Source organism: Stegostoma tigrinum, chromosome 1 (assembly GCF_030684315.1).
Source record: "Stegostoma tigrinum isolate sSteTig4 chromosome 1, sSteTig4.hap1, whole genome shotgun sequence".
In the NCBI taxonomy this organism is placed as follows: domain Eukaryota; kingdom Metazoa; phylum Chordata; class Chondrichthyes; order Orectolobiformes; family Stegostomatidae; genus Stegostoma; species Stegostoma tigrinum.
This window is the reverse complement of record NC_081354.1, coordinates 188133053-188277231: the sequence shown is the minus strand read 5'-3', so window position 1 is coordinate 188277231 and position 144179 is coordinate 188133053. Positions and strand designations below refer to the sequence as shown.

At 50.3% G+C, this 144179-nt stretch overlaps 2 protein-coding genes across 10 annotated transcripts in view; both read left to right on the top strand.

The window, feature by feature from the left end:
- Window positions 1–7458, top strand: part of LOC125455955 (tetratricopeptide repeat protein 31-like) — a 63968-nt gene extending 56510 nt beyond the window's left edge. For all 3 annotated transcript variants that reach the window (XM_059650731.1, XM_059650735.1, XM_059650729.1), the window contains exons 14-18: window positions 288–420; window positions 1235–1309; window positions 3716–3818; window positions 5696–5802; window positions 6042–7458. In XM_059650731.1, coding sequence (XP_059506714.1) covers window positions 288–420; window positions 1235–1309; window positions 3716–3818; window positions 5696–5802; window positions 6042–6174 — 551 coding nt within the window. In that variant the 3' untranslated portion in view covers window positions 6175–7458. The remainder of the gene's footprint in view (window positions 1–287; window positions 421–1234; window positions 1310–3715; window positions 3819–5695; window positions 5803–6041) is intronic.
- An 18181-nt stretch (window positions 7459–25639) lies between these two features.
- Window positions 25640–116483, top strand: LOC125450419 (lysyl oxidase homolog 3B-like). Of its 7 annotated transcripts, XM_059650714.1 has the most exons (16): window positions 25642–25800; window positions 48576–48885; window positions 50134–50297; window positions 54277–54488; window positions 58148–58201; window positions 60714–60912; window positions 64168–64348; window positions 74007–74161; window positions 93897–94067; window positions 94414–94569; window positions 96325–96490; window positions 102600–102843; window positions 110700–110815; window positions 112412–112548; window positions 112825–112936; window positions 115416–116483. In XM_059650714.1, the coding sequence occupies exons 2-16, from the start codon at window positions 48576–48578 to the stop codon at window positions 115487–115489; spliced, it is 2451 nt and encodes an 816-aa protein (XP_059506697.1). In that variant the 5' UTR covers window positions 25642–25800; the 3' UTR covers window positions 115490–116483. The 7 variants fall into 7 exon arrangements, with proteins under 7 accessions (XP_059506688.1, XP_059506697.1, XP_059506682.1 ...); XM_059650699.1 differs by lacking the exon at window positions 93897–94067 and having other exon boundaries at window positions 25643–25800; XM_059650695.1 differs by lacking the exon at window positions 94414–94569 and having other exon boundaries at window positions 25644–25800.
- The last annotated feature ends 27696 nt before the right edge of the window (window positions 116484–144179 follow it).

Here is a 144179-nt window from a genome sequence, read left to right as displayed (position 1 = left end):
GGATGGGACAGTTAGGGGTCCTCTTGCTCTTCAGATTGATGTATGTAGTGTAGAGACTGAGCAAGATGGATGGGACTTGAGGCAGGCACAGAGTTGTTGGATTGGTGGAGGGTTGGTGGCTGGGACTAAGTGAAAATCTTTTGCTAAGTTCAAGTGGCTCCACTGCTGAATGAAAGTTAATATAACTCTTGCCACACAAAGGACGCCACTCAGTTAACTTGAACCTGCTGCAGTCTGTCTGTTTCACATTTTTCACTGCCTGTAATTTCTCCCACCTTTTACTTCAGCTCCAAAACCACGCAACTGCCAAATTAATACAAGTACATACGTATTAGATGAAGATGATAAGGATTTTGTACGTGTGAAAAAATCCAAAAATAAACCTGCCTCAGTGTTAGTACAGTCACAACTGCAGTCACGGTAAGTGCGTCTGAAGGGTGATAAGCATTCTCGTCAATTGGTCCAGGTTCTTGAGGATTGTAGTGCCACCCTTGGTAAACAGACTAAAGATACCAATTAGCAAAGGCCCCAATGGCAGAGTAGGCTAAATCCCTATCGGTTTTAGGATAATTGAAGTCCCCCTTTATATACATTTTTCCCATTCATCGTGCATTGATACACTAAGATAGTGGAACTGCTATTGATTCTTGGCACCCTGCCCCCTCCCCAAGGACACCCTGTCCCTCCACTACGATATTCTTCTTTCTCTCTTTCCCTATCTTTCCTGAATCTGGGAATATTTAGCACCCAGTTTTGTGCTTTTTTTTAATTCCCAAACCAGCTCTATTATTGCTGCTGCTGGTGATTTTGTTTCTGAAGCCCACCAACTTTATTTGCTGCTTCTTGTGCATTGATGTGCCTGTCTTAAAGCCGAATCAAAAACATATTCCCTCATAATCTGACTCGACATTGCTCCTTGATATTCCTTACTCCCGTGCTGTCTGCCTTTCCCAATTTTCAGGTCGGCTTTTCCTTCCCCGTGCGCGTTAACTTCTATTTCCAGTTTGACCCATTCCTGATAGCACCGGAAAACCAGTCCACCAGGACATTAGTCACCACAGTGGCTCATTATATGAATGATTTAACTTGCCTTGGTGCTAGTTAGTGTGTCCATGGTTTCAGTCTCTCTGTCTTTGGTGTAAACCGTTTGTGCTCTGTCCTTGTGTGTTTGTGAATTGTCTGTGTCAGGCCCTTTCATCTTGGATCGTAACGATGGAAGTCTTGTGTTCTTTAGGGAATTATTTCCGATCTGGATTGGGAACGTAACCACTCGAATTACTGAAGAAGCATTGCGTGCAATATTTGAAACGTGAGTCACTCAGCGAGATTCCAGAGAGACGATCCATGCGGCACTGGGCTTTATCTCTCAGCGGTTCTCGAAGTTTGGTGCTGGAGCTGACCTGTAAATCCAGCCCCCATGCGGTTGTAAGATCTCGCCTGAGCTGCCCAGCTTAGAGGTGGGAGGCTGCTTTGTGCTAGATTTCAGCTTGAGTCTAAGGACTACTGTAGCAAAACGTCCTTGGTTATGTAGAAACGTCCTCAGTCTTGTAGAAATGTGATTAACAGTTTGGGAAAGGATTTGCCCTTGATCACCCTTTCTGTCTTGGCAGACTCTGTAACGTATCTGGACTAGATTGGTTAGAAGGAGATGAGGAAAAAGATGATGGTTCCCTGAGTTTGAACCTCGGAAGGTTGTGGTGTTAGAAATAGTATCACTAATGTGGAGGTTGAGTCTAATGATTTAGAGATGCTGTTTCAAATCCTATTTAAATTACATAACTAAGTCGGGGATTGGAAGCTGGTATTAGGAATTGTGACCATGAAATTATTGTCAACAGTCCTTTTAAAAAAAAAAGTCATGTTTTGATTCACTAATGTTCTTTAGGGAGGGAAATCTGCTGTCCTTACCTGGTCGAATCATGGCATCCCGACATTAGAACATAAAACATAGAACATAGAACATTACAGCATAGTACAGGCCCTTCGGCCCTCGCTGTTGTGCTGACCTGTCATACCGATCTCAAGCCCATCTAACCTACACTATTCCATGTACGTCCATATGCTTATCCAATGACGACTTAAATGGACCTCCCCAAACCTATCCCTGTAACCCTGTATTTCCCATGGCAGATCCACCTAGCCTGCACATCTTTGGGCTGTGGAGGAAACCAGAGCACCCGGAGGAAACACACACAAACACGGGGAGAATGTGCAAACTCAACACAGATAGTTGCCCGAGGCTGGAGTTGAACCTGGTGCTAACCACTGAGCCACCGTGCTGCCCCTGCAATAATACCACTTGGCCATCACTTCTCTGTAATCTGGCTTACATGTGACTCCTGACCCACTGCAATGTAGTTGACCCTGAGATTGCAAGAACGATGGGGTGGCACGGTGGCTCAGTGGTTAACACTGCAGCCTCACAGCACCAGGGACCACGATTCCAGCCTCGGGGCGACTGTCTTTGTGGAGTGTGCACATTCTCCCCGTGTCTGCGTGGGTTTCCTCCGGGTGCTCCGGTTTCCTCCCACAGTCCAAAGATGTGCAGGCTCGGTGGATTGGCCATGGGAAATTGCCTGTAGTGTTCAGGGGTGTGTGGGTTATAGGGGGGTGGGTCTGGGTGGGATGCTCCCAGGGTCAGTGTAGGCTTGTTGGGCTGAAGGGCCTGTTTCCACACGAGGGATTCTATGATTCTGTAATTCTAACTGAAGATGCTGGAGTCAGAAACAACACTGGAGCTGGAGGAGCACAGCAGGCAGCATCAGTGGAGCAGGAAAGTTGATGTTTCGGATCAGGACTGCCCTCTGAAATGGCCTAGCAAGTTGCTCAGTTCATTTAGAGGTAGGCGTCATCCTCACATGTACCACTCACATCCCATTAATGAGTTTTTGCTTCTCTCTGATAGGTGTGGTAGATCTGCCTCTTTCCTCTCACTTTTCCCAAGAGTCTGTTACAGAAATAAAGATAATGTACTGCAGTTGTTGGAAATCTGAAGTAGAAACTATAGGCATTGGAGAAACTCAGATTGTGTCTTTGGACAGAGAAACCAAGTTAACATAGAGTCCAAAAGCTGACGTTTCGGGCCTAGACCCTTCAGCTCTCTGATGAAGGGTCTAGGCCCGAAACGTCAGCTTTTGTGCTCCTGAGATGCTGCTTGGCCTGCTGTGTTCATCCAGCCTCACATTTTATTATCTTGGAATCTCCAGCATCTGCAGTTCCCATTATCTCTAACATAGAGTCCAATTGCTTTTGTTCAGAATGTGTATTCGAAGCCCTGGACAATGACTGACGGACCCCTTTTACCCTTTGTTAAACTTGTTTTTAATTCATTAACGGGATGAGGGCATGACTGGCCAGGCAGCATTTACTGCCCATCCCTAATTGCCCAGAGGGCAGTTCAGAGTCAACCACATTGCTGTGGGTCTGGAGTCACATGTCGGCCAGACCAGGTAATTTCCTTCTCTAAAGGGATTTAGTGAGCCAGTTGGGTTTTTCCAACAATCGATAATGGATTCATGGCCTTCATGAGACTCTTAATTCCTGATATTTAATGAATTCAAATTCCACCATCTGCCCTGGTGGGATTCGAACCAGAGTCTCCAGAATGTTATCTGGATCAACAGTGATAATACCACTAGGCCTTTGCCTCCCCCAAATTAACTGAATCCCTAACTATTTTGTGCTGAAAATTTATTTCCATCTGTTGCCATTGCAGTGTTGGAACTATACACAGCATCCGAATGCTTCAAGATCGCTTTTGTGCCTTCATCAACTACACAACCAAACAGGCAGCAGAGCAGGCCATTGCAAAGTTACAGGTATTGGAGAGTGCATACTCTTTCTGACAGGCACGCGGTCACAGTTATTGTTTCTGCTTTGCATTCCTGTACAGAATTTTTTTGAGATTAAAACTTGTGTTGATGTAACACATGCCAAGGTTGCGTGCAGTAGAGAAAAATGTTTGTTTGTTTTAAAAGAAGCAGTTTGTTCTCTGCTCTGAAGGGAGTTGGAGCAGATGTTCTAGTTGAGACCCTACCACCAGTGGGAGCTATAGTCATGTCAAAACGCCCAGGACTGTTCAGACTGTCTGGCTCATCACGTACCACACGAGCCAGTGACTTCACTCAAATTATAGCCCTGACTGCACCACTGTATGGTGTGTACTCTTCTCATAGTGAGTCTCTGGCTCTGGTTTCCTTCTGGACTGCGGGGATACGGAATAAGACGTGAGACATATTAGCATGAACAGAGGATGGGCTAAGCTGGGACAAAGAGGGCATTTTCAGGAATGCATCTTGTAACTCTTGGAATGCCACAGGGATCTGTGCTGGAACCACATTTTGTTTCCATATATATTAGTGACTTAGATGAGGAAAGTCAGTGTATTGTAGCCAAATATCTAGATGATTCAGAAATAGGTGGGAAGGAAAGTGCCGAGAATGAGAAAGTGTTTGCAGAGGAATATAGAGGGGTTATGAGAAAACTCGAAGGTGGAATGTAGTATGGGGCAAATGAGAGGTGATGCACTTTGACAGGAGGAGTAATGAACTTCTAAATGTGGAAAGATTACAAAAAGTGACAGAACAGAGGGATTTGAATGCCCGTGTCCATGAATGACTAAAAGCTAACATCCAAGTTCAGCGGTAATAGGGAAAGCACACGTCCTAATACCCTTTCTTTCAAAGGGAACAAAGTGCAAAAATAAGCAGGTTTTGCTGAAACTATGCAAGGCCACAGCTGGAATATTGTGAACAGTTTTGGGCCCCTTATCTAAAGGAAGATATCCTGGCATTGGAAGCTGCCCAGAGATGGATCACTACAGGGATGCCGGGTACAGAGAGACTGTCTTCTGAGGACAGGTTGAGTTGGTTGAGCCTGTACTTGTTGGAGTTTAGAAGAATGAGAAGCGACTTTATTGAAACGTATAGTTTTATGGGACTTGACAGGGTAGATTCCAAAAAAGCATTTTCCCCCTTGTGGAAGAGTCCCAGACCCGAGGGCATAATTTCAGAGTAAGAGTTGCATGTTTAAGACTGGAATTCTTTACTGCAGTGTGCTGTTGAGGCTAGGTTAAGTATATTCAAGGCTGAGATGGACATTTTTAATCAGTAAGGGAATTAAGGGTGATCGGGAATGGGCAGGAAAGTGAAATTGCAGTTTATCAGATCAACCATGGTTACTTTGAATGATAGAGCAGACTTGATGGGCTGAATGGTCTACTGTTTCTGTCCCGCATCTTATGGAAAACTCGAGCTTATAAGAGCCGTTACCACATGGTTGTTAACTGTACATGTCCCGCTCCCGCATGTGCTCCCAGTGAGATATCAGGCAGCTCCACGCAGAGAGGAGTGGGCAGACGAGAGGAAAAGCTGGGATGAAGGGGGTTAGCAGGAATCGAGGGGGTGGGGCAAAGGATTAGCGGAAAGCTGAGGTTGAGGATCAATTTAGCAGGAGATGAGGGAAGGGTTTGATGTGAGATTGGGGAACGAGGCTGGTCAAGGGATTAGTAAGGACAGGGTACTACAGGCTAGTGGGAGGTGAGGGTGGATAGGAGGTGATGACATGAGATAAGAGAGCATGGTGAGATTGATGGGCACCAAGGGCATGGTGGAGGGGTTGGCGGGGGCTTAAATTTTGCTCCATCTGTTTGCCCAGCTATGTTGTTCAGCTGATTTACTCTCCTTCCTTTCCGCAGGGCACTGAACTCGAAGGAACCAAGCTGCTGATTCGTCATCCTGACAATATTTACAAAAACCTCGGAGCGGCCAAGATGGCCGCTCCAACCACCAAGCCTTCACTTGTGTAAGTAGCACCTGTTCACCGGACCTCTGCTACTCCATCAGCTCTTGGTCAGAGGTACACGGGACCTGAAGCCTGCTGACAGTATAGTAGCAATCTTGCTGCTCCCACACATCTCTTGTGATTTCCACTGTATAAAGACCCTTCCCCATCCAATCCTACACCCTCTTTGTGCCGTCCTGTCCCCCCGCCGCCCCCACCCCCCTGCCCATTAACTGATGTCTCGCTCCCACCTCCAACAGGGAGAAGGTGAAAATCCCACCCGCCATTGAGTGCCATTTCTGGAGGAATGTCGGCTGTGTTTATGGGGACAAGTGTCGTTTCCGGCACATTCCAAAGCATAAAGGCATGGATAGCAAGGTCACGCAGAATTAAACATCGACTGGTTCACGTTTGTGTTCTAGTACTTCAAAGAAAGAAGCCAAGTTGTGAAGAAGGAGGGCATGATGCCTTATAGCCAGTGGGAGTACACTAATGGATCAGTGTACAGAACAGTGTGTGATGTGCTTTCGCGGATATCACTGTGGCAGCAACATGCAGTGCAGCGCATTTTACAGTAAGGTTCATGAGAGAAACAAAAACACCAAACTGGAGAGCTAACTGTGGAACTTTTTTCACCTGGATGTCAGAGGCACTGGTGTTACAAGGAAGGGATCCTCGTGTGAACAAGAGGAGTTTCCTGTGTACCTTGCACATTCCCAAGGAGCACAGACCCAGGAGGTTAGGACTGCCGTTGGAGCCTCTGCAGTGTGTGAATGTGAACCTGCCCACAATAGAGGCATTGCGAGTTTCTCCCTCCCCATCTCCAGTGTGAAGTGCTGTGGCTTCAGCATTCAGACCACCTTTCCACTGGTTAGAGAGGGAGTCATTCATAACCTGCTGCCCTCTGGCTGTGGAAGGGCTGACTGGGATTCGGTGCTAACCTCTCTACGTCAGGTGGAAACAAGATTCCGGGTTTGTTGTCTGGAGGCAGAGAGATACCCTGACTTCAATACAGAATGCCGAATGGCTGTGCAGTGTGTGTGTGTGCCTGGCTCCCACCTTGCAGCTGTATCTCCCTTGCTCATGGTTAAAAAGTCTAAAATCAGCAGCAGACTGCTGAGGGTAAAATGCTCGCACTCCTGAGAACATCACCCTTGAGCACGCACACGCTGTTGGGGCCATCTGTGATGGGAATTGAATGAGCTGTGTAATGTAAATGCCTTCTCAAGCCTCGTGTCTACACACACTCGGTGCACTCAAGGTTTTAATTGGAAACTTGCTCTTAGGGCTGCTTGATGTGGCTTGCTCCTGGAGATGGGTTCCACACTGTCAATTCCCATCTCACTCAGCGTTGCCTCAGTTCCTGCCATCATGTCTCCACGTCTGCAGCTCTTGCTGATTTGATTCCACAAACCATGTTTCGGAATATGTTTAAGGGGAGAGAGGGGGGTATTCTGACACTTCTATCTGCCCCTTGTGCCATATTGGAGGCAGTGTACTCTGATAAAATGATGCACCCTGTTATAAATGATCTGATTTTACCTTTTATAAATTGCACAATGCCTATATATAAAAAAAAATCAAGTTTCTATAACCAGATAAAAACTGCCTTGAGAAAAGTGAGCAGTGCCAGAGACTGCAGATACATCCTTATAAAATCCCAGTCAGATTCTTGTAGACTTTGTCTCTTCCTTTCTCAGTCTTGGTTCTGTGCAAGCACCTCAGCACAGCACTGAGTCACACCACACACCGACACATTGCGTATGGGTATCCTGGGTTGTATAAGTCAACACAAGTCTGGAGTCACATGTAGACCAGACCAGACCAGGTAAGGATGGCAGTTTCCTTCCCTAAAGGACATTAGTGAACCAGATGGGTTTTTCTGACCGTTGACAGTGGATTCATGGGCATCATTAGATTGTTAATTCCAGATATTTATCGAATGTAGATTCCACCATCTGGCAGAATTCGAACCCAGATTCCCAGAACATTATCTGGGTTTCTGGATTAACAGTCCAACGATAACACCACCAGGCCACTGCCTGACCAGGACTGAGACAGCTGGGGGTTTCAGAGGGAAGTGTTAAAACACTGTCGAAGCGCATGTGTTGTAAACGTTCAAGATAAAACCCAATAGTTCTCACCTCTGTGGGATTCATGGTGAGTTTGCCAATTGGAGAGGCCAGGGGGAGATGATGGCCTAGTAGTGTTATGGCTGGACTGTTAATCCAGTGACCCAGATAATGTTCTGGGGACCCGGGCTTGAATTTGCCACAGCAGATGATGGAATTTGAATTCGATAAATGTCTGGAATTAAGAATCTAATGATGACCGTGAATCCATTGTCAGAAAAACCCATCTGGTTCACTAATGTCCTTTAGGGAATGAAACTGCCATCCTTACCTGGTCCAGCCCACATGTGACTCCAGACCCACAGCAATGTGGCTAACTCTGATCCGCCCTCTGGGCAGTAAATGCTGGCCAGTCAGCAACGCCCTCATCCTGTGAATGAATAAAGAAGAAGAAAGAAAAAGGCGATGCAAACTTGGCTTTATGGTAGGAGGCAGTGGCGGTGGAGGGTTGGTTTTCTAACTGGAGTCCTGTGACTAGAGGTGTTCCATAGGGATTCAATGCTGGATCCATTTTTATTTGACATTTATATACATGATTTGGATGAGAATATGGGAGACATTGTTAGTAAGTTTGCAGATGACACCAAGACTGGTGGTGTTTTGGAAAGTGAAGAAGGGTATCTTAGTACAAAGAGATCTTGATCAATTAGATCAATGGGCTCAGGGGTGGCAGATGGAGTTTAATTTGGATAAATGTGAGGTAGAATTAGAATAGCCTTTTACTGTCATGTGCAATTGAATGAGTGCAATGAAAAGTTTGTAATGTCGCCTCTTGGCACCGCGATGGGCGCAGTATACCTAGGTACAGATACTGTGTTGCTACATGAGTGAAATAGTAAACAAAAGACTAGTGTGGGAATACATCGTTTTAAAAAGTCCAGAATGATACAAAGTGTCTTTAAAGTACTCCAGTTCTAGTCCTCCTTCTCCTCCCCCCCCCCCCCCCCCCGCCACCAAGCCCATGCCCAGTGGGCTTCACAACACAAGGCCTCACCTGTACGCAGGGCCCTCTGTTCAGGACTCATCCTCCTGGCAGGCCCTCGCAGACTCTGCTCCCGCTCCGGTCTCCAGTGCCTAATTCACATCTGGGTCTCGGCCCTCGCTTGCTCTGCTCCTGCTCCAGTCGCAACTCACTTCTCACGTTCCCCGTATTGCATTTTGGTAAAACACACAAAGGCAGGACTAAGACAATGGTACGGCCGTTGAACAGAGGGTGGGTAGAACAGAGAGACCAAGGCATATAATGCGTTGAAATTTGTGTCACAAGTAGATAGGGTGGTTAAGGCAATTGGGGAGGCCTATTTAGGTGTACTCTGCAGCCCAGGTCATCCTGTTCTAGGAAGGATGGGTTTCGAACAGATTTACAAAGATGTTGCCAGGTATGGAGGGCTGGAGTTATAAAAATAGACTGGAAAGGTTTGGATAACACAGTGCGCAACTGCAGGAACACAGCAGGTCAGGCAGCATCAGAGGAGCAGGAAAGTCGACATTTCAGGTCGGGACCCTTCTTCAGAAATGGAGGGGAAAGGAGCTCTGAAATAAAGTGGGGCTGGTGATAGGATAGTGCAGGTAGGGATTGGTCAGTGAGGTGGGAGAGCAGGTGGACAGGCAGTGCCAGGTCAAGGAGGGGGGATTGGTCATGGGACACGGCCGGGGGTGGGGAAATGTTGAAACTGGTAAAATCTACGTTTAGACCATTGGGCTTTAGATTCCTGAAGTGGAATATGAGGTGCTGCTGCTGCAGTTTCCAGGTGGTGTCATTGGGACACTGGAGGAGGCCCAGGATGGACATGTCACCCAGGGAGTGGGAGGGGGAGTTAAAATGGTTGGCGACTGGAAGATGGCAGTGTTTGTCATGTATAGAGTGCAAATGCTCTATAAAACAGTCTCCAAGTATCCACTAGGTCTCACCAATGTAGAGGAGGCCATAATGGGAAAAGTGGATGCAGTACACCACATTGGATGTGCAGGTGAACCCCTGTCTAATGTGGAAGGTTTGTTCGGGTGGATCTTCTTCACTGGAATGTAGGAGGTTGAGATGTTTACCTGTAGAGGTTTATGAAATCATGGGCATAAATAAGGTGAACGATGAGGGTCTTTTCCCTAGGGTGGGGGATTTCAAAACTAGGGGGCATATTTTTAATGGTGAGAGGAAAAAGGTTTGAAAAGACATGGGGGACAGCTTTATTATGCAGTGTGTTTCATGTGGAATGAAATGCCAGAGAAATTGCTGGATGCATGTATGGTTACAGCATTTAAAAGATGTTTGGGTAAGTTGATGAACAGGAAAGATATGGAGGGATATGGGCCAAGCGCAACTAGTTTTGTTTGGGATTATGGTGGGTGTGGACTGGTTGGGCTGAAGGGTCTGTTTCCATGCAGTATGGCTGTATGATTCTAAGGACTCTGAGCTCTTGAGTAAAATGTTGAAATCCATAGTGAGTTTCTCCATATTGTATTGCACTGCACAATGTCCACCCTCTGTGGTAGCTCAGTATGGCACCAATGTTGATTCACTGGGGTGGACTGCACCCTCTGAGCTGAAATGTCATGGATTCACGCGCCATCTCCGGAGACTTCAGACCGACATTTCAAAGCTGTGCATCATCAGGTAAGATGTTAAACTGTGGTCTTGTCTAACTGCTCAGTTAAGTTTATAAGATCCTTTGGCACTAGTTTTTGTAAAAGTATAGAACTGCTATTGCTCAATTGACATCAATTTAGAAAGATAGCTTGGCGATGATCACATTGCAATTTGTCAACATAAGGTTGGCTGTCATGTTTTGAACACAAAAAAAAAGTAGGCCATTCAGTCCCTGTTATCTGCTCTGCCAATCAGTAAGATAGTGACTGACCTGATATGGCCTCAGCTTCACTTCCCTTCCTGCCGCCTTTGATCCCTTGTCTATCTGAGACTTTAAAGTATTCTGACTGAGCCTCATTGATGCCTGAGGAAATGAATTGCAGTGATTGAGAGGATGAAAAGTTTTGGCCTTGGTCTTAAAGGGGAGACCCTTTATTGTTAAACTGTGCCCCCGAGTTCTGTGTTCAGGAAGGGTAAACATCTTTCCAGCATTAAACCTATCATGTTCCTCAGGATTTTATAAAGTAGTTTTTTTTCTGTCCACCCCACCCTCTTACCCCCCCCCCCCCCAACTCCATTAGATACAGACCCAGGCAAAAAACAAAGTTGCTGGCAAAGCTCAGCAGATCTGGCAACATCTGTGGAGGGGAAAACAGAGTTAATGTTTCGCGTCCGGTGGCCCTTCCTCAGAACGGATGGTGGCTGGGAAAATGTCAGTTTATATGCAGAAAATAGGGACATGGGTGGGGTAGGGAGTAAACGATAGGAGAGAAGACTAGTTGGACAGATAAAGAAAGAGTTCTGAGGAAGGGTCACCGGACCCAAAACGTTAAATCTGCTTTCTCCTCCACAGATGCTGCCAGACCTGCTGAGCTTTTCCAGCAACTTTGTTTTTGTTGGACAGACAAAGGAGTTGCTAATGATCAGGCTGGGAGGGTGAATAGTTGCTAATGGAGACTGTTAGTGACTAACAACAGGTGGTGTGGTAACAAGGCCTGCTGGGACATGGGAGAGTTTAGGCCCTAAAATTATTGAACTCCATATTGGGTCCGGAGGGCTGCAGGGTCCCCAAGCGGAAAATGAGATATTGTTCTTCCAGCTTGCATTGAGCTTTGCTGGAACACTGTAGCAATCCAGAGACAGATGTTGGCCAGGGAACAGATTGGTGCATGATAGTTGTAGGCAACAGGTAGTTCAGGGTCTTTTTAGTGGGTAGAACATAGATATCCGCCAAGCGGTCACCCAGTCTACGCTTCATTTTCCCCAATGTAGAGGAGACCACGTTGTGAACAGCAAATGCAGTAGACTGGACTCTGGGAAGTGCAGGTGACGTGTTGCTTCACGTGGAAGGTATGTTTGGGCTCTTGGATACTGGGGAGGGAGGAGGGAAATGGGCCGGTGTTGCACCTTCGCCGGTTACAGGGGAGTAAACGATAGGAGAGAAGACTAGTTGAACAGATAAAGGCAGAGTTCTGAGGAAAGGTCACCGGACCAAAAAGGTTAAATCTGCTTTCTCCTCCACAGATGCTGCCAGACCTGCTGAGCTTTTCCAGCAACTTTGTTTTTGTTGGACAGACAAAGGAGTTGCTAATGATCAAGGGCATGGTGGGGGTATTGGGGTGAATGAAGTGTGGAGCAGGGTATCCCGGAGGGAATGGACCCTGTGGAAGGCAAACAAGGGAGGGGAATGTGTGTCTGGTGGCAGAAATGGCGTCTGATTATCTTAATGTGGAAGCTGGTGGGATGGTAGTTTGCAGCACCAGTGCCGCCCACAGCCCTTCACAGTAAAGTAGTTGACTCTACCTCTTTGAATGTTTTTAAGGCAGAGTTTTTTGAACAATAAAGGAATTAAAGGTTATGGTGAGTAAGTGGAGCCAGGTGATCTACACCATTTTTATGTACGACATCCAGATCCTGGTTGTAACCATTTCCTCAATACCAATTTGCTGGCTCTTCCCTCTTTTCCTTCATCTTTTAGCCTCATTTCTGCAATGTTTAGTGCATGTGTCATTTCTTTATTTCCCATTATTAATTCCCCAGAGAGGGACTCTGGAAGATCATCACCCACTTTGACTTTATTCCATGTTCAATACCGTATCTTATCTGGTTTTAATATTCGAACATAGGGCCTGTACTGTGGTGTACTGTTCTTCAGCAACGATGTTGTGCCGAACTTTTACCTTAATCCTAAAGCCTATCTAACCTCCACCCCTACCTTCTACTATCATCCATATGCCTATCTAATAGCCGCTTAAATGCCCCAAATGAGGCTTACCCCACTAGCCTCTCCAGCAATGCATTCCACACCCCGACCACTCTAAGTGAAGAACCTACCTCTGACGTCTCCCCGATATCTACCTCCACTCACTTTAAAACTATGCCCCCTCGTAATAGCTACCTCCACCCTAGGAAAAAGTCTCTGTCTGTCCACTCTATATATACCGCAGATCATTTTGTACACCTCTATCAAGTCACCTCTCATCCTTTGTCATTCTAAAGTGAAAAGTCCTAGATAGAACATAGAAAAGTACAGCACAGCACAGTACAGGCCCTTCTGCCCATGATGTTGTGCCATGGAATAATCCTAATCCAAAAATAAAATAACCTAACCTACATTCCCCTCAATTCACTGCTGTCTGTGCATGTCCAGCAATCACTTAAATGTCACTAATGACTCTGTTTCCACGACTACCACTGGTAAACTATTCCATGCACTCACAACTCTCTGGGTGAAGAACCTCCCTCTGGCGCCTCCTCTATAACTTCCTCCTAACACCTTAAAACTATGACCCCTCGTGGCAGTCAATCCTGCCATGGGGAAAAGTCTCTGGCTATCAACTTTATCCATGCCTCTCATTACCTTGTACACCTCGATCAGGTCACCTCTGTTCCTCCTCCTCTCCAGAGAGAAAAGTCTGAGCTCTCAACCTTTCCTCGTAAGACATTTCCTCTATTCCAGGCAACATCCTGGTAAATCTCCTCTGCACCTTTTCCAATGCTTCCACATCTTACCTGTAATGAGGTGACCAGAACTGGACACACTACTCCAGATGTGGCCGAACTAGGCTTTTGTATAGCTGGAGCATAACTTCACAGCTCTTGAATTCAATCCCTCTATTAATGAAAGCTAACCCACCATATGCCTTCTTAACAACTCTATCCACCCCAGTGGCAGCTTTCAGGGAACTGTGGACATGAACCCCAAGATCCCTCTGCTCCTCCACACTGCCAAGAATCTTTCCGTTAACCCTGTATTCTGCTTTCAAACTTGTCCTTCCAAAATGAATCATCTCACACTTTCCAGGGTTAAACTCCATCTGCCATTTCTCAGCCCAGCTCTGCGTCCCTTTGTTACCTAGAACAGCCCTCCGCACTGTCCACAACATGACCCACCATTGTATTGTCCACGAACTTACTAATTCACCCTTCCACTCGTACATCCAAATCATTTACAAAAATCACAAATAGAAGAGGACCCAGAACAGATCCTTGTGGTACACCACTCGTAACTGAACACCATGTTAAATATTTTATATCCACTACCACCCTTTGTCTTCTAAGGGTCAACCAATTCTGAATCCAGTCTACCACATCTCCCCCTATCTCATGCATCCTCACCTTCTGCATGATCCTACCAAGGGGAACCTTATCAAACACCTTACCTAAATCCATGTTTACCACATCCACTGCTCCAGTTTCATCCGCGTGTTTGGTCACCTCTTCAAAGAATTCAGTAAGGTTTGTGAGGCATGATCTACCCTCACAAATCCATGCCGACTATCACGAATCAAACTGTGCCTTTCCAAGTGATTAAAAATCCTTTCTCTCTGAGTCCTTTCCAATAATTTGCTCACCACTGACGTAAGACTAACTGGCTTGTAATTTCTGGGGTTATCCCTGTTCCCTTTTTTTTGAACAAGGGAATGATGTTAGCCTCTTTCCAATCTTCTGGCACTATACCTGTGGACAGTGAGGGTGAAAAGATCATCACCAAAGGCCCTGTGATCTCATCCCTCACCTCCCATAGAATCCTTGGATAAATCCCATCAGGCCCAGGGACCTTATCTATCTTCAACTTCCTCAAAATTCCTAGCACATTTTCCTTACTAACATCAACCTCCTCTCGCCTACCAGCCTGTTTCACACTATCCTCCTCGACAACTAGGTCCCTCTCAGTTATGAAGAAAAGTATTCATTAAGGACCTCTCCTATCTCTTCAGGCTCCGTGCGTAAATTCCCTTTACAATCCTTGATTGGCCCTACCCTTTCTCCGGTCATTCTCTTATTCCTCACGCACGTGTAAAATGCCTTGAAGTTTTCCTTGATCCTGTCTGCCAAGGCTTTCTTGAGCTCCCTAAGAGCTCTCCTAAGCCCATTCTTCAGATCCTTCCTGGATAATTTGTCTCTCTCAAGAGCCTTTTTTCCGTTCCTTTGTTTCCTAAACCTTACTTACATCCTTCTTCCTCTTAACCAGTCATTCGGCCTCTCTTGAGAAACATGGCTCTCTCATTCGACCGCATCTTCCCTGCCTGCGAGGGGCAAACATATCGAGCACATGCAGTATGCATTCCTTAAACAATCTCCACATTTCAATAGTGCTCTTCCCTGACAGCATCTGTTCCCATTTTATGTTACCCAGTTCTTACCTAACAGAATTGTAATTACCCTTCCCCTAATTATAAACCTTACCCTGCGGTATGTACCCATCCTTTTCCATGATTATTGTAAAAGGAACAGTTATGATCGCTACTGCCAAAATGCTCTCCTACCAACAGGCCTAACACTTGGTCCGGTTCATTGCCAAGCACCAAATCCAAAGTGGCCTCTCCTTGTGTTGGTCTGTCGAAATACTGTGTCAGGAATCGTTCCTGAACGCACTGGACAAAATCTGCCCCATCTAAACTATTACAACTAAAACGTTTCTAATCAATATTTGGAAAGTTGAAGTCACCCGTGACTACAACCCTGTGATTTCTGCACCTTTCCAGTATCTGCCTCCCAATCCGCTCCTCCTCTTCTCTGCAAGTATTACGGGGTCTGTAAAAAACCGCAACAAAGTGACTGCTCCTTTCTTGTTCTGGACCTCAACCCAAACTGACTCTGTAGACATATTATTCTCGAACCACATTTCAGTAGCTGCTATACTCACCCTGACTAACAATGCCACTCCCCTGCCTCTTTTTCCACTCTCCCTATTTCTATTGAAGCATCTAAATCCCAGAACTTCCAACAACCATTCCTGTCTCTGAGTTACCCAAGTTTCTGTAGTGGCCACAACATCGTGGTTCCAAGTACTGACCCATGCTCTCAGTTCATCTGCTTTATTTCTGATACTTCTAGTGTTGAAGTATACACACCTCAAGCCTTCTCCGTGTCCACAATTATGCTTCATCGACGACATTTCTTTATAAACAAACTCACTCCCTGTTGTGTCTGTGGATGGCTGAATACCTCATCCTCTGAATTATAAATCCAGTTCCCCACCCCCTGCTATCACATACAGCTCGAGCAAACCTTCCTCCCAGGATATTTGTGCCCTTCCCATTCCGGTGCAACCCGTCTTTACTGTACAGGTCCCAGCTTCCCCAGAATGTGCTCCAATTATCCACATAACAGAAGTCGTCCCTCCTACACCAGCCCAGTAACCACATGTTTAGCTCCACTTTCTCCCTATTTCTTATCTCAATATCATGTGGCAGTGGTAGTAATTCAGAGATAACTACCCTGTTTGTCCTGGACTACAGCTTCCAACCTAACTCCCTGTACTCATTTTTCACATTCTCTGTCCTTTTTCTACCTATGTCATTGGTACTGATGTGGACCATGACTGCTGGTTGCTCACCCTCCTCCTTAAAGATCTTGAAGACACAATCCAAGACATCACAGACCCTGGCACCCGGGAGGCAACATACCATCCATTAATCTCGTTTGCGTCCACAGAATCATCTGTGCCTCTTACTATTGAATCCCCCACTACAATTGCTCAACTATTCTCCCCCCTTCCCTTCTGTGTCACAGGGCCAGGCTCTGGTAGGTCTTGCCACCCCTCCCCCCGACAATTGTATCCAAAATGGTATACTTATTATTGAGGGAAATGCCCACAGTGGATCCCTGCACTGTCTGCCGGTTCCCTTTTCCCTTCCTGACAGTCACCCAGCTACCTTTTTCCTGTACCTTGGATGTGACCACCTCCTTATAACTCCTCTCTATCACCCCCTCAGCCTCCCGAATGATCCGAAGTTCATCCAGCTCCAGTTCCCTAACGTGGTCTGTGAGGATCTGGAGTTGGGTGCACTTCTCGCAGGTGAAGTCAGAGGGGACACCAGCAGTGACCCTTACCTCCCACATCCTGCTACAGGAACGTGCAACGGCCCCAGCTTCCATCCCCTCTAATCGAGATTTCCAGAAGAATTTTTAAAAAGCCTTCCCTTACTGACCCTCCCCACAGTTTTTATTTTGGTTAGAGGTGGAGGATGGGTGGGAGACACTACACATGTAGTGTTTCGGGTTTAGCCAATGCCCGACTATCAGATCCTTCCCGGCTCACGTTCTCTCTGCACACCCGCTGCTGAAAACCACAGGGCCACTGCTGCAGAGGTAGGTTTTTCTTTAACGGGGGAGAAAAGGCCTTACCTCTCCATCGACATTCTGGCTCACGCTGCTACCACTGAAAACAAATTCTAACTCTTCTATCGAGCTTTCTGATTTACTCGTAATTTCCCCATCATATTGACTATAATATCATCTAGGTAACATCAACAGTGAGCCTCCAACGAAGCGCTGGTGTTATGTCCCGCTTTCTATTTATCTGGTTAGGTTTCCTTGGTTGGTGATGTCATTTCCTGCATTGGTGATGTCATTTCCTGTTCTTTTTCTCAGGGGATGGTAGATTGGCTCCAAATCAATGTGTTTGTTGGTGGAGTTCCGGTTGGAACGCCACGCTTCTAGGAATTCTCGTGCGTGTCTCTGTTTGGCTTGCCCTAGGATGGATGTGTTGTCCCAATCAAAGTGGTGTCCTTCCTTATCTGTATGTAAGGATACGAGTGATAGTGGGTCATGTCGTTTTGTGGCTAGTTGATGTTCATGTGTCCTGGTGGCTAGCTTTCTGCCAGTTTGCCCAATGTAGTGTTTGTCACAGTTCTTGCAAGGTATTTTGTAGATGACGTTTGTTTTATTTGTTGTCTGTATAGGGTCTTTTAAGTTCATTAGCTGCTGTTTTAGTGTGTTGGTGGGTTTGTGGGCTACCCTGATGCCAAGGGGTCCGAGTAGTGATCCCGCGCTGCCACCGCAGCAGCCAGAAATGGAAGGCACCGGCACTCGAGAACATTCAAGCTTAAACAACAGGCAAAATGTGGACCAATTAAACCACTCGATTAAATAATGTATGAAACAAGATGCAGCTCTCATTGATGCAATGAATCCTAGTTATTCGGCTGATCCTCATCAGTGTGGTGAGAGGTAATTTATCTTCTAACCCCATCTCACAATGGTGCAGTAACAGAACATAATAATTTGGAGTTTCAAACTGAAGGATATGATTCAGTAATGTGTCACTTGTGTAACAAAGTCATATGCCTGCCAATAACTGGTGATGCACTGGTTGTGAATATAATTTATTTATTTCATTCAATCTGCCTTATTTAATTTTGTCTGGACCGGTGCCGACTGAAGCAGTAGTGATTGATTGGACAGTTGAGTCTGACACCGCCGCAGTGAATTGAACAGAATTGCACCATGTCCCAATTCATAAATAAAGGCACAGAAGAACATGCTGCAAAACGTGTTCTCAGATCTGCCAGTGAAACCATCATGTGGTCAGTATTGCTGCGAGAATGCAAGTAACACGAACTGCTGTTCCCTCCAACACAAAAAGTGTTAGCCCACTTTCTGAAAGTGCAAGCTGCCAAAATGGTAACAAGGGAATGCAAAAAGTCTGCAAACTGAACGAACAGGGCTAACAACCGGGGTGTCTCCGTACCAAACTGAATCGTTGGGAAATTAATAGCACAAGGAGGGAAGGAGGAGGTTGCCATCAAGTGAATTATGGCCTGCCCCTGCCCCATGGCTGAAGACAAAAGCGGAGATGCAGAAATGAAACCTGCCGCAGTCTTTGGAAATTTTGGGTGGTGCTGATTGGTCAGGTCATCAACGGCATGCAGACGCAGCAAGAACAGTTAACAAATGCTGGGCAATGACCGTCTCTAGTAAGAGGCAATCTAACCACTGCCTCTTGGCATCAACGGTGTTATCATAACTGAATCCCTCGCTATTAACATCCTGAAGGTTAGCATGGGGGGGGCGTGGGGGGCACGGTGGCTCAGTGGTTCGCGCTGCTGCCTCACAGCACCAGGGACCGGGGATCAATTCCATCCTCCAGCAACTGTCTGTATGGAGTTTTCACATTCCTAGTGTCTGCGTGGGTTTCCTCCCACATTCCAAACGTGCAGGTTCAAGGATATGCAAGCTAAGTAGTTTGGTCGTAGGAAATGCAGGGATAGTGTAGGGGGTTGGTGTTGACTTGATGGGCCAAATGGCTGACTGCCACACTGTAGGGTTTCTATGATTCCAATTAGAAGCTCAACTGGATTCACCATGTAAACATAGTGACCATAAGAGTAGGTCAGAGGTTCGGAATACCACAGTGAGTAAATCACCAAAACCTGTCCACCATCTATAGGGCACAAGTCAGGAGTGTGATGGGATACTCCCCACTTGCCTGGATGGGGGCAGCTCCAACAACACTCAAGAAGCTCGACATCATCCAGGACAAAGTAGTCTGCTTAGTTAGCACCCCATCCACTCCTTCCACCAATGACACTCAGTAACCGCATAGAACAATACAGCGCAGAACAGGCCCTTCGGCCCTCGATGTTGCACCGACGTGTGAACTAATCTAAACCCATCCCCCTACACTATCCCATCATCATCCATATGCTTATCCAAGGACTGTTTAAATGCCCCTAATGTGGCTGAGTTAACTACATTGGCAGGCAGGGCGTTCCACGCCCTTAACACTCTCTGAGTAAAGAACCTGCCTCTGACATCTGTATTAAATCTATCACCCCTCAATTTGTAGCTATGTCCCCTCGTACAAGCTGAAGTCATCATCCTCGGAAAAAGTCTTTCACTGGCCACCCTATAGCAGTGTGTACTATTTACAAGATGTGCTACAGAAATGTACCAAAAAATCCTTAGACAGCACCTTTCAAACCCACGACCGCTTCCCTCTAGAAGGACAAGCAGCAGACACGTGGGAACACCCATCCCCTGTGAGTTCCCCTCCAAGTCCCTCACCTGACCTGTTCTGTGATTCCCTCCCTCATAGCAGTGTGAATCTGCCTACAGCACGTGGTCTGCAGAACTTTAAGAGGCTCACCACCACCTCGTTGAGGATAACTCGTGGTGAGTAATGAATGCTGGCCCAGGCAGTGACACCCATGTTCCAGAAGTGGATAAAACAGGTCCTGCTGGTCTGAGAATTAAGATTTATAGTTTGTTATGAACACAGGAGCTGGAGAAATCTATTCGGCCTGTTGTACCTGCCTTGCCATTCGATACAATCATGGCTGATAGAACACTTTCCTCCAGATGCTACCTGGCTTGCTGTGTTCTTCCATCCTCCTGTTTGTTTCCACCGCTACCTCTTCCGTGCCCCCTCTATTTTATCTGCAGCTCCCCGCTAAACCCACATTCGTTCCTGAAGAAGGGTAATACCCAAAACGTTGACTGCTCCTTTCCTCAGATGCTACCTGGCCTGCTGTGTTCTTCCAGCCTCCAGTTTATTTACCATGCATTCCAGCATCTGCAGTTTTTGTTTTCTCTGAACATGTCAGTACCTGCTAAGAATCTCATACCCGTAACCCTGTACACCATCTATCAATCTCTACCTGAGACATACCCAAAGACTGACCCTGTGCAACTCTCAATGGTAGGGAATTCCAAAGGTTCACAACCTTCTAACTAAAAGAAATTCTCTTCTCCAGCCTCAGTGGAATCTCCCTTATTTTCAAATAGTAGACTCCAGTTCTTGATTCCCCAACCAAGGGAATTGTCTCAATTGAATCTACCTTCCTTTATTCATTCATAGGATGAGGGCATTGCTGGCCAGGCAGCATTTATTGCCCAACCCTAATTGCCCAGAGGGCAGTTCAGAGTCAACCACATTGCTGTGGGACTGGATTCACATGTAGGCCAGACCAGGTAAGGATGGCAGTTTCCTTCCCTAAAGGACGTGAGTGAACTAAATGGGTATTTCTGACTGGGTTCATGGTCATCAGATATTTTATTGAATTCAAATTCCACCATCTGCTGTGGTGGGATTCAAACCTGTGTCCCCAGAATGTTAAGGGCCTAGGCCCGAAACGTCAGCTTTTGTGCTCCTGAGATGCTGCTTGGCCTGCTGTGTTCGTTCAGCTTCACACTTTGTTATCCCCAGAATGTTATCTGGGTCTCTGGACTAATGGGCCAGTAATAATACCACTAGGCTGTCTCTGTCTGTCTGTCTGTCCGTCCGTCCATCCCAAAACGCCGTAGAACACACCCAGTTTCTCCAAACTTTCCTCCTAGGACAGTCCTGCCACCCCAGGAACAGTTTGGTGAACCTTTGTTGCACTGTTCCAGTGGGAATAATATCTTTCCTGAAATAAGGAGACCAAAACTGAGCACAGTGCTCCAGATGCTGACTAAGCTGCTGTCCAGTTGAAAGAGAACTTCACTCCTTTGCACTCACATCCACTTGTGATAAAGACCAATAGTGTTTCTAACAGCTTGCCGCACCTGTAGGTTAGCGGTTAGCAACTTATCAACAAGGACTCCCAAGTGCCTTGCTGCATCTCCATGTCAATGATGGCCCATTCAATCAGCCCCTGTTCTAATCTGTGTAAGATGGTATTGTTTTGTTGTAGTCTGTTTCTTGTGCCTTAGTTCTAATGAGAGTAGGATGAAAAGCTTCAACTTTTTGTCTCCTTTTAGCAATGTTTAGATTTGGTGCTACCGAGCAATTATTGAAGTAGGCTCTAAAACTGCAACGATGACAGATCAGTGTAAATGATAACTGATGGGAGCACAACCCCTCGTGAATGTATCATTAAGGTAATTGTAGCTTTTGCACTCTGCAAGCACGTGACAAGACAACAGTTATATCCCTTCCCTGCAATGGAGCATCAAAACTTCTATATTAAAGTATAAAGAGATCTTGTCCAACAATTCCATTTGATGGGGCAAACCATGTTAGAACTATCATATAGGGAACTTGGAACAGGTTTTATTCCCTGGGAAAGACAGTGTTTATTCATTACAGGGATGAGGCTTTCACTGGCCAGGCAGCATTTATTGCCCAGAGGGCAGTTCAGTCAACCATATTGCTGTGGGTCTGGAGTCACATGTAGGCCAGACCAGGTAAGGACAGTGATGTAGTGATAATGGGGAGAGAAATTGAATTAACCTTGCCAATTTAAAGTAAGTTTCCTCCTGAAGAAGAGTCACACAGGAGTCGACGTTAACTCTGTTTCTCTCTCCATAGTTGTTGCTAGTCCTGCTGAGTTCTGTTTTCACTTCAGGCCTTCACTATTCTATTATTTGCTTTTATTTGAGGCGTAGAATATTTTCTAAATGGGGAAAGGCTTCAGAAATCTGAAGCCCAGAGGGACTTGGGAATCCTAGTTCAGGATTCTTTTGAGGTTGACATATAGGTTCAGTTGGCTCTTAGGAAGGGAAATGCAATGTTATCATTCATTTCAAGAGGGCTAGAAAGGGCGAGCTGAGATGTCCTGCTGAGGCTGTATAAGGCTCTGGCCAGACCACACTTGGAATATTGTGAGCAGTTTTGGTCCCTGTATTTAAGGAAGGATATTCTGGCAGTGGAGGGGGCCCAGAGGAGGTTTACAAGAATGACCCTGGTGATGAAGGGCTTGTTGTATGAGAAGTGGTTGAGGATTCTGGGTCTGTACTTGGAGTTTGGAAAGAATGGCCAGGGTGATGGGTGGTGGTGGGTGGGTGGGGGGGTGGTGGTTGGTTGGTTAGGATTGAAACTTAGAGAAAAGTGAGAGGCCTGGATAGAGTAGATGTGGAGATGATATTTCTACCAGTAGGAGGGACTAGGACCTGAGGGTACAGCCTCAGAGTGAAGGAATGGCCCTTTAGAACTGAGAAGTGGAGGAACTCTTTCAGCCAGAGAGGTGGGGAATGTTTGGAACACATTGCTGTGGAGGCAGAGTCATTGAGTGTCTTCATGACAGAGAAACAGAGAGAGTTGTTGAACATACCAGCCATGGTGAATGAGTGGCCCAATCTACTCCAAAATCTTAGGACCTTGTGGACACAAATCGAAGTGTCCATCTCATGTCCTGGGGCATGGAATTGGATTCCATCATAGCACCTGATAGAATTTCAATCCAATCCATAACTTGGGAATTGAAAGCTAGTGTTGGGAGTAGTGCTAGGAAACAGTCCTTGCTTGTCATCACATTCACTCTGAAGAAGGGTCCAGACCTGAAACGTCAGCTTTCCTGCTCCCATGATGCCACTCGGCCTGCTGTGTTCATCCAGCTCCACACCTCGTTATCTCAGGCAGCTCCTACTGTCCCTACCACATTCACTCATATCCTTTAAGGGAAGGAAATCTGCTGAGCCACTGCATACCCCTTATCAATGCTGGGATGAATTCCCACCTGCCCCGTGAAGTGGTTTGGACTGCATTCTGTTGGGCTGTGTGTGAATGAATGCTGTGGTAGCCGGCCGGGATGAGGGTAGAGACGGCTTCAGGGCAATGATTCTGTGGCTGCTGTTTGTGGTGTTCTCCCTCACCACCATCCCATTCCCCTCCCATCATTGCCCACATGGCTGTCCAGGGGAACCTGGGCTCTAATAATTAGTAGTGAGATGCTGCGTACGAACCTCTCACACACTCTGCACAGCTTCAGTATTGAGAGCACGTTTTGACAAGGGCGTTCACGGTGATGTTGGTCATTGGGGACTGGTACTGTGTATCCCGCAATGCACTTGCTTTTCCAAAGGTGCTGACTCATGAAGGTGTTGTTTTACAGCTGGCCGTGTCCTGGGCCATTTCCCGTCCTCTGGCTGTCCCTGAGTGCTTCATGTGAAGTAGAAGAGTTGGAAGGTCCTGTCAGCATGCCGTCCAAACATTCCGCTCACCATCCAGACTTGGAAATATATCATTGTCCTTCACTGTCACTGGGTCAAAATCCTGGAATTCCCTCCCTAATGGCATTGTGGGTCAACCCACAGCAGGAGGAATGCAGCAGTTCAAGAAGGCAGCTCACCCCACCTCCTTAAGGGGCACCTAGGGACGGGCAAGAAATGCTGGGCCCAGGCAGCGACACCTACGTTCTATGAATTAGTTCAGGAAAAATGGGAACAAATTCCCTGCTCTGCTGCCACTAGTAGCCACGGCACATTTCACATCCACCTGATAATGCCTTAGTCCAGAGGAACGCCACTCAATCCATCATACCTCTCCAAGCTGTTGTGGTCTTTCCCCACCATCCTTTCAATGTGTTTACGGAACTGTTACTATGCGGAAAAAGGTCATTCAGCCCACTGTCACTGTGTATTTTGGTTTAGGGCCGATCTCCTATCTTTTTCCTGTAATCCTGCACATAGCTTTGATTTTAAATTATCATCCAATGCCTCAACTGAAGTAGGCTCCGCCACATTTTGCAGGAAGTGCATTTTTGTCCTTTAACAGTGATAATCACCATAGGCCCAGAGGGCTGCAGGGCATCACTGAACTTTAGCTTTTAGGGTAGGCAATGGCCTAGTGGTGGTATCGCGGGACTATCAAGCCAGAGACCCAGGTAATGGTCTGGGGACTGGAGTTCAAATCCCACCATGACAAATGGTACAGTTCAAATTCAGTAAATATCTGGAGTTAAGAGTCTAATGGTGACTGTGAATCCACTATTAATTGTCAGGAAAATCCCATCTGGTTCACTAAATGCCCTTTCGGGAAGGAAACTGTCATCCTTACCTGGTCTGGTCTGCGTGTGACTCCAGACCCACAGCAATGTGTTTGACTCAACTGCCCGCCCTGGGCATTTGGGGATGGGCAATAAATGCTGCCTGGCCAGCGCAACCCTCATCCTGTGAATGAATGTAAAGAAAGCACCCCCCCCCCCCCACCCACTTGGAGAGATGACTGATCGTGAGTTTAACTGAAGTGCCGCAACTCCCCACACAACCCCAGTTTCAGGGAAGGGCAAGGCTCACAAGGTAGGCGCTTGGCAAATGCAGCAATGGAAGGCACGCTGTTGCTATCAGTGAGTGACAAACTGGCCACCCAGCGGGCTGAGCTAACTGTATCCCACAGACTTTACAGCTTCCAGTGTGAAAATACGTTTCTCTCCCATCACATTTGCGTCTTAAATCGAAGTCACCTTGTTGTTTTGTTATAATTTTACGAGCAGGAACAGCTTCTCCCTGTCTACTGTATCCAGCCCACTCATGATCCTGAAAATCTCAATTAGATCGCCGCTCTGTGTTCTCCTGACCAAGAAAAACAAACCTAAATTCTTTAAGATAACAAAGTGTGGAGCTGGATGAACACAGCAGGCCAAGCAGCATCTTAGGAGCACAAAAGCTGACATTTTGAGCCTAGACCCTTCATCTGATGAAGGGTCTAGGCTCAAAATGTCAGCTTTTGTGCTCCTAAGATGCTGCTTGGCCTGCTGTGTTCATCCAGCTCCACACTTTGTTATCTCGGATTCTCCAGCATCTGCAGTTCCTATTATCTCTTATCCTAGATTCTTCAGTGAGGTTCCTCCTCCCTGCTTTTTAATCAATTGGAAGGGTCCCGCCCTCAGACAGCGTGATATACATTACAGCTTCGTTTAAAAACATTTCTCCTCTTGTGATTTTAAATCTGTGTCCTCTGGTTACTGGCTCTGCTGAGAATGGAAGCACTTTCCCCACCTACCTTACCAGTCCTGTACTCCTTACATCGCCATGCTGTCCCAGCTGAGCCCTCCTCCATCTGTCCTGCCCCTGACTGTGGGCTGTGGGGGAGTTTTTTTGAGGTGGGGGTATAGCTTCAGCTTTATTCTAAACCTGCAGCACCAGTGACGTAGAATAAAAAAAACCCAAACACTGCCAGATTTTGAACTGTTCCCTTCTCTTCCCCCTCAGGCTCCGAGCCGCCCACTTGTGCTAGCTCTGCCCTGAGTTCTGTCATCAATCAAACAGGACTGAGGGAGAAATGTGCAAATCCTGACAGAGAGAGAGAGAGAGAGAGAGAGACCAAGCAGGCTGGAGCTCGAGAAGAAAGTTAGGAAAAGTTCCTCGAATCAGGTAAGATATTAACACAAGTATTTTACTCCACTTCGAAAACTTCATGTCAGGGGTAAAAAGTAATTTAATTGTTTTTCCTTTTAACAAGGGTTTTCCTGTTCTCAGGCTGGAGTGCCAGTGAAGTTTAAATTACAGCGGATTTTAATCCGTGCCTCTTCACGAGGCATAAAGCAGCATTGTCAGTATTTCCAAACATTTGGGCAACAAACGGTGCTTTTCTTGGGAGGTTGATGAAGTCGAATCAAGCTCAGATTGAGACACTGCTCAACAAAAGAGCAGCGAGAGATCCCATCAATATCTGCTTCAAACAAAGTCTGATCTTCTGGAGAGACAGAGACAGAAGCAGAGGGAGGGGGAACAAGGCAGAGAGAAAGAGGGAGACGAGACACTATGGGTGGGGGAGGACAGACTGAGAAAGAAGGGAGACAGACACAGGGATGGTGGGGAGACAGAGACACAGAGTGGGGGGAGGGGGGGTGAGACAGAAGGGAAAAAGAAACCAGAGACCCCGAGGTGGGGAGAGGGCTCCACGTGAGGTCGACTGACAGGGTCGCGGTAAAATTAAGAGGGAGATGGAGAACCCAGATACAGAGAGGGGGATCCAGGGAGGGGCAGGGACTGTGTTGCTGGAGACGGTCGCAGATAGAGAGGCGTGAGAGACGGAGAAAGAGTGGCAGCATTGGTGAGTGAATGGTACACTCAGCGACAGACACGGAAAACAAGCGAAGAGACTCAGAGAGGAAATAACTCTTCATTTCCATAGTGCCTTCACTCCCTCCGGGATTGCAGCCAACACTTTTTTGAACTGCAGGCCCTGTGATAGGAAATGAAGCAGTATATCTAGCTGGACGCAGCTAGGGAGGTGATGGCCTTGAGGTAAAATCACTGGACCCTATTAATTCAAAAACTCCGCTAAAGTTCTGGAGACCTGGGTTCGAATCCTGCCACTGCAGATGGTGGAATTGAAATCCAAAAAAAAATCTGTAAGGAAGAGTTTAATTTGACCATGGTAGTATGGCTGATTGTTGAATGAAACCCTAATAGAGAAGGAAACTCCCATCGTTACCCAGTCTGCCCTACATGTGACTCCAGGTCCACAGCAATGGGGTTGACTCTGAACTGCCCTCTGGGCAATAAATGCTGCCTGGCCAGCGATGGCAACATCCAATGAATGAATTAAAAAGAAACAAGCTCCCACAAACAGCAATGTGACCATTACCATCTCTGCCTGTTTTTCCAGATATTGGTTGAGGATAGTGGCGATATTACACACGCACACAACTCACATTGGGATGTGTGCAGCTTGGAGGGGAGCCTACAGTAGGTGGTATCTCCCCTGTACTTGCTTCCATCGTCGTTCCACATGGAAGTGGTTCGTGAGTTTGTAAAGTGCTGTACCGGGAGACTTGGTGAATTTCTGCAGTGCATCTTGCACAATCATAGGAACACAAATAGGCCATTCAGCCCACTCTTGGCATCATGTCCAAATGCCTGAGTTTGCAGTTTGTGATGGTGGGACTTGAATGCTCTGTCTCTGAGCTGCTGGGTACAGTCAGGTCCTCATGAAACGTGTAGTGAGGCACAGAGACAGGTCAGCAATCTCAGTGCCAGTAAGCACTTTCGACACAAGCTGCTTTAACAGAATTGTGAGGAGAATTCTGCGAAAACAGGAGGTAAGTGGTCACGCCAAGAAACAGACCTGAGCTTCTCTCAAACCGCAGTGTTCTTTAAAAAGCAGGATTGTGCATTAGGGGCCACAGAGAGGCAGAGTATCTGACAGCTGTGGTTTATAGGAAACTGTACCCACTGTTGATTAAACTCTACCTGAGGAATTCCATTCAGTTCTGGGCATCACACATCGGGGAGAATACTAGAGAGTGCGTCCAGTCACATTTATCAGAATGACCACCAAGGCTAAAAAGATTAAATCATGAGGGAAGGGTACATTGACTGTGACAGTATCCCTATATGTTGCCTGACTCTCCTACCCTCCCCTCAAACTCAGCTGCTGAAACCCTCATTTGTGATTTTGTTAACTCTTCACCGAACTATTCCAACTCACTCCAGGCTGCTCTCCCATTTTCTGCCCTCTGTACCCCTGCCACTCTGTTGTCCAGGCCCTTACTCAAATGAAGTCATGTTTTCCCCATCACCTGTTATTGCTGACTACATTGGCTTCTCATTGGAAGTCATTCTAAAACGCAGAGAAAAGGAGCAGCTGTAGGCCATTCGGCCCTTCGAGCCTGTTCCACCATTCAATACAATCATGGCTGACCATCCAACTCAGTCCCCTGTTATTGCTTTCTCCTCCCATACCCTTTGATCCCTTTAGCCCCAAGAATTATGCCTAATTCCTTCTGGGAAAAATATATTCAATGTTTTGACCTCAGCCGCTTTCTGTGGAAGTAAGGTCCGCAGGTTCCCCACTCTCTGGGTGAAAACATTTCTCCTCTTCTCAGTCCTAAATGGCCTACCCTGTATCCTTAGACTGTGACCCCTGGTTCTGTCATTGGGAACACCATCTGTCAGACGTTTATAGGTTCCTAAAACATTCCACCCCAACTCTATCTTCTAAACCCCACTGAATATAATCTTTCAAACCTTTGTTGCTCTCCCTCTGTAGCCAGAACATCCTTCCTCAGGTAAGGAAACTGAAGCTATGCACAGTGCTCTCGCGTGGTTTCAGCAAGTTCCCCTACACTTGTACCTAATGTCTCGATTTTAAACTCCTCACCCTTGTGTTCAAATCCCCTAGCCTTATTTCCCCCAACCTCTGTCAGCCCCGCAGCCCTGCAGGCACTGTGTTGGTCTTAACCTGCTCTCTTGGGCATAACCTGATTTTAATCTCTTTGCCATTGACAACCCTGCCTCCTGCAGTCAAACGCTACGCTCTGCAATTCCCTCCCTTTGCCTCTCTCCACCCAACTTGCTTCGTTTAGGACATCCGACTACAAATTCTTGGGGCTGGATCAGAGTTATAAATCCTCTTGTGAAAGCTCTTCAGGCATTTTGCGTTATAAGGGTGCTATATAAATGCAATTTTTGCATCGCTGTGAAGGTGCCGCAGTTAAACAAAACCCTGGTCAGATCCCAATACCACACCTGTGGAAGAATCATTGGCTTTGGAAGGAGTACAGCACGAGTCTTCGAGAAAGATACCTGGGCTTCAGGGGTTAAGGGATGAGGAGAGATCAGACAAATTACCTTTTATGCTCTAGAATTTAGACAATTAAGTGAAGATCTAATCGAGGTGTTCATGATATTAACAGGGTAGTTAAAGAAAAACTATTTCCACTCATTGAGGATTCTAGAACTGGATGCTATAGTCTAAGAGTTAGGGCCAGACCACTTGGGAGAGATATTAGGAAGCACTTCTACACACAGAGTACTGAAGCTTTGGAACTCTCTTCCTCAAACAGCAGTCAATGTTAATTCAGTTGTTAAATTTAAATTGACGACAGGTTTTTATTAAGCAAGGCTATTAAGGCGTATGGGCCTGAGTCAGGTAGATAGAGTAGGACACACCTTAATCAAATATCTCATTTGAATGGTGGAGCAGGGTCAAGGGTCTGAAGGACTTTCTCCTGCTCAGTGCTGCTCGAAAGGGTGAGCAGCCAAACGGAGTAATTGAAGAGCGGCTGTAACCAGAGCAAATTCAGAATAATGGCAGCTCACTACTTTCCCTTCCCTGGGTTCACGTTGCATCACAACAGCTGGTGGAACTCAGATTCAATTAATAATCATAGAACCCACACAGTGTGGAAACAGGCCCTTCAGCCCAATCAGTCCACACTGACCCTCAGGATGTCCCACCCAGACCCACCCTCCTAGCCTACACCTCCCTGAACACTGAGTGACTTAGCATGGCCAATCCACCCAACCTGTACATCTTTGGACTGTGGGAGGAAACTGGAGCACCCGGAGGAAACCCACACAGACACAGGGAGAATGTGCAAACTCCACACAGACAGTCACCCGAGGGTGGAATCGAACCCGGGTCCCTGGTGCTGTGAGACTGCAGTGTTAACCACTGAGCCACCCCAGAATAATTCTCAGATTGAATGTTCATCTCAGAATTTGACACCATGAAGCTGTCTCTGATTGTCTTTAAAAACTCACCTGGTGCATTAAGGGAAGGAAATTTCAGGAAGGAAATCCAGCACCCTTACCCTCTCTGGCCTACATATGACTCCAGACCCACAGCGATGTGGCTCACTCCCAAACAAATTCACCCCATTCAAGGGGCAATTAGGGATAGACAACTAAATACCCACAAACTGCAGAAGAATTTAACAAAGATGGTGGATGAGAGTCTTTTAAAGCAATGAGTTGGCTGGAATGTGCCTCCTCAAACAGTGTCGCAGGCAGATTTAAACGCTGAGGATTGTGTAAGGAGCTAGTACAGGCAAGGAAGGGTCACCAGACCCGAAACATTAACTCTGACGTCACTTCACAGATGCTGCCAGATCTGCTGAGATTTTCCAGCAACTTCTGTAATTGTTTCTGAGATGACATCTGCTCTGTCGGAGGGAGGGAGAAGATGATGGGAGGGAGGACAGACGAGGAAATTTCTGTCTGTCCTTCCCAACATTCCTCCTTCAATGACACCATGAAAGAGCTGGCAGTCAGAGTGGGCTGAGTGGCCTACTGCTGTGCTCTGTTAATCCTTTTCTCAATGGTGCATTCAACAGGAGGAAAAGGGAACAAATAGGCTAGGAAAAGGACAGCGTGCGGTGTGAATACTAGGACAGGCCAGTTGGGCTGAATGGCCTAGCTCTGTGCTATAGAAAAGGCTAACCATGAGCATGCAAGGAACGGCTTGTAGGCAGGGAAATGTTTCCACCTAAGTGTGGAATTAGGGTGAGAATTGACAAGAATCTCAGAAAGGACTGTGTAAATGAGTGCAAGTTTGACCAGGTGATGGAATGTTCCATTAGTTAGCGGCAGTGAAACACAGACATGTCCCTGTTTCAGTTCCTGTGTTGACATTAGCATGTATGCAGGCAGCTGGGCAGGTTATTCCCTCAACAGGAGGACTAACCAGCTTCAGGAAGCTTGTTGATGAGATGCCAGTCTCTCCTCACTGGGTATCCCTTCACAACCGGGGCTGTCAGAAACTGACCTTCATAAACACCTCTTCCAAGGTGTATGCCTCGCTGGGGAGTGTGGCTACTCGGAACCAGAAAGTTTGGAAGCAGAAGGTGCAAAATAAAATAATTTTTAAAATTGTTACTTTCTGCTACAAACTTCCATCTGTTTTATCCCTCTGTCCCAAACTTTACAACATGCCATTATCCATCAGTGCTACTGTGCTGTGGCAGTTGTGATCTCACACTCACCTTCAGCTCAGATGGCTGTCTGCTCCACATTTAAGATTTGGGCTGATAGTTCAGGTGGGCACTCATCCTCTCTCCGTTTTTTTTGAATCCAGCAAAGGTGTTCCCTGCCCTCTCAAAGGGCACTCTTTGTAGAAGGCCTGAGGGTCTGGTGCCCTGACTAACATTTGTACCTCTACTGCTAAAGTAAAACGCTACATTACCCTTGTCTTACTAGACCAAAAGGCCGTTCTCTTTGAGTGAGCGAGAGAGAGAGAGAGAGAGAGAGAGAGAGACAGAGTGAGTGTGAGATGACTAGTGGAGGGTCATCATTGCCTCAGGCAAGGGGAGAGGTTGAGTAGGAGAGCCCTCACCCATCTCATGTCAGGAAGGCAGTCCAAGCCTTGGAGAGGTTCGGGATGAGGTTTCATGGCACAGGGGTCTGGAGAAACTGAGGCCAAGTTGGTTAAGAAGAAATTTAATAGAATGGTTCAAAATTATTTGGGACTTTGATAGAGTGGAGAGGGAGCAAATATCACTGATTGGAGGTGTGGTATACAGGACACTGATTTTCAATCAGATTAGGGATAAGTGAATAAATACTGTGTTATGCTGCAGGTTGTGATTGGAAATGCACCATCTGATAGGGCAGTAGATACAGATTCCTTTGTGAGGATGATATTGAGGGTGTGTACAGTATGTTCACTGTTAGACCAGTGAATGGGACTGTTTTAATGAACCATGTACATTACATCCAGCTCACTCCAACTTCCAGTGTGTCAGGATGTCTGTAACCATCACTGATGACGGGATTCTATTTATTCACAGAATGGGACATAAGCATCGTCTTAAGCTGAAACACTCGGAGGAGAATGGGTGATATGTCCCTGTAAATAAAAACCAAAAGAACTGCGGATGCTGTAAATCAGGAACAAAAACAAAGTTGCTGGAAAAGCTCAGCAGGTCTGGCAGCATCTGTGGAGGAGAAAACAGAGTTAACGTTTCTGGTCCGGTGACCCTTCCTCAGAACTCCTGAAAACTGTCTTGAGGAAGGGTCATCGGACCCAGAACATTAACTTCTGTTTTCCCCTTCATAGATGCTGCCAGACCTGCTGAGCTTTTCCAGAAACTTTGTTTTTGTTCCTGATATTTCCATGTGTTTGAAGAAAAAAGCAGGAATCTGATTCCGGACATGTCTGGGTGGATTGTGCCTTCTTGCGATTAGCTAGTGCCAGGAGGGGAGCTGAATAACTTCCTTCTGCCCTGTGATTCTCTATCTTTGAGCTGTTTGCAGTATCTTGCTGTTGTTGTGATCATAGTCCAGACCATCCAGTTTGTATCAGGACCTGACTCAGGATCAGTGACTTTCAGGCAGAAAGTAAACAAAGGGTGAGATCCAGGTTCTCACTAAGAAAGTAAAACCGTACGCTTCTGTAATTTTGAACAAGCAAAAATAAACGTCATTGTACAGGTTAGGAACATTTCCACAATGCATACATGTCTATTCTAACATTCATAATTAACATGAGGGATATGGGTAACAGACTGTGTTCAAACACCCCACAGAGTACATCAAACAGTAAATGCAAACAAATAGAGATCCAACAGATTTCTCAGCAATCTAGTCTCCCTCCTCACACCATTAGAGATATGACTTATCATCACATTTCATTTAAATCTCATAAGTGATGACAGTTCTTCATTCTTGACAATTTGACCTTGAAATCCCATCAGGAATGCTCTGTAATGGATTTCCTAAATACTGCTCACGTTGTAGCCATTTGCCATCCTTCTCTGGGGCAGTACTTACCTGGATTTTGGAAACTGCATTGCAGCACTTCCAGGAACGGGCCCAGCTTTTCACCGACAGCTAGCTTCGCCAAACTATTACTGTCTTTGACTTTTCCCCAAGCTCTGTAGCATCAAGTGGTTCCCAGAGCTCCTTCCTAAGTCCCAATGGAAAACAACAGCCTGGTGGCTTGATATACTAATTCAGAGACCCTGGTTCAAATCCTGCTACAGCAGATGAAGTTTGAATGTAATATATTTAAAAAATCCTGAAATTAAGAGTCCAATGATGACCATGAAATCTTCCTGACTTTTGGGGAAAACTACCTGGCTCACTTATGTCCTTTAAGGGAAGGAAACTGCCATTCTCACCTGGTCTGGTCTATATGTGACTCTAGACCTCACAGCAATGTTATTGACTCTCAACTGTCCCCTGAGGAATTAGAGATGGGTAAATACTGATTTAGCCAGTGATGTTCATATCCTGTGAACGAATTAATGAAAATAAACAGCACTGAAATATCCAAATATTTTTAGGATTCCTTGAGCTTTTACACTCAACATGTATAGATCAGTACCTTCTGTAGCTGAAGATCAGAATGGCTTACCATGGAACCTTCCTTTTGCACCCTCTCTGTTTTACCCTCTAATTGCCTGCTGCCCTTAACCTGTTCTTCAGTGACCTTTAAATTGTGTTGAGTCACTGACTGAGAACTTTGAAACAAGCTGCATCTTGGCTCCAGAGCAAAATTCGATGTAGGACCCATTGGAGTTGTCTGTTCCTTGAATGTTACCATTTTCACAAGTTGTTGGCTTCTACATGGGTCAAACAGATATCAACACCACAATAAGCATAAGTTGTTGGTTGAACCTCCTACTGTTGTGGTGAGACCAGATATGTTACATACCCTTACTCAACTCTAATCTTGTCAACTTAAAACCACATGGCAAACAGATAGAATCATAGCATCCCTACAGGGCGGAAAGAGGCCCCTCAGCCCAACAAGTCCACACTGACCCTCAGAGCATCCCACCCATACCCCAGCATCTGTTTCTTAGTTGTTGTGGTAAATATATCAGGCATATTTTTATCTATCTAAAGTTTCCCATTCCTCACTGATTGTTTGGTCTGGGCTGCCCCTTTCTTGTTTCTGATACCCACTCCCTGCCTTGGCCCGTAGCCCCGTATCTCATTGCTTATCTTGCCCAGAGTACATCAGCTAATCTCTTTTGTGCTGACATTTTATTTTAATTAAACGCACTCATGGCCTGAAACCGTATAAACATTTTGCTATATTTACACTATGTGTCAACAAAGAAGTTCATTGGTGGTAAGTTACTTTGGGAAGTTTTGAGGCAATGAACTGCAATAAATGTAAGCCAGAAATCTAAATTCCTTCCCTTTTCATTCTGTGTGCTGTTGAAATGATGCTGAGTGGTGATGTGGTGGGTGTGTGTGTTTTTTGATGTAGTGACACTCTGTTGCTGCACTGGGGGAACATCTATGAGGCCAGTGTGAGGGGCAGTCTGACCTGGCTGTGTGCCTGAACACAGGATCCCTCACGGTTTGGTTACAGTCTGACCAGAATGCTTATTCCCAAACACTGCCTGACTCCCATCGATGCTGGGACAATTTGGTCAGTAAATATAAGACACACAGCAATGCTCCTGGGAGGTTTCATTGTAAGCTGCCTTCTCTCAGATCTGTGGCTCTCAGCGACTGGTTTATTCTCAACCTTTTCCTCTCTTTGCCTCTTCCTGTCTCTATCTGTATCTCTTCCTTGATGTCTCCTTCTCTCTGTCCCTTTATAACTTTATTTTTCTCCCCATCTCTCTCTCTCCTTTCTCACTTTTTGTTTTGGTCTTTGTTCATTCTCTGTCTGTTGTGCTGCTGCTGTTCTGTCCTCTCTCTTTTCCTTTCTCTCTCTGTCACATCACTCCTATTTGTCCCTCTCTCACTCTGTCTCCTCTTGGCCTCTGGCTCTTTCTCTCCCTCTCTATCTCTTTTCATTCCTCGCTTTGCCTCAGACAAGACAAATGTACAGACGAACTTTAGAATTACGAGCAGGACCTCCAAGCTTGTGCTGCCATTCACTAACACCATGGCTGATCGAATTGAGGCCTCAACTCCACTTTTCTCCCACTAATCTTTGACCCATTTGTTCGTCAAGAGCCTGTCTCCACCATTCTGAGTTCCAAAGATTCAGACTCTCTAAGGGAACAATAAAATCCTCTTTATCTCTGCCTGAAATGGGAGACCCCTATTTTTAAACAGAGTCCCCTCATTCCAGTGTCACCTTCAAACAGAAACATCCTCTCAGCATCTACCCTGTCAATCCCTCACAGTTTTTTGTGTTTCTAATAATTGAGTCTCCCACTCTGGGGAAAAAGCTTTTTGCTATCCACCCTGTCTATACCCCTCATGATTTTGTAGATCTCAATCAGGTCCCCCATCAACCTCCGTCTTTCTAATGAAAATAATCCTAATCTACTCAACCTCTCTTCATAGCTAGCGCCCTCCATACCAGGCAACATCCTGGTGAACCTCCTCTGCACCCTCTCCAAAGCATCCACATCCTTTTGGTAATGTGGCGACCAGAACTGTACACAGTACTCCAAATGTGGCCGAACCAAAGTCCTATACATGACCTGCCAACTCTTGTACTCAATATCCTGTCCGATGAAGGAAAGCATGCCTTATGCCTTCTTGACCACTCTATCGACCTGCGTTGCCACCTTCAGGGAACAATGGACCTGAAGCATACCTCGCATTTGCCCGGATTGAACTCCATCTGCCATTTATCTGCCCAACTCTCCAGTCTATCTATATTCTGCTGCAATCTCTGACAGTCACCTTCACTATCTGCTACTCCACCAATCTTAGTGTCATCTGCAAACTTGCTGATCAGACCATCTATACCTTCCTCCAAATCATTTACATGTATCACAAACGACAGTGGTCCCAGCACAGATCCCTGTGGAACACCACTGGTCACACGTCTCCAATTTGAGAAACTCCCTTCCACTACTACCCTCTGTCTCCTATTGCCCAGCCAGTTCTCTATCCATCTAGCTAGCACACCCTGGACCCCATGTGACTTCACTTTCTCCATCAGCCTGCCATGGGGAACCTTATCAAATGCCTTACTGAAGTCCATGTATATGACATCTATAGCCTTTCCCTCATCAATCAACTTTGTCACTTCGTCAAAGAATTCTGTCAAGTTGGTAAGACATGACCTTCCCTGCACAAAACCATGTTGCCTATCACTGATAAGCCCATTTTCTTCCAAATGGGAATAGACCCTATCCCTCAGTATCTTCTCCAGTAGCTTCCTTACCACTGACGTCAGGCTCACCGGTCTATAATTACCTGGATTATCCTTGCTACCCTTCATATACAAGGGGACAACATTAGCAAGTCTCCAGTCCTCCAGGACCTCACCCGCGTCTAAGGATACTGCAAAGATATCTGTTAAGACTCCAGCAATATCCTCTCTCGCTTCCTTCAGTAACCTGTGATAACCAAATGTGGATTTACCTTCAAACAGCTGCTCCCAATCCATGTGCCCCAGCTCCTGCTGAATTTTGCTACAGTTGCCCTTCCCCCAGTTCAGCACCCTTCCTTTAGGACCACTCTCATCTTTATCCATCAGTATTCTAAAACTTATGGAATTGTGATCACTATTCCCAAAGTAATCCCCTACTGAAACTTCAACCCCCTGGCCAGGCTCATTCCCCAACACCAGGTCCAGTATGGCCCCTTCCCGAGTTGGACTACATACATACTGCTCTAGAAAACACTCCTGGACACACCTTACAAATTCTGCTCCAGCTTGACCCTTAACACTGAGTGAATCCCAGTCAATGTTGGGAAAATTAAAATCTCCCATCACTACCACCCTGTTTCTCCTACACCTTTCCATTATCTGTCTATATATTTGTACCTCTATCTCACGCTCGCTGTTGGGAGGCCTGTAGTACAGCCCCAACTTTGTTCCTGCATCCTTCCTGTTTCTGAGTTCTACCCATATTGCCTCACTGCTTGAGTCCTCCATGGGGCCCTCCTTCAGTATGGCTGTGATATCATTTTAGACCAATACTGCAACTTTCTCCCCTTTGGTCCAGGAACTCCCCATCTACGTCCGTGACACCACCCATGCCCTGCCCCTCCTCCAGGACTTCCAATTCCCTGGCCCCCAACACCTCATATTCACCATGGACGTCCAGTCCCTATACACCTGCATTCCGCATGCAGATGGCCTCAAGGCCCTCCGCTTCTTCCTGTCCCGCAGGCCCGACCAGTCCCCCTCCACCGACACTCTCATCCGCCTAGCTGAACTCATCCTCACCCTCAACAACTTCTCTTTTGACTCCTCCCACTTCCTACAGACTAAGGGGGTGGCCATGGGCACCCGCATGGGCCCCAGCTATGCCTGCCTCTTTGTAGGTTACGTGGAACAGTCCCTCTTCCGCACCTACACAGGCCCCAAACCCCACCTCTTCCTCCGGTACATTGATGACTGTATCGGCGCCACCCCTTGCTCCCCAGAGGAGCTCGAACAGTTCATCCACTTCACCAACACCTTCCACCCCAACCTTCAGTTTCACCTGGGCCATCTCCAGCACATCCCTCACCTTCCTGGACCTCTCAGTCTCCATCTCAGGCAACCAGCTTGTAACTGATGTCCATTTCAAGCCCACCGACTCCCACAGCTACCTAGAATACACCCTCCTGCAAAAATTCCATCCCCTATTCCCAATTCCTCCGCCTCCGCCGCATCTGCTCCCACGATAAGACATTCCACTCCCGCACATCCCAGATGTCCAAGTTCTTCAAGGACCGCAACTTTCCCCCCACAGTGATCAAGAACGCCCTTGACCGCGTCTCCCGTATTTCCCGCAACACATCCCTCACACCCCGCCCCCGCCACAACCGCCCTAAGAGGATCCCCCTCGTTCTCACACACCACCCTACCAACCTTCGGATACAACGCATCATCCTCCGACACTTTCGCCATTTACAATCCGACCCCACCACCCAAGACATTTTTCCATCCCCACCCCTGTCTGCTTTCCGGAGAGACCACTCTCTCCGTGACTCCCTTGTTCGCTCCACACTGCCCTCCAACCCCACCACACCCGGCATCTTCCCCTGCAACCGCAGGAAATGCTACACTTGTCCCCACACCTCCTCCCTCTCCCCTATCCCAGGCCCCAAGATGACATTCCACATTAAGCAGAGGTTCACCTGCACATCTGCAAATGTGGTATACTGCATCCACTGTGCCCGGTGTGGCTTCCTCTACATTGGGGAAACCAAGCGGAGGCTTGGGGACCGCTTTGCAGAACACCTCCGCTCAGTTCGCAACAAACAACTGCACCTCCCAGTCGCAAACCATTTCCACTCCCCCTCCCATTCTCTAGATGACATGTCCATCATGGGCCTCCTGCACTGCCACAATGATGCCACCCGAAGGTTGCAGGAACAGCAACTCATATTCCGCTTGGGAACCCTGCAGCCCAATGGTATCAATGTGGACTTCACCAGTTTCAAAATCTCCCCTTCCCCCACTGCACCACACAACCAGCCCAGCTCTTCCCCCCCCACCCACTGCATCCCAAAACCAGTCCACCCTGTCTCTGCCCCCCTAACCGGTTCTTCCTCTCACCCATCCCTTCCTCCCACCCCAAGCCGCACCCCCATCTACCTACTAACCTCATCCCACCTCCTTGACCTGTCCGTCTTCCCTGGACTGACCTATCCCCTCCCTACCTCCCCACCTATACTCTCTCCACCTATCTTCTTTACTCTCCATCTTCGGTCCGCCTCCCCCTCTCTCCCTATTTATTCCAGTTCCCTCTCCCCAGCCCCCTCTCTGATGAAGGGTCTAGGCCCGAAACGTCAGCTTTTGTGCTCCTGAGATGCTGCTTGGCCTGCTGTGTTCATCCAGCCTCACATTTTATTATACTGCAACTCCTCCACCCCTTTTACTTCCCTCTCTATCCCGCCTGAAGCATCGATATCCTGGGACAACTAGTTGTCAATCATGCCCTTCCCTCAACCAAGTCTCAGTAATAGCAATAACATCATACTTCCAGGTACCGATCCAAGCCCTAAGCTCATCTGCCTGATCTACTACACTTCTCGCATTAAAACAAATGCACCTCAGACCACCTGTCCCTTTGTGTTCATCGTCTGCTCCCCGACTACTATTCCCTTTAGTCACACTGACTCCGTTATCTAGTTCCCTACAGGCTATCGTTACTCCCTCCTTCCTCTCCAATATTTGGTTCCCATCCCTCTGCCACACTAGTTTAAACCCTCCCCAACAGCGTTAGCAAAAGCACCTCCAAGGACATTGGTTCCAGTCCTGCCCAGGTGTAGTCCGTCCAATTTGTAATAGTCCCACCTTCCCCAGAACCGGTCCCAATGTCCCAAAAATCTGAACCCCTCCCTCCTGCACCATCTCTGAGTCTCACCAGTCTGTCCAACAATTCCTCCGTGGGCAATCCCCACATCCCAGAACGTCTTTGAACAGTTTTTAATGCATTTCTATCTTTGCGAAGAATCCTCGTAATTTAAGTATTTTCTGTGCTGCAGAAGTCAGCTTTCTGTGAGAATGTAACACTCTGGGTACACTCGTTTCTAAGCGTTTGTGACATATTTTTGTTTCCAAAACATTAATTACAATTTCTGCCTTGAAGTAGGGGACAGGGCTCATTGCAATGTTTACAAGAGGTCACTCAGTACAGTTGTGAGGGGAAGAGATGGCCTGGTGTCATTATCACTGGACTGTTAATCTAGAGACCCAGGTAATGTCCTGGACAGTGATAATGGGAACTGCAGATGCTGGAGAATCCAAGATAATAAAGTGTGGAGCTGGATGAACACAGCAGGCCAAGCAGCATCTCAGGAGCACAAAAGCTGACGTTTCGGGCCTAGACCCTTCATCAGAGAGGGGGATGGGGTGAGGGTTCTGGGATAAATAGGGAGAGAGGGGGAGGCGGACTGAAGATGGAGAGAAAAGAAGATAGGTGGAGAGGAGAGTAGAGGTGGGGAGGTAGGGAGGGGATAGGTCAAGGAGGTGGGATGACGTTAGTAGGTAGGAAATGGAGGTGTGGCTTGGGGTGGGAGGAAGGGATGGGTGAGAGGAAGAACAGGTTAGGGAGGCAGAGACAGGCCCATCCCCCTCATTCTCACACACCACCCCACCAACCTCCGGATACAACGCATCATCCTCCGACACTTCCGCCATCTACAATCCGACCCCACCACCCAAGACATTTTTCCATCCCCACCCTTGTCTGCTTTCCAGAGAGACCACTCTCTCCATGACTCCCTTGTTCGCTCCACACTGCCCTCCAACCCCACCACACGCGGCACCTTCCCCTGCAACCGGAGGAAATGCTACACTTGCCCCCACACCTCCTCCCTCACCCCTATCCCAGGCACCAAGATGACTTTCCATATTAAGCAGAGGTTCACCTGCACATCTGCCAATGTGGTATACTGCATCCATTGTACCCGGTGTGGCTTCCTCTACATTGGGGAAACCAAGCAGAGGCTTGGGGACCACTTTGCAGAACGCCTCCATTCGGTTCGCAATAAACAACTGCACCTCCCAGTCGCGAACCATTTCAACTCCCCCTCCCATTCTTTCGATGAAATGTCCATCATGGGCCTCCTGCAGTGCCACAATGATGCCACCCGAAGGTTGCAGGAACAGCAACTCATATTCCGCTTGGGAACCCTGCAGCCCAATGGTATCAATGTGGGCTTCACCAGCTTCAAAATCTCCCCTTCCCCCACCGCATCCAAAACCAGCCCAGCTCTTCCCCTCCCCCCACTGCATCCCAAAACCAGTCCAACCTGTCTTTGCCTCCCTAACCTGTTCTTCCTCTCACCCATCCCTTCCTCCCACCCCAAGCCGCACCTCCATCTCCTACCTACTAACCTCATCCCACCTCCTTGACCTGTCTGTCTTCCCTGGACTGACCTATCCCCTCCCTACCTCCCCACCTATACTCTCCTCTCCACCTTTCTTCTTTTCTCTCCATCTTCGGTCCGCCTCCCCCTCTCTCCCTATTGATTCCAGAACCCTCACCCCATCCCCCTCTCCGATGAAAGGTCTAGGCCCGAAACGTCAGCTTTTGTGCTCCTGAGATGCTGCTTGGCCTGCTGTGTTCATCCAACCTCACATTTTATTATCTTGGATTCTCCAGCATCTGCAGTTCCCATTATCAGAGACAGGCTGGGCTGGTTTTGGGATGCAGTGGGGGGAGGGGACGAACTGGGCTGGTTTTGGGATGCGTAGTGTTCAGGGGTGCGTAGATTTAGTGGTTGCAGGAACAGCAACTCATATTCCGCCTGGGAACCCTGCAGCCCAATGGTGTCAATGTGGACTTCACCAGCTTCAAAATCTCCCCTTCCCCCATCGCATCCCTAAACCAGCCCAGTTCGTCCCCTCCCCCCACTGCACCACACAACCAGCCCAGTTCTTCCCCCCCACCCACTGCATCCCAAAACCAGTCCAACCTGTCTCTGCCTCCCTAACCTGTTCTTCCTCTCAACCATCCCTTCCTCCCACCCCAAGCCGCACCCCCATTTCCTACCTACTAACCTCATCCCACCTCCTTGACCTGTCCGTCTTCCCTGGACTGACTTATCCCCTCCCTACCTCCCCACCTATACTTTCTCCACCTATCTTCTTTTCTCTCCATCTTCGGTCCGCCTCCCCCTCTCTCCTTATTTATTCCAGAACCCTCACCCCATCCCCCTTTTCTGATGAAGGGTCTAGTCCCGAAACGTCAGCTTTTGTGCTCCTGAGATGCTGTTTGGCCTGCTGTGTTCATCCAGCCTCACATTTTATTATCTGTAGATTTAGTGGGTTTGGGGAATGGGCCAGGGTGGGATGCTTTGAGGGTCAGTGTGCACTTGATGGACCGATGGGCCAAAGGGCCCGTTCCCACACTGTAGGGATTCTATGTATTTACTGCTGAGTGTTCACAATAATTTGTGCACAACCTGTATGACTGTTTGTTGAAAACCATGGCTTTTTGTAGCCTTATTCACCTCAGAAATCTCCTGGATCTCACACTTAGTCCGCTTTTGAAAAAGATTTTGTCCTTGAGGCAGATTGTAACATAAATCGAGTTGTCTGCTTTGGGATTGTAGCACTCTTTTAAATAAGTCGATCCAAATTGTACTCCAGATCTGTCCTTTCACATTCCATTCCCCTTGCAATTACCAACTTTTCATTTCTCCTCCAACCCATTTGCCACTTTTCTGCTGCTTTTTAATTCTTTCTGCCAAAGTGGACAACTTCACATAATTTCCCACATTTTGCTTTGCCTGCCAGTATTTTTATCCACTCCCTCGCGCTATCTGTATTTCTGTGGAAATAGCTGAGTTCCCCCCAGCATTGATCCCCATGGCACATCCACCCTCTCCCTCTGTCACTGTCTCTCTTATACTGACCCTGATCCTTTTCCACATATGTACGTCACAACGGTGTGGCTTCAGACTTCTGTCGTGTGTGTAAAGTCAGCTCAGCAGGTGCTCTGATAGCAGCCTGGGCTCTGCTATTTATCTCATTGTCTCTTCAGAGTTACAGTCCTTTGTATATATTCAGTGTCTACACTTCTGTAGTAGGGATTTCCACAGGTTCATGATCATTTGTGTGAAGAGATTTTTTTTTCTCATCTCAGTCCTAAATGGTCTGCCCTGTAGCCTGAGACTGTGATTCCTCATTCTAGGCTCTTCAACCAGGGGTAGCATCTTCCCTGCACCGAGCCTGTCGAGCCCTGGTAGAATGTTGTGCGTTTCAGTCAGATCCCTCCTCACCTTTCTAAGCTCTACTGAATACAAGTCCAGTCAAACTAACCTCTCTTCATAGCACAGTCCTGTCAGTCTAGTGACCACCGCTGCACTCCCTCTGTGTTAAGTGTAGGGCAGGGAGATCAAACTGCACTTAACACTCCACGTGTGGTCTCACCCTGTACAACTGATGGAAGACATCTCTCTTTCTGAACTCAGATCTCATTGCAACGAAGGCCAAAGTACACAGAGCTTAGAACAGTACAGCACAGGAGCAGGCCCTTCGACCCACCATGTCTGTGCTGATCATAAGACCTTAAGACATAGGAGTGAAAGTAAGGCCATTCGGCCCATCGAGCCCACTCCACCATTTAAATCATGGCTGATGGGCATTTCAACTCCACTTGATCATGAGGCCATTCTAAACTAATCCCACCTGCCTGTATATGACCCATATTCCTGTCTTCTCTGCCTGTTCACGCATTGGTCTAAAAGCCTCTTAAATGTTGCTCTCATGTCTGCTACAACCACCTTCTCATGCAGTATGTTTCAGACACCTATCACCCTCTGTGATTAAAAGTAAAAATTGCTCTCCTGTAAACTTGCTCCTCTCCCTTTAAAACTATGGCCCTGTGCATGTGACGCTTCCACTCGGGATAAAGACTGTAACCATCCATCCTATCAGTTTGATCAGGTTGCCCTGTACAATCCAAGTTAGTCCAACATCCATATCATACATAGACAGGGTTTGGGAAAAAGGTGTGTAGCACAGAGATATTGCTCAGGCCTTTGAGTGCAGGAGCTGGGACGTCATGTTGAGATTGTACAGGACGTTGGTGGGGCCTCTTCTGGAGCACTGTGTGAGGATCTGGTCACCCTGCTCCTGGAGGTGGAGAGGGTTATTTACCAGGATGTCACTGGGAATGGAGGGTCTGAATTATGGAGGTAGGCTGGAACTCTCTTCATTGGCATGTAGAAGGGTGAGTCGTGTCCCACAGAGGTTTATAAAGTCATGACGGGCCTGGAGAAGGTGAACAGCAATGATCTTTTCTCTACGGTGGGGCAGTTCAAAACCAGGGGAAGTATTTTTAAGGTAGAGGAGAAAGATTTAAAAAGGACACAGGGGACAACTTCTTTACACCGACTAGTTTGTATTTTGGAACGAGCGGCCGGGGGAGTGCTGGCTGTGGGTATGGTTACAATGTTTAAAAGGCGTTTGGATCAGTACATGGATAGGAAAGGTTTGGAGGGATATGGGCCGAACACAGGCAGGTGGGACCAGCTTAGTTTCCGAACATGGCATGGACTGTTTGGACCAAAAGGTCAATTTCCATGCTGTATGACTCTCCTTATAGGGGGCGGCATGGTGGCTCAGTGGTTAGCACTGCAGCCTCACAGCGCCAGGGACCCAGGTTCGATTCCACCTTCGGGAGACTGTCCGTGCAGCGTTTGCACATTCTCTTTGTGTCTGTGTGGGTTTCCTCCCACAGTCCAAAGATGTACATGCTAGGTGGATTGGTCATGCTAAATCACCCCTAGTGTTCAGGGGTGTGTAGGTTATAGGAGGATGGATCTGGGTGGGATGCTTCAAGGGGCGGTATGGACTTGTTGGGCCGAAGGGCCTGTTCCCACACTGTAGGGAATCTAATCTAATCCCCTCTAATGCAGGCAGCATCCTGGTAAACCACCTCTGTACCTAAACCTCCACATCCTTCCTGGAATGTGGCAACCAGATTGAGCACAATACTCAAGATGACATCACCAACATCTTATACATCTGCACCATGACTTGTCAACTTTTATACTCCGTACCCTGACCCTGAGGATGAATGAGGCCACAATTAGGATTATTGAGAGCAGTTTTGGGCCCTGTATCGAAGCAGGGATGTGCTGGCCTTAGAAGGGGACCAGATGAGGCTCAAAAGAATGACCTTGGGAATGAAAGCTGTGTCATACAAGGAAAAGTTGAGGACACTGGATCTGGTCTCAATAGAGTTTAGAAAGGTGAGCACGTTTCTCATGGAAACTTACAGATTACTGTGGGGCCTGGATAGAGTGACAGGGAGAAGAAGTTTTCATTAGGAGAGATTAGGAACTGAGGGCACATGCTTAGAGTGAAGGGACAACTCTTCAGAGCTGCGATGACGAGGAATTTTTCCAACTAGAATCTGTGGAATTCATTGCTGCAGAAGGCAATATCCTTGAGTATCCTTACGGCAGAAACTGAAAGGTTCTGATTAGTAAGGGGATACAGGTTTACGGAAAGAATGCAGGAGAATGGGGCTGAGAAACACATCAGCCATTATCAGGGAGCAGGCAATGGCCTAGTGGTATTATCGCTAGACGATTAATCCAGAAACACAGCTGATGTTCTAGGGACTCTGATTCAAATTCCACCACGGCAGTTTTTATTTCTTAAAAAGTCTGGAATTAAGAATCTACTGATCACCATGAAATCACTGCCGATTGTCGGAAAAACCCACCTGGTTCACAAATGTCCTTCAGGGAAGGAAATCTGCTCTGGTCTATATGTGACTCCAGATTTACAGCAATGTGGTTGACTCAACTGCTCTCTGAAATGGCCCAGCAAGCCACTCAGCTGTACCGAAAGCTACAATGTCTCAAAGAAATACAACCAGACCGATCACCTGGTATCGAGCCAGGCACCGGAAAAGACAATGGCAGAAACAGCCCTGTCAACCCTGCAAAGCACGAACGTCTGGGGGTTAGTGCCAACATTGGGAGAAATGTCTCACAAACTAGTTAAACAATGGCCTGACACAGTCATACTCTCAGAATCACACCTTACAATGTCCCACACACCACCATCCCTGGATATGTGCTGTCCCACTGGCTGGCAGGCCTAGAAGAGGCAGCGGCACAGTGGGATACAGTTGGGAGGACGATGCTCTAGGAGTCCTCAACTTCAACTCCGCACCCCATGAAATCTCATGGCTTTAGGTTAAACATGGGCAAGGAAACCTCCTGTTGATTACAACATCCCATCCTCCCTCAGCTGAGGAATCAGTACTCCTCAATGCTGAGCAACACATTGGAAGTACGGACGAAGGCAACGGCACAAAATATACTCTTGGTAGGGGATTTCAACGTCCACCACAAAAAATGGCTCAGCAGCAGAACTACTGATCGAGCTCTAAAGGACAGCTGCTAGACTGGGTCAGCGGCAGGTGGCAAGGGAACCAACGAGAGGGAAAAACATACTTGACCTCATCCTTACTAATCTGCCAGCTGCAGGTGCATCTGTCCATGACAGTATTGGCAAGAGTGACCACTGCGCAGTCCACGTGGAGACCAAACTCCACCTTCACAGTGAGAATAACTTCCACTGTGCAGTGTGGCACTATCACTGTGTGAAATGGGGCAGACTTCGCACAGATTTAGCGACTCAAGGCTGGGCATCCATGAGATGCTGTGGGCCAGAAACAGCACAGAACTGTACTCCAGCACAATCTGTAACCTCATGGCCCGGCATATTCCTCACTCAACCATTACCACCAAGCCAGGGGATCAACCCTGTTCAATGGAGGGTGCAGGAGGGCATGCCAGGAGCAGCACCAGGCATACCTGAAGATGAGGTACCACCCTGGTGAACCACCAAACAAGACGACTTACACACCAAACAGCGAAAGCAGCAAGTTAGAGATAGAGCTAAGAGATCCCACAACCAATGGATCAGATCTAAGTTCTGCAGTCCTGCCACATCCAGTTGTGAATGGTGGTGGGCAATTAAACGGCTCACTGGAGAAGGAGGCTCCACAAATATCCCCATCCTCAATGATGGAAGAGCCCAGCACATCAGTGCAAAAGATAAGGCAGTCTTCAGCCTTAAGTGCCAAGTGGATGATACATCTCGGCCTCCTCCGGTGGTCCCCAGCATCACAGATACTAGTCTTCAGCCAATTCAATTCACTCCACGTGATATCAAGAAACAGTTGGAGACACGGGATATTGCTAAGGCTATGGGCCCTGATAACATTCTGGCTATAGTACTGGAGACCTGTGCTCCAGAACTTGCTGCTCCCCTGGCCAAGCTGTTCCAGTACAGTTACAACACTGGTATCCACCCGACAATGTGGAAAGTTGCCCAGGTATGTCCTGTACACAAAAAGCAGGACAAATCCAACCCGCCCAATTACCGTCCCATCAGTCTCCTCTCGACCATCAGTAAAGTGATGGAAGGTGTCAGTAACAGTGATATCAAGCAGCACCTGCTCAGCAATAACCTGCTCAGTGACAGAGATAATGGGAACTGCAGATGCTGGAGAATTCCAAGATAATAAAATGTGAGGCTGGATGAACACAGCAGGCCAAGCAGCATCTCAGGAGCACAAAAGCTGACGTTTCGGGCCTAGACCCTTCATCAGAGAGCCTCTCCTGGCCTCATTACAGCCTTGGTTCAAACATGGACAGAAGAGCTGAATTCCAGAGGTCAGGTGAGGGTGACAGCCCTTGATATCAAGTCTGCATTCAACCGAGTGTGGCATCAAGGAGCCCTAGAAAAACTGGGGTCAATGGGTATCAAGGGGCAAATGATAGGAAGATGGTCATGATTGTTGGAGGTCAATCATCTCAGCTCTAGGACATCTCTGCAGGAGTTCCTCAGGGTAGTGTCCTCAGCCCAACCATCTTCAGCTGCTTCATCAATGACCTTCCCTCCATCATAAGGTCAGAAGTGGGGATGTTCGCCAATGATTGCACAATGTTCAGCTCCATTCGTCACTCCTCAGATACTGAAGGAGTCCGTGTTCACATGCAACAAGATCGAGACAATATCCAGGCTTGGGCTGACAAGTGGCAAGTGACATTCACACCACACAAATGCCAGGCTCTGGCCATCACCAATAAGAGACAATCTAACAACCGTCCCTTTAACATTCAATGGTGTTACCATCACTGAATCCCCCACTGTCAACGCCTTGGGCCTTAGCATTGACCAGAAACTGAACTGAACCCACCACACAAACACAGAGGCTACAAAAAACAAAAAATCTCAGTCTTTCAGTATGTTTCGGGTAAAGATTGCTAGATTTCTCATTACCAGCAGGGTACAGGGTCAAGGTGATGGGTTAGTAGAAGTGGTTGATCCGCTGTTATCATGTTGAATGGCGGAATGGGGAATGATGGGCTGAATGGCCTGCTCGTTTTCCTGTGTTCACATGCTGCTTGTTGGATCTGTGTGCATGTCAGCTGTCACCTTCCTGACATTACAATAGTGAGCCCAGTTGAAGGATTCTTTTTTGAGGCTGTTCCAAGGCAGTGAGAGGCTGTCAGGAAGAAGGCTGTAAGGAGTCGGGTCCAGACCCGAAACGTCAGCTTTCCTGCTCCTCTGGTGCTGCTTGGTCTGCTGTGTCCATCCAGCTCTACACCTTGTTATCTCAGATTCTCCAGCATCTGCAGTTCCTACTATCTCTGAAACAGCTTCAACCTGATGTAACATTTGTGAATTTCAGAAGTTTAATAAATATTTATTTTCTCTCTCCTCACGCTCTGCCTTGCTCTCGGTTCCTCCCTTTGTTCGTCTTTTATTTCCACTTTCTGACCTCTGTCCTCCCTTCATCCCCGACCTTGATCTCCTCATTTTCCCTTCATTTCACTCCCTATCTTGACTTTCATCCCCATCTCATGCTCCTCCCCCCCATCCCACTGCTCCCTCATGTAATTGCATCCTGCTCCCTCTCCTCCTCTACCTTAACTGATCACCCTCCTCCCGTTCCCTCCCGCTTTCCTCCTCTCTTCCCTTCTCTGCCACACCTCCATTCCTGCCATTCCCCTCTGCTTTTGGCTCCCATTTCCTCGTGCCGTCCCCTCTCTCCCTGCTCTGACACTCTCAGATGGCCACGTTGACGGGGAGAGGCAGGTGGGAGCTCAGCTTGAGACTGCTCCTCCTTGGGCTCTGGCTGCTGGTGGTCTGTGCCCAGCGGATGACGCCGGTGCCCCCCCAGCGGGAGAAGGTGGCGGTCCGATTGTCGGGCTACCCTCGCAAGCATAATGAGGGCCGTGTGGAGGTCTCGTACGAGGGAGAGTGGGGGACCATCTGCGACGATGACTTCAAGCTGGAGAACGCAGTGGTTCTGTGCCGGATGTTGGGGTTCACCACGGCCATCGGTTGGACACACAGCGCCAAGTACGGTAAAGGGACAGGTGAGGGCTCGCAGTCGGCGGTGGGGGGAGCCTGGAGGAATCCCCAGATCCCCCCAGCCTCCCAGTTCCCTTCAATGTGGGAATAACAATCAGAGCCAGCTGACTGAATCATCTCGGGCTCACGATACCCTCCCAAAGAATTTCCCAGTCTAGAACAAGGCCATTCAGCCCATCACATCAGTGCCAGGTCATTAAAAGAACTAGCTTTCCTTGTTCCTTGTGCTCCCTGGTCTGAGGAAGGGTCACCGGACCCAAAACATTAACTGTTTTTTTCCTTCACAGATGCTGCCAGACCCACTGAGCTTTGCCAGCAGAACCTTCCAAACCCACGACCCACTTCCATCTGGAAGGACAGGGGCAGCAGATATATGGGAACACCATCCCCTGCAAGTTCCCCGCCGAGTCACTCACCATCCTGATTTGGAAATATATCGCTGTTCCTTCACTGTTGCTGGGTCAGAATCCTGGAACTCCCTCCCTAAGGGCATTGTGGGTCAACCCACAGCAGGTGGACTGCAGCTGTTGGACTATAAGATATAGGAATGGGGGCAGGCCATTCAGAAACCTCGAGCCTGCTCTGGCATCCCATAGGATTGTGGCTGACCTGACGTGCAGCTGCCTGAGAGAAGAAAGTTCTCCTCCTCTCAGCCTTAAATGGGCCCCCCTTGTCCCACATGCTCCCCTGAGGGGGAAATGTGATCTCAGAATTTACACTGTCGCTCCCTTTAAGAATCCCTGTGTTGTAATAAGTTCACCCCTCACTCTTCAAAACTCAAGGCCCATTTTGCACAGGCGCACCTTTTGTAGGACAGTGCGTACATTCCTGAGAGTCAATCCGTTTAGTATTCCGGAATGAATCCTGCAGATACCTTCATTTTGAACAGTTGTCCAATTCCAATCCAGCAGAGAATTCCAGAGAAAGGTGGTTACCTGGGTGGAAAAACGTTGGGGGCCAAGTGCTGACCAATGGGATGTTTGATAACCAGTATAGACATGATGGGCTGAAGGGCCTCTTTCTGTGCTCTAAAGGCAAAAAAAAACCCCACGAGGTTCTAAATTCTCTGCATCTCTCCTCAGAGTCTGTCGCCAAAGGCTTTAAACCTCTGACCCTCTGTGGCTCAGAAACCGTCTCGCTGGAGCCATTCCAGTGACTCCATTGTTTGCCCTCCATTTTGAAGAGCTATTCAACCGTGTGCAGGGGTTTTGCCGATTACACACGGACAAATAATCTTCCCTGTTGCTTTCCAGGGAGGGTGTGGCTGGATAACTTGGATTGTCGTGGGACAGAGAAGGACGTCTCAGAGTGCAAATCCCTGGGGTGGGGGCAGACTGACTGCACACACGAGGAGGACGCTGGAGTTATCTGCAAGGACGAGCGCATCCCCGGATTTGTAGACTCGAATGTCATCTCGGTACTGAACCCACACCATTGAGCACGGGCGCCACCCTGAGGCTCAGGGAAGGGGCTGGGCCCGCTGCTTAGTTAGCAGGAGCCTTTAAATGTCACGGAGTGGAGGTGATGGGGTTGGAGTGAGGAGGGCATAAAACAGAAATCACACAACACTGGGTTACAGCCCAACAGGCTTTACTGAAAACACTAGCTTTCTGAGCGCTGCTCCTTTGACATTGGACTTAAAAGTGAAAGGCAAGAGAATTGGAGGCAAAATGGGGGCTGGGATGCACTGTCTGGGATGGGCCTGGAGGTGGGAAACCTCACAGCCTCTAAAAGGCACTTGAAGGGATTGGCACAGTGGCTCAGTGGTTAGCACTGCAGCCTCACAGTGCCAGCGACCCGGGTTCAATTCCAGCCTTGGGGCAACTGTCTGTGTGGAGTTTGCATGTTCTCCCTGTGTCTGCGTGGGTTTCCTCCGGGTACTCCGGTTTCCTCCTATGGTCCAAAGATGTGCAGGCTAGGGTGGAATGGCTGTGGGAAATTGCCCACAGTGTTCAGGAATGTGTAGGTTAGGTGGGTTATGAGGGGGGGGGCTCTGGATGGGATGCTCATACTGTAGGGATTCTATTTTATTCTGAGTGTCACAACATGCAGGGCTATGGGCTTCGTGTGGGAAAGTGCAGAATTACCTTCAGCAGCACAGACTCGATGGGCTGATGGGCCTCCCCTGTGCTGTACGACTCTGTGACTTCAGTGTTAGGCTCAGAAGCTCGTGATTTCTAATCTCCCTGCAGTTTTCAGTGCATGGCCCAGGCTGACCACCCCACTGCAGTGCTGATTGTCGTGGGCTGGTGCTGCAGTGTTTGGGACACTGGGGGAGCTGTCTGTCCCCTCAAACAGGGTATAATCAATTCCTCAAGAGTCCCTCGAAGACCAGGGGGCTTCTCCTCCAGACTTTGACCAATATTTACCTCTACATTAAAATCACGCAAGAAGATAGAATGTCTGGTCGGGAATATTTTGCTGTTTGCGGGGTCCAGCCGTGCGCAAATTTTCAAGAAAATGTATACACGTGAGGATGTGGTACCCCTGGCCAGGCCAGTACTTATTACCCCATCCCTAATTGCCCTGGAAAAGGTGTTGCTAGACACCTTTCTGAATCAGAATAGTCTTTACGATGATGTGCACTTGAATGAGCACAGTGAACAGTTTGTGATGTTGCCCCTTGGAACAGGGTACGTTAGGTACAGGATACTTGGGTACAGATACTTTACAGAGTTCAAGATAAAGATCAGCATGGGAACAGAGTTTAAAAAGTCCAGAATGATAATAGCAGAGATAACAAAGTGTGGAGCACAAAAGCTGACGTTTCAGGCCTAGACCTTTCATCATGCTCCTGAGATGCTGCTTGGCCTGCTGTGTTCATCCAGCTCCACAATTTGTTATCTCGGATTCTCCAGCATCTGCAGTTCCCCTTATCTCTGATATGAATGATAACAGCACTTTAGTTTTAGTCGCTCTCCGACATGAGTCGGTGCCCACCGGCCCTAGAAAACCAGGCCACGCTGCCTCCATTCGCCAGCCTCCACCATCACTGGGGCTCTCGGCCCTCACACTCAGCTCTCCCTCAGGCTCCAGCTGCCCTTAAAAAAAAGAAATGAAGAGAAAAAGGAACCGGTGAGCCGAGGAGCTCTGACTGGAGAGTCCTACTCTGCCGCCATCTTGGATACATTCCCCTTTTGATAGGGAGGAGGGGAAGCTGCTATGAGGCACGAAGATTGCGGGGGAAGTTGGCTATTCCTGTGATATAAATACTTCATACCTCTTTAGTCAATCTTTTTGCCTCTTGTGGCAATAGTCCCTGGTGGGGCCCTGTGCCTGTGAAGCACCACTTCAAAGGCACTATATAAATGCAGGGTGTTGTTGTTGAACTTCTCTCTCTTTTTCTCAGAAGAATGGAGACGATCTCTGTGTGTCAGTTGTAGAGCAGTACAGTACAGACAGGGACTGAACACCATTCCCACAATCACGCTGACCAGCCCTTATTATGGCTAAGGACTAGGTTCACAATTTGGGATTGCCTTTTCTGGGAAGCCATATGGAATCACTTCAGTGGATTCACGAGCTGAGGAATGTGAATGCTCCGACACAGCGACGATGGAAAGTTGCATTCCTTTTCACTGTAGTCATTGCTCTCTCCTTTGGTCATCCTGCTGCTCCTCGAGACAGTGGGCCTGCACTAACCCAACCATGATGACTCACCCCCTCCGACCCAGCCCCCACTTCCTCCCTCCGTCCATCACACGGGGATTTAGTGGTTGTTCAGTGGCAGTTTAGAGAGTTCGGAGTTTAAGGTGTACATCAGAGATTTGAACCACTCAGCTGATGCTCCCACTATGGTCCTGAGGGCCTGCTGTGTGTTTTAACATTGAGGCATTAGTTCAAGGCACTGTCTGGTCATGACTGCAGGGTAATCCCCCTCCCACAGCCCCGTGTCCACTCCGCACCCATTTACACCCCCTCCCACAGCCCCGTGTCCACTCCGCACCCATTTACACCCCCTCCCACAGCCCCGTGTCCACTCCGCACCCATTTACACCCCCTCCCACAGCCCCGTGTCCACTCCGCACCCATTTACTCCCCCTCCCACTGCCCTGTGTCCACTCCGCACCCATTTACTCCCCCTCCCACAGCCCCGTGTCCACTCCCCACCCATTTACTCCCCCTCCCACTGCCCTGTGTCCACTCCCCACCATCATACACTCTACACCCATTTACTCGCCCTCCCACAGACCCAAGTCACTCCCCACCCATTTCCTCCCCCCTCCCACAGCCCCGTGTCCACTCCGCACCCATTTGCTCCCCCTCCCACAGCCCCTGTCCACTCCCCCTCCCAAAGCCCCGTATCTACTCCCCCCATCACACCCTCTACACCCATTTACTCCTCCTCCCACAGCCCCGTGACCACTCCCCCCATCACACACTCTACACCCATTTACTCCCCCTCCCACAGCCCCGTGTCCACTCTCCCCATCACACACTCTACACCCATTTACTGCCCCTCCCGCAGCCCCGTGACCACTCCCCACCCATTTGCTCCCCCTCCCACAGCCCCGTGTCCACTCCCCACCCATTTGCTCCCCCTCCCACAGCCCCGAGTCCACTCCCCACCCATTTGCTCCCCCTCCCACAGCCCCGTGTCCACTCCCCACCCATTTACTCCCCCTCCCACAGCCCCGTGTCCACTCCCCCCCATCTACACCCATTTACTCCCCCTCCCACAGCCTCGTGCCCACTCCCCCCCCATCACACACTCTGCACCCATTTACTCCCCCTCCCACAGCCCCGTGTCCACTCCCCCATCACACACACTACACCCATTTACTCCCCCTCCCACAGCCCTGTGTCCACTCCCCCCATCACAGACACTACACCCATTTACTCCCCCTCCCACAGCCTCGTGCCCACTCCCCCCCATCACCCTTTTATTCCCTTGTGTCCATGTTTTGCTTTTCTTTATTCATTCACAGGCTGGCCAGGCAGCATTTATTGCCCATCCCTAATTGCCCAGAGGGCAGTTCAGAGTCAACCACATTGCTGTGGGTCTGGAGTCACATGTAGGCCAGAACAGGTAAGGATGGCAGTTTCCTTCCCTAAAGGACATGAATGAAGCAGATGGGTTTTTCCCACAATCAGCAATGGATTCATGGTCATCATTAGATTCCTAATTCCAGGCATTTATTGACTTCAAATTCTACCATCTGCTGTGGTGAGATTCGAACCCGGCTCCCCAGAACATGACCTGGTTCTCTGAATGAACAGTCCAATGGCAATACCATGTGGTCACTGCCTCCCCATACTTGTAACACGATAACATTTATATGCTGTGTGCCCAGTGCAGGAAGATAGCCCTGGTGTAGGTTGTCTGGTTTTGATGGGCTGAAGGGCCTGTGCTGATTCTATGAAGCAATGTAGACGGTTATCCTTCTTGACGACAGGTGCAGAGTGAACAGATCGAGGAGGTGCGCCTGAAGCCAGCTGTACCTAACGCCAGGCAACGTCTCCCCATCACTGAGGGCTTTGTGGAGGTGAAGTACATGGGCCAGTGGGAGCAGGTCTGTGACAATGGCTGGAACTATAAGAACAGCAGAGTGGTCTGTGGAATGCTGGGATTCCCTGCCGAGCGAAGGACCAACAAGAGATTCTACAAGTAGGTCCAGCCCAGAAACTGGGGTGGGGGTGGGGAGGCAAATGAGGCCTGGGAGTTGATGGGGTGGGGATTGAAGATGGGAAGGGGGAGGTTCATCTGGGAGTGGATGTATTGGGGAGTGAAAATCGGGGGGAGGTTGAGATAGGGAGAGAGGATGGGGTGGAGGGAAGTTGGGACTGGGGGGAGGATAGGGTTGGGGGAGAGAATGGGGCGTGGGGAGGATGGGGTAGAGCTAGGTTTGGGTAGAGGGAGGGTGGGGCGGAGGGAGAGGATGGGGTAGATGGAGGATGGTTTGGGGGGAAGAGAATGGGGTGGAGTGACGTTGGAGTGGGGGCGAGATTGGGGAGAGGAAGTTGAGTGGGTGTGTGGGGGAGATGTTGGGATGGGGGAGGGGATGGGGTAGAGGGAGGTTAGGGTGGGGGAGATGTTGGGATGGGGGGAGTGGATGAAGTCGAGGGAGGTTGGGTTGGGAGGAGATGTTGGGATGGGGGAGTGGATGGGGTAGATGGAGGTTGGGGTGGGGGTGAGATTGGGGAGAGGGGTTTGGGTGGGTGGGTGGGGGGAGATGTTGGGATGGGGGAGTGGATGGGGTAGAGGAGGTGGTGTGGGTGGGCTAGGGGAGATGTTGGAATGGGGGGAGATGTTGGGATGGGGGGAGTGGATGGGACAGGGGGGTCCTGTGGGTAGGTTGGGGGAGATGATAGGATGGGGGGGAGATGTTGGGATGAGGGGAGTGGATGAGGTTGGGGGTTGGTTCATCTGGGAGAGCATTGATCTTTTTAAAGAATCCCAACTTTTTGGAAAATGGTGAGAGGAATAGATAAAGACAGCCCGGGTTTACAACAGGGAAATATACTTTGCACATCTACAGCAATTTATCGAGGGTATAACCAGGAGAATAAATCAGGGAGAGCCAGTGGATGTGGCTCATTTGGTCTTTCAGAAGCTTTTGACAAAGTCCCACAGAAGAGATTGGTATGTAAAATTAAAGTGTATAAGACTGAGAGTGATACTAACATTGTTAGAGATCTGCTTAGCAGGTGGGTTACAGTGTAGGTAAACATAGATAACAAGGTGTAGAGCTGGATGACAACAGCAGGCCAAGCAGCATCAGAGGAGCAGGAAAATTTTTGGAAATTTCCAACCCAAAATGCTAGCTTTCCTGCTCCTCTGGTGCTGCCTGGCCTGCTGTGTTCCCCAGCTCCACGCTGTGTTGTTCCTGACTCCAGCATCTGCAGTTCTTGCTGTGTGTAAGTAGGTAAACAGGCTTTTTTCGAAGAGTCAGGCAGTGACTCATGTCACAGGGATCAGTGCTTGGATTCCAGCTGTTCACAGTGTATATTAATGATTCAGTTGAGGGTGCTAAATGCAATATCTCCAAATTTGCAGGCAACACAAAGCTGGGTGGGAGGGAGGGTGAGCTGTGAGGAGGACGCAGAAATCTTGCAGTAAGATTTGGACAGGCTGAGTGAGTCCGTAAAGCATGGTGGGTGAAATAGAATGTAGATAAACGTCACGTTACTCACTTTGATAACAAAAAGCACAGCAGCGTACTAATTGGGAGCAGGACTAGACCGCTGGGTCCCTCGAGCCTGTGCTGCTATTCAATAAGATCTGCAGATTCAGCTCCAAATTACTCCTTAGCCCCCACTGCAGTTACCCCTTTCATTTGCTTGTTTATTAATTGTCTGTCAGCCTCTGCCTTAGAAATGTTCCTGTGGTTAGCTTCCTTTGCTGCTTGGGAAGAGAGTTCCACAAACTAATGTCCCACTGAGAGAAAAGAAATCTCCTCATCTCTGTCATGAAGGCCCCTAGCTCCCATCTGATCTACACAGGGAACACTCTCTCAGCATTCACCCTGTTGAGTTCTATTCCAATCTTTAATGTACATTCTTCACTGTATCGTTTCCTCTGTATTTCTGTCACCCAATTGCTCTCACTGTCTATCTCTCCCTCACTGTCTAACACACTGCTTCTCACCATCTCCACATTTCTCTCTCCATTTCCTCTCTCCCTCTATCTCTCTTGTTTCCCCGATAACTCCTTTCTTTGGAAAGGAGCTAATTCCCACTTTATACTGATCTCGTTCACCACATTGGCCATCCGTCTCACTTCTTCCAGATCTGTCTCTGTTTTTCTTTCCTTCTCAATTGCTTTCTGTCCTCCATTCATTGCTACGACCTCTCTTCGCCTCAGCAGCTGTCTTTCTCTTTCCCTCGCTCCCTCTCTCTGCTGCCGGCTGCATGTATCAGGGCACGTGCCCTTTTGAGTGTCAGCAAAATACCAACATTCCGACAGAATTCTGTGATGGTCCAGCTCATTAGCAACACGCAGATCCTGTGTGTATTGGCAGGGGATCACGGAAAGGTGCAGATGAGTAACTGGATCCTCACCCTCACTGTGAGAGTAACTGGATCCTCATTGTGAGCAGCTAGATCTCTCTCTCTTTGCTCACTGTCAGTGGGTAACATTCTCATTCTGAAAGCTGTGCACTGAACCCTGTGATTCTGTGATCAGTTATTGGCTCAGGACCCTAGCAGACTCAGACGAGTAATATATAACAAAGTGTGGAGCTGGATGAACACAGCAGGCCAAGCAGCATCTCAGGAGCACAAAAGCTGACGTTTCGGACCTAGACCCTTCAGAGAGGATTCTCCAGCATCTGCAGTTCCCATTATCTCAGATGAGTAATGTTCACTTTGGATGACAGACACCCAGGTCCCTCTGCTCCTGCATTGGTTTACAGTTGTAGCCTTCTCTTTATACTGTCTCTCTGTGTTCTTCCCACCAAAGTTAATCGCTTTACACTTCCCTGCATTAGGTTTTATGTGTGACTTCACTGTCTATTTCACCGAACATTGTGTCCCAATTTTAGTTCTGCTGCTCACAGTTTACAATACCTCCACATTTCACAGCAGCCACACCCTTAGGATGTGCCCCAAGTCCAGATCGTGAAAACAGGTCAAGAAAAGCAAGGTTTCCTGTACTGATCTCTGGGGAACTCTCGTGCAACATTCCTCCAGTTTAAGAAATACCCAGCGGCCGTTACTCCCTGTCCCCAGTTACTAGGCTGTTTTTCTGTTCTTCATGTTGCTGCGTTCCCTGGTGTGAGCTGTTGCAAGGCTGTAGCACTGTGTAACAATCCATATCCACCACACCCACAGCACTGCCGTCAAAAAAAAATCACCGGATCGTTCATCCGCATTTGTATACATGGGAAAGAGCAGGGGTAGAGGGGAGAGAGGACGGGGGATAGGCAGAGAGAGAGAGAGCATGGGAGAGAGGAGGGCCAAAAAGCAGGGGAGACATAAAGGGGAGGGGTGTGGGGGCAGAGGGATTGGTGTGGGTGAGGGCATGGGAAGAGTTGTGGGGCATGGGGGTTGGGGGGGGGGTGAGGAGGAGGGGTGTGGGGTCAGAGGAGGGGGTGGGGTGAGGGGGGTGAGGAGGGGCCAGCGTGGATGGAATGGGGATTGGAGAAGGTAGGGGGATGGGGTGGGAGGGGTTAAGGCAAGGGCTTTGGGATGTGATCAGGAAAAGGGGTGTTGTTTGGGATTGGTGGAGTGGTGGCCTGTGGGTGGGGGGCTGCGAGTGGGGGGCTGTGGAGGGGGGGTGCTATTGATTCCATTGCGATGCCTGTTTTGTGCCCTCTCTTCCTGTAGGCGTTTAAGGAGGCGCCGAGCGAATGGTAAAAGAGCCAGGAGTTCACCCCCAAGGTAATGGGGGGAAGGTGTAGAATGGTCACTCATTCTCATACTTCCCCACCCTGACCCCTCCCCACAGCACCCCACACCCCAACCGAGTCCCCCCCAACACAACCGAGACCCCCCGCCCAAACCTAGACCCTCCCCACAGCACCTCCACCATCCAAACCGAGTCCCCACACCCAAACCGAGTCCACCCCACCCCAACCGAGATCCCCCACTCAAACTGAGTCCCCCCCACCCCAACTGAGACTCCCCACTAGCCTAACCGAGAGCTCCCACCCAAACTGAGTCCACACCCAAACTGAGTCCCCTCCACCCCAACTGAGACTCCCCACGACCCCAACCGAGAACCCCAACCCAAACTGAGCCCCTTCCCACAGCCCTGCCACCCCAACCGAGTACCCCACGATCCCAACCAAGAAGGCCCATCCAAACCGAGCTCCTCCACCAGCCAAACCAAGTCACACCCCATCCAAACCGAGCCCCTCCCCACAGCCCCTCCACAATCGCCCCTCCCCCACGAAACAGCCTCTCCCCTGCCCTAACCAAGCCCTGCCTCTTCCAATCTCTGCCCATCCCCTCCCCTCCCCTGCCCATCCCCTCCCCTCCCCAACCAAATCGAGCCCCTCCTCCGCCCAAACAGAGCCCTGCCGCTGCCAATCCCCGCCCCTCCCCTTCCAATTCCCACCCCCGCCAATCCCAGACGGCCCCCTGCCAAGGTGAGCCCCTCCCTCAGTCCAAACTGAGCCCCCCCCGACAAACTGAGTCTGCTCCCTGCCCCTCACTGCCCCCCCCCCCCCCGCCAGATCCCATAAGACCATAAGACATAGGAGTGGAAGTAAGGCCATTTGGCCCATCAAGTCCACTCTGCCATTTAAATCATGGCTGATGGGCATTTCAATGCCACTTCCTGCACTCTCCCTGTAGCCCTTGATTCCTTTTGAGATCAATCTCTGCCTTGAAGGTATCCAACGTCCCGGCCTCCCTGCCAAACCAAGGCCCTTGCACTCTCTCTCCTACTCCCCCTGCCAAAACCTCCCCATCCCCCACCCATCCCCACCCCTCCCCCGTCCCCATCCCCTGCCAAACCCCATGCCTCTTCCACTAAACCCGCCCCCTCCCTGACCCCCACCAATCCCCACACCTCGCCCTGCCCCTGTCCTCTGCCAAACCCCACACCTGTCCTGCTAAACCCTCCCCCTCCCCATTCCTCCACCAATTCCTGCCCCTCCCCTGCCACCGTCCAACACCCCACACCCCAAACCTGGCTCTGAACAACATTCAGCTATGTAAAGTGAGGATGTTTCAGTAGCCTTGCCGTGACTACTTAACATAATGAACACTCTAACAAGGGACAGTCACAGTATCCTGTTAACATTGCTGTGACAACAGAGAGATAGAGTTACCCTGTATCTAACCCCGTGCTGGGAGTTTTTGATGGGGGACAGTGTAGAGGGAGCTTTACTCTATCTAACCCTGTGCTGGGGAGTGTTTGATGGGGACAGTGTAGAAGGAGCTTTACTATGTCACTAGCCCTGTGCTGTGTGTGTTTGATGGGGACAGTGTAGAGGGAGCTTTACTCTGTAACTAACCCCGTGCTGTCCCTGTGCTGCGTGTGTTTGATGGGGACAGTGTAGAGGGAGCTTTACTCTGTAACTAACCCCGTGCTGTCCCTGTGCTGCGTGTGTTTGATGGGGACAGTGTAGAGGAAGCTTTACCCTGTAACTGACCCTGTAACTGACCCTGTGCTGTCCCTGTGCTGGGAGTGTTTGATGGGGACAGTGTAGAGGAAGCTTTACCCTGTAACTGACCCTGTGCTGTCCCTGTGCTGGGAGTGTTTGATGGGGACAGTGTAGAGGGAGCTTTGGCCTGGTTTATCAGTTGCACTGAGCTCTTTCTAATTCAGTAGAAGTGTAGCCATGCGGACAAAGGAAAATGTGAGATGAAGAAGTGCTGGAGAAACTCAGCAGGTCTGGCAGTGTGCGTGGCACGTGGTGTTTCTGCCTGGATGGACCCTGCAGCTCCTGCATGAGAGTGTTGATGAGTTCACATTGAACCTGTCCCTGCTCCGTTAGAAAGTGCCAGCTTTCACTCCATGTGAACACAGTGTGTGGGGTGGTACCGTCATTGTAATGAGACTGGCCTAGCCGTGCCTGTCGTCCTGGCCACCAGGGCTGGAACGTCACCGTGACAGCTGGTGGAATTGGAATTAATTGCAAGTTATGGAGTGGGAAGAAGGCTGTAAAAACCCAGTGGGTTCATTCATGTCCTTTTGTGAGGGAAATCTGCTGCCCTGTTCTGGCCTGGTCTACTTTTGACTCCAGACCCACAGCAACGTGGTTGGTCTCGTTAACCTCCCCCCGCAACACCCCCCCCCCCCGGGTTTTCAGGGATTTGTAATTAATACAGGTCCGGCGAATGATACCCACATTCCACAAATGAAGCCATCACAGTGCCCGGGGGCACACAGTGTGGAACTGGTACTGACTAACGCCCATCTATCTCCCCCTCTCTCTCTCAGGATGGTGGCTGAACGCCAAGTACCACGTTACCGAGTGCACTCAGTGGTGTGCGCGGGCACCGAGACCCACTTCTCCCTCTGCCAGTTCGAGCTACTGAAGGGCAACGTCAGTAACCAGTGCCCCGGGGGTGCCCCCGCTGCTGCCAGCTGTGTCCCTGGTCCTCTGTTCAGCAAAGGGCGCAGGAGGAAACAGCCCAAGGTGAGGGGGTGGGGGGAGGCAAGCGGGGGAAGAGGAGGAGGGGGGAGAGGAGGGGGAGAGACATGGACGGATGGGGGGCAGAGTGGGGCTGGGAAGGGGAGAGGAGAGGGGGAGGGGCGATAGACAGGGACGGGAGGGGAGGTGGGAGAGATGGGCAGGGTGGGGGGGAGACTGGGAAGGGAGGGGGAGAGGAGGGGGGAGAGTCAGGGAGTGGATGGGATAGGATGGGGGAGAGATGGGCAGGGGAGGCGGCGATAGGGAAGGAGGAAGAGATGGGGGGAGACGGGGAGGGAGACGAGGAGGGGAGGGGGAGGGATGTGATGCAGAGGGGAGCGAGGCGAGATGGAGGGAGAGAGAGATGGGAAGGGGAGGGAGGGATGAGAGTCAGGGGAAGGGACAGGGAGGAGAGGGGTGGGGGGGGCGAGAGATGAGGAGAGGAGGGGGAGAAACGGGTAGGGGAGGGGAGCGGTGAGAGACGGGGGAAGGGACGGGGAGGGGAGGGGTGGGGGTGAGAGATGAGGAGGGGAGGGGGCAGAGACAGGTAGGGGAGGGGAGAAGTGAGAGACAGGGGAAGGGACAGGGAGGGGAGAGGTGGCGAGATGAGGAGGGGAAGGGGGAGAGACGGGTAGGGGAGGGGAGCGGTGAGAGACGGGGGAAGGGACGGGGAGGGGAGGGGTGGGGGGTGAGAGATGAGGAGGGGAGGGGGGAGAGATGGGTAGGGGAGGGGAGCAGTGAGAGACAGGGGAAGGGACAGGGAGGGGAGAGGTGGGGGGTGAGAGATGAGGAGGGGAGGGGGGAGAGATGGGTAGGGGAGGGGAGCAGTGAGAGACAGGGGAAGGGACAGGGAGGGGAAAGGTGGCGGGGAGAGTGGAGGAGGGGAAGGGGGAGAGACGGGTAGGGGAGGGGAGCGGTGAGAGATTGGGCAAGGGACGGGGAGGGAGGGGTGGAGATTTAAGGAGGGGAGACGGGGATGGGGGTGAGACGGAGGTGGGGAGACAGGAAGGGGAAGAGTGGGGTGAGAGATGGGGGTTGATGAGGAGGGGAGGGATGTTGAGGGGGAGAGATGGTGGGAGAGACGGGAAGGGGAGGGGAGAGACGGGAAGGGGTGGGGAGCGGGAAGAGATGGGGAGGTGACCGGAGGTGGAGGATGGGAAAGGGGAGGGATGGAAGGGGAGGGAAGGGGTGAAAGGGGAGGTACGGATTCAAAGCACGGGAGATGGGGAAGGAGGGAGGGAGACGGGAGAGAAGGGTGGCAGATGGAAGGGAGGGAGGGAGGAGAAGATAGTGCGTGGGGGGGGGGGGTGAGGGGGGAAGGGAGGGTAGTGCAGCAAGCTGGGGCTGTAGGAGAAGGCATCCCAAGGTGAAAGTCATACAGCATGGAAACACACCCTTTTGTCCATCCAGTCCATGCTGACCATGTTCCCAAACTAAACTAGTCCCACCAGCCTGCGCTTGGCCCATATCCCTCTGAACCTTTCCTCTTCATGAACTTACCCAAACGTCTTTTAAACATTGTAACTGTACCCACGTCCACTGTTTCCTCTGGAAGTTCATTCCACACACAAAACACCCTCTCTGTAAAACATTTGTCCCTCATATCTTTTTTAAGTGTCTTTGTGCTCTCACCCCCTGGTGTTGAAATCCCCCATCCAAGGGAAAAGACAATGACCATTAACCCCACCTACACCCTGTATGATTTTATAATTGTCTCAACTTCCCACACTCCAACGAAAAGAGTCCCAGTTTAATAGTGTCCTTCCTATAACAGGGCAACCAGAACTGCACAGTACCCCCGGAAGAGGCCTCACCAACATCCTGCACCATCTCAACACCTATTCTCAAAGGTCTGAGCGATGAAGGCAACCGTGCTGCACACCTTCTTAACCATCCCACCTAGCTGCGAATTACACCCTCGAACCCCTCAGCCTCTCTATTCTACAGTGTGTTGGAATAGTCAAGGTTGGAGCTAACAACAACAGCAGAACCTTCTATAATTTATTCTGCACAAGGCACGAGTGAGCCTGCAGCTGGAATACCGAGAGCAGTTTCAGGTCCCCTATCTAAGGGAAGATATCCTGGCATGAGCGGCAGTCCACAGAAGGTTCGCTATAGGGATACCGGGTATAGAGAGACTACCTCATGAGGACAGGTTGGGTAGATTGGGCCTGTATACTGTGGAGTTTAGAAGAATGAAAGGCGACCTTATTGAAACATACAAGATTCTTAGGGGACTTGACAGGGTAAATGCGGAGGGATTGTTTCCCGCTGTGGGACAGTAATCTCAGAATAGGGAGTTGCCAATTAAGGACTGGCATGGGGAGGGACTTCTCCTCTTGGAGGGGAGTGAATGTGTGGAATTATTTAGCACAGAGGGCTGCCAAGGCTTCAGTATACCCAGGGCTGAGCGAGGCAAAATGTTTATCAGGAAAGGGATTGGGCGTTATGGGGAAAAGGCTGGAAAGTAGAGCCGAGGATTATCACATCAGCCAGGATCTCGTTGAATGGGGGAGCAGACTTGGAAGGCCAAACTGCGTTCAACACCAGATGAATATGTTTGTAAATGGATGCAAGATGGTGCTGGTATGGAGATGGATTAGGTGGTCAACCTGTCTTCATTACCCACACTCTGCCACCTGCCCTCTGCCAACCTGACCCCCATCAACCTCGCTCCCTCACCCTCTGCCAGTCTCATCTCCCTCACCCTCTGCTCATCTCCCCCCTCACTCTCTGAGTTTTGCCCCCTTACCCCTCTGACCATCTCCCCTCACCCTCTGCCACCCTGTCCCCATCAACCTCACCCCCTCACCCTCTAACCTCACTCCCTGCCACCCTGCCCCCCATCAACCTCGCCCCCTCACCCTCTGACCATCTCCCCTCACGATCTGCCACCCTGTCCCCCATCAACCTCACCCTCTCACCCTCTAACAGTCTCATCTCCCTCACCCTCTTCCCATCTCCCTCACCCTCTGCCCATCTCCCTCACCCTCTACCTCTCCTTCCTCACCTTCTGCCAGTCTTCCCACCTCACCTCTCTGCCGTCGCCCTCTGCCAGTCTCCCCCCCACCACCTCTGCTGCTCTATCTGCGCCCCCCCCCCCATCACAACTTCTGCCAGCCTCCCCCATTACCTTCTGCCAGTCTCCGTGTCTCTCCCTCTCCTCACCGTGTGCTGGTCAGAGCCCAGCTCGAGGAGATATTGTGGGTCAGTGAGCTGCAGGTACATTGATGGTGTATTTTCCTCCTACCCTGCGATTAGCTGTCTGTAAGGCTGAAGGCCGGGGCGCGGATTGGAGAAGGCCGCGTGGAGATTCTCAAAGGCACTGAATGGGGTACCATCTGTGACGACCGCTGGAACACCGTGTCTGCCAGTGTGGTGTGCCGGGAGCTGGGGTTTGGCAGTGCCAAGGAGGCACTGACTGGGGCTCGGATGGGTAAAGGTAGGTGCCATTCAGAGAATTACTGGGGCAGGACAGGAAGTAAAGGGAGAGAGGGGGACACAGGAGGGAGTGGGATGGTGCGGGTCATTGCCAGGATCGGGATGTAATGGGGAGCGTGATGGTGCAGGGAGCATGATGGTGGGGGAGGTAACGGGGAGAGTGACGGTGGGGGAGGAGTGATGGTGGGGTAGGTAGTGGGGAAAGTGATGGTGGGGGAAGAGTGACAGTGGGTGAGGTAGTGGTAAGAGTGACAATGGGGGGAGAGTGATGGTGCAGGAGGTAACAGGGAGAGTGACGTTGGGTGAGGTGGCGGGAAGAGTGACGGTGGATGGAGAGTGACGGTGGATGGAGAGTGATGGTGGGGGCAGAGTGATGGGGGGAGAGTGATGGTGGGGGAGGTAGTGGGGAGAGTGATGGTGGGGGGACAGTTACGGTCGGGGAGGTAGTGGGGAGAGTATTGGAGTGGGACATATTTCATGTCATAAAACGATGAGACACCTCTGATGTGTCGAGCCTGCTGCCTGGTGTCCCTCACTCGCTTCCCATTCCTGTGTTGAAATTCCTGGTTTCGCGGTCGCACACAGGCTCAGGGTCTGGCTGCAGCTCCCAATGTGAAGAAAAGAGACCCATTCCCAGAGACCCAGCAGCTGCTGGGCCTGCTGTGTTCGTCCAGCCTCACATTTTATTATCTTGGATTCTCCAGCATCTGCAGATCCCATTATCACCCATTCCCAGGTTTGACGTTCCTATCTGCCCAGCTTGGCTAAACCCACAATAAAGCTGCCGCAAATACAGAGACTCTCTCTGACTGGATCACACTCGCTATCCTGGCACCACCTTCCGTTAGAGCCTGCATTCCTGAGGCTGGAAATTTCATTTAGGTCTCTCTTTCCTGTCTCTCATTCCTGGCAGGTTGTTCAAACCCTCTGTGTTTGTACATGGATATGAATCGCATTCCCGAACTGGAGTGTGCGTGTGCGCGCCAGACATTCCGGACAGGAGGGAACATTTCAAACAGTCGAGGAAATGGCTTTGAGAAAATTAGACAGTTTAGTAAACAGAACAAGAGTGGGACATTTGGCGAGTTGCTCCAAATATCAGTGTGACCCACATTTTCATGAAAGTGTTAAGGGATGACTGTAGTCAGGCTCACCTGCACTTGTTCCAGTCATGGCCAGCGAACTTAACAAAGTGTGGAGCTGAGTGAACACAGCAGGCCAAGCAGCGTCTTTGGAGCACAAAAGCTGACGTTTTGGGCCTAAAGGATGAAGGGTCCATGCCCGAAACGTCAGCTTTTGTGCTCCTGAGATGCTGCTTGGCCTGCTGTGTTCATCCAGCCTCACTCTTCGTTATCTCGGATTCTCCAGCATCTGCAGTTCCCATTATCACAGATGGCCAGTGAACTTGCTCTTTATTCAGCGATCCAGAGAACAGTTCTATTTAAAATCCCACCGGAGTACTACAGTGAAGGGTATTTCAGGGAGTATTACAGTGAGGGGTATATCAGGGAGTATTACAGTGCAGGCTATTTCAGGGACTATTACAGTGAAGGGTATTTCAGGGAGTGTTACAGTGAGGGGTCTATCAGGGAGTGTTATAGCGAGGGGTATATCAGGGAGTATTACAGTGAGGGGTATATCAGGGAGTATTACAGTGCAGGCTATTTCAGGGACTATTACAGTGAAGGGTATTTCAGGGAGTGTTACAGTGAGGGGTCTATCAGGGAGAGTTACAGTGAGGGGTATATCAGGGAGTGTTACAGTGAGGGGTATATCAGGGAGTGTTACAGCGAGAGGTATATCAGGGAGTGTTACAGTGAGGGGTATATCAGGGAGTGTTACAGCGAGGGGTATATCAGGGAGTGTTACAGCGAGGGGTATATCAGGGAGTGTTACAGTGAGGGGGATATCAGGGAGTGTGACAGTGAGGGGGATATCAGGGAGTGTTACAGTGAGGAGTATATCAGGGAGTGTTACAGCGAGGGGTATATCAGGGAGTGTTACAGTGAGGGGGATATCAGGGAGTGTGACAGTGAGGGGGATATCAGGGAGTGTTACAGTGAGGAGTATATCAGGGAGTGTTACAGTGAGGGGGATATCAGGGAGTGTTACAGCGAGGGGTATATCAGGGAGTGTTACAGTGAGGGGGATATCAGGGAGTGTGACAGTGAGGGGGATATCAGGGAGTGTTACAGTGAGGAGTATATCAGGGAGTGTTACAGTGAGGGGGATATCAGGGAGTGTTACAGCGAGGGGGATATCAGGGAGTGTTACAGTGAGGGGTATATCAGGGAGTGTTACAGTGAGGGGTATATCAGGGAGTGTTACAGTGAGGGGTATATCAGGGAGTGTGACAGTGAGGGGTATATCAGGGAGTGTTACAGTGAGGAGTATATCAGGGAGTGTTACAGTGAGGGGTATATCAGGGAGTGTTACAGTGAGGGGTATATCAGGGAGTGTGACAGTGAGGGGTATATCAGGGAGTGTTACAATGAGGGGGATATCAGGGAGTGTGACAGTGAGGGGTGAGGGGTACATGGGGGAGTATCACGGTCAGGGGGGAGGGTGTATGGGGGAGTGTCACAGTGAGGGGGGAGGGGTACATGGGGGAGTGTCACAGTGAGGGGGGAGGGGTATATGGGGGAGTGTCACAGTAAGGGGGGAGGGGTATATAGGGGAGTGTCACAGTGAGGGGGGAGGGGTATATGAGGGAGTGTCACAGTAAGGGGGGAGGGGTATATGAGGGAGTGTCACAGTGAGGGGGGAGGGGTATATGAGGGAGTGTCACAGTGAGGGGGAGGGGTATATGAGGGAGTGTCACAGTGAGGGGGGAGGGGTATATGGGGGAGTGTCACAGTGAGGGGGAGGGGTATATGAGGGAGTGTCACAGTGAGGGGGAGGGGTACATGGGGGAGTGTCACAGTGAGGGGGGAGGGGTATATGGGGGAGTGTCACAGTAAGGGGGGAGGGGTATATGAGGGAGTGTCACAGTGAGGGGGGAGGGGTATATGAGGGAGTGTCACAGTGAGGGGGGAGGGGTATATGAGGGAGTGTCACAGTGAGGGGGAGGGGTACATGGGGGAGTGTCACAGTGAGGGGGGAGGGGTATATGGGGGAGTGTCACAGTGAGGGGCGGTATATGAGGGAGTGTCACAGTGAGGGGGAGGGGTATATGGGGGAGTGTCACAGTGAGGTGTGAGGGGTATATAGGGGAGTGTCACAGTAAGGGGCGGTATATGAGGGAGTGTCACAGTGAGGTGTGAGGGGTATATGAGGGAGTGTCACAGTGAGGGGGGAGGGGTATATGAGGGAGTGTCACAGTGAGGTGTGAGGGGTATATGAGGGAGTGTCACAGTGAGGGGGGAGGGTAATATGGGGGAGTGTCACAGTGAGGGGGGAGGGGTACATGGGGGAGTGTCACAGTGATGTGTGAGGGGTATATGAGGGAGTGTCACAGTGAGGGGGGAGGGGTACATGGGGGAGTGTCACAGTGAGGTGTGATGGGTATATGGGGGAGTGTCACAGTAAGGGGCGGTATATGAGGGAGTGTCACAGTGAGGTGTGAGGGGTATATGAGGGAGTGTCACAGTGAGGGGGGAGGGGTATATGAGGGAGTGTCACAGTGAGGTGTGAGGGGTATATGAGGGAGTGTCACAGTGAGGGGGGAGGGTAATATGGGGGAGTGTCACAGTGAGGGGGGAGGGGTACATGGGGGAGTGTCACAGTAAGGGGGGAGGGGTATATGAGGGAGTGTCACAGTGAGGGGGAGGGGTATATGAGGGAGTGTCACAGTGAGGGGGAGGGGTATATGTGGGAGTGTCACAGTGAGGGGGGAGGGGTATATGGGGGAGTGTCACAGTGAGGGGGGAGGGGTATATGGGGGAGTGTCACAGTGAGGGGGGGGGTATATGAGGGAGTGTCACAGTGAGGGGGAGGGGTATATGAGGGAGTGTCACAGTGAGGGGGAGGGGTATATGAGGGAGTGTCACAGTGAGGGGGAGGGGTATATGAGGGAGTGTCACAGTAAAGGGGGGAGGGGTACATGTGGGAGTGTCACAGTGAGGTGTGAGGGGTATATGAGGGAGTGTCACAGTGAGGGGGAGGGGTATATGAGGGAGTGTCACAGTAAAGGGGGGAGGGGTACATGTGGGAGTGTCACAGTGAGGTGTGAGGGGTATATGAGGGAGTGTCACAGTGAGGGGGAGGGGTATATGAGGGAGTGTCACAGTGAGGGGGAGGGGTATATGAGGGAGTGTCACAGTAAGGGGGGAGGGGTATATGTGGGAGTGTCACAGTGAGGGGGAGGGGTATATGAGGGAGTGTCACAGTGAGGGGGAGGGGTATATGAGGGAGTGTCACAGTAAAGGGGGGAGGGGTACATGTGGGAGTGTCACAGTGAGGTGTGAGGGGTATATGAGGGAGTGTCACAGTGAGGGGGAGGGGTATATGAGGGAGTGTCACAGTGAGTGGGAGGGGTATATGAGGGAGTTTCACAGTGAGGGGGAGGGGTACATGTGGGAGTGTCACAGTGAGGTGTGAGGGGTATATGAGGGAGTGTCACAGTGAGGGGGGAGGTGTATATGAGGGAGTGTCACAGTGAGGGGGAGGGGTATATGAGGGAGTGTCACAGTGAGTGGGAGGGGTATATGAGGGAGTGTCACAGTGACGGGGAGGGGTACATGTGGGAGTGTCACAGTGAGGTGTGAGGGGTATATGGGGGAGTGTCACAGTGAGGGGGGAGGGGTATATGAGGGAGTGTCACAGTGAGGGGGGAGGGGTATATGAGGGAGTGTCACAGTGAGGGGGGAGGGGTACATGGGGGAGTGTCACAGTGAGGTGTGAGGGGTATATGGGGGAGTGTCATGAGCTAACTGTCACACTGCTAACAGGATTTAAGAGGTAAACATGCAGCTCAGTGATTGATAGAACAAAGAGAACAAAGAAGCCTACAGCACAGGAACAGGCCCTTCGGCCCCCCAAGCCTGCGCCGATCGAGATCCTGTATCTGAACCTGTCATCTATTTTCTAAGGGTCTGTATCTCTTTGCTCCCCGCCCATCCATGTACCTGTCCAGATACATCTTAAAAGACACTATCGTGATGTGGGAGAAATTCCTGGGCCATTGGCATTCGGGAAGGAGGGAGCTTTTCCCATGGGACAGGCTACACTTGAATTCTACCTTGACCAGAGACCTGCCGAATCACCTATCCCGGGCTGCGCGTAGGGCTTTAAACTAAATTGCAAAGGAGTGGGTTCTGTTGCATGGAGAATTATGAAAAGTTGAACGGGGTGGGGAAGGGCTCACCAGAGGTGTGTCAAGTATCCATAACAAATAATAGGGCAGGGAGCATGGAAAGGGTCAGAAGCAAAAAGTTAGGCAGAGCAGATATGGAGATAACTCGGACTGTCCCCTTCCCGATGCAGGAGTCAGGGTTTGGTACATGAGGTCTCGGAAACAAGGTTAATGAGCTTGTAGTGCAGCATGAAATTGGTGGGTAAGATGTTGTGGGTATCACAGAGACATGGCTGCAGGGTGATCCATCCTGGGAACAAAATATCCAAGATACACATCTCGTCATTGTCTACAGGAATAGTGCCAGAAGACTGGAGGACAGCAAATGTGGTTCCCCTGTTCAAGAAGGGGAGTAGAGACAACCCTGGGAATTATAGACCAGTGAGCCTTACCTCAGTTGTTGGTAAAGTGTTGGAAAAGGTTATAAGGGATAGGATTTATAATCATCTAGAAAAGAATAAATTGATTAAGGATAGTCAGCACGGTTTTGTGAAGGGAAGGTCGTGCCTCACAAACCTTATTGAGTTCTTTGAGAAGGTGACCAAACAGGTAGATGAGAGTAAACCGGTTGATGTGGTGTATATGGATTTCAGCAAGACGTTCGATAAGGTTCCCCACAATAAGCTATTGTACAAAATGCAGAGGAATGGGATTGTGGGAGATATAGCAGTTTGGATCGGAAATTGGCTTGCTGAAAGAAGAGAGAGGGTGGTAGTTGATGGGAAATGTTCATCCTGGAGACCAGTTACTAGTGATGTACTGCAAGGGTCGGTGTTGGGTCCACTGCTGTTTGTCATTTTTATAAATGACCTGGATGAGGGCGTAGAAGGATGGGTTAGTAAATTTGCAGACGACACTAAGGTCGGTGGAGTTGTGGATAGTGACGAAGGATGCTGTAGGTTGCAGAGAGACATAGATAAGCTGCAGAGCTGGGCTGAGAGGTGGCAATTGGAGTTTAATGCGCACAAGTGTGAGGTGATGCACTTTGGTAGGAGTAACCAGAAGACAAAGTACTGGACTAACGGTAAGATTCTTGGTGGTGTAGATGAGCAGAGAGATCTCGGTGTCCATGCACACAGATCCTTGAAAGTTGCCACCCAGGTTGACAGGGCTGTTAAGAAGGCAAACAGTGTTTTAGCTTTTATTAATAGAGGGATCGAGTTCCGGAACCAAGAGGTTATGGTGAAGCTGTACAAAACTTTGGTGAGGCCGCACTTGGAGTATTGTGTACAGTTCTGGTCACCGCATTATAAGAAGGATGTGGAAGCTTTGGAAAGGGTGCAGAGGAGATTTACTAGGATGTTGCCTGGTATGGAGGGAAGATCTTACGAGGAAAGGCGGAGGGACTTGAGGCTGTTTTCGTTAGAGAGAAGAAGGTTGAGAGGTGACTTAATTGAAACATATAAAATAATCAGAGGGTTAGATAGGGTGGGTAGGGAGAGTCTTTTTCCTAGGATGGTGACGGCGAGCACGAGGAGGCATAGCTTTAAATTGAGGGGGTGAAAGATATAGGACAGATGTCAGAGGTAGTTTCTTTACTCAGAGAGTAGTAAGGGAATGGAACACTTTGCCTGCAACGGTAGTAGATTCGCCAACTTTAGGTACATTTAAGTCGTCATTGGATAAGCATATGGACGTACATGGAATAGTGTAGGTTAGATGGGCTTGAGATCGGTATGACAGGTCGGCACAACATCGAGGGCCGAAGGGCCTGTACTGTGCTGTAATGTTCTATGTTCTATCTTAGCGAGAGCAGGGTTGCTTTGTCCGCAGGCAATGAAATGATATGGAACTGGAAGATGTAGAATCAGTATTCGGATAAAAGACCCTGATGAGAGTTATGTACGGACTAAAGTCAGGATGTGGGGCAGAAAATAAACCAGGAGATAGAAAAGAATCAAATGGGAGATAGTAAGAACTGTAGATGCTGGAGTCTGAGACAACACAGTGTGGAGTCGGATGAACGCAGCAGGTCAGACAAAGGAGAAGGAGAGTCAACGTTTCAGGTTGGGACCCTTCATCAGGAATCAAAGGCCTGGATAGACTTCAGTATGCAGGTGAGCTGGGAAAATCAGGTTGGAAGCAAATGACAGGAAAAGGAACTCATGGAATATCTACAAGATGGGATTTACTTTTTTTGGAGCAGCTTGTGGGAGAGCCCATTAGGGAACAGGCAATTCTGTATTTGGATCAGAGATAATGGGAAATGCAGATGCTGGGGAATCCAAGATAACAAAGTGTGGAGCTGGATGAACTCTGCATTTGGAGATGTGTAACGAGGCAGAGTTCATTGGGGAGCTTCAGGTGAAGGAACCCCTGGGGGCAGTTACAATAATATGATCAAATTCACTGCGCAGTTTGAGAGAAGAGTGAATCAGAAGTAACTGTATTACGGTTGAATAACGATGGCTACAGTAACAAGAGGGAGGAGCTGGTCGGAGTTGATTGGAAGGGGAAGCCGAGCAGGGAAGATGACGGAGTGGTAATGGCATGACAGCTGGGGGTAATTTGAGAGGCTTAGCAGGAATTCATCCCAAGGAAGAAGAAACATAATCAGGGGTAGATGAGGCTGACAAGGGAAGTCAGGGACAGCAGAGGAAAGTGAATGCAACGTTTGCATTCATTTCAAGAGGGCGAGAATAGAAGTGCAGAGATGTGTTGCTGAGGCAGTGTAAGGCTCTGATCGGCTCACATTTGGAATATTGTGAGCAGCTTTGAGCTCTATTATCTAAGGGAGGATGGGCTGGCATTGGAGGGAGTCCAGAAGGGGTTCATTAGAAATGATCCTGGGAATGAAGATCTTGTCATATGAGGAGTGGTTGAGAACTTCAGGTGTTTGATAAGGTTCCCCATGGCAGGCTGATGGAGAAAGTGAAGTCACATGGGGTCCAGGGTGTGCTAGCCAGATGGATAAAAAACTGGCTGGGCAACAGGAGACAGAGAGTACTAGTGGAAGGGAGTTTCTCAAATTGGAGACCTGTAACCAGTGGTGTTCCACAGGGATCTGTGCTGGGACCACTGTTGTTTGTGATATACGTAAATGATCTGGAGGGAGGTGTAGGTGGTCTGATCAGCAAGTTTGCAGATGACACTAAGATTGGTGGCGTAGCAGATAGTGAAGGGGACTGTCAGAAATTACAGCAGAATATAGATAGACTGGAGAGTTGGGCAGATAAATGGCAGATGGAGTTCAATCCGGGCAAATGCGAGGTGATGCATTTTGGAAGATCAAATTCAAGGGCGAATTATACAGTAAATGGAAAAGTCCTAGGGAAAATTGATGAACAGAGAGATCTGGGTGTTCAGGTCCATTTTTCCCTGAAGGTGACAACGCAGGTCAATAGGGTGGCCAAGAAGGCATATGGCATGCTTTCCTTCCTCCCACCTCAAATCGCACCTCCATTTCCTACCTACTAACCTCATCCCGCCTTCTTGACCTGTCTGTCCTCCCCGGAGATAATGCGAACTGCAGATGCTGGAGAATCTGAGTTAACAAGGTGTGGGGCTGGATGAACACAGCAGGCCAAGCAGCATCTTAGGAGCAGGAAAGCTGACTTCAGGCCTAGACCCTTCAGGTTTTGTGCTCCTGAGATGCTGCTTGGCCTCTTGTGTTCATCCAGCCCCACACTTTGTTACCTTGAGTAGTCCCTGGACCGACCTATCCCCTCCCTACCTCTCCACCTACACTCACCTTTACTGGCTCCATCCCCGCCTCTTTGACCTGTCTGTCTCCTCTCCACCTAGCTTCTCCTCTATCCATCTTTGGTCCGTCTCCCCCTCTCTCCCTATTTATTTCAGAACGCTTTCCCCCTCCCCCTTTTCTGATGAAGGTTCTTGGCTCGAAACGTCAGCCTTCCTGCTCCTATGCTGCTGCTCGGCCTGCGTGTTCATCCAGCCCCACACCTTGTTACCAAGGGAGAAGGCAGGAGAGCAGGGTTGAGAAACGTAAGCCATGACCAACTGGTGGAACAGGCTTGATGGGCCGATTGGCCTAATTCTGCTCCTGTACCTTATGGTCTTATAGTGTTATATTCCTGTTCATTTCTTATGAATGTTGTTCTCCTGTCAGAGCATTCCGTTTTTATGGATGCATCAGTGAAACGGATTATTTATTTGATCCCTTGAATTTCAACATTCCTAACTGTTCTATTGACTTGAACTCTATGTAGTCGCCTAATCCTACCGCTTTCTGCTGTCACTGCTCTTAATATTTGTCTCTCCCCTCATCCTCGATCATTCAAGTTTGTTTATTGTTCATCCATAATATCCCACTGGTGCGGAGTTAGTGTTTTTCTCTGTGGACTATTGTTTGCCTGCACTCTGGACTTTAGTGAGTCATGTCTAACTGACTGTCTTTGGTCTGCAGGAATGGGCCCGATTTATCTGAATGAGGTTCACTGCACTGGGTTTGAGAAGTCGATATGGGATTGTGCAGCAAAGAATATCTCTCAGGACGACTGCCGCCACACTGAAGATGCAGCTGTTCGTTGCAATGTCCCCTACATGGGCTTCGAAACTACGGTCAGATCCTTCTGCTCTTTCACCCATATCGCAGGCTCTTGTCAGAGCATTAGTATCAGAGTGTGTGAGTGTGTGTGAGAGAGATTCTGTGTGTGTGTGTGTTTATGTATGAGACACAGTATTATATATATATATATGTGTGTGTGTGTGTGTGTGTGTGTGTGAGAGAGAGAGACAGTATGATGTGTATACATGTGTGTGTGTCAGAGAGAGACAGTATGATGTATATATATATCTGTGTGTGTGTCAGAGAGACAGTATGATGTATATGTGTGTGAGAGAGACAGTATGATGTATGTGTGAGAGAGACAGTATGATGTATATATATGTGTGTGTGTGCGCGTGAGAGAGAGACAGTATGCTGTATATATATATATATGTGTGTGTGTGAGAAAGACAGTATGATGTGTGTGTGTGAGAAAGACAGTATGATGTGTGTGTGTGAGAAAGACAGTATGATGTGTGTGTGTGTGAGAAAGACAGTATGATGTGTGTGTGTGTGAGAAAGACAGTATGATGTGTGTGTGTGAGAGAGAGACAGTATGATGTGTGTGTGTGAGAGAGAGACAGTATGATGTGTGTGTGTGAGAGAGAGACAGTATGATGTGTGTGTGTGTGAGAGAGACAGTATGATGTATATATATGTGTGTGTGTGAGAGAGAGTGAGAGACAGTATGATGTGTGTCTGTGCGTGCGTGAGAGACAGAGAGACAGACAGTATGGTGTGTATGAGAGACAGTATGATGTGTGTGTGTGTGAGAGAGAAGACAGTATGCTGTGTATATATAATATATATGTGTGTATGTGTGTGTGAGAGAAAGACAGTATGATGTGTGTGTGTGAGAGAAAGACAGTATGATGTGTTTGTGTGAGAGAGAGACAGTATGATGTATATATATGTGTGTGTGTGTGTGTGTGAGAGACAGTATGATGTGTGTGCCTGCGTGAGAGAGAGAGAGACAGACAGTATGGTGTGTGTGAGAGAGAGACAGTATGAAGTGTGTGTGTGTGCGAGAGAGAGAGAGATAGTATGATGTATACATATGTGTTTGAGAGACAGTATGATATATATATATGTGTGTGTGTGAGAGAGAGAGAGAGTGATAGACAGTATGATGTGTGTGCATGCGTGAGAGAGAGTGAGAGACAGTATGATGTGTGTGCATGCGTGAGAGAGAGTGAGAGACAGTATGATGTGTGTGAGAGGGAGAGACAGTATTATTTATATGTGTGCATGTGTGAGAGAGAGAGAGAGACAGACAGTATGATATGTGTGTGAGAGAGAGAGACAGTATGATGTGTATGTGTGCGTGAGAGAGAGTGAGAGACAGTATGATGTGTGTGTGAGAGAGAGAGAGACAGACATTATGATATGTGAGTGAGAGAGAGAGACAGTATGATGTGTGTGTGTGAGAGAGACAAAGACAGTATGATGTGTGTGTGTGTGTGAGTGAGAGAGAGAGACAGTATGATGTGTGTGTGTGCGTGTGTGTGTGTGTGAGAGACAGAGACAGTATGATGTGTGTTGATGTGTGTGTGTGAGAGAGAGACAGTATGATGTGTGTGTAAGAGAGAGAGAGTATGAAGTGTGTGTGTGTAAGAGAGAGAGAGTATGATGTGTGTGTGTAAGAGAGAGAGAGAGAGACAGTATGATGTGTATGTGTATATATATATATATATATGTGTGTGTGAGAGATACAGTATGATGTATATATGTGTGTGTGAGAGAGAGATACAGTATGATGTGTGTGTGTGTGAGAGAGAGAGACAGTATGATGTGTGTGTTTGTGAGAGAGAGAGAGACAGTATATTGTGCGTGTTTGTGTGTGAGAGAGAGAGAATGATTTGTGTGTGTGAGAGAGAGAATGATGTGTGTGTGTGTGAGAGACAGTATGATGTGTGTGTGTGTGAGAGAGAGAACAGTATGATGTGTGTGTTTGTGTGAGAGAGAGAGACAGTATGATGTGTGTGTGTGTCAGAGAGAGACAGTATGATGTGTGTGTGTGAGAGAGAGAGAATGATGTATGTGTGCGTGAGAGAGAGTGAGAGACAGTATGATGTGTGTGTGTGCGAGAGAGAGAAATAGTATGATGTGTGTGTGTGAGAGAGAGACAGTATGATGTATACATATGTGTTTGAGAGACAGTATGACATATATGTGTGTGTGTGAGAGAGACAGTATGATGTATATATGTGTGTGTGTGAGAGAGAGATACAGTATGATTATATATTTGTGTATCTGAGACAGAATGATTATATATATATATATATTTGTGTGTGTGAGACAGTATGATGTATATGTGTGTGTGTGTGTGGGGGGAGAGACAGACAGTATGATGTGTATATATATGTGTGTGAGAGAGAGAGATGGTATGATGTGTGTGTGTGTTTGTGTGAGAGAGAGAGAGTATGATGTGTGTGTGTATGTGTGAGAGAGACACAGTATGATGTGTGTGTGTGAGAGAGAGACAGTATGATGTGTGTGTTTGTGAGAGAGAGACAGTATATTGTGTGTGAGTTTGTGTGTGAGAGAGAGAGAATGATGTGTGTGTGTGAGAGAGAGAGAATGATGTGTGTGTTTGTGTGTGAGAGAGAGACAGTATGATGTGTGTGTGTTTGTGAGAGAGAGAGAGACAGTATGATGTGTGTGTTTGTGAGAGAGAGACAGTATATTGTGAGTGTGTTTGTGTGTGAGAGAGAGAGAATGATGTGTGTGTGTGTGAGAGAGACAGTATGATGTGTGTGTGTGTGTGTGAGAGAGAACAGTATGATGTGTGTGTTTGTGTGAGAGAGAGAGACAGCATGATGTGTGTGTGTGCCAGAGAGAGACAGTATGATGTGTGTGTGTGTGTGAGAGAGAGAGAGAGAGAGAATGATGTATGTGTGCGTGAGAGAGAGTGAGAGACAGTATGATGTGTGTGTGTGTGCGAGAGAGAGAAATAGTATGATGTGTGTGTGAGAGAGAGAGACAGTATGATGTATACATATGTGTTTGAGAGACAGTATGATATATATGTGTGTGTGTGAGTGACAGTATGATGTATATATGTGTGTGTGAGAGAGGGAGCGATAGACAGTATGATGTGTATGTGTGCGTGAGAGAGAGTGAGAGACAGTATGATGTGTGTGTGTGCATGAGTGAGAGAGTGAGAGACAGTATGATGTGTGTGTGAGGGAGAGACTATTATTTATATGTGTGCGTGTGTGAGAGAGAGACAGACATTATGATATGTGTGTGTGAGAGAGAGACAGTATGATGTGTGTGTGTGCGAGAGAGAGAGATAGTATGATGTGTGTGTGAGAGAGAGAGACAGTATGATGTATACATATGTGTTTGAGAGACAGTATGATATATATGTGTGTGTGTGAGAGACAGTATGATGTATATATATATATATGTGTGAGAGAGAGAGAGAGAGTGATAGCCAGTATGATGTGTGTGTGAGAGGGAGAGACAGTATTATTTACATGTGTTCGTGTGTGTGAGAGAGTGAGAGACAGACATTATGATATGTGAGTGAGAGAGAGAGACAGTATGATGTGTGTGTGTGTGTGAGAGAGAAAGAGACAGTATGATGTGTGTGTGTGTGTGAGAGAGAGAGAACAGTATGATGTGTGTGTTTGTGTGAGAGAGACAGCATAATGTGTGTGTGTGTCAGAGAGAGACAGTATGATGTGTGTGTGTGTGTGAGAGAGAGAGAGTGAGAGAGAATGATGTATGTGTGCGTGAGAGAGAGTGAGAGACAGTATGATGTGTGTGTGTGCGAGAGAGAGAAATAGTATGATGTGTGTGTGAGAGAGAGAGACAGTATGATGTATACATATGTGTTTGAGAGACAGTATGATATATATGTGTGTGTGTGAGAGACAGTATGATGTATATATGTGTGTGTGAGAGAGGGAGCGGTAGACAGTATGATGTGTATGTGTGCGTGAGAGAGAGTGAGAGACAGTATGATGTGTGTGTGTGCATGCGTGAGAGAGAGTGAGAGACAGTATGATGTGTGTGTGAGAGGGAGAGACTATTATTTATATGTGTGCGTGTGTGAGAGAGAGAGAGACAGACATTATGATATATGTGTGTGAGAGAGAGACAGTATGATGTGTGTGTGTGCGAGAGAGAGAGATAGTATGATGTGTGTGTGAGAGAGAGAGACAGTATGATGTATACATATGTGTTTGAGAGACAGTATGATATATATGTGTGTGTGAGAGAGACAGTATGATGTATATATATATGTGTGTGAGAGAGAGAGAGAGTGATAGCCAGTATGATGTGTGTGTGAGAGGGAGAGACAGTATTATTTACATGTGTTCGTGTGTGTGAGAGAGAGAGAGACAGACATTATGATATGTGAGTGAGAGAGAGAGACAGTATGATGTGTGTGTGTGTGAGAGAGAGAGAGAGACAGTATGATGTGTGTGTGTGTGTGTGTGAGTGAGAGAGAGAGAGACAGTATGATGTGTGTGTGTGTGTGTGTGTGTGTGAGTGAGAGACAGTATGATGTGTGTGTGTGAGAGAGAGAGTATGATGTGTGTGTGTAAGACAGAGAGAGAGAGACAGAATGATGTGTATATATATATATATGCGTGTGTGTGTGTGTGTGTGTGTGAGAGATACAGTATGATGTATATATGTGTGTGAGAGAGAGATACAGTATGATTATGTATTTGTGTGTGAGACAGTATGATTATATATATATATTTGTGTGTGTGAGACAGTATGATGTATATGTGTGTGTGTGTGGGGGGAGAGACAGACAGTATGATGTATAGATATATGTGTGTGTGTGTGAGAGAGAGACAGTATGATGTGTGTGTGTGTGAGAGAGAGACAGTATGATGTGTGTGTGTGTGAGAGAGAGACAGTATGATGTGTGTGTGTGTGAGAGAGAGATGGAATGATGTGTGTCTGTGTGAGAGAGAGATGGAATGATGTGTGTGTGTGTGAGAGAGACGGTATGATGTGTGTGTGAGAGGGAGAGAGACAGTATGATGTGTGTGTGTGTGTGTGTGTGTGTGTGTGAGAGAGTGAGAGACAGTATGGTGTGTGTGTGTGTGTGTGTGTGTGTGTGTGTGTGAGAGAGTGAGAGACAGTATGGTGTGTGTGTGTGTGTGTGTGTGTGTGAGAGAGTGAGAGACAGTATGATGTGTGTGTGTGTGTGTGTGTGTGAGAGACGGTATGATGTGTGTGTGAGAGGGAGAGAGACAGTATGATGTGTGTGTGTGTGAGAGAGAGACAGTATGATGTGTGTGTGTGTGTGAGAGACGGTATGATGTGTGTGTGTGTGTGTGTGTGTGTGAGAGGGAGAGAGACAGTATGATGTGTGTGTGAGAGGGAGAGAGACAGTATGATGTGTGTGTGTGTGAGAGAGAGACAGTATGATGTGTGTGTGTGTGAGAGAGACAGTATGATGTGTGTGTGTGTGTGAGAGACGGTATGATGTGTGTGTGTGTGTGTGTGTGTGTGAGAGGGAGAGAGACAGTATGATGTGTGTGTGTGTGTGAGCGAGTGAGAGACAGTATGATGTGTGTGTGTGTGAGAGAGAGAGAGACAGTATGATGTGTGTGTGAGAGGGAGAGAGACAGTATGATGTGTGTGTGTGTGTGTGTGTGTGAGAGAGTGAGAGACAGTATGGTGTGTGTGTGTGTGTGTGTGTGTGTGTGTGTGTGTGTGTGTGTGTGTGAGAGAGTGAGAGACAGTATGATGTGTGTGTGTGTGTGTGTGTGTGAGAGACGGTATGATGTGTGTGTGAGAGGGAGAGAGACAGTATGATGTGTGTGTGTGTGAGAGAGAGACAGTATGATGTGTGTGTGTGTGTGAGAGACGGTATGATGTGTGTGTGTGTGTGTGTGTGTGTGTGTGAGGGAGAGAGACAGTATGATGTGTGTGTGAGAGGGAGAGAGACAGTATGATGTGTGTGTGTGTGAGAGAGAGACAGTATGATGTGTGTGTGTGTGTGAGAGACAGTATGATGTGTGTGTGTGTGTGAGAGACGGTATGATGTGTGTGTGTGTGTGTGTGAGAGGGAGAGAGACAGTATGATGTGTGTGTGTGTGTGAGCGAGTGAGAGACAGTATGATGTGTGTGTGTGTGAGAGAGAGAGAGACAGTATGATGTGTGTGTGTGTGTGAGAGACGGTATGATGTGTGTGTGTGTGTGTGTGTGTGTGTGAGAGAGTGAGAGACAGTATGGTGTGTGTGTGTGTGTGTGTGAGAGAGTGAGAGACAGTATGGTGTGTGTGTGTGTGTGTGTGTGTGTGTGTGAGAGAGTGAGAGACAGTATGATGTGTGTGTGTGTGTGTGTGTGTGTGTGAGAGACGGTATGATGTGTGTGTGAGAGGGAGAGAGACAGTATGATGTGTGTGTGTGTGAGAGAGAGACAGTATGATGTGTGTGTGTGTGTGAGAGACAGTATGATGTGTGTGTGTGTGTGAGAGATGGTATGATGTGTGTGTGTGTGTGTGAGAGGGAGAGAGACAGTATGATGTGTGTGTGTGTGTGAGCGAGTGAGAGACAGTATGATGTGTGTGTGTGTGAGAGAGAGAGAGACAGTATGATGTGTGTGTGTGTGTGAGAGACGGTATGATGTGTGTGTGTGTGTGAGAGAGTGAGAGACAGTATGGTGTGTGTGTGTGTGTGTGTGAGAGAGTGAGAGACAGTATGATGTGTGTGTGTGTGTGAGAGACGGTATGATGTGTGTGTGTGTGTGTGTGTGTGTGTGTGTGAGAGAGTGAGAGACAGTATGATGTGTGTGTGTGTGTGTGAGAGAGAGACGGTATGATGTGTGTGTGTGTGTGTGTGAGAGGGAGAGAGACAGTATGATGTGTGTGTGTGTGAGCGAGTGAGAGACAGTATGATGTGTGTGTGTGTGTGTGAGAGACGGTATGATGTGTGTGTGAGAGGGAGAGAGACGGTATGATGTGTATATATAAGTGTGTGTGTATAACTGCGTCTGAATGTATGTATTTGTGTTTGTGAGTATATACGTATTTGGGTGTGAAGTGAGGGATGGTGTTTGAGGTGTGTTGTGTGTATGTTTGTATGTGTGCGTGCGTGCATGTGTGTCAGTTGTGTGCACTTGTATGTCAGTGCGTCTGAGTGTATGTGAGTATCTATGTATGTTGGTCTGAAGTGAGAGTGGGGTTTGAGTGGTGTGCATGCACGTGTTTGTGTGTGTGCACGTGTGTTAGTATGCATGTGTGTGGGGTGTTTGTGTGTGTGCACATGTGTTAGTATGCATGTGTGTGGGGTGTTTGTGTGTGTGCACGTGTGTTAGTATGCATGTGTGTGAGGTGTTTGTGTGTGTGCACATGTGTTAGTATGCATGTGTGTGAGGTGTTTGTGTGTGTGCACGTGTGTTAGTATGCATGTGTGTGAGGTGTTTGTGTGTGTGCACATGTGTTAGTATGCATGTGTGTGAGGTGTTTGTGTGTGTGCACATGTGTTAGTATGCATGTGTGTGGGGTGTTTGTGTGTGTGCACATGTGTTAGTATGCATGTGTGTGGGGTGTTTGTGTGTGTGCACATGTGTTAGTATGCATGTGTGTGGGGTGTTTGTGTGTGTGCACACGTGTTAGTATGCATGTGTGTGAGGTGTTTGTGTGTGTGCACGTGTGTTAGTATGCATGTGTGTGGGGTGTTTGTGTGTGTGCACACGTGTTAGTATGCATGTGTGTGGGGTGTTTGTGTGTGTGCACACGTGTTAGTATGCATGTGTGTGGGGTGTTTGTGTGCGTGCACATGTGTTAGTATGCATGTGTGTGGGGTGTTTGTGTGTGCACACGTGTTAGTATGCATGTGTGTGAGGTGTTTGTGTGTGTGCACATGTGTTAGTATGCATGTGTGTGGGGTGTTTGTGTGTGTGCACACGTGTTAGTATGCATGTGTGTGGGGTGTTTGTGTGTGTGCACACGTGTTAGTATGCATGTGTGTGAGGTGTTTGTGTGTGTGCACGTGTTAGTATGCATGTGTGTGGGGTGTTTGTGTGTGTGCACGTGTTAGTATGCATGTGTGTGGGGTGTTTGTGTGTGTGCACATGTGTTAGTATGCATGTGTGTGAGGTGTTTGTGTGTGTGCACATGTGTTAGTATGCATGTGTGTGGGGTGTTTGTGTGTGTGCATGTGTTAGTATGCATGTGTGTGAGGTGTTTGTGTGTGTGCACATGTGTTAGTATGCATGTGTGTGAGGTGTTTGTGTGTGCACATGTGTTAGTATGCATGTGTGTGAGGTGTTTGTGTGTGCACATGTGTTAGTATGCATGTGTGTGAGGTGTTTGTGTGTGTGCACATGTGTTAGTATGCATGTGTGTGGGGTGTTTGTGTGTGTGCACATGTGTTAGTATGCATGTGTGTGGGGTGTTTGTGTGTGTGCACGTGTTAGTATGCATGTGTGTGGGGTGTTTGTGTGTGTGCACATGTGTTAGTATGCATGTGTGTGAGGTGTTTGTGTGTGTGCACACGTGTTAGTATGCATGTGTGTGAGGTGTTTGTGTGTGTGCACACGTGTTAGTATGCATGTGTGTGAGGTGTTTGTGTGTGTGCACGTGTTAGTATGCATGTGTGTGGGCTGTTTGTGTGTGTGCACGTGTTAGTATGCATGTGTGTGGGTGTTTGTGTATATATGTATATGCACAGGCTGAGGGGAGGAGAGGAGAGGATGGCTGATGGGGTAAAATGCTGATGACCATATTGACAGGGAGAAGTAAAGCTGTCATGCACCAGCACCGCCAAACTCAGTAGAAATGGAAGAAATTTCAAAATATTTGGGTGAGAGCCACATCAGCGACAGTAAGTCGCAGTGAGTCTGGATGCAGCTCGCTCTGTCTATTAACTCCAACATAACAGAGCTCATCATTCACACACAACTCAATAACTCACACATACCTCAAACTTACTAAGGGACAGAATGCAGAGCCTCACAATGAGAGACAGTGGAGGAGAATCCAGCAGTTATAAACAAGTCAGTGAGGGAGGGAACAGAGACTGAAGATTCGAAAAGAGCTAGTCACATCAAATGGGTCGTCTGTCCTGGGAGTGTTTGATGGGGACAGTGTAGAGGCAGCTTTATGCTGTATCTAACCCTGTGCTGTCCCTGTCCTGGGAGTGTTTGATGGGGACAGTGTAGAGGGAGCTTTATGCTGTATCTAACCCCGTGCTGTCCCTGTCCTGGGAGTGTTTGATGGGGACAGTGTAGAGGAAGCTTTACCCTGTACCTAACCCCGTTCTGTCCCTGTCCTGGGAGTGTTTGATGGGGACAGTGTAGAGGAAGCTTTACCCTGTGCCTAACACCATGCTGTCCTTGTCCTGGGAGTGTTTGATGGGGGACAGTGTAGAGGGAGCTTTACCCTGTACCTAACCCCGTGCTGTCCCTGTCCTGGGAGTGTTTGATGGGGACAGTGTAGAGGGAGTAAGTATGGCCTATGCTTTCTATGAGAAGGTAGTGAAAGTTGTGCCTTGTGAGGAATGTGTGAGCTCCATTGAGTTGTGGATCCTTGCAATGGTGAAGTATTTCTGCTCGTGATAACTTGCTTTTTAACTCAACAGAGCCAAGGCTGCTGGATTCAAAGCTAAGTGCTGATCGACCAGCGCAGTATTCATCCAGCTCCACACTTTGTTATCGTAGCTGGAGTTTACCCTTTCAGTTCAAATGTGTACCCAGGGTGTAGCCTTTCGCTGGTGCAGTTAGATTTGAAGTGTGCACTCTGGATCACAGTGATTGCTCTGGGGTGTGCACACTGGATCACAGTGTGTGCTCTGTGGGGTTACACACTGGATCGCAGTGTGTACTCTGTGGGGTTACACACTGGATCGCAGTGTGTACTCTGTGGGGTTACACACTGGATCGCAGTGTGTGCTCTGTGGGGTTACACACTGGATTGCAGTGTGTACTCTGTGGGGTTACACACTGGATCGCAGTGAGTGCTCTGTGGGGTTACACACTGGATCGCAGTGAGTGCTCTGTGGGGTTACACACTGGATTGCAGTGTGTACTCTGTGGGGTTACACACTGGATCGCAGTGAGTGCTCTGTGGGGTTACACACTGGATTGCAGTGTGTGCTCTGTGGGGTTACACACTGGATCGCAGTGTGTGCTCTGTGGGGTTACACACTGGATCGCAGTGTGTGCTCTGTGGGGTTACACACTGGATCGCAGTGAGTGCTCTGTGGGGTTACACACTGGATTGCAGTGTGTACTCTGTGGGGTTACACACTGGATCGCAGTGAGTGCTCTGTGGGGTTACACACTGGATCGCAGTGTGTGCTCTGTGGGGTTACACACTGGATCGCAGTGTGTGCTCTGTAGGGTTACACACTGGATCGCAGTGAGTGCTCTGTGGGGTTACACACTGGATCGCAGTGAGTGCTCTGTGGGGTTACACACTGGATCGCAGTGTGTGCTCTGTGGGGTTACACACTGGATCGCAGTGTGTGCTCTGTGGGGTTACACACTGGATCGCAGTGAGTGCTCTGTGGGGTTACACACTGGATTGCAGTGTGTACTCTGTGGGGTTACACACTGGATCGCAGTGAGTGCTCTGTGGGGTTACACACTGGATCGCAGTGTGTGCTCTGTGGGGTTACACACTGGATTGCAGTGTGTGCTCTGTAGGGTTACACACTGGATCGCAGTGTGTGCTCTGTGGGGTTACACACTGGATCGCAGTGAGTGCTCTGTGGGGTTACACACTGGATCGCAGTGTGTACTCTGTGGGGTTACACGCTGGATCGCAGTGTGTGCTCTGTGGGGTTACACGCTGGATCGCAGTGTGTGCTCTGTGGGGTTACACACTGGATCGCAGTGTGTGCTCTGTGGGGTTACACACTGGATTGCAGTGAGTGCTCTGTGGGGTTACACACTGGATCGCAGTGTGTACTCTGTGGGGTTACACACTGGATCGCAGTGTGTGCTCTGTGGGGTTACACACTGGATCGCAGTGTGTGCTCTGTAGGGTTACACACTGGATCGCAGTGTGTACTCTGTGGGGTTACACGCTGGATCGCAGTGTGTGCTCTGTGGGGTTACACGCTGGATCGCAGTGTGTGCTCTGTGGGGTTACACACTGGATCGCAGTGTGTGCTCTGTGGGGTTACACACTGGATTGCAGTGTGTACTCTGTGGGGTTACACACTGGATTGCAGTGTGTACTCTGTGGGGTTACACACTGGATCGCAGTGTGTGCTCTGTGGGGTTACACACTGGATCGCAGTGTGTGCTCTGTGGGGTTACACACTGGATCGCAGTGTGTGCTCTGTGGGGTTACACACTGGATCGCAGTGTGTGCTCTGGTTAATCCTCCAGTTCTGACCCTGAGCCTTGCTGCCCAGCAGCTTTGACAGCTGACCTTTACATCATGTGACTAGTCACATGACTGAGCTGAAGGTGGTCTTCTTTTCCATTGGCCTGTTCAGTGAGCTGGGATGGGCTGGCATGAGTAGGCAGGGCTGGGGCTCTCTGACTTTACCTGTTGCTTGTTGTAGAGTTGCTGAGCGAGAGATCTAAATGAATGCCTGGTTTGCTCAAACTTTGAGCCCCATGACACTTTGAGCCTCAGCCCACTTTGTAATCCTCCCCCTTTCCTCCCAAAACAGCCATCCTGCTGACTGGATCCCATGGTCCACGGAGCTCCCGCTAACAGGGTCCTCCCTCCCACAGAGCTCCTGCAGACTGGATCCCCTGTCTCACTGACTGGATCCCCCATCCCGCAGACTGGATCCTCTGTCCCACTAGGGCGGCACAGCAGCTCAGTGGTTAGCACTGCAGCCTCACAGCACCAGGGACCCGAGTTCGATTCCAGCCTCGGGGTAACTGTCTGTGCGGAGTTTGCACATTCTCCCTGTGTCTGTGTGTGTTTCCTCCGGGTGCTCCAGTTTCCTCCCACAGCCCAAAGATGTGTAGGCTAGGTGGATCGGCCATGCTAAATTGGCCACAGTGTTCAGGGGTGCATGGGTTATAGGGGGATGGGCCTGGGTCGGATACTCCAAGGGGTGGTGTGGACTTGCTGGGCCGAAGAGCCTGTTTCCACACTGTAGGTAATCTAATTCCTCTCACACCCATGTTGTGCTCCTCTTGCTCAATGTGGGAGCTCAGGGACAGGGCTGATGTCCCTGACTCCTTCACATGCAGGAAGCGTGTCCAGCTGCAGCTCTTGTTAGACCGCATGACGGCTCTGGAGCTGCGGATGGACTCACTTTGGAGCATATGCGATGATGAGGGGGTCGTGGATAGCACGTTTAGCAATTTGGTCACACCGCAGAAGAGGATTGCTGAGGGAGAAAGGGAATGGGTGACCAAAAGGCAGAGAAAGAGCAGGAAGGCAGTGCAGGTGTCCCCTGTGGTCATCTCTCTCCAAAACAGGTATTTCGTTTTGGATACTGTTGGGGGAGATGGCTCACCAGGGGAAGGCAGCAGTAGCCAGGTTCATGGCACCGTGGCTGGCTCTGCTGTACAGAAGGGCAGGAAAAAGAGTGGAAGGGCGATAGTCAATGGGGATTCAATTGTAAGGGGAGTAGATAGGTGGTTCTGCGGTCAAAAACGAGACTCCCGAATGGTATGTTGCCTCCCAGGTGCACGGGTCAGGGATGTCTCCGATCAGCTGAAGAACATTCTGAAGGGGGACGGTGAACAGCCAGTTGTCATGGCGCATATAGGCACCAACAATATAGGCAGAAAACGGGATGAGGTCCTACAAGCAGAATTTAGGGAGTTAGGAGTCAAGTTAAAAAGTAGGACCTCAAAGGTAGTAATCTCAGGATTGCTCCCAGTGCCACGTGCTAGTCAGTGCAGAAATGAAAGAATAGCCCGGATGAATGCGTGGCTTGAGAGATGGTGTAGGAGGAAGTGGTTCAGATTTTTGGGACATTGGAACTGGTTCTGGGGAAGGTGGGACTATTACAAATTGGACGGTCTACACCTGAACCCGACTGGAACCAATGTCCTTGGGGGTGCTTTTGCTAATGCTGTGGGTTTAAACTAATGTGGCAGGGGATGGGAACCAAATATTGGATAGTAAGGAGGTCGTAATGAAAGCCTGTGGGGAACTAGATAATGGAGTCAGTGTGACCAAAGGGAATAGTAGTCGGGGAGCAGATGATGAACACAAAGGGACAGGTGGTCTGAGGTTCATTTGTTTTAATGCGAGAAGTGTAGTAGATCAGGCAGATGAGCTTAGGGCTTGGATCGGTACCTGGAGGTATGATGTTATTGCTATTACTGAGACTTGGTTGAGGGAAGGGCATGACTGGCAACTAGTTGTCCCAGGATATCGATGCTTCAGGCGGGATAGAGAGGGAGGTAAAAGGGGTGGAGGAGTTGCAGTAATGGTCTAAAATGATATCACAGCCATACTGAAGGAGGGCCCCATGGAGGACTCAAGCAGTGAGACAATATGGGTAGAACTCAGAAACAGGAAGGGTGCAGTAACAATGTTGGGGCTGTACTACAGGCCTCCCAACAGCGAGCGTGAGATAGAGGCACAAATATGTGAACAGATAATGGAAAGGTGTAGGAGAAACAGGGTGGTGGTGATGGGAGATTTTAATTTTCCCAACATTGACTGGGATTCACTCAGTGTTAGGGGGCAAGATGGAGCAGAAATTGTAAGGTGTGTCCAGGAGGGTTTTCTGGAGCAGGATGTATGTAGTCCAACTCGGGAAGGGGCCACACTGGACCTGGTGTTGGGGAATGAACCCGGCCAGGTGGTTGATATTACAGTAGGGGACTACTTTGGAAATAGTGACCACAATTCCGTAAGTTTTACAATACTCATGGACAAAGATGGGGGTGGTCCTAAATGAAGAGTACTAAACTGGGGGAAGGCCAGGATACCAAGATTCAGCAGGATCTGAGGAATGTAGATTGGGAGAAACTGTTTGAAGGTAAATCTACATTTGACCTGTGGGAGGCTTTTAAGGAGAGGTTGATTAGCACGCAGGAGAGACATGTTCCTGTGAAAATGAGGAATAGAAATGGCAAGATTAAGGAACCATGGATAACGGGTGACATTGTGAGACTAGCCAAGAGGAAAAAGGAAGCATACATGAGGTCTAGGCGACTGAAGACAGACGAAGCTTTGCAAGAAAATCGGGAATGTAGAGTGAATCTGAAACGAGGGATTAAGAGGGCAAAGAGAGGACATGAGATATTTCTGGCAAACATGGTTAAGAAAAATCACAAAGCCTTTTATTCATATATAAAGAGCAAGAGGGTAACTGGAGAAAGGATTGGCCACTTAAGGACAAAGAAGGAAAGTTATGCGCTGAGTCAGAGAAAATGGGTGACATTCTTAACGAGTACTTTGCATCGGTATTCAGCAAGGAGAGGGACATGACAGATGTTGACATTAGGGATAGATGTTTGCTTACTCTCGGTCAAGTTGACATAAGGAAGGAGGAAGTGTTGGGTATCCTAAAAGACATTAAGGTGGACAAGTCCCCAGGTCCGGATGGGATCTATCCCAGGTTACTGTTGGAAGTGAGAGAGGAAATAGCGAGGGCTTTAACAGATATCTTTGCAGCATCCTTAGACACGGGTAAGGTCCCAGAGGACTGGAGACTTGCTAATGTTGTCCCCTTGTTTAAGAAGGATAGCACGGATAATCCAGGTAATTATCGACCGGTGAGCCTGACGTCAGTGGTAGGGAAGCTACTGGAGAAGATACTGAGGGATAGGATGTATTCCCATTTGGAAGAAAATGGGCTGATCAGTGATAGGCAACATGCTTTTGTACAGGGAAGGTCATGTCTTACCAACTGAATAGAATTCTTTGAGGACGTGACAAAGTTGATAGATTGGGGAAAGGCTGTAGATGTCATATACATGGACTTCAGTAGGGCGTTTGATAAGGTTCCCCATGGCAGGCTGATGGAGAAAGTGAAGTCACATGGGGTCCAGGGTGTGCTAGCTAGATGGATAGAGAACTGGCTGGGCAACAGGATACAGAGGTTAGTAGTAGAAGGAAGTTTCTCAAATTGGTGACCTGTGACCAGTGGTGTTCCACAGGGATCTGTGCTGGGACCACTGTTGTTTGTGATATACGTAAATGATCTGGAGGGAGGTGTAGGTGGTCTGATCAGCAAGTTTGCAGATGACACTAAGATTGGTGGAGTAGCAGATAGTGAAGGGGACTGTCAGAGATTACAGCAGAATATAGATAGACTGGAGAGTTGGGCAGATAAATGGCAGATGGAATTCAATCCGGGCAAATGTGAGGTGATGCATTTTGGAAGATCAAATTCAAGGGCGAACTATACAGTAAATGGAAAAGTCCTGGGAAAATTGATGAACAGAGAGATCTGGGTGTTCAGGTCCATTGTTCCCTGAAGGTGGCGACGCAGGTCAATAGGGTGGTCAAGAAGGCATATGGCATACTTTCCTTCATTGGACGGGGTATTGAGTACAATAGTTGGCAGGTCATGTTGCAGTTGTTTAGGGCTTTGGTTCGGCCACATTTGGAGTACTGTGTACAGTTCTGGTCGCCACATTACCAAAAGGATGTGGATGCTTTGGAGAGGGTGCAGAGGAGGTTCACCAGGATGTTGCCTGGTATGGAGGGTGCCAGCTGTGAAGAAAGGTTGAGTAGATTAGGATTATTTTCATTAGAAAGACGGAGATTGAGGGGGGACCTGATTGAGGTCTACAAAATCATGAGGGGTATAGACAGGGTGAGTAGCAAGAAGCTTTTTCCCAGAGTGGGGGACTCAATTACTAGGGATCATGAGTTCAAAGTGAGAGGAGGAAAGTTTAGAAACAAAGAAACAAGAAACAAAGAAACCTACAGCACAGGAACAGGCCCTTCGGCCCTCCAAGAGTGCGCCAATCAAGATCCTCTGTCTAACCTGTCATCTATTTTCTAACGGTCTGTGTCCATTTGCTCCCTGCCCATCCATGTACCTGTCCAGATATATCTTAAAAGATGCTAACGTGTCTGCGTCTACCACCTCCACTGGCAACGTGTTCCAGGCACCCACCACCCTCTGCGTAAAGAACTTCCTACGCATATCTCCCTTAAACTTTTCCCCTCTCACCTTGATATCATCACCCCTAGTAATTGAGTCCCTCACTCTGGGAAAAGGCTTCTTGCTATCCACCCTGTCTATATACCCCTCATGATTTTGTAGACCTCAATCAGGTCCCCCCTCAATCTCCGTCTTTCTAATGAAAATAATCCTAATCTATTCAACGTCTCTTCATAGCTAGCACCCTCCATACTAGGCAACATCCTGGTGAACCTCCTCTGCACCCTCTCCAAAGCATCCACATCCTTTTGGTAATGTGGCAACCAGAACTGTACACAGTACTCCAAATATGGCCGAACCAAAGTCCTATACAACTGCAACATGACCTGCCAACTCTTGTACTCAGTACCCCATCCAGTGAAGGAAAGCATGCCATATGCCTTCTTGACCACCCTATTGACCTGCGTTGACACCTTCAGGGAACAATGGACCTGAACTCCCAGATCTCTCTGTTCATCAATTTTCCCCAGGACTTTTCCATTTACTATACAGTTCGTCCTTGAATTGGATCTTTCAAAATGCATCACCTCGCATTTGCCCGGATTGAACTCCATCTGCCATTTATCTGCCCAACTCTCCAGTGTATCTATATTCTGCTGTAGATATGGGGAGATATGCGTGGAAAGTTCTTTACGCAGAGGGTGGTGGGTGCCTGGAATGCGTTGCCAGTGGAGGTGGTAGCCGCAGACACGTTAGCGTCTTTTCAGATATATTTGGACAGGTACATGGATGGGCAGGGAGCAAATGGACACAGACCGTTAGAAAATAGATGACAGGTTAGACAGAGGATCTTGATTGGCGCAGGCTTGGAGGGCCGAAGGGCCTGTTCCTGTGCTGTAATTTTCTTTGTTTTTTGTTCTTAATCTGTCTGGATTTTCTCTCCTGTGGAACTACCGTGGTCTGGATCCCCTCACACATGGAGCTCCCACAGACTGGATCCCCTCTCCTGTCAAGCTCCCACAGACTGGATCCTCTCCCGCAGAGCTCCTGTGTGGATCCCCTCTCCCACATAGCTCCGGTGGACTGGATCCTCTCTCCTGCGGACTGGATACCGTTGCCCACAGAGCTCCCGCAGACTGGATCCCCTCTCCCGCAGGCTGGGATCCACAGTGTGCAGGCTCCACGTCTCCCCTTGTTTTGAACAGGCCCCATTGCCATGAAGAGTCACTTATCCAGACAGTCTGTGTTCCCACTTCCTGGGGTGGCCAGTGAGAACAGAATGTTGCTGAGAAGTCGCTGCGGAAATGAGCTGCGTGGTACTGAACCACACAGAATAATACTCCCAGTGCTTCGTCTGCTCAGGAAGGACCTCCCTTCCTGAGTAACAATCAGAGCACAACCATCTCAACATCAAAGCCTGTCCGTCAGGAATGTCAGTGACTCTCCTCCAATTAAACTCTCTGTTACTCATTGACAGGTTCTGTTACCCTCTCACTCATTCCCTGGGTAGAGTTACTGTCTGTTACTCACTCCCAGAATCTCTTACATTCTGCTTCATACTTCCCATATCTATTTCCCTCTGTTACTCACTCTCCGTGCCTGTTACTTCCTGTTACTCACTCTTCATGCCTGTTACTTCCTGTTACTCACTCTTCATGCTTGTTACTCCCTGTTACTCACTCTCCGTGCCTGTTACTTCCTGTTACTCACTCTTCATGCCTGTTACTTCCTGTTACTCACTCTTCATGCCTGTTACTTCCTGTTACTCACTCTTCATGCTTGTTACTCCCTGTTACTCACTTCTCATGCCTGTTACTCCCTGTTACTCACTCTTCATGCTTGTTACTCCCTGTTACTCACTTCTCATGCCTGTTACTCCCTGTTACTCACTCTTCATGCTTGTTACTCCCTGTTACTCACTTCTCATGCCTGTTACTCCCTGTTCGTCACTCTTTGTGCTTGTTACTCCCTGTTACTCACTTCTCATGCCTGTTACTCCCTGTTACTCACTTCTCATACCTGTTACTCCCTGTTTCTCACTTCTCATGCTTGTTACTCCCTGTTACTCACTTCTCATGCCTGTTACTCCCTGTTACTCACTTCTCATACCTGTTACTCCCTGTTTCTCACTTCTCATGCCTGTTACTCCCTGTTACTCACTTCTCATGCCTGTTACTCACTCCTAGGGTCTATGATTCTCTGTTACTCACTCCCCATGTCTGTTACTGACTCCTGGAATCAATCATTGAGAATCTGTAATCTTGTATTTCATTGAGCCGTTAGTTTCTCCTTTCTCCCAGTTTCGGTTGATGTTTCTCGGGGTGTTCCTGTTCCTGAGCAGTGAAGCTCTGGCTCATGTTATTTTCTAGGTGGAAGTACTTTGTCACCTGCTTGATGATGGTTTGCATGGATTTCTCTTGACGCGATAAACGGTATTGTTACCATGGTGATGAGGTTTGCAATGCAATATCCCATTGTAATTGCCGGTATCTGCAGACGGTGCTCAGTGGTTAGTGGTATATAACCCACACGGTGTTTTCCAGTGTGTCACCAATGGGACTGTGATCCTTGACCAGGGCAACCAATCCTCAGGAACGAGAGCTATTTGTCCCTGTCCCGGGGAGAGGGGATGCCCTGGCCCAGGGAAGGAGGTCTCTGCCCCAGGGAGGGGGGTCCCTGGCCTAGGGAAGGAGGTCCCTGGCCTGGGGAGGGGGGTCCCTGGCCTAGGGAAGGAGGACCTTGCCCCAGGGAGGGGTGTCCCTGGCCTGGGGAGGGGGGTCCCTGGCCTAGGGAATGAGGTCCCTGGCCTGGGGAGGTGGGTCCCTGCCCGGGGAGGGGGGGTTCCCCACCTCAGGGAGGGGTTCCCCACCTCATGGTGTGCGATTGGCTTATTGCTGACTGGGATTTAGCTGTGATCCTGCCTCAGCCCACCATATCCCCCTGGGCACAGATGTGGCGCTGAGGCCAGTTTCACTGATCCCCACAGCCACCCCCTGGATACTTCTGGAAGAGGAGGTAAACCTCATGAAAGTGCTCCCACTTCGGTCTCTCCACACAGACTGAGAGAAATATTCCTGTCGGCCTGTTGGCCCCTGACTGGGTTTGTGTTTCCATCAACATCTCCTGGTAATCCGTTCTCCCTCGTGGGTTTATCCAGTTCCCGTTTGGATTCACATTGACCACTCGCTATGGTAATCAGGCCCACAATTTTCCAGCCCCTCTGACTGAGGCCTTTCTCCTCAATGTCCCAGGGACCTTCTGGTAACATTGATTGCTCCCAGGGGCTGACAAATGGGAACATCTTCTCCACATCTGGCCTCTCGGAAATCAAACCTTTTCACAATTTTAAGGGCTACTGTCAGGAATTATAGAATGATACAGTACAGAAGAGGCCTTTCGGCCCATTCAGTCTGTACTGCCACCTACAAAGCCTGCATTACTCCCACTTTCCTACATTAGGCCCAGAGCCTCCTGTTTTTTTCTCATTCAGAGAGAGGAAGGTGCCAGTCTGATCGACCTGTGCTGCAGACGATACCTAACCTCCCAGCTCCAGCTCCAATCTGGGAATTCTGACATCCACACCCACCCCTCCCCCCAGGGTCTTCACCGTCCTGTTGAGGAACTGAGGGCTGCAGTGCACACGGAGTGTGTGTGTATTATCCACAGTACTGACTCTGTCTTTCAGATACTCTGTTGGTGATCCAGCATCGCTATTCCCTCCCCACCTCGCTCCCTCGGCCTGCAGCCTTAACCTTTCTAAATCCACTAACACTCTCAGATCCGCATCACTGGAGGACGTACCCGTTATGAGGGTCGGCTGGAGATACTGATCACAGCAGCTAACGGCACTCAGCAGTGGGGCCTGGTCTGCGGAGAAGCCTGGGGAATGTTGGAAGCCATGGTGGCCTGTCGGCAGCTGGGCGTTGGATACGCCAATCAGGGCGTCCAAGTATGTGAGGCATGGGTCGGAACACACTCTCCCCATCCCCCACAGAGTCACCCCGCTCCTGCTCTGAGAGCTCAGTGCCTCGGAGCGGTGTCCTTAGCCCTGCCTCCCAACCCCCTCCACTACTGGCACTGTCTCTAACAGCATGGCAGGGGGAGGTAAGTAGAGAGGGGGCGAGGGAGTGAGAGAGGGTAAGAAAGAGAGTGAGGGGTAACGAGAGAAGGTGAGAGAGGGGGATACTGGGAGAAGGTGAGGGGTGAGAGATGGATGGAAGAGGCTGAGAGAGGAGGGTGTTGTTGTTGTGGGGTGGAGCAGGTCTGTGGGCTGATACACTGAGAACTCCCTGCAGATTCGGATTGTCGGTGGGAGAACGGCTTACGAAGGCCGTGTGGAGGTTCTGCACGGCAACAAGTGGGGGATAGTATGCAGTGACAGGTGGAGCACCAGAGAGGCTATGGTGGCATGCAGGCAGCTGGACCTGGGTTACACACTGCATGCAGTGACGGTATGTATGGGTGGCTGGGGTCAGCGACTGCACACACTGTGAGGGACACACTCTCTCTCTCCCTCTCTCACACTCCCTCTTCCTCTCTCACACTCCCTCTCCCTCTCACACACTCCCCCTCTCTCTCACACACTCCCCCTCTCTCTCACATTCCCTCTCTCTCTCTCACACACCCTCTCTCTCCCACACCCTCTCTCCCACACACCCTCTCTCCCACACATACACTCTCTCCCACACACACACTCCCTCACTCTCACATACTCTCTCCCACACACACACTCCCTCACTCTCACATACTCCCTCACTCTCACATACTCCCTCTCTCTCACACACTCCCTCTCTCTCACACACTCCCTCTCTCTCACACACACTCCCTCACTCTCACACACAATCCGACTCTCGCACTCACACTCTCTCTTTCTCACACACACACTCTCTCGCGCACGCGCGCACACACTCACTCTCACATACACACTCTCTCACACTCACACGTTCTCACACTCACTCACACTCTCACACACACTCTCTCACACATACGCTGTCACTCAATCTCACACACTCTCAGTCACACACTCCCTCACTCTCTCTCACACACACACACTCTCTCTCACACACACACGTGCACTCTCTTTCTTTCATGCACTCTCTCTCTGTCACACACACACACACGCACACACGCACGCACGCTCGCTCTCACTCTCACACACAGGTTGGGTTACTCTAAACTCTCTGAGTTGCTGAACAATGCAGCTGGTGGGTTTCTATCAGAGTGAGTCTTGCCTTTGTTCTCGCTCCCACCTGCAGTGAGGCTATGGCCCTGGATCACACCAGAGTTCAGTGTGAGGGGAGAATGACTGACTGAGAGGTCCATGCCTCAGGGTCTGTCAGGGTGTGATCTGACCCATTTCTGCAGCATACCACAGTGTGTGTGTGAGCTGCTTCACATCAACATCCACAAGCTAGGAAGTGTGAGAATGTAAGTTATGGGAGCAGGAGGACGTAATGGCCTAGTGGTGTTATCATTGGACTGTTAGTCCAGAGACTCAACTAATGTTCTGGGGTATATAGTGCAACTTGAATTCTACAAAAAATCTGGAGTTAAGTGCATTGTTGATTGTTGGGAAAAACCCATCTGGTTCACTAATGTCCTTTAGGGAAGGAAACTGCCATCCTCACCAGGTCTGGCTTACATGTGACTCCAGACCCACAGCAATGTGGTTGGCTCTGAACTGCCCTCTGGGCAATTAGGGATGGGGCAATAAATGCTGCCCCAGCCAGCGATGCCCTCATCCCACGAATGAACAAAAAAAGGCCATTCAGCCCCTCAGTCCTGCTGCTTCCTTCAGTATGACGATGGCTGATATCCCATTTCCACTCCTTTCTCCTCCCTTACTGCCTTCCCTCACGGTCGAGTGTACTCAGTGAGGGAGCCGCGGGACGGGGCGAATTCCAGGGGTTCCCCTCTGCCAAGTGAGAGAGTTCTGCCTCACTTCAGCCCGGAGTGGCGTTGCCTTATCAGGAGGCTCCCAGACCGACAGTGGCCAGTTGACCTGCACTGGGCTGAGGGACTGCAGCCCAGTTGGAGAGTGACAGGTCACAGATGGTGCTGGGGGAGGAGGCCACTCGCTGCACTGCGCCCGGGATACTGAGTGAGCTCAGCAGCCTCTGGCTTTCTGTCTCAGTTCCCACGCAGATGACAGGAGCTGGCCAAATGCTGTCACCCTTTAACCACTTGGCTTCCTGTTCTTTCCCAAGGAAACCTGGTACTGGGATGCTGACACTGGTGCGCAGGAGATGGTGCTGAGTGGTGTGAAGTGCACGGGAGACGAAATGACTTTGAGCCAGTGTCAGAGCCACGGAGCCAACGTGAAGTGCAAGAAGAGCAGCACTCGCTTTGCTGCTGGAGTGATCTGCTCAGAGAGTAAGGAGAGTCCACGCTCATCCCTGCTGGTCGTGAAGAATCTTTTCTCAGTTTCCTATTCCTTGTGTAAGCTCAGCCCCTGCCGTCTCTGTATTGTCCTCCCGGACAGCTGGCCCAGTCTGGGTGTAGTGTTAACGTTCCTGCACCAGTAAACCAGAGCATCCAGCTGAAGGTCACAGGGTCCTGAGTCCAAATCCAACCGGGGGATAGAGTGAGATTCCAATAGAAAGCACGCCAAGTGGTAACTCATGCCAACTTTAGGGGAAAAAATCCCCATCTGGTTCACTAATGCCCTTTAAGGAAGGAAACTGCCAACCTTACCCAGTCTGGTCTACACGTGACTCCAGACCCACAGAGGTGTGGTTGATCTGAACAGTCCCCTGCGCAATAAACACTGCCCTGACCAGCAATGCCCACATCTCATCAACAATTGTTTTAAAAAGCTCCCACTGTGCACCTCCACTGAGTATATCCCAATTTCATCCATTCCACCGACACTAACCCTTTGGACACCTGGATACCCACTTCTGGAATGCCTTCCCTACACCTCTCCCACCACTCCCTATACCCGTCTCCTCCTCCCTACACCTCTCCCCTCCTCACCACAGCCTGTGTGGGTTTCCTCCGGGAGCTCTGGTTTCCTCTCACAGTCCAAAGATGTTCAGGGTTGTGGAGGGGGGGGGGGGGGGGGGGGGGGGCGTGGGGGTTGGCCATGATAAATTTCCCATAGTGTTCAGGGATGTGTAGATTAGGTGGAGTAGTCATGTGAAAACTCCACATGGGGTTAAGGGATGGAGTGAGGGGTTTGGGTGGGATACTCTTCAGAGGGTCAATGCAGTCTTGATGGGCCGAATGGCTTCCTTCTGCACTGTAGGTATTCTATGAAAGTGGCACAGGATGACTCGAGAACATGGCGGTGGGGTGTTGGGGTTGTGGGTGTGCAATGAGAAGTCTCACTGCTGCACTGTGCTCCCCTGTTGGGCTCTGTCATTTCCCAGATTATCCCTATTGCCCTTCTTAAACAAGGGAATGATGTTGGTTATTATCTCCTGTGACAGAGGATACAAAAATTTCACACAAGTCCCCGGCAATTTCCTCCCTCAGCATTCTGAGATAGATCCAATCAGGTGATGGGTACTTGTCTACTTTATAATGCTTTTCAAAACACCCACTTCTTTTTTATATCAGCCTGCCCTAGAGTATCAACATATCCCTCTCTAGACGCACCATCCACCATATCCTTCTCCTTTGTGAATGCCGACACAAAGTCTTCGTTAAGGACCTCACACATTTTCTCTGGCTCCACGCATGAACTCCCTCCTTTGTCTTTGAGTGGATCTACCCTTTTCCAAGCCACCCTCTTGCTCCTTTTATACATACAAAACTCCTTGGGATTTCTGTAATCCTGTTTGCCAAAGCCACTCATGGCCCCCGAACTGCTTGTTCACGTTCTTTCCTGTTTTCTTTATATTGGTGTGCCTCCTTTTCCTTTTTGACTAAGCTCTCAATTTCTCTGTTCATCCAAGGTTCCTGATTCTTCCCATCCATCTTCAGAATTTTCACAGGAACATGCTGGTCCCAAGATCAACTAGCCTTTAAAAGATTCCCACATGCCAGATGTGGGTTTACCCTCTAACAGCCACCCCCTATCTACACTCCCCAATTCCTGCCTAATATTATCAGAATTAGCGTCCCCTCCAATGTAGTACTCTCACCCAAGGACTGCTCTCATCCTTATCCTGAGAAAGAGATTGGAGGGGAAAGGTAGGTCCCCTACAGACAGAAATGGGGGAATGTATAATAGGGGACAAAGAAATGGCTGAGGAACTGAATACATAGTTTGGTTCTGTCTTCATTAAAGAGGACAAATCAGATACCAGAATTGTTGGAGAATTCAAGATTTAGTGAGAGAGAAGAATTGAGGGAGAACAATATTAGCAGAGAAATGATGCTGGGAAACTTGATGGGATTGAAGGTGGATAAATCCCCAGGGCCTGGTAATCTACATTCCAGAGTACTTAAGGAAGTGGCTCTAGAAATAGTGGATGCATTGGTGGTCATCTTCCAGGATTCTGTTGAGTCTGGAACAGTCCCTGTAGATTGGAGGGTAGCTGATGTCACTCCAACATTCAGATAGGGAGGTAGAGAGAAAACAGGGAATTATAAGTCAGTAAGCTGGTAGTAGGGAAAGGTCTCAAATCCGTTATCAAGGACTTTATAGCGGAGCATTTAGAAAGCAGTGGCACGATCACACAGAGTCAGTACGGATTTATGAAGGGAAATCATGCTTGACAAATCTGTTGGAATTCAATGAAGATATAACGAGTTGAATTGACGAGGTGGAGCCAGTCAATATGGTATATTTGTACTTTCAGAAAGTGTTCGACAAAGTCCCGCAGAAGAGATTATTTGCAAGATTAAAGCGCATGGGATTTGGGCATGTGTTTTGAGCGGGATAGAAAACTGGTTGGCAGAGGGAAAACAAAGAATAGGAATTAATGTTTGTTTTCAAATTGACAGGGAGTAACTAGTGGGTACCACAGGGATTGGTGCTGCGGACCCAGCTATTCACAATAAATATTATTGATTTGGATGAGGGAACAACACGTAACATCTCAAAGTTTGCAGATGATACCAAGTTGGGTGGGAGGGTGAACTGTGACGAAAATGCAGGGATCCTTCAGTATGATCTCGACCGACTGGGTGAGTGAGCAGATCAATGACAGGTACAGTATAATTTGGATAAATGTGAGGTTATTCTCTTTAGACCTGAATGGTGTAAACTGGGAGAGTGCAGTGGGACCTAGGTGTCCTTGTGCGCCAGTTGCTGAAGGTAAGCATGCAGGTGCAGCAGGTGGTAAAGGAGGCAAATGGTATGCTGGTCTGCATTGTGAGGGGTTTCGAGTACAGGGGCAGGGATGTGTTGCTGCAGTTACACAGGGCCTTGGTGAGACCACACCTGGAATATTGTGTGCAGTTTTGGTCTCCTTTCCTGAGGAAGGATGCTCTTGCACTCGGAGTGCAGCGAAGGTTTACCAGGCTGATCCCAGGGATGGTGGGTCTGACACATGAGGAGGGATTGACTAGGTTAGGATTGTTTTCACTGGAGTTCAGACAAATGGGGCGGGGGGGGGGGGTGTTCCCATAGAGCCTTATAAAATTCTAACAGGACTGGACAGGGTAGATGCAGGAAGAATGTTCCTGATGGTGGGTGTGTCCAGAACCGGGTTATAGTCTGAGAATTTGAGCTGGACGATTTAGGACGGAGATGAGGAGACATTTCTTCACCCAAAGAGTGGTGAGCCTGTGGAATTCATTACCACAGGAAGTAGTTGATGCCAAAACATTGAATGTGTTCAAGAGGTGACTAGATATAGCACTTGGGATGAATGGGATCAAAAGTTATGGGGAGAAAGCAGGATTAGGCTGTTGAGTTGGACTATCAGCCATGATCATGAAGAATGGTGGAGCAGGCTCGAAGGGCCGAATGGCCTCATCCTGATCCTATCTTCTATGTTTCTGAGTTACCCATAAGTAATGTAAAACTTACAGAATGGTGTCACTGTTCCTGAAATACTCCCCTATCGAAACCTCAATCACACGGCCGGGCTCAGTCCCCGATACTCAGTTTAGTACGGTCCCTTCCTTATTTAGACTATTTACATAATGTTTCAAAAAGCTTGACCTGAACACACCTAACATATTCCACCTGACTCCTATCCCCTGACTGATTGGAGGTCTGTAGTACAACCCCATCAAAGTGACTGCACCCTTCCAGTTAGTGAGCTGTACCCATATGACCTTGATGGATGAGCGTTCCCAGGTCTCCTCCCTCAGTACAGATGTGACATTCTGTCTTATTGCTAATGCAACTCCCCACCTCTCTTACATCCCTCTCCACCTCGCCTGAAATATCTAAATCCTGAGACATTAAACTGTCAGTCTTGTTCCTCTCTCACAGTGCTCCAGTGGGGCATAGAACATGGAACATTACAGCACAGTACAGGCCCTTCAGCCCTCGATGTTGTGCCGACCTGTCATACCGATCTCAATGATAATGGGAACTGCAGATGCTGGAGAATCCAAGATAATGAAATGTGAGGCTGGATGAACACAGCAGGCCAAGCAGCATCTGCTAGGCCTGCTGTGTTCATCCAGCCTCACATTTCATTATAACGATCTCAAGCCCATCTAACGTACACTATTCCATGTACGTCCATATGCTTATCCAATGACCACTTAAATGTACCTAAAGTTGGCGAATCTACTACCGTTGCAGGCAAAGCGTTCCATCCCCTTACTACTCTCTGACTAAAGAAACTACCTCTGACATCTGTCCTATATCTTTCACCCCTCAATTTAAAGCTGTGCCCCCTCGTGTTCGCCGTCACCATCCTAGGAAAAAGGCTCTCCCTATTCACCCTATCTAACCCTCTGATTATTTTATATGTTTCAATTAAGTCACCTCTCAACCTTCTTCTCTCTAATGAAAACAGCCTCAAGTCCCTCAGCCTTTTCTCGTAAGACCTTCCCTCCATACCAGGCAACATCCTAGTAAACCTCCTCTGCACCCTTTCCAAAGCTTCCACATGAGTGATGTGTTGCGGGAAATGCGGGAGACGTGGTCAAGGGTGTTCTCAACCACTGCAGGGGGAAAGTTGCGGTTCTTGAAGAACTTGGACATCTGGGATGTGTGGGAGTGGAATGTCTTATCGTGGGAGCAGATGTGGCAGAGGCGGAGGAATTGGGAATAGGGGAATGAAAACAGCCTCAAGTCCCTCAGCTTTTCCTTGTAAGACCTTCCCTCCATACCAGGCAACATCCTAGTAAATCTCCTCTGCACCCTTTCCAAAGCTTCCACATCCTTCTTATAATGCGGTGACCAGAACTGTACGCAATACTCCAAGTGCGGCCGCACCAGAGTTTTGTACAGCTGCAGCATAACCTCTTGGTTCCGGAACTCGATCCCTCTATTAATAAAAGCTAAAACACTGTATGCCTTCTTAACAGCCCTGTCAACCTGGGTGGCAACTTTCAAGGATCTGTGTACATGGACACCGAGATCTCTCTGCTCATCTACACCACCAAGAATCTTACCATTAGCCCAGTACTTTGCCTTCTGGTTACTCCTACCAAAGTGCATCACCTCACACTTGTCTGCATTAAACTCCATTTGCCACCTCTCAGCCCAGCTCTGCAGCTTATCTATGTCTCTCTGCAACCTACAGCATCCTTCGTCACTATCCACAACTCCACCGACCTTAGTGTCGTCTGCAAATTTACTAACCCATCCTTCTACGCCCTCATCCAGGTCATTTATAAAAATGACAAACAGCAGTGGACCCAACACCGACCCTTGCGGTACACGACTAGTAACTGGTCTCCAGGATGAACATTTCCCATCAACTACCACCCTCTGTCTTCTTTCAGCAAGCCAATTTCCAATCCAAACTGCTATATCTCCCACAATCCCATTCCTCCGCATTTTATACAATAGTCTATTGTGGGAACCTTATCGAACGCCTTGCTGAAATCCATATACACCACATCAACCGGTTTACTCTCATCTACCTGTTTGGTCACCTTCTCAAAGAACTCAATAAGGTTTGTGAGGCTCGACCTTCCTTCCACAAAACCGTGCTGACTATCCCTAATCAATTTATTCTTTTCTGGATGATTATAAATCCTATCCCTTATAACCTTTTCCAACACTTTACCAACAACTGAAGTAAGGCTCACGGGTCTATAATTACCAGGGTTGTCTCTACTCCCCTTCTTGAACAGGGGAACCACATTTGCTATCCTCCAGTCGTCTGGCACTATTCCTGTAGACAATGACGAGTTAAAGATCAATGCCAAAGGTTCGGCAATCTCCTCCCTGGCTTCCCAGAGGATCCGAGGATAAATCCCATCCGGCCCAGGGGACTTAACTATCTTCACCCTCTGAAGGATTTCTAAAACCTCTTCCTTGTGAGACTCAATCCCACCTAGTCTAGTAGCCTGTATCTCAGTATTCTCCTCAACAACTGCTGCTCTGGTCCAGTGCTCCAGTGGGGCCTGTCCCTGCCGCTCTGGGTTTTGAATGATTTTGTTTTCTGTGCCTTTGCAGCTTCCTCGGACCTGATCCTTGATGCACGCCTTGTCCAGCAGACGGCATATATTGAGGACAGGCCCCTGCACATGTTGTACTGTGCTGCTGAGGAGGACTGCCTCTCCAGCTCGGCCAGAAATGCCAACTGGCCGTATGGGCATCGCAGGCTGCTCCGATTCTCCTCAGAAATCCACAACATCGGCCGAGCAGACTTCAGACCCAAGGCTGGCCGACACTCCTGGGTCTGGCATGAGTGTCATGGGTAAGAACAGGGAGGGCACTGCCCAGTGGGAACCCTGGCTCCGGGACTCCTTGGGTACAGAGAGACTAGGGGAGACACCTGAGAACGGGGTGAGTGAACAGAATCTGAGGCTCACCCACAGGAAGAATCACTGCGAGAGTGAGGCTCACCCACAGGGAGAGTCACTGGGAGTGAGACAGACTGTGAATGTGCGGGTGGTTAGCCCAAGGCGGGGGGAATGTGTTAGCTGGGTTTGGATGTGTGTGTGTGCTGTTAGGTGGTGGGGTTGAGAGGGGGGAATAATGTGTGTGTGGTTCGCTGGGGGTGAGGATGGTGTGTTGGTAGCTGGTGGGGTGGGGATGTGTGTGTGTGGTTAGCTGTTTCGGGGTGTGTGTGTGTGTGTGTGTGTGTGTTTGTTTGGCCTGTTGGTGGAGGGGGGTGGTGTGTGGTTGGCCTGTGGGTGCAGGGGGTGGGTGTGTGTGTGTCTGCGTGTGTGTGTGTGTGTGTGTGGTGGGGTAGTGTGGTTGGCGTGTGGTGGGGGGGTGTGGTTGGCGTGTGTTGGGGTTGTGGTTGGTGTGTGTTGGGGCTGTGGTTGGCGTGTGTTGGGGTGTGTGGTTGGTGTGTTGGGGGAGTGTGTGGTTGGTGTGTTGTGGGGGTGTGTGGTTGGCATGTGGTTGGTGTGTGGTTGGTGTGTGGTGGGGTGGTGTGTGGTGGGGTGGTGTGTGGTTGGCGTGTGGTGTGGGGTGTGTGGTTGGTGTGGTGGGGGGTGTGTGGTTGGCGTGTGGTAGGGGGTATGGTTGGCGTGTGTTGGGGGTGTGGTTGGCATGTGGAGGAGGGGTGTGGTTGGTGTGTTGAGGGGGTGTGTGGTTGGCATGTGGTTGGTGTGTGGTGGGGTGGTGTGTGCTTGGCGTGTGGTGGGGGGTGTGTGGTTGGTGTGGTGGGGGGTGTGTGGTTGGCGTGTAGTAGGGGGTATGGTTGGCGTGTGTTGGGGGGTGTGGTTGGCATGTGGAGGGGGGGTGTGGTTGGTGTGTTGAGGGGGTGTGTGGTTGGCATGTGGTTGGTGTGTGGTGGGGTGGTGTGCGGTTGGTGTGTGGTGGGGTGGTGTGTGGTTGGTGTGTGGTGGGGTGGTGTGTGGTGGGGTGGTGTGTGGTTGGCGTGTGGTGTGGGGTGTGTGGTTGGTGTGGTGGGGGGTGTGTGGTTGGCGTGTGGTAGGGGGTATGGTTGGCGTGTGTTGGGGGTGTGGTTGGCATGTGGAGGAGGGGTGTGGTTGGTGTGTTGAGGGGGTGTGTGGTTGGCATGTGGTTGGTGTGTGGTGGGGTGGTGTGTGCTTGGCGTGTGGTGGGGGGTGTGTGGTTGGTGTGGTGGGGGGTGTGTGGTTGGCATGTGGTAGGGGGTATGGTTGGCGTGTGTTGGGGGGTGTGGTTGGCATGTGGAGGGGGGGTGTGGTTGGTGTGTTGAGGGGGTGTGTGGTTGGCATGTGGTTGGTGTGTGGTGGGGTGGTGTGCGGTTGGTGTGTGGTGGGGTGGTGTGCGGTTGGTGTATGGTGGGGGGTGTGTGGTTGGTGTGGTAGGGGTTGTGTGGTTGGCGTGTGGTAGGGGGTGTGTGGTTGGTGTGGTGGGGGGTGTGTGGTTGGTGTGGTGGGGGTTGTGTGGTTGGCGTGTGGTAGGGGGTGTGTGGTTGGTGTGGTGGGGGGGTGTGTGGTTGGCGTGTGTTGGGGGTATGGTTGGCGTGTGTTGGGGGCTGTGATTGGCTGTGGAGGGGTGTGTGGTCAGTGTTGGGTGGTGGGTGTGTGGTTGGCGTGTTGGGGGGCAGTGGTTGGCGTGTGGTGGGGGGGTATGGTTAGACATAGACATAGACATAGAACATTACAGCACAGTACTTGCCCTTCGGCCCTCGATGTTGTGCCGACCTGTCATACCGATCTCAAGCCCATCTAACCTACACTATTCCATGTACGTCCATATGCTTATCCAATGACGATTTAAATGTACCTAAAGTTGGCGAATCTACTACCGTTGCAGGCAAAGCGTTCCATTCCCTTACTACTCTCTGAGTAAAGAAACTACCTCTGACATCTGTCGTATATCTTTCACCCCTCAATTTAAAGCTATGCCCCCTCGTGCTCGCCATCACCATCCTAGGAAAAAGGCTCTCCCTACCCACCCTATCTAACCCTCTTATTATTTTATATGTTTCAATTAAGTCACCTCTCAACCTTCTCTCTAACGAAAACAGCCTCAAGTCCCTCAGCCTTTCCTCGTAAGACCTTCCCTCCATACCAGGCAACATCCCAGTAAATCTCCTCTGCACCCTTTCCAAAGCTTCCACATCCTTCTTATAATGCAGTGACCAGAACTGTACGCAATACTCCAAGTGCGGCCGCACCAGAGTTTTGTACAGCTGCAGCATAACCTCTTGGTTCCGGAACTCGATCCCTCTATTAATAAAAGCTAAAACACTGTATGCCTTCTTAACAGCCCTGTCAACCTGGGTGGCAACTTTCAAGGATCTGTGTACATGGACACTGGTTGGCGTGTGTTGGGAGGGTGTGGTTGGCGTGTTTTGGGGGGTGTGGTTGGCCTGTGGGGGTGCATGTGGTCGGCTAGGGTGGTGTGGTTTGCGTGTTTTGGGGGTGTGTGGTTGGCATGTGGTGGGGGTGTGTGTGGTTGGCGTGTTGGGGGGATGTGTGGTCGGCGTGTTGCGGGGGTGTGTGGTTGGCGTTTGTTGGGGGTGTGTGGTCGGCGTGTGTTGGGGGGGTGTGTGGTCGACGTTTGTTGGGGGTTTGTGTGGTCGGCGTGTTGGGGGGGTGCGTGGTCGGCGTGTGGGGGGTGTGTGGTCGGCGTTTGTTGGGGGTTTGTGTGATCGGCGTGTTGGGGGGTGTGTGGTCGGCGTGTTGGGGGGTGTGTGGTCGGCGGGTTTTGGGGGGGTGTGTGGTTTTCGTGTGTTGGGGGGTGTGGTTGGCATGTGTTGGGGGGTGTGGTTGGCCTGTGGGGTGGTGTGGTTTGCGTGTTTTGGGGGGTGTGTGGTTGGCCGTGGTGGGGCGTGTGTGGTTGGCGTGTGTTGGGGAGGGTGTGTGGTTGGCGTGTTGGGGGGGTGTGTGGTTGGCGTGTGGTGGGGGTGTGTGGTCGGCGTGTTGGGGGGGTGTGTGGTTGGGGAGGGTGTGGTGGCATGTGTTGGGGGGTGTGGTTGGCCTGCGGGGGTGTGTGGTCGGCCTGCGGGGGTGTGTGGTCGGCGTGGGGTGATGTGGTTTGCGTGTTTTGGGGGGGGTGTCGTTGGCCGTGGTGGGGTGTGTGGTTGGCGTGTTGGGGGGGTGTGTGGTTGACGTGTGGTGGGGGGGTGTCTGGTTGGTGTGTGGTGGGGGAAGTGTGGTCGGCGTGTTGGTGGGGTGTGTGGTCGGCATGTTGGGGGGGGGTGTGTGCTCAGTGTGTGGGGGGTGTGTGTTTGGCGTGCTTTGGGGTTTGTGGGTGGTGTGTGGTTTGCGTGTTTTGGAGGTGTGTGGTTGGAGTGTTGGAGGGGTGTGTGTGGTCGGCATTTTGGGGGGATGTGGACGGCATGTGAAGGGGTGTGTGTGGTCGGCGTGTTGGGGGGTGTGTGGTCGGCGTGTTGGGGGGTGTGTGGTCGGCGTGTTTGGGCGGGGGTTGTGGTCGGCGTGTGGGGGGGGTGTGTGGTTGGCATGTTGGGGGGGTGTGTGCTCGGCGTGTGGGGGGTTGTGTGGTCGGCGTGTGGGGGGTGTGTGTTTGGCTTGTTTTTGGGGTTGTGGGTGGCGTGTGTTGGGGGTGTGTGGTTGGAGTGTTGGAGGGGTGTGTGTGGTCGGCGTGTTGGAGGGTGTGGTCCGTGTGTGTTGGGGGGTGTGGTCGGCGTGTTGCGGGGTGTGGTCCGTGTGTGTTGGGGGTTGTGGTCGCCGTGTTGGGGGGTGTGTTGTCGGCGTGTTGGGGGGTGTATGGTCGGCGTGTGGTGGGGGTGTGTGATTTGCGTGTTGGGGGGGTGTGGTCGATGTGTTGAGGGGTGTGTGGTCAGCGTGTTGGTGGGTGTATGGTCGGCGTGTTGGGGGGTTGTGGTTGGAGTGTTGGGGGGCTGTGTGTTTGGTGTGTGTTGGGGGGCTGTGTGTTTGGTGTGTGTTGGGGAGGTGTGGTCAGCGTGTTGGGGGGGTGTGGTCGGCGCGTGTTCGGGGGTTGTGGTCGGCGTGTTGGAGGAGTGTGGTCGGCGTGTTGGGGGAGTGTGGTCGGCGTGTTGGGGGAGTGTATGTTTGGCGCGTCTTGGGGGGTGTGGTCAGCGTGTGTTGGGGGTCTGTGTGTTTAGCGTGTTGGGGGGTGTGGTCGGCGTGTGTTGGGGGTTGTGTGGTCGGCATGTGTTGGGGATGTGTGTTTGGTGCGTGTTGGGGTTGTGTGTGGTCGGCGTGTTGGGGGGAGTGGTTTGTGTGTTTTGGGGGGTGTGTGGTTGGCCGTGGTGGGGGGGTTGTGGATGACGTGTGTTGGGGGATGTCTGGTTGGTGTGGTGGTTGGGTGTGTGGTAGGTGTATGGTGGGGTGTGTGTGGTTGGCGTGTGTTGGGGGTGTGTGGTCGGCGTGTTGGGGGGTGTGTGGTCGGCGTGTGGTGGGGGTGTGTGGTCGGCGTGTGGTGGGGGTGTGTGGTCGGCGTGTTGGGGGGTGTGTGGTCGGTGTGGGGTGGTGTGGTTTGTGTGTTTTGGGGGGTCTGTGGTTGGCCGTGGGGGGTGTCTGGTTGGTGTGGTGGTTGGGTGTGTGGTAGGTGTGTGGTGGGGTGTGTGTGGTTGGCGTGTGTTGGGGAGGGTGTGTGGTCGGCGCGTTGGGGGGGTGTGTGGTCGGCGCGTTGGGGGGGTGTGTGGTCGGCGCGTTGGGGGGGGTGTGTGGTCGGTGCATTGGGGGGGTGTGTGGTCGGTGCATTGGGGGGTGTGCGGTCGGCGCGTTGGGGGGGTGTGTGGTTGGTGTGTGTTGGGGGTGCGCGGTCAGCGCGTTGGGGGGGTGTGTCGTCGGCGCGTTGGGAGTGTGTGGTCGGCGCATTGGGGGGGTACATTCAGCGTGTTGGGGGGTGTATGGTCGGCGTGTTTGGGGGGTGTGGTTGGCGTGTTGGGGGGTGTGGTCGCTGCGTGTTGCGGGGGTGTGGTCGGTGTGTTGGGGCGTGTGTGTTTGGCGCGTGTTGGGGGTGTGGTCGGCGTGTGTGGTTGGCGTGTTGGGGGGCTGTGTGTTTGGCGAGTCTTGGGGAGTGTGTGGTGGAGTGTGTTGGGGGGTGTGGTTGGCCTGCAGAGGTGTGTGGTCGGCGTGGAATGATGTAGTTTGCGTGTTGTGGGGGTGTGTGGTTGGCGTGTTGTGGGGGTGTGTGGTTGACGTGTGGTGGGGTGGTGTCTGGTTGGTGTGTGGTGGTGGGTGTGTGGTCGGTGTTTGCGGGGGTGTGGTCGGCGCGTTGGGGAGTGTGTGGTCGGCGCATTGGGGGTATGTGGTCGGCATATGGGGGGCTGTGGTCGGCGCGTTGGGGTGTGTATGGTCGGCGCATTGGGGGTGTGTGGTCGGCATGTTGGGGGGGTGTGTGTATGGCGCGTGTTGGGGAGGTGTGGTCGGCATCTTGGGGGGTGTGGTCAGCGTGTTGGGGGGTGTGTGTTTGACACGTGTTGGGGGGGTGTGGTCGGCGTGTTGGGGGGGTGTATGTTTGACACGTGTTGGGGAGTGTGGTCGGCGTGTTGGGGGGGTGTGGTCGGCGTGTTGGGGGGGTGTGTGTTTGGCGCGTGTTGGGGGGGTGTGGTCGGCATCTTGGGGGGTGTGGTCGGCATGTTGGGGGTTGTGTGTTTGACACGTGTTGGGGGGGGGTGTGGTCGGCGTGTTGGGGGGGTGTATGTTTGACACGTGTTGGGGGGGTGTGGTCGGCGTGTTGGGGGGGTGTGGTCGGCGTGTTGTGGGGGTGTATGTTTGACATGTGTTGGGGGGGGTGTGGTCGGCGTGTTGGGGGGATGTGGTCGGCGTGTTGGGGGGTGTGTGTTTGACACGTGTTGGGGGGGGTGTGGTCGGCGTGTTGGGGGGGTGTATGTTTGACATGTGTTGGGGGGGTGTGGTCGGCGTGTTGGGGGGATGTGGTCGGCGTGTTGGGGGGTGTGTGTTTGACACGTGTTGGGGGGGTGTGGTCGGCGTGTTGGGGGGGTGTATGTTTGACATGTGTTGGGGGGGTGTGGTCGGCGTGTTGGGGGGATGTGGTCGGCGTGTTGGGGGGGGTGTGTGTTTGACACGTGTTGGGGGGTGTGGTCGGCGTGTTGGGGGGGGTGTATGTTTGACATGTGTTGGGGGGATGTGGTTGGCGTGTTGGGGGGATGTGGCCGGCGTGTTGGGGGGTGTGTGTTTGACACGTGTTGGGGGGTGTGGTCGGCGTGTGTTGGCGAGGTGTGGTCGGTGTGTTGGGGGGCTGCGGTCGGCGCGTTGGGGGGGGTGTGTGGTCAGTGCGTTGTGGGGGTGTACAGTCGGCGCGTTGCGGGGGTGTGTGGTCAGTGCGTTGTGGGGGTGTACAGTCGGCGCGTTGCGGAGGTGTGGTCGGCGCGTTGCGGGGGTGTACAGTCGGCGTGTTGGGGGGGTGTACAGTCGGCGTGTTGGGGGGGTGTACAGTCGGCGCGTTGCGGGGGTGTGGTCGGCGTGTTGGGGGGGTGTACAGTCGGCGTGTTGGGGGGTGTACAGTCGGCGTGTTGGGGGGGTGTACAGTCGGCGTGTTGGGGGGGTGTGGTCGGCGTGTTGGGGGGTGTACAGTCGGCGTGTTGGGGGGGTGTACAGTCGGCGTGTTGGGGGTGTACAGTCGGCGCGTTGCGGGGGTGTACAGTCGGCGTGTTGGGGGTGTACAGTCGGCGTGTTGGGGGGTGTACAGTCGGCGTGTTGGGGGGGTGTACAGTCGGCGTGTTGGGGGGGTGTACAGTCGGCGTGTTGGGGGGTGTACAGTCGGCGTGTTGGGGGTGTACAGTCGGCGTGTTGGGGGGTGTACAGTCGGCGTGTTGGGGGGGTGTACAGTCGGCGTGTTGGGGGGGTGTACAGTCGGCGTGTTGGGGGGTGTACAGTCGGCGTGTTGGGGGGTGTACAGTCGGCGTGTTGCGGGGGTGTACAGTCGGCGTGTTGGGGGGTGTACAGTCGGCGTGTTGGGGGGTGTACAGTCGGCGTGTTGGGGGGGTGTACAGTCGGCGTGTTGGGGGGGTGTACAGTCGGCGTGTTGGGGGGGTGTACAGTCGGCGTGTTGGGGGGGTGTACAGTCGGCGTGTTGGGGGGTGTACAGTCGGCGTGTTGGGGGGGTGTACAGTCGGCGTGTTGGGGGGTGTACAGTCGGCGTGTTGGGGGGTGTACAGTCGGCGTGTTGGGGGGGTGTACAGTCGGCGTGTTGGGGGGTGTACAGTCGGCGTGTTGGGGGGTGTACAGTCGGCGTGTTGGGGGGTGTACAGTCGGCGTGTTGGGGGGGTGTACAGTCGGCGTGTTGGGGGGGTGTACAGTCGGCGTGTTGGGGGGTGTACAGTCGGCGTGTTGGGGGGTGTACAGTCGGCGTGTTGGGGGGGTGTACAGTCGGCGTGTTGGGGGGTGTACAGTCGGCGTGTTGGGGGGGTGTACAGTCGGCGTGTTGGGGGGGTGTACAGTCGGCGTGTTGGGGGGTGTACAGTCGGCGTGTTGGGGGGGTGTACAGTCGGCGTGTTGGGGGGTGTACAGTCGGCGTGTTGGGGGGTGTACAGTCGGCGTGTTGGGGGGGTGTACAGTCGGCGTGTTGGGGGGGGTGTACAGTCGGCGTGTTGGGGGGGGGTGTACAGTCGGCGTGTTGGGGGGGTGTACAGTCGGCGTGTTGGGGGGGTGTACAGTCGGCGTGTTGGGGGGGTGTACAGTCAGCGTGACTCAGCTGCTGTCTCTCTCACAGACACTACCATAGCATGGACATCTTCACACACTATGACATCCTGACGCTGAATGGCAGCAAGGTGGCAGAGGGGCACAAGGCCAGCTTCTGCCTGGAGGACAGCGACTGTGACGACAGTGAGTGATAGTTCACCCTGGGGGCCGTTGTGGAGAGGCTGGGAGCGGGTGAAAGGTTGATGGCCATTGACAGACTTCCTGCTGACAATATGATGTCTCCAGTTCTCCGGCATTAACTGTGTCCATGGAAACATGCCACACTGCATCTACACAGAATCCCACCACGAACCTGACAGTAACACTGTCGGAAATTCAGCTGAGGGCGGTTGTGGGGGGGGGGGCAGCGTGTGGGGACAGGGGTTGCGTGTGTGTGGGGGGATGGGGCAGGGGTTGGTGTTGGGGTGGCGCTCGTGTGGGGACAGAGGAATGTGGAGGGGAATGTTCTGAATGAGTGTGAATGTATGTCGGGGCGGGGCGAGAGGGGCAGAGTTCACAGTGGGGAGGGGTCACCATGAAATGGTGAAATTATACTGGACGATGGTTGCAGTAATACCTGGTAGACAGTGGGATTCAAAATAAGGAACAGTACAGCACAGGAACAGGCCCTTCAGCCCACTGATACTGTGCTGACACTCGTGCCTTTAAAAACTAAAAATCTCTTGTGCCTCCACTCTCCATTCCCTGCCTATTCACCTACCTGTCAAAATTCCTGTTAAATGTTGTTGTGGTATCTGTTTTTACCACCTCCCCTGGTAGTGTATTCCAGGCATTTACCACCCGCTGTGGGGGGGAAACACCATCTCCCGCATCACCTTTAAACTTTACCCCCTTAGTCCTCTGTCCACTAGTTATTGACATCTCTATCCTTCCCCACTTTCTCCATACTGCCTCCAATTCCGATATATCTTTCCCTTAATAAGGGACCCAGTGTTGTTCATGGTATTCCAGTCTGACTGGTGCCGTGTCATCCATTCCCATTGTAATCTATGCCAACATTCCATTAGCTTTCCCTATCCCCTGCTGAACTTGGACCCTTTCTCTAGTTCACATCCTTCTCTGCTTCAGCTTTCTGCAGTCTTTCTCCATTTGAATGATATTTAGCTCCTGTATTCTTCTCTGCCAAAGTGCAATAACCTCCCACTTTCCCACAGTATATTCAAGCTGACAGGTTTTTGCCCACTCTGAACCTGTCTGCATCCCTCTGCATTTGCCTTCCCATCTATTTTAGTGACATCCACAACCCTGGCTGCAATACATTCACTTTCCTCATCCAAGTCATGTTAGAAATAATTGTGGCCCTAGCACTGATCCCTGTGGCACTCCACTGTGCCACCCTGAAAATGCCCCATTTACCCAACTCTCTGTTCTCTATTAGTTTGCCAGTCCTCTGTCATCTATCCAATGAGACCAGTTCTCATTGTTTGGCACAACAAGCAGTTTGGGCCACTCATCCATCACAGAGACCCTCATTGTGCCAGGAACAACCTGAGACCCGAACAGTGATCAGATTAGGGTCACCGTGACATCTAGCCCAAAAATAACCATAACCGGATGCTCACTGTCAAATGGTAAAGTCTTTTAAAAAGGTCCAAATGTCTGGCTTGGAATTCAGTGAGAGTGAGTGCACACACGTGTGTGTGTGTGTGTGTGTGTGTGTGTGTGTGTGTGTGTATGAGAGTGTGTGCATCTACCTAACCAGCTTCTGGTCTTTGTCAGATGTGGCCAAGAGGTATGAGTGCGCTAACTTTGGAGAACAGGGGATCACTGTGGGCTGTTGGGATTCCTATCGTCATGACATTGACTGCCAATGGATTGATATCACTGACGTTAAACCTGGAAACTACATCATGCAGGTAAAACAGAGCCTGGAGAGACTGGGGACATGGCTGTTGGGCAGTGGGTCATACCTGGGGCCAATGGATCACCCCCCTGGGCCAGTGGGTCACCTCCTGGGCCAGTGGATCCATCTCTGGGCCAGTAGGTCCTTCTCAGGGCCAATGGGTCACCCCCGGGCCAGTAGATCCTTCCCTGGGCGAATAGGTCACCTTTTGGGCCAGTGGATCCCTCTTGAGCTAGTGGGTCAGACAGTATGCTGTCAATGGATGTTAATGGCCCTGTTTCCTTCACAGGTTGTGATTAACCCGAACTATGAAGTGTCGGAGAGTGACTTCACCAACAATGCCATGAAATGTAATTGTAAATACGACGGCCATCGAATTTGGATGCACAACTGTCACATCGGTAACCATGTTTTTCCAAAACTAGCTGTGATTGGTCTCCATGCTCCATGTGTGCTGCAATCCGATTGGTGCTGCACTCCTTCCGTGAGCATGATGTTCCTGGGGGATGGCGTGATCACTCTGACCCCTGATAGCCCACATAGTGAGGGGGAGAGGGGTGGGGGGGACATTCACTAACACAGCTCTTCCAGTTCACCTTCCAAACCCATACATGGGAACACCACCACCTTCAAATTCCTCATCAAACCACTCACCATCCTGACTTGGAAGTATATCGCCGTTCCTTCACTGTCGCTGGGTCACAATACTGGAATTCCCTCCCTTCAGGACATTGTGGGTCCAACCATACCGTGTCTTTAGGTTCAGGAAATTATAGCATGTTGTTCATTGCCCTCTCCTGACCCCAACATAGAAACTCCACGCAGACAGCTGCCTGGAGCTGGAATCGCTGGGTCCCCAGCGCTGTGGAGCAGAAGGGCTAACCACTGAGGCACCGTGATGCCCTAAAGTAGGCCCTGAGCTGGAGAGAAATACCGCAGAGGCTGGAAATCAGTGAACAGAGGACAGGTCTGGCAGCATCCATGGAAACAGGGTTTTCCTAGTTCTGATGTCAATACAGGAAGCATTGACTGTTCGTGACTCTGAAAGCTGTTAGACTGGATGAAGAATTCCAGCACATTCTAGGGTTATCTCCCCCCACTCTCTTTCCCACTGCTCCTGTTACTATCCCAACTGCTATGAGAAAACTTCCCTCCTTTTTAAATATTTCAGCTAATTCCTTCTGTAAGTTACTGATGAATTTTCTTCCATCCGCCTCTCAGACAGAACATTCCAGGTCACCATAACTTAGAGTTACAGAGTTGTACAGCTTGGAAACAGACCCTATGGTTCAAATCATCCATGCCGACCAGATATCCTAAATTAATCTCGTCCCGTTTGCCAGTATTCATATTTTATTCATGTACCCAACCAGATGCTTTTTTAAATGTTGTAATTGTATCAGGCTCCACAACTTCCTCTGGCAGCTCATTCCATACACACACCACCCTCTGCCTGAAAAGAGTCCTTTTTAAATCTTTCCCCTTTCACTATGCCCTCTAATTTTGGACTTCCCCAGCTTGGGGAAAAGACCCTGGCTATTCACCTTATCCATGTCCCTCATGATTTTATGAACCTCTATAAGGTCACCCCTCTGTCTCCGACGCTCCAGGGAAATAACTCCATCCTATACGGTCTCTCCCTATAGCTCAAACCCTCCAACTCTGACAACTTCATTTGTGAATCTTTTCTGAATCTTTCAAGCTTCACAACATCCTTCCCATTGTAGGGAGACCAGAACTGAACATAACCTTCAAATAGTGGCCTAATCGATGTTCAATACAGCCACAACATGACCCTCCCAACTCCTATACTCAGTGCACTGATTAATAAAGGTAAGTGTACCAAACACCTTCAATATCCTATCTACCTGCAACTCCACTTTGAATTGGTACCCCAAGGTCTCTTAGTTCAGCAACATCCCCCAGGACCTTACATTTAAGTGTATAAGTCCATAAGACCATAAGCCATTCAGTCCATCAGGTCCACTCCGCCATTTAAATCATAGCTGATGGGCATTTCAACTTCACTACCCTGCACTCTCCCTGTAGCCCTTGATTCTTTGTGAGATGAAGAATTTGCTAACGACCTGGTCTCCACTGCACTCTGCGGCAATGAATTCCACAGGCCCACCACTCTCTGGCTGAAGAAATGTCGTCTCATTTCTGTTCTAAATTGACCCCCTCTAATTCTAAGGCTGTGCCCATGGGTCCTAGTCTCCCCACCTAACAGAAACAACTTCCCAGCGTCCACCCTTTCTAAACCAACATTATCTTGTAAGTTTCTATTAGATCTCCCCTCAACCTTCTAAACTCTAATGAGTACAATCCCAGGATCCTCAGCCGTTCATCATATGTTAAACCTACCATTCCAGGGATCATCCGTGTGAATCTCTGCTGGACACGCTCCAGGGCTAGTATGTCCTTCCTGAGGTGTGGGGCCCAAAATTGGACACAGTATTCTAAATGGGGCCTAACTAGAGCTTTATAAAGACTCAGAAGCACATCGCTGCTTTTATATTCCAACCTTCTTGAGATAAACAGTCCTGCCCTAATTTGCCTTTCCAAAATGCATTTATCTGAATTAAACTCCATCTGCCACTCCTCACCCATCTTACCAAAATCCCGTTGCATTTTGAGGTATCCTTCTTCGCTGCCCACTACACCACCAATTTTGGTGTTTTCTGCAAACGTACTTAACCGTATCTCCTCTGTTCACATCCAAATTATTTATATAAATGACAAAAAACAGAGGACCCAGCACCGATCCCTGTGGTACACCAGTGGTCACAGGGCTCCAGGCTGAAAGTAGTGTTTGTAAGAGTTTTGAATGTTTCTCTCTGTCTGTTACCAATGACCACTCTTTCTGCTTCCCTCCCTTAGGCGATGCTTTCAGTGAAGAAGCTGAGCGGGAGTTTGAGAAATACCCTGGGCAGTTGAACAATCTGATTCCCTAATCACTGTTCCAGCACCGTCTCACTAGGGAGTCTGCTCTGTTGTTGGTGCTAATCTCCTCCAGGAGTGAACTGAGCATCTCCCCTCCTCCCACTAACTAAACTCTCCTGATCCCTCTAAACAGTGAACATTGAGCCCTAACAGCCAAGACTGGATTGCTGGATGTTTCAGTAAACACGAGTGAAGTGAGACTAACACACAGTGAGAAATAGCAGGGTCAAGGACACACACAGCGATCCGCTAGCAGCATCTTGAGGTTACATACAACCCTGTGGTCTGCAGCAGTTCAGCAAGGGAGCTCAGTACCACGATCTCCAGGGCAACTGGGGACAGGCAACAAATGCAGGCCCAGCCAGCGATGCCCACATTCGGGAATCAGTCAATACACATTGCATGATCATGTCTGTGTGTAGTGAGGGGAATCTCACACACACACAGCTTTGTCCCCTCACTCTGTGTGTGTGTGTGTGTGTGTGTGTCTGTACAGGGGGGGGGGGGGGGAGTCACACACGCACAGCCCTGTCCCCTCACTCTGTGTGTGTGTCTGTATGGCGGAGTTTCACACACAGAGCCCTGTCCCCTCACTGTGTGTAAGGAGAACAGACCCTTGTTGTGAAACTCCAGTAGCTGACCTCTCGTATCCTGGCCATCGTGTAGGCCTTTAACACCTCAATGCAAAAACTTGGGTCCAGATTAATGTTTCTACTAGTTCCTGTCCATTCCCATCGAGTGGGGAGAATGTGGGTACTGACCAGCACAGCCAATAGTCTTAGACCCTCCCTTTTGCTCGAACCTGCAGCATCACAGTGAGTGTGACTGTAACAGCCTGCAGTCTGTAGAGAGTCTGCTCTCGCCAACAATTCAAGACAGAAAATATACAAGATCAATAGTTAATTTTATTAAAGAGTTTATATATAATTTACAAACCTTCTTCTAACTTCTATCAGCCCAAACCTGTAATTAATAGTTTGAATAAAAGTTTGCACTTTTTTTAAACTTTTTGAGATATTGTTTTCACAGTAAGTGTTATTTTCTCATTGGCCTGCAGTGGGGTTAGCGTGTATGCATACGCATGGGAACACTGCCCTCTGAGTCTCTCACTCATCCTGACATGGAAAAATATCACTGTTCTTTCACTGAGACTGGGTCACAATCCTGGAATTCCTTCCCTAACGGCACTGAGGGTCAACCCACAGCAGGTGGGTTCAAACAGGCAGCTCACCACCACCTTCTCAAGGGCAACTAGGGATGGGCAATAATTGCAGCCTAGCCAGTGACGCTGTTTAATGAATGTTTCTCCTCTGTTTACTGAGGAAAGAATCATGGATGCTAGGGAAATAAGGGAAACAAGTGGGAATATTTTGGAGCACACACATATGTGTTTGCAGCCTTACAGAGCAGTAAGGTGGATTAGTCCCTTGAGCCTGATCAAGTTCATCAACTCATATTGGGGAAGAAACTGAAGAGTAACTGCAGAGATTTTGCAAGAAATTGCAGAGCTGAGCTTTTCCAGCAACTGCTGTTTTTGTTCAAGGAATTGCAGAGGTCCTTGGAGAGATTTTTGCTTCATCTTTAACCACTGGTGAAGTTCTGGAAGACGGGAGGGTGGCTAATATTGTTCTATTGTTTAAGAAAGGTAACAAAGTCAAGCCAGGGAACTACAGGCCAGCGGTAGGAAAGTTATCGCAGAGATTACAGAGGGACAGGATCAACCAACATTTGGATAGTCATAGTCTGATCAGGGATAGTGAACATGAATTTGTGCATGGGCAGTCACACGTATCAAATCTTTTAGAGTTTTTTTGAAGAGGTAACCAAGAGGATGGATGAGACAGGGCAGTAAATGTTGTCTACATGACTTTAGTGAATGAAACCTTTGAAGAGCAGGTGTGCATGCTGGAATGGATAGAGATAGAGGAAGCTGATGTGCTGAAAATTTTGTCAAACATTAAGATTGACAAGTCGCCAGGCCCGGATCAGATTTGTCCTCGGCTGCTTTGGGAAGCGAGAAATGCAATTGCTTCGCCACTTGCGAAGATCTTTGCATCCTCGCTCTCCACTGGAGTCGTACCTGAGGACTGGAGAGAGGCAAATGTAATTTCTCTCTTCAAGAAAGGAAATAGGGAAATCCCCGGCAATTATAGACCGGTAAGTCTCACATCTGTCGTCTGCAAGGTGTTAGAAAGGATTCTGAGGGATAAGATTTATGACCATCTGGAAGAGCATGGCTTGATCAAATACAGTCAACACGGCTTTGTGAGGGGTAGGTCATGCCTTACAAACCTTATCGAGTTTTTTGAGGATGTGACTAGAAACGTTGATGAGGGTCGAGCTGTGGATGTGGTGTATATGGACTTCAGTAAGGCATTTGATAAGGTTCCCCATGGTAGGCTCATTCAGAAGGTCAGGAGGAATGGGATACAGGGGAACTTAGCTGCTTGGATACAGAATTGGCTGGCCAACAGAAGACAGCGAGTGGTTGTAGAAGGAAAATATTCTGCCTGGAAGTCAGTGGTGAGTGGAGTTCCACAGGGCTCTGTCCTTGGGCCTCTACTGTTTGTAATTTTTATTAATGACTTGGACGAGGGGATTGAAGGATGGGTCAGCAAGTTTGCAGACGACACAAAGGTCGGAGGTGTCGTTGACAGTGTAGAGGGCTGTTGTAGGCTGCAGCGGGACATTGACAGGATGCAGAGATGGGCTGAGAGGTGGCAGATGGAGTTCAACCTGGATAAATGCGAGGTGATGCATTTTGGAAGGTCAAATTTGAAAGCTGAGTACAGGATTAAGGATAGGATTCTTGGCAGCGTGGAGGAACAGAGGGATCTTGGTGTGCAGATGCATAGATCCCTTAAAATGGCCACCCAAGTGGACAGGGTTGTTAAGAAAGCATATGGTGTTTTGGCTTTCATTAACAGGGGGATTGAGTTTAAGAGTCGTGAGATCTTGTTGCAGCTCTATAAAACTTTGGTTAGACCGCACTTGGAATACTGTGTCCAGTTCTGGGCGCCCTATTATAGGAAAGATGTGGATGCTTTGGAGAGGGTTCAGAGGAGGTTTACCAGGATGCTGCCTGGACTGGAGGGCTTATCTTATGAAGAGAGGTTGACTGAGCTCGGTCTCTTTTCATTGGAGAAAAGGAGGAGGAGAGGGCACCTAATTGAGGTATACAAGATAATGAGAGGCATAGATAGAGTTGATAGCCAGAGACTATTTCCCAGGGCAGAAATGGTTAGCACGAGGGGTCATAGTTTTAAGCTGGTTGGTGGAAAGTATAGAGGGGATGTCAGAGGCAGGTTCTTTACGCAGAGAGTTGTGAGAGCATGGAATGCGTTGCCAGCAGCAGTTGTGGAAGCAAGGTCATTGGGGTCATTTAAGAGACTGCTGGACATGTATATGGTCACAGAAATTTGAGGGTGCATACATGAGGATCAATGGTCGGCACAACATTGTGGGCTGAAGGGCCTGTTCTGTGCTGTACTGTTCTATGTTCTATGTTCTAGTAAGGCCTTTGACAAGGTTCCACGTGGCAGGCTAGTCATGGAGGATGGTTCACACAGGATCCAGGGAGAGCTAGTTCATTGAACTGAAAACTGGCTTGATGGTAGGAAGCAGAGGGAGGTGGTTGAAGGTATTTTTCGGACCGGAAGCCTGTGACTAGTTGTTTGCTAGTCTGTGCTGGGATCTTTGTTATTTACATAAGTAGGCTGTGAATGTACAAGGCATAATTATAAGTTTGTGGACAGTACAAAATAAGGAGGTATTGTTGATAGTGAGGAAAGCTATCAAAAATTACAGAGGGATCTTGATCAAATGGGGAAGTGGGCTGAGGATTGGCAAATGCAGTTCTACACAGGCAAGCGTGAGGCGTTGCACTTTGGAAAGTCAAACCAAGGCAGGACTTATACAGTAAATGGGAAGGTCCTGAGGAGTGATGTGGAACAGAGGGACCTAGGAGTACCAGCACATAGTTCGTGGAAAGCAGTGTCACAGGTGGACAGGGTGGTGAAGAAGGCATTTAGCATGCTGGTCTTCATCAGCCAAGGCATCGAGTACTGGAGTTGGGACGTTACATTACAGATGTACAAGTCGTTGGTGAGGCCGCACTTGGCATATCAAATACAGTTTTGGTCACTAGGGGGAAGGCAATAGCCGAGTGGTATTATCACTGGACTATTAATCCAGAGACCCAGATAATGGGGAGCCAGGTTTGAATCCTATCACGGCAGATGGTGGAATTTGGGTTCAATAAAATATCTGGAATTAAGAATCTAATGACGACAATGAATCCATTGTTGATTGTTGGAAAAATCCATCTGATTCACACATGTCCTTTAAGGATGGCAGTTTCCTTCCTTACCTGGTCTGGCCTACATGTGACTCCAGACCCACAGCAATGTGGTTGACTCTGAACTGCCCTCTGGGCAATTAGGGATGGGGCAATAAATGCTGCCTGGCCAGCGATGTCCTCATCCCGTGAATAAATAAAGAAAAAAAAACCCTGTTACAGCAAAGACATAGTTAAACTGGAAAGCGTGCAAGGAATATTTACAAGGATGTTGCCAGGACTAGTAGGCCTGAGTTAGAGGGAACAGCTTGGCCAGGAAAGGACTTTATTCCTCGGAACAGAGGAGAATGAGGGGCGACCTTATTGAGGTGTATAAAATCATGGGGGGCATAGATAGGATGAACGCACATAGTCTTTAACCCAGGGATGGGGAATTAAAAACTAGAGAACGTTGGTTTAAGATGAGAGGGGAAAGATTTAAGACAGGCCTGAGGGGCAGCTTCTTTACACAACGGTGCGTATTCAGAATGGGCTGCCAGAGAGAGTGGTTGAGGCAGGTACAGTAGCAACCTTTGGATAAGTACACGGATGGGAAGGGTTTGGAGGGATATGGGCCAAATGCCAGCAATGGAACTGGCTGAGGGCACCGTGGTCAGCATGGACCAGTTTGGGCCGAAAGGCCTGTTTCCATGCTGTATTGCTCTGTGACTCTATGGTAAGGATGTAGGGAGTGTTGTTGAACAAAGAGCCCTTGGGGAGCAGGTCATAGTTCCTTGGAAGTGGATTCGTAAGTAGATTGGTTAGTGAAGGAGGTGTTTGGTAAGCTTGCCTTTATTGGTCAGTAAATTGCGTATAGGATTTGCGACGGTCATGTTGTGGCTGTCCAGGACATTTGTTCGGACCACTATTGGAGCACTGTGTGCAATTCTGATCTCCCTCACATAGGAAGGATGTTGTGAAACTTGAAAGGATTCAGAAAAGATTCACAAATGAAGTTGCCAGGGTCAGAGGGCTTGAGCTACAGGGAGAGGCTGAATAGACTGGGGCTGTTTTCCCTGGAGCGTTGGAGGCCGAGGGGCGACCTCGCAGAGGTTTATAAAATCATGAGGGGCATGAATTAGATGAATACCCAAGGTCTTTTCCCCAGGATAGGGGAGTCCAAAGCTGGAGGGCAGAGGTTTAAGGTGAGAGGGGAAAAATATAAAAGGGACTGAAGGGGCAACATTTTCACACAGAGGGTGGTGTGTGTATGGAATGAGCTGCCAGAGGAAGTGGTGGAGGCTGGTTCAATTACAGCATTTAAAAGGCATCTGGATGGATACTTGAATAGGAAGGGTTTAGAGGGACATGGGCCAAATGTTGGCAAATGAGACTAGATCAGATTGGGATGTCTGGTTGGTGCAGACAGGTTAGAGCGAAGGGTCTGTCTCAGTGATGTATGGCTCTATGACTTTTGCCTCTACACAAAACAGTGGAGAGGCTCCTATCCTTGGTGGAACTTGACCCAGGGTGAACTGATCCGTCTGGGAACACTGCCACAAGGAGACAGCACTGTGCTGCAGGATCAGACGTTCCCTCTCTGAAGAAACATATCTGCATGATCATGTCCAATCAGGTCCAGCTAGACCCTTCCACAAATACAACTGAGGTCTCATTGATCACAACATTCCAGCACCAAGGCGACCACATTCCCTGAGCTCGAATTCCAAACCTGTTTGGAATTAGTGACTCTACTGTCCTGTGGCTTGGGCTCAGACCCCAGCTGTGTTTGGAAGGGAAAATACAAAGTCAACGTGTGTTTGCGGGCCAGAATCAAGTCTGCAGACTTTTCAGGGCACGGTCTGCTGCTCGCTCACACACTTTCTGTGTTTGAAACTGGATTTTCCGTCTCTCAGCTTGCTTCAGCACACCCTGGCTGTGAATGGTTCTGGTGTTCATGTATCATCCTGTATCCTGGACACGACAGAGACACAGTGTTCATTCTCTTGGGAACACCAGCACCCCAGGCTGGAAGGAGGGGGAGGACGGGCAGGACCAATATCCTGGTGGGCAGATTTGCTGGTGCTACAAGAGAGGGTTTGGCAGGAGGGTGGGATCCTCAGGGAGGCAAGTGCAAAGCTGGAAGGAGATACAGTAATGAGAAACAGCAGAGTAATGAAGAGGCAGGTCAGGCTTGAGCAGGACAGGGAACGAGGAAAACCTGTCGAATTAAATTGTGTTTATTTCAATGCAAGAGGGCTGACAGGTAAGGCTGATGAACTCATGGTGTGGATAGGTGTGTGGGACTGGGATATTATGGCCATTACTTAAACATGGCTAAGGGAGGGACAGGACTGTCAGTTTAATGTGCCAGCGTATGGGTGTTTTAGGTGAGGCAGATGGTGGAGGAAGGCGTGCCTGGGGAGTTGCATTTTTGATTAAGGGGAGTGTCACAGCAGTAGTCAGAGATGAAATAACTGAGGGATAGAACACAGAACATAGAACAATACAGTGCATTGGCCCTCAATGCTGCGCCGACCTGTGAACTAATCTAAGCCCATCCCCCTACACTATCCCATCATCATCCAGATGCTTATCCAAGGACTGTTGAAATGCCCCTAATGTGGCTGAGTTAACTACATTGGCAGGCAGGGCATTCCACGCCCTTACCACTCTCTGAGTAAAGAACCTGCCTCTGACATCTGTCTTAAATCTATCACCCCTCAATTTGTAGCTATGCCCCCTCATACAAGCTGACGTCATCATCCTCAGAAAAAGACTCTCACTGTCCACCCTATCTAATCCTCTGATCATCTTGTATGTCTCTATTTAATCCCCTCTTAGCCTCCTTCTCTACAATGAGAACAGACCCAAGTCCCTCAGCCTTTCTTCTTAAGGCCTTCACTTCAGACCAGGCAACATCCGGGTAAATCTCCTCTGCACCTTTTCCAATGCTTCCACATCCTTCCTGTAATGGGGCGACCAGAGCTGCATGCAATATTCCAAGTGAGGCCGCACTAGCGTTTTGTACAGTTGCAGCATGACATCACAGCTCTGGAACTCAATCCCTCTACCAATACAACCTAACACACCATAAGCCTTCTTAACAGCGCTATCAACCTGGGTGGCAACTTTCAGGGATCTATGTACATGGACACCAAGATCCCTCTGCGCATCCACACTACCAAGAATCTTTCCACTGACCCAGTATTCTGCCTTCCTATTATTCTTCCGAAAGTGAATCACCTCACATTTATCCACATTGAACTCCATTTGCCACCTTTCAGCCCAGTTCTGCAGTTTATCCAAGTCTCCCTGCAACATTCTTCCACACTGTCCACCAGTCCATCGACTTTCGTATCATCTGCAAACTTACCAACCCATCCACCTATGCCTGCGCCCAGGTCATTTATAAAAATGACAAACAGCAGTGGTCCCAAAACAGATCCTTGAGGCACACCACTAGTAACCGGACTCCAGGCTGAATATTTTCCATCAACCACCACTCGTTGCCTTCTTACAGAAAGCCAGTTTCTAATCCAAACTGCTAAATCTCCCTCACTCCCATGCCTCCATATTTTCTCCAATAGCCTACCACGTGGAACCTTATCAAAGGCTTTACTGAAGTCCATGTACATCACGTCAACTGCCCTACGCTATCCACATTCTTGGTCACCTTCTCAAAAAACTCAATGAGGTTTGTGAGACACGACCTGCCCTTGACGAATCCATGTTGACTATCTCCAATCAAATTGTTGCTTGCTAGATGATTATAAATCCTATCTCTTATAATCCTTTCCAAAACTTTTCCTACAACAGACGTAAGGCTCACTGGTCTATAATTACCTGGGTCATCCCTACTGCCCTTCTTGAACAAGGGCACAACATTTGCAATCCTCCAATCCTCTGGTACTAAACCTGTAGACAATGAGGGCTCAAAGATCAAGGCCAAAGGCTCCGCCACCTCCTCCCTAGCTTCCCAGAGAATCCTCGGGAAAATCCCATCCAGTCCAGGGGATTTATCCACCTTCACACCTTCTAGAATTGATAACACCTCCTCCTTATTAACCTTAATCCTTTCAATTCTAGTAGCCCGTAACTCAGTCTTCTCCTCTATAATATTCTCCTTTCCCTGAGTGAAAACAGATGAGAAATATTCGTTTAGCACCTCTCCGATCTCCACCAGGTCCACACACAACTTCCCACTTTTGTCTTTGACTGGCCCTATTCCTACCCTAGTCATCCTCTTATTCCTCACATACCTATAGAAAGATATAGCGTTCTCCTTTATTCTACCTGCCAATGTCTGCTCATGTCCCCTCCTTGCTCTTCTTAACTCTCTGTTTAAATCCTTCCTAGCTAATCTGTAACTCTCCATCGCCTCATCTGAGCCATCCCGTCTCATCGTCACATAAGCCTCCCTCTTCCGCTTAACAAGAGATACAATTTCTTTAGAAAACCACGGTTCCCTTACCTTATCACTTCCTCCCTGCCTGACAGGGACATACCTATCAAGGACACGCAATACCTGTTCCTTAAACCAGCTCCACATTTCGATCGTCCCTATCCCCTGCATTTTGCTAACCCATTCTATGCCTCCTAAGTTTTGCCTAATCGCATTATAATTGCCCTTCCCCCATCTATAACTCTTGCCCTGTGGCATGTTCCTATCCCTTTTCATCACTAAACTAAATGTAACCGAAGTATGGTCACTCTCTCCAAAGTGCTCACCCACCAGTAAATCAAACACCTGGCCTGGTTCATTACCAAGTTCCAGATCCAGTGTGGCCTCCCCTCTTGTCGACCCTTCAACATACTGTGTCAGGAAACCCTCCTGCACACATTGGACAAAAACTGATCCATCTGACGTACTAGAGTTATAGCATTTCCAGTCAATGTTGGGGAAGGTAAAATCTCCCATAATGACCACCCCGTTCCTTTCACTCCTGCCCAGAATCGTTTTGCCAATCATCTCCTCCACATCCCTGGAACTTTGTGGAGGCCTATAAAAAACTCCCAGCAGTGTGACCTCTCCTCTCCTGTTTCTGACCTCAGCCCATACCACCTCAGTAGACGAGTCCTCGTCAAAAGTTCTTTCAGCCACCGTTGTACTGTCCTTGACTAACAAAGCCACACCTCCCCCTCTTTTACCACCTTCCCTGATCTTAATGAAAGATGTAAACCCTGGAACCCGCAACATCCATTCCATCATCCACTGAAGCTTTGTGTGTGGAGCTAAGAAATAAGGAGGTGGTGGTGACATTATTTAGGTTGTGCTATTGGCCCCCAAATAGTCAATGGCAATTAGAGGAACGAATATGCAGGGAGATTGCAGAGACTTGCAGAGAAATAGGGTGTCAAAGTGGGGATTTTAATTTACCTAACATTGACTGGGACTGCCATAGGGTTAAGGGCTTAGATGGGGTGGAATTTTTTAAATGTGTTCGGGAAAGGTTCCTTAAGCAGTATATAGAGGGTCCGACTCGGAATGGGACAAGACTTGACTTACTCTTGGGACATAGGGCAGGACAGGTGACTGAGGTGACAGTGGGGGAGCACCTTGGGACCAGTGACCATAGTTCCATTAATTTCAAAATAGTTATTGAGAAGGACAAAACTGGTCCACATCTTCATCGGAATTCCGCCTGGGAACCCTGCAGCCATATGGTATCAATGTGGACTTCACCAGTTTCAAAATCTCCCCTTCCCCCACCGCATCCCTAAACCAGCCCAGTTCGTCCCCTCCCCCCACTGCACCACACAACCAGCCCAGCTCATCCCCCCCACCCACTGCATCCCAAAACCAGTCCAACCTGTCTCTGCCTCCCTAACCGGTTCTTCCTCTCACCCATCCCTTCCTCCCACCCCAAGCCGCACCCCCATCTACCTACTAACCTCATCCCACCTCCTTGACCTGTCCGTCTTCCCTGGACTGACCTATCCCCTCCCTACCTCCCCACCTCCCCACCTATACTCTTTCCACCTATCTTCTTTACTCTCCATCTTCGGTCCGCCTCCCCCTCTCTCCCTATTTATTCCAGTTCCCTCTCCCCATCCCCCTCTCTGATGAAGGGTCTAGGCCCGAAACGTCAGCTTTTGTGCTCCTGAGATGCTGCTTGGCCTGCTGTGTTCATCCAGCCTCACATTTTATTAAATTATAGACCAGTACGCTTATGATCTTGGTGGGTCAGTTATTTGGGAAGATTCTGAGGGATAAGATATCAATGCAGTTAGAAAGACGGATTGATTAGGGGTAGTTGGCATGGGTTAGTGCATGGGAGATTATGCCTCATAAATTTGTTAGAGTTCTTTGACAAAGAGACCAGGAAGGTTGATGAGGGCAGGGCAGTAGGCATAGTCTATATGGATTTCAGTAAGGCCTTTGATAAGGTTCCACATGGTGGGCTGCTCGGGGCGGCACGGTGGCTCAGTGGTTAGCACTGCAGCCTCACAGCACCAGGGACCCAGGTTCGATTCCAGCCTCGGGGTAACTGTCTGTGTGGAGTTTGCACATTCCCCCTGTGTCTGCGTGGGTTTCCTCCGGGTTCTCTGGTTTCCTCCCACAGTCCAAAGATGTGCAGGCTTGGTGGATTGGCCATGCTAAATTGCCTGTAGTGTTCAGGGGTGTGTGGGTTAGAGGGGGATGGGTCTGGGTGGGATGCTCCAAGGGGCAGTGTGGACTTGTTGGGCCGAAGGGCATGTTTCCACACTGTAAGGATTCTAATCTAACCTCAGACCTGAAGGTTAGATCACATGGAATCCTGGGAGAGCTGACAAACTGGATACACAATTGACTTGATGGTGGGAAGCAGAGAGTAATACTGGAAGGATGCTTGTCTGACTGGAGGCCTGTGACTAGCGCTGTGACTCGGGGGTCAGTGCTAGGCTCATTGCTGTTTGTTATCAATATCTAATCTGGATAAGAATGTACAAGATATGATGAGTAAGTTTGTGGATGACACTAGAATAGGCGGTATTGTGGACGGTGAGGAAGATTATTAGAAGTTGCAGCAGGATGTTACTCAGCAGGGGAAGAGAAATGGCAAATGGAGTTCAATATGTAAGGGCGAGGTGTTGCATTTTGGAAAAGGAAAGTCAAATCAAGGTAGGAGTTTCATGATGAATGGTCGGGCCTTAAGGGGTGTTGTGAAACAGAGGGTCCTTGGAGTTCAGGTGCACAGTTCTCTGAAAGTGGAGTCACAGGTAGACAAGCAGTGGAGAAGGCTTTTGGCGCACAGTCCTTCATCAGTCAAGGCATTGAGGATAGAAGTTGGGAAGTTATGATGGAGTTGTACATGATGTTGGTGAGGCCGTACTTGGAGTATTGTGTTCAGTTTTGGTCACCTTGCTGTAGGAAGGATGTTGTTCAACTGGAAAGAGTACAGAAGAAATTTACAAGGATGTTGCCAGGACGCAAGGCGCTGAGTTGTAGGGGAGTTTGGACAAGCTAGGACTTTTTTCTTCAGAGCATAGGAGACTGAGGGGGCATTTTAAAGAAATGTATGAGAGGCATGGATAGGGCAAATGCACTCAGCCTTTTTCCCAGGGTTGGGGAATCGAGGACTAGAGGACATCAGTTTAAGGTAAGAGTGGAAAGAGTACATGGGAACCTGAAGGGTAACTGTTTTACACAGAGGTTGGTATGCATATGGAATGAGCTGCCAGCGGAAGTGGGTGAGACGGGTACATTAACAACATTTAAAAGGCATTTGGACAAATACATGGACAGGAAAGGTTGAGAAGGATGTGGGCCATGCGCATGGAAATGGTGGATGGACATTTAGGTTGGCATGGACCAGTTTGGGCCGAAGGGCCTGTCTCCGTGCTGTAGGACTCTATGATTGGTGGAGTTGAATCAACGAGCTAATTGGCCTACTTCTCCTCCTGTGTCCTATGGCCTTAACTGAGATAATCAATACAAGACAATAAATCCAGGAAGGTGTAGGAGAAATATTCACACCCAGAGAGTGGAGACGGCTGTGGATAGAACACAGAAAAGTACAGCACAGTACAGGTCCTTCGGCCCACGATGTTGTGCCGTGGAATAATCCGAATCCAAAAATAAAATAACCTAACCTACATTCCCCTCAATTCACTGCTGTCCATGTGCACGTCCAGCAGTCGCTTAAATGTCACTAATGACTCCGCTTCCGCGACTACCACTGGCAAACTATTCCATGCACTCACAACTCTCTGGGTGAAGAACCTCCCTCTGACGTCTCCTCTATATCTTCCTCCTAACACCTTAAAACTATGACCCCTCGTGGCAGTCAATCCTGCCCTGGGGAAAAGTCTCTGGCTATTGACTCTATCCATGCCTCTCATTACCTTGTACACCTCGATCAGGTCACCTCTGTTCCTCCTCCTCTCCAGAGAGAAAAGTCTGAGCTCAGTCAACCTCTCCTCGTAAGACAAGCCCTCCAGTCCAGGCAGTATCCTGGTAAACCTCCTTTGCACCCTCTCCAAAGCCTCTACATCTTTCCTATAATAGGGCGACCAGAACTGGACACAATATTCCAAGTGTGGTCTCACCAGGGTTTTGTAGAGCTGCAGCATAACCTCGCGGCTCTTAAACTTGATCCCCCTGTTAATGAAAGCCAAAACACCGTATGCTTTCCTAACAACCTTATCCACCTGGGTGGCAACTTTGACGGAGCTACGCACTTGAACACCAAGATCCCACTGTTCCTCCACACTGCCGAGAATCCTGCCTTTAATCCTATATTCACCATTTAAGTTCGACCTTCCAAAATGCATCACTTCGCATTTATCCAGGTTGAACTCCATCTGCCATTTCTCAGCCCAGCTCTGCATTCTGTCAATGTCTCGCTGAAGCCTGCAATAGCCCTCGATACTATCAACGGCACCTCCAACCTTTGCATCATCAGCAAACATACTAACCCACCCCTCAACCTCCTCATCCAAGTCATTTATAAGAACTACAAAGCAGAGGCCCAAGAACAGAGCCCTGCGGGACACCACTCAGCACTGACCTCCAGGCAGAATACTTACCATCTACAACCACTCTCTGCCTCCTGTCAGCCAAGCAATTCTGAATCCAGACAGCCAAATCACCCTGTATCCCATACCTCCTGACTTTATGAATGAGCCTGCCGTGGAGAACCTTATCAAATGCCTTGCTGAAGTCCATGTACACCACATCCACTGCTCGACCCTCTTCAACCTGTCTCGTGACTTCCTCAAAGAACTCAATAAGATTTGTAAGGCATGACCTGCCCCTCACAAAGCCATGCTGACTCCCTTTAATCACGCGATGCTTTTCCAAATAGTCATAAATCCTATCCCTCGGAATTCTTTCCAAATCCTTGCTGACCACAGACGTAAGGCTGACTGGTCTGTAATTTCCAGGGATTTCCCTATTCCCTTTCTTGAAAAGAGGAACAACATTTGCCTCCCTCAAATCTTCCAGTACGGCTCCCGTGGAGAGTGAGAAAGCAAACATCTTCGCCAGCAGCTTAGCAACCTCCGTTCTTGCTTCCCGGAGCAACCTAGGATAAATCTGGTCTGGCCCTGGGGACTTATCAATCTTAATGTTCGCTAAAATTTCCAGCACATCAACTTCCTCAATCTTGATCTGTTCAAGCCTGTTTTCCAGCTCCTCAAAGTTCTCATTCACAACAAGGTCCCTTTCTTTAGTGAAAACTAAAGCAAAAAACTCCATCAGGGCTTCCCCTATCTGCCCAGACTCCACAGACAAGTTCCCCACGCGATCCCTGATCGGCCCTACCTTCTCCCTGATCATTCTGTCATTCCTCACATGAGTAAAATGCCTTCGAGTTCTCCCTAATCGTTCATAGAACATAGAACATTACAGCACAGTACAGGCCCTTCAGCCCTCGATGTTATGCCGACCTGTCATACCGATCTCAAGCCCATCTAACCTACACTATTCCATGTACGTCCATATGCTTATCCAATGATGACTTAAACGTACCTAAAGTTGGCGAATCTACTACCGTTGCAGGCAAAGCGTTCCATTCCCTTACTACTCTCTGAGTAAAGAAACCACCTCTGACATCTGTCCTATATCATTCACCCCTCAATTTAAAGCTATGCCCCTCGTGCTCGCCATCACCATCCTAGGAAAAAGGCTCTCCCTATCCACCCTATCTAACCCTCTGATTATTTTATATGTCTCAATTAAGTCACCTCCCAACCTTCTTCTCTCCAACGAAAACAGCCTCAAGTCCCTCAGCCTTTCCTCGTAAGACCTTCCCTCCATACCAGGCAACATCCTAGTAAATCTCCTCTGCACCCTTTCCAAAGCTTCCACATCCTTCTTATAATGCGGTGACCAGAACTGTACACAATACTCCAAGTGCGGCCGCACCAGAGTTTTGTACAGCTTCACCATAACCTCTTGGTTCCGGAACTCGATCCCTCTATTAATAAAAGCTAAAACACTGTATGCCTTCTTAACAGCCCTGTCAACCTGGGTGGCAACTTTCAAGGATCTGTGTACATGGACACCGAGATCTCTCTGCTCATCTACACCACCAAGAATCTTACCATTAGCCCAGTACTTTGCCTTCCAGTTACTCCTACCAAAGTGCATCACCTCACACTTGTCTGCATTAAACTCCATTTGCCACCTCTCAGCCCAGCTCTGCAGCTTATCTATGTCTCTCTGCAACCTACAGCATCCTTCGTCACTATCCACAACTCCACCGACCTTAGTGTCGTCTGCAAATTTACTAACCCATCCTTCTACGCCCTCATCCAGGTCATTTATAAAAATGACAAACACAGTGGACCCAACACCAACCCTTGCGGTACACCACTAGTAACTGGTCTCCAGGATGAACATTTCCCATCAACTACCACCCTCTGTCTTCTTTCAGCAAGCCAATTTCCGATCCTTCCTGCCAAGCCTTTTTCGTGCCCCCTCCTGGCCCTCCTCAGTCCACTTTTGAGCTCCTTCCGAGCAAGCCTGTAATCCTCTAAAGCTGTGCTAGACCCTTGCTTCCTCCACCTTACGTACTCTGCCTTTTTCTTTTTGACATGAAGCACCTCTGTACCCGTCATCCAAGGCTCCTTAATCTTACCTCTTCTTACCTGTCTCAGAGGAACAAATTTATACATCACTCGCAACAACTGCTCCTTAAACAGCCTCCACATGTCTGCTGTGCCCTTTCTGTGGAACAATTGCTCCCAGTCTGTACTTCCCAACTCCTGCCTGATCGTGTCATAGTTGCCTTTACCCCAGTTAAATATCTTCCCCTGGTAACTGCCCCTTTCCCTTTCCATGGCTATGGTAAATGTGAGGCTGTTGTGGTCACTGTCGCCAAAGTGTTCTCCCACCGCGAGATCTGACCTGTCCTGGCTCATTGCCGAGCACCAAATCCAAAACTGCAACAGAGGAGGTCCTTTGGACGAGGGGATAAAGTGTTGATACATTTCAGAGGAACATGACGGAGAGAGAGTCAGAGATGGAATGAAATAATGTAGAACAGCAGCAGTGCTGCTGTAGATGAACAGAGAGGAAGACAGTACATTACAGGAAGACAGATGAGAGCAAAAGCCTTTGGTCCAACATCCCAATGACAAAGGTCCTCAGCCAGACTTCCCCCCTGTACAACATTGCCACCTGGCGTCCAGATCCACAGTGTGCCACTGGACATCATGGATCCACCCCTATATTCTGGGAATCTCCTCTCCAGGAGAGCACTCACAAACAGAGAAACTACTATCACCCCCAGAGTGGGACAGTAACCTTTTACTGTCTGAGGGACATCTCAATCAAACACCAAGCTCGTAGTCTACGGGGCAGCAATGGCACCTGCCCCTCTGGAAACGTCAAAGAAATAGACAACGTACAGAAGACAGCTCAAATATTGTCATAAATCATTTCAGTGATGTACCCACATAAGTCTGTGATTAGCACAACAGCACAGAGTCTCCAGCATCCATCCCTTACATGGCAGGGGCTCCAGCATCCCCATCAGGACAGGGTCTCCAGCATCCCCATCAGGACAGGGTCTCCAGCATCCATCCCTTACACGGCAGGGTCTCCAGCATCCCCATCAGGACAGGGTCTCCAGCATCCATCCCTTACACGGCAGGGTCCCCAGCATCAGTATCCCCTACAGGACAGGGTCTCCAACATCCATCCCTTACACAGCAGGGTCTCCAGCATCAGTATCCCCTACAGGACGGGGTCTCCAGCATCCATCCCCTACAGGACAGGGTGTCCAGCATCAGTATCCCCTACAGGACAGGGTCGCCAGCGTCAGTATCCCCTACAGGACAGGGTCGCCAGCATCCATCCCCCACAGGACAGGGGGTCCAGCATCCATCCCCCACAGGACAGGGGCTCCAGCATCCATCCCCCACAGGACAGGGTCTCCAGCATCAATATCCCCTACACGACAGGGTCTCAGGCATCAATATCCCCTACACGACAGGGTCTCCAGCATCCCCATCAGGACAGGGTCTCCAGCATCCCCATCAGGACAGGGTCTCCAGCATCCATCCCTTACACGGCAGGGTCTCCAGCATCCCCATCAGGACAGGGTCTCCAGCATCCATCCCTTACACGGCAGGGTCCCCAGCATCAGTATCCCCTACAGGACAGGGTCTCCAACATCCATCCCCTACAGGACAGGGTCTCCAGCATCAGTACCCCTACAGGACATGGTCGCCAGCATCAGTATCCCCTACACGACAGGGTCTCCAGTATCCATCCCCTACAGGACAGGGTCTCCAGCATCCATCCCCCACAGGACAGGGGCTCCAGCATCAGTATCTCCCACAGGACAGGGACTCCAGCATCCATCCCCCACAGGACAGGGTCTGCAGCATCCATCCCTTACACAGCAGGGTCTCCAGCATCAGTATCCCCTACAGGACGGGGTCTCCAGCATCCATCCCCTACAGGACAGGGTGTCCAGCATCAGTATCCCCTACAGGACAGGGTCGCCAGCATCCAGCCCCCACAGGACAGGGGGTCCAGCATCCATCCCCCACAGGACAGGGGCTCCAGCATCCATCCCCCACAGGACAGGGTCTCCAGCATCAATATCCCCTACACAACAGGGTCTCAGGCATCAATATCCCCTACACGACAGGGTCTCCAGCATCAGTATCCCCTACACGACAGGGTCTCCAGCATCAGTATCCCCTACACAACAGGGTCTCCAGCATCAGTATCCCAGACAGGACAGGATCTCCAGCATCAGTATCCCAGACAGGACAGGGTCTCCAGCATCCATTCCCTACAGGACAGGGGCTCCAGCATCAGTATCTACCACAGGACAGGGGCGCCAGCATCAGTATCCCCTACAGGACAGGGTCTCCAGCATCAGTATCCCCTACAGGACAGGGTCTCCAACCTCCACCCCCTACAGGACAGGGACTACAGCATCCATCCCCTACAGGACAGGGTCTCCAACCTCCATCCCATACAGGACAGGGTCTCCATAATCAGTATCCCCTGCAGGACAGGGTCTCCAGCATCAGTATCCCCTACAGGACAAGGTCTCCAGCATCAGTATCTCCCACAGGACAGGGTCTCCAGCATCCATCCCTTACACAGCAGGGTCTCCAGCATCAGTATCCCCTACAGGACGGGGTCTCCAGCATCCATCCCCTACAGGAGAGGGTGTCCAGCATCAGTATCCCTTACACGACAGGGTGTCCAGCATCAGTATCCCCTACACGACAGGGTCTCCAGCATCAGCATCCCCTACAGGACAGGGTCTCCAGCATCAGTATCCCCTACAGGACAGGATCTCCAGCATCAGTATCCCCTACAGGACAGGGTCTCCAGCATCAGTATCTCCCACAGGACAGGGACTCCAGCACCGATGCCCCACAGGACAGGGTCTCCAGCATCCAACCCCCCCACAGGTCAGGGTCTCGAGCATCCATCCCCTACAGGACAGGGTGTCCAGCGTCAGTATCCCCTACAGGACAGGGTCGCCAGCATCAGTATCCCCTACAGGACAGGGTCTCCAGCATCCATCCCCCACAGGACAGGGTCTCCAGCATCCATCCCCCACAGGGCAGGGTCTCCAGCATCCATCCCCCACAGGGCAGGGTCTCCAGCATCCATCCCCCACAGGGCAGGGGCTCCAGCATCCATCCCCCACAGGACAGGGGCTCCAGCATCCACCCCCCACAGGACAGGGTCTCCAGCATCCACCCCCCACAGGACAGGGTCTCCAGCATCAATATCCCCTACACGACAGGGTCTCCAGCATCAATATCCCCTACACGACAGGGTCTCCAGCATCAATATCCCCTACACGACAAGGTCTCCAGCATCAATATCCCCTACACAACAGGGTCTCCAGCATCAGTATCCCAGACAGGACAGGGTCTCCAGCATCAATATCCCCTACACGACAGGGTCTCCAGCATCAGTATCCCCTACAGGACAGGGTCTCCAGCATCAGTATCCCCCACAGGACAGGGTCTCCAACCTCCACCCCCTACAGGACAGGGACTACAGCATCCATCCCCTACAGGACAGGGTCTCCAGCATCAGCATCAACTACAGGACAGGGTCTCCAACCTCCATCCCATACCGGACAGGGTCTCCATAATCAGTATCCCCTGCAGGACAGGGTCTCCAGCATCAGTATCCCCTACACGACAGGGTGTCCAGCATCAGTATCCCCTACACGACAGGGTCTCCAGCATCAGCATCCCCGACAGGACAGGGTCTCCAGCATCAGTATCCCCTACAGGACAGGGTCTCCAGCATCAGTATCCCCTACAGGACAGGGTCTCCAGCATCAGTATCTCCCACAGGACAGGGTCTCCAGCACCGATGCCCCACAGGACAGGGTCTCCAGCATCCAACCCCCCCACAGGTCAGGGTCTCGAGCATCCATCCCCTACAGGACAGGGTGTCCAGCGTCAGTATCCCCTACAGGACAGGGTCGCCAGCATAAGTATCCCCTACAGGACAGGGTCTCCAGCATCCATCCCCCACAGGGCAGGGTCTCCAGCATCCATCCCCCACAGGGCAGGGTCTCCAGCATCCATCCCCCACAGGACAGGGGCTCCAGCATCCATCCCCCACAGGACAGGGGCTCCAGCATCAATATCCCCTACACGACAGGGTCTCCAGCATCAATATCCCCTACACAACAGGGTCTCCAGCATCAGTATCCCAGACAGGACAGGGTCTCCAGCATCAATATCCCCTACACGACAGGGTCTCCAGCATCAGTATCCCCTACACAACAGGGTCTCCAGCATCAGTATCCCAGACAGGACAGGGTCTCCAGCATCCATTTCCTACAGGACAGGGGCTCCAGCATCAGTATCTACCACAGGACAGGGGCGCCAGCATCAGTATCCCCTACAGGACAGGGTCTCCAGCATCAGTATCCCCCACAGGACAGGGTCTCCAACCTCCACCCCCTACAGGACAGGGACTACAGCATCCATCCCCTACAGGACAGGGTCTCCAGCATCAGCATCAACTACAGGACAGGGTCTCCAACCTCCATCCCACACCGGACAGGGTCTCCATAATCAGTATCCCCTGCAGGTCAGGGTCTCCAGCATCAGTATCCCCTACAGGACAGGGTCTCCAGCATCAGCATCCCCTACAGGACAGGGTCTCCAGCATCAGTATCCCCTACAGGACAGGGTCTCCAGCATCCATCCCCCACAGGACAGGGTCTCCAGCATCCATCCCCCACAGGGCAGGGTCTCCAGCATCCATCCCCCACAGGGCAGGGTCTCCAGCATCCATCCCCCACAGGACAGGGGCTCCAGCATCCACCCCCCACAGGACAGGGTCTCCAGCATCAATATCCCCTACACGACAGGGTCTCCAGCATCCATCCCCTACAGGACAGGGTCTCCAGCATCAGTATCCCCTACAGGACAGGGTCTCCAACCTCCATCCCATACAGGACAGGGTCTCCATAATCAGTATCCCCTGCAGGACAGGGTCTCCAGCATCAGTATCCCCTACAGGACGGGGTCTCCAGCATCCATCCCCTACAGGAGAGGGTGTCCAGCATCAGTATCCCTTACACGACAGGGTGTCCAGCATCAGTATCCCCTACAGGACAGGATCTCCAGCATCAGGATCCCCTACAGGACAGGGTCTCCAGCATCAGTATCTCCAACAGGACAGGGACTCCAGCACCGATGCCCCACAGGACAGGGTCTCCAGCATCCAACCCCCCCACAGGTCAGGGTCTCGAGCATCCATCCCCTACAGGACAGGGTGTCCAGCGTCAGTATCCCCTACAGGACAGGGTCGCCAGCATCAGTATCCCCTACAGGACAGGGTCTCCAGCATCCATCCCCCACAGGACAGGGTCTCCAGCATCCATCCCCCACAGGGCAGGGTCTCCAGCATCCATCCCCCACAGGGCAGGGTCTCCAGCATCCATCCCCCACAGGACAGGGGCTCCAGCATCCATCCCCCACAGGACAGGGGCTCCAGCATCCACCCCCCACAGGACAGGGTCTCCAGCATCAATATCCCCTACACGACAGGGTCTCCAGCATCAATATCCCCTACACGACAGGGTCTCCAGCATCAATATCCCCTACACGACAAGGTCTCCAGCATCAATATCCCCTACACAACAGGGTCTCCAGCATCAGTATCCCAGACAGGACAGGGTCTCCAGCATCAATATCCCCTACACGACAGGGTCTCCAGCATCAGTATCCCCTACACAACAGGGTCTCCAGCATCAGTATCCCAGACAGGACAGGGTCTCCAGCATCCATTCCCTACAGGACAGGGGCTCCAGCATCAGTATCTACCACAGGACAGGGGCGCCAGCATCAGTATCCCCTACAGGACAGGGTCTCCAGCATCAGTATCCCCCACAGGACAGGGTCTCCAACCTCCACCCCCTACAGGACAGGGACTACAGCATCCATCCCCTACAGGACAGGGTCTCCAGCATCAGCATCAACTACAGGACAGGGTCTCCAACCTCCATCCCATACCGGACAGGGTCTCCATAATCAGTATCCCCTGCAGGACAGGGTCTCCAGCATCAGTATCCCCTACACGACAGGGTGTCCAGCATCAGTATCCCCTACACGACAGGGTCTCCAGCATCAGCATCCCCTACAGGACAGGGTCTCCAGCATCAGTATCCCCTACAGGACAGGATCTCCAGCATCAGTATCTCCTACAGGACAGGGTCTCCAGCATCAGTATCTCCCACAGGACAGGGTCTCCAGCACCGATGTCCCACAGGACAGGGTCTCCAGCATCCAACCCCCCCACAGGTCAGGGTCTCGAGCATCCATCCCCTACAGGACAGGGTGTCCAGCGTCAGTATCCCCTACAGGACAGGGTCGCCAGCATCAGTATCCCCTACAGGACAGGGTCTCCAGCATCCATCCCCCACAGGACAGGGTCTCCAGCATCCATCCCCCACAGGGCAGGGTCTCCAGCATCCATCCCCCACAGGGCAGGGTCTCCAGCATCCATCCCCCACAGGACAGGGGCTCCAGCATCCATCCCCCACAGGACAGGGGCTCCAGCATCCACCCCCCACAGGACAGGGTCTCCAGCATCAATATCCCCTACACGACAGGGTCTCCAGCATCAATATCCCCTACACGACAGGGTCTCCAGCATCAATATCCCCTACACGACAAGGTCTCCAGCATCAATATCCCCTACACAACAGGGTCTCCAGCATCAGTATCCCAGACAGGACAGGGTCTCCAGCATCAATATCCCCTACACGACAGGGTCTCCAGCATCAGTATCCCCTACACAACAGGGTCTCCAGCATCAGTATCCCAGACAGGACAGGGTCTCCAGCATCCATTCCCTACAGGACAGGGGCTCCAGCATCAGTATCTACCACAGGACAGGGGCGCCAGCATCAGTATCCCCTACAGGACAGGGTCTCCAGCATCAGTATCCCCCACAGGACAGGGTCTCCAACCTCCACCCCCTACAGGACAGGGACTACAGCATCCATCCCCTACAGGACAGGGTCTCCAGCATCAGCATCAACTACAGGACAGGGTCTCCAACCTCCATCCCATACCGGACAGGGTCTCCATAATCAGTATCCCCTGCAGGACAGGGTCTCCAGCATCAGTATCCCCTACACGACAGGGTGTCCAGCATCAGTATCCCCTACACGACAGGGTCTCCAGCATCAGCATCCCCTACAGGACAGGGTCTCCAGCATCAGTATCCCCTACAGGACAGGATCTCCAGCATCAGTATCTCCTACAGGACAGGGTCTCCAGCATCAGTATCTCCCACAGGACAGGGTCTCCAGCACCGATGTCCCACAGGACAGGGTCTCCAGCATCCAACCCCCCCACAGGTCAGGGTCTCGAGCATCCATCCCCTACAGGACAGGGTGTCCAGCGTCAGTATCCCCTACAGGACAGGGTCGCCAGCATCAGTATCCCCTACAGGACAGGGTCTCCAGCATCCATCCCCTACAGGACAGGGTCTCCAGCATCCATCCCCCACAGGGCAGGGTCTCCAGCATCCATCCCCCACAGGGCAGGGTCTCCAGCATCCATCCCCCACAGGACAGGGGCTCCAGCATCCATCCCCCACAGGACAGGGGCTCCAGCATCAATATCCCCTACACGACAGGGTCTCCAGCATCAATATCCCCTACACAACAGGGTCTCCAGCATCAGTATCCCAGACAGGACAGGGTCTCCAGCATCAATATCCCCTACACGACAGGGTCTCCAGCATCAGTATCCCCTACACAACAGGGTCTCCAGCATCAGTATCCCAGACAGGACAGGGTCTCCAGCATCCATTCCCTACAGGACAGGGGCTCCAGCATCAGTATCTACCACAGGACAGGGGCGCCAGCATCAGTATCCCCTACAGGACAGGGTCTCCAGCATCAGTATCCCCCACAGGACAGGGTCTCCAACCTCCACCCCCTACAGGACAGGGACTACAGCATCCATCCCCTACAGGACAGGGTCTCCAGCATCAGCATCAACTACAGGACAGGGTCTCCAACCTCCATCCCATACCGGACAGGGTCTCCATAATCAGTATCCCCTGCAGGACAGGGTCTCCAGCATCAGTATCCCCTACAGGACAGGGTCTCCAGCATCAGCATCCCCTACAGGACAGGGTCTCCAGCATCAGTATCCCCTACAGGACAGGGTCTCCAGCATCAGCATCCCCTACAGGACAGGGTCTCCAGCATCAGTATCCCCTACAGGACAGGGTCTCCAGCATCCATCCCCCACAGGACAGGGTCTCCAGCATCCATCCCCCACAGGGCAGGGTCTCCAGCATCCATCCCCCACAGGGCAGGGTCTCCAGCATCCATCCCCCACAGGACAGGGTCTCCAGCATCCACCCCCCACAGGACAGGGTCTCCAGCATCAATATCCCCTACATGACAGGGTCTCCAGCATCAATATCCCCTACACAACAGGGTCTCCAGCATCAGTATCCCAGACAGGACAGGGTCTCCAGCATCAATATCCCCTACACGACAGGGTCTCCAGCATCAGTATCCCCTACACAACAGGGTCTCCAGCATCAGTATCCCAGACAGGACAGGGTCTCCAGCATCCATTCCCTACAGGACAGGGGCTCCAGCATCAGTATCTACCACAGGACAGGGGCGCCAGCATCAGTATCCCCTACAGGACAGGGTCTCCAGCATCAGTATCCCCCACAGGACAGGGTCTCCAACCTCCACCCCCTACAGGACAGGGACTACAGCATCCATCCCCTACAGGACAGGGTCTCCAGCATCAGCATCAACTACAGGACAGGGTCTCCAACCTCCATCCCATACCGGACAGGGTCTCCATAATCAGTATCCCCTGCAGGACAGGGTCTCCAGCATCAGTATCCCCTACAGGACAGGGTCTCCAGCATCAGCATCCCCTACAGGACAGGGTCTCCAGCATCAGTATCCCCTACAGGACAGGGTCTCCAGCATCCATCCCCCACAGGACAGGGTCTCCAGCATCCACCCCCCACAGGACAGGGTCTCCAGCATCAATATCCCCTACACGACAGGGTCTCCAGCATCAATATCCCCTACACGACAGGGTCTCCAGCATCAATATCCCCTACACGACAAGGTCTCCAGCATCAATATCCCCTACACAACAGGGTCTCCAGCATCAGTATCCCAGACAGGACAGGGTCTCCAGCATCAATATCCCCTACACGACAGGGTCTCCAGCATCAGTATCCCCTACAGGACAGGGTCTCCAGCATCAGTATCCCCCACAGGACAGGGTCTCCAACCTCCACCCCCTACAGGACAGGGACTACAGCATCCATCCCCTACAGGACAGGGTCTCCAGCATCAGCATCAACTACAGGACAGGGTCTCCAACCTCCATCCCATACCGGACAGGGTCTCCATAATCAGTATCCCCTGCAGGACAGGGTCTCCAGCATCAGTATCCCCTACACGACAGGGTGTCCAGCATCAGTATCCCCTACACGACAGGGTCTCCAGCATCAGCATCCCCTACAGGACAGGGTCTCCAGCATCAGTATCCCCTACAGGACAGGATCTCCAGCATCAGTATCCCCTACAGGACAGGGTCTCCAGCATCAGTATCTCCCACAGGACAGGGTCTCCAGCACCGATGCCCCACAGGACAGGGTCTCCAGCATCCAACCCCCCCACAGGTCAGGGTCTCGAGCATCCATCCCCTACAGGACAGGGTGTCCAGCGTCAGTATCCCCTACAGGACAGGGTCGCCAGCATAAGTATCCCCTACAGGACAGGGTCTCCAGCATCCATCCCCCACAGGACAGGGTCTCCAGCATCCATCCCCCACAGGGCAGGGTCTCCAGCATCCATCCCCCACAGGGCAGGGTCTCCAGCATCCATCCCCCACAGGACAGGGGCTCCAGCATCCATCCCCCACAGGACAGGGGCTCCAGCATCAATATCCCCTACACGACAGGGTCTCCAGCATCAATATCCCCTACACAACAGGTTCTCCAGCATCAGTATCCCAGACAGGACAGGGTCTCCAGCATCAATATCCCCTACACGACAGGGTCTCCAGCATCAGTATCCCCTACACAACAGGGTCTCCAGCATCAGTATCCCAGACAGGACAGGGTCTCCAGCATCCATTCCCTACAGGACAGGGGCTCCAGCATCAGTATCTACCACAGGACAGGGGCGCCAGCATCAGTATCCCCTACAGGACAGGGTCTCCAGCATCAGTATCCCCCACAGGACAGGGTCTCCAACCTCCACCCCCTACAGGACAGGGACTACAGCATCCATCCCCTACAGGACAGGGTCTCCAGCATCAGCATCAACTACAGGACAGGGTCTCCAACCTCCATCCCACACCGGACAGGGTCTCCATAATCAGTATCCCCTGCAGGTCAGGGTCTCCAGCATCAGTATCCCCTACAGGACAGGGTCTCCAGCATCAGCATCCCCTACAGGACAGGGTCTCCAGCATCAGTATCCCCTACAGGACAGGGTCTCCAGCATCCATCCCCCACAGGACAGGGTCTCCAGCATCCATCCCCCACAGGGCAGGGTCTCCAGCATCCATCCCCCACAGGGCAGGGTCTCCAGCATCCATCCCCCACAGGACAGGGGCTCCAGCATCCACCCCCCACAGGACAGGGTCTCCAGCATCAATATCCCCTACACGACAGGGTCTCCAGCATCCATCCCCTACAGGACAGGGTCTCCAGCATCAGTATCCCCTACAGGACAGGGTCTCCAACCTCCATCCCATACAGGACAGGGTCTCCATAATCAGTATCCCCTGCAGGACAGGGTCTCCAGCATCAGTATCCCCTACAGGACGGGGTCTCCAGCATCCATCCCCTACAGGAGAGGGTGTCCAGCATCAGTATCCCTTACACGACAGGGTGTCCAGCATCAGTATCCCCTACAGGACAGGATCTCCAGCATCAGGATCCCCTACAGGACAGGGTCTCCAGCATCAGTATCTCCAACAGGACAGGGACTCCAGCACCGATGCCCCACAGGACAGGGTCTCCAGCATCCAACCCCCCCACAGGTCAGGGTCTCGAGCATCCATCCCCTACAGGACAGGGTGTCCAGCGTCAGTATCCCCTACAGGACAGGGTCGCCAGCATCAGTATCCCCTACAGGACAGGGTCTCCAGCATCCATCCCCCACAGGACAGGGTCTCCAGCATCCATCCCCCACAGGGCAGGGTCTCCAGCATCCATCCCCCACAGGGCAGGGTCTCCAGCATCCATCCCCCACAGGACAGGGGCTCCAGCATCCATCCCCCACAGGACAGGGGCTCCAGCATCCACCCCCCACAGGACAGGGTCTCCAGCATCAATATCCCCTACACGACAGGGTCTCCAGCATCAATATCCCCTACACGACAGGGTCTCCAGCATCAATATCCCCTACACGACAAGGTCTCCAGCATCAATATCCCCTACACAACAGGGTCTCCAGCATCAGTATCCCAGACAGGACAGGGTCTCCAGCATCAATATCCCCTACACGACAGGGTCTCCAGCATCAGTATCCCCTACACAACAGGGTCTCCAGCATCAGTATCCCAGACAGGACAGGGTCTCCAGCATCCATTCCCTACAGGACAGGGGCTCCAGCATCAGTATCTACCACAGGACAGGGGCGCCAGCATCAGTATCCCCTACTGGACAGGGTCTCCAGCATCAGTATCCCCCACAGGACAGGGTCTCCAACCTCCACCCCCTACAGGACAGGGACTACAGCATCCATCCCCTACAGGACAGGGTCTCCAGCATCAGCATCAACTACAGGACAGGGTCTCCAACCTCCATCCCATACCGGACAGGGTCTCCATAATCAGTATCCCCTGCAGGACAGGGTCCCCAGCATCAGTATCCCCTACAGGACAGGGTCTCCAGCATCAGCATCCCCTACAGGACAGGGTCTCCAGCATCAGTATCCCCTACACGACAGGGTGTCCAGCATCAGTATCCCCTACACGACAGGGTCTCCAGCATCAGCATCCCCTACAGGACAGGGTCTCCAGCATCAGTATCCCCTACAGGACAGGATCTCCAGCATCAGTATCCCCTACAGGACAGGGTCTCCAGCATCAGTATCTCCCACAGGACAGGGTCTCCAGCACCGATGCCCCACAGGACAGGGTCTCCAGCATCCAACCCCCCCACAGGTCAGGGTCTCGAGCATCCATCCCCTACAGGACAGGGTGTCCAGCGTCAGTATCCCCTACAGGACAGGGTCGCCAGCATAAGTATCCCCTACAGGACAGGGTCTCCAGCATCCATCCCCCACAGGACAGGGTCTCCAGCATCCATCCCCCACAGGGCAGGGTCTCCAGCATCCATCCCCCACAGGGCAGGGTCTCCAGCATCCATCCCCCACAGGACAGGGGCTCCAGCATCCATCCCCCACAGGACAGGGGCTCCAGCATCAATATCCCCTACACGACAGGGTCTCCAGCATCAATATCCCCTACACAACAGGGTCTCCAGCATCAGTATCCCAGACAGGACAGGGTCTCCAGCATCAATATCCCCTACACGACAGGGTCTCCAGCATCAGTATCCCCTACACAACAGGGTCTCCAGCATCAGTATCCCAGACAGGACAGGGTCTCCAGCATCCATTCCCTACAGGACAGGGGCTCCAGCATCAGTATCTACCACAGGACAGGGGCGCCAGCATCAGTATCTACCACAGGACAGGGGCGCCAGCATCAGTATCCCCTACAGGACAGGGTCTCCAGCATCAGTATCCCCCACAGGACAGGGTCTCCAACCTCCACCCCCTACAGGACAGGGACTACAGCATCCATCCCCTACAGGACAGGGTCTCCAGCATCAGCATCAACTACAGGACAGGGTCTCCAACCTCCATCCCACACCGGACAGGGTCTCCATAATCAGTATCCCCTGCAGGTCAGGGTCTCCAGCATCAGTATCCCCTACAGGACAGGGTCTCCAGCATCAGCATCCCCTACAGGACAGGGTCTCCAGCATCAGTATCCCCTACAGGACAGGGTCTCCAGCATCCATCCCCCACAGGACAGGGTCTCCAGCATCCATCCCCCACAGGGCAGGGTCTCCAGCATCCATCCCCCACAGGGCAGGGTCTCCAGCATCCATCCCCCACAGGACAGGGGCTCCAGCATCCACCCCCCACAGGACAGGGTCTCCAGCATCAATATCCCCTACACGACAGGGTCTCCAGCATCCATCCCCTACAGGACAGGGTCTCCAGCATCAGTATCCCCTACAGGACAGGGTCTCCAACCTCCATCCCATACAGGACAGGGTCTCCATAATCAGTATCCCCTGCAGGACAGGGTCTCCAGCATCAGTATCCCCTACAGGACGGGGTCTCCAGCATCCATCCCCTACAGGAGAGGGTGTCCAGCATCAGTATCCCTTACACGACAGGGTGTCCAGCATCAGTATCCCCTACAGGACAGGATCTCCAGCATCAGGATCCCCT

What these genes read in the sequence shown, in the direction of transcription:
- LOC125450419 (XM_059650714.1), top strand. Translation starts at nt 48,576, where the DNA reads ATGGCCACGTTGACGGGGAGAGGCAGGTGGGAGCTCAGCTTGAGACTG. An exon ending in TAGACTCGAATGTCATCTCG is followed by an intron (nt 50,298 to 54,276) that starts GTACTGAACCCA and finishes TCTTGACGACAG; the next exon opens with GTGCAGAGTGAACAGATCGA. An exon ending in ACGCCAATCAGGGCGTCCAA is followed by an intron (nt 94,068 to 94,413) that starts GTATGTGAGGCA and finishes AACTCCCTGCAG; the next exon opens with ATTCGGATTGTCGGTGGGAG.